The 144,179-nt window shown below is 40.5% G+C and overlaps 2 protein-coding genes across 3 annotated transcripts; one reads left to right on the top strand and one right to left on the bottom strand.

Moving 5' to 3' along the window:
• Window positions 1-16,029: 16,029 nt before the first annotated feature.
• Window positions 16,030-29,551, top strand: LOX (lysyl oxidase; the record flags this gene model as incomplete). Of its 2 annotated transcripts, XM_082783170.1 has the most annotated exons (7): window positions 16,032-17,178; window positions 17,410-17,518; window positions 18,790-18,927; window positions 21,204-21,360; window positions 23,878-23,973; window positions 24,110-24,225; window positions 25,774-29,551. In XM_082783170.1, the coding sequence occupies exons 1-7, from the start codon at window positions 16,449-16,451 to the stop codon at window positions 25,778-25,780; spliced, it is 1,353 nt and encodes a 450-aa protein (XP_082639296.1). In that variant the 5' UTR covers window positions 16,032-16,448. The 2 variants fall into 2 exon arrangements, with proteins under 2 accessions (XP_082639297.1, XP_082639296.1); XM_082783171.1 differs by lacking the exon at window positions 25,774-29,551 and having other exon boundaries at window positions 16,030-17,178; window positions 24,110-24,229.
• Window positions 29,552-31,909: 2,358 nt separating this feature from the next.
• Window positions 31,910-111,333, bottom strand: SRFBP1 (serum response factor binding protein 1). The gene is made up of 8 exons (XM_082784396.1): window positions 111,247-111,333; window positions 84,328-84,416; window positions 83,318-83,390; window positions 59,956-60,027; window positions 39,702-39,783; window positions 38,040-38,787; window positions 37,591-37,628; window positions 31,910-36,824 (listed from the first exon to the last, which is right to left on the bottom strand). The coding sequence occupies exons 1-8, from the start codon at window positions 111,274-111,276 to the stop codon at window positions 36,637-36,639; spliced, it is 1,320 nt and encodes a 439-aa protein (XP_082640522.1). The 5' UTR covers window positions 111,277-111,333; the 3' UTR covers window positions 31,910-36,636.
• Window positions 111,334-144,179: the final 32,846 nt, after the last annotated feature.

The raw sequence follows: 144,179 nt of genomic DNA on the forward strand, positions 1-144,179 counted from the left end.
GTAAAATATATCTAGTACTTGGAAATAACGTTCTTACTGTATAAAACTGGGCAATCATCAAAGTTAGTGCTTTAGTTAGTATGCTGGAAGTGGCCCATACCAGTTAAATATCTAGAATGAAAGGGTAATCAGCTCCAGCACCTTTCATTTTCAAACTGGGGGAATATCTGCAGGGTAGTATAAAACAATTTAATAACAATGTCCATTTATTTGGAACAAAGTGTATTTGATAGGATGGCTTAACAGCGATGAACATTTGGAATGAGCTATTCAAGATCAGAGTGAGATATACAAAAGAGGAGCCAGAAGAAAGAGAACTGAAGAAATAAAATAGAGTATGCAACACGTTATGAATTAAAAGTGATGAACAGTTCAGAGAAAACCTTTGTTTCTCATAACTATAGTTGAGCCAGGAACATAGAATCATTTTGAGAAATCACAGTGCATCAGGTTGCCAGGAGCTACAGAAAATCTAAGTACCATTAACCAAAAAATAAGGAAAATAAGGAAATATTCAAAGTAAATAAGTTGTTCTAAGTAGTTCTTGCACCTATTAATATGATGCAAATATAAAGGGGAATTTACATGGGTGTAGTTGTTACCCATCGGTATTATAACGGCTTTTATGCCAAGGCTAGCATCATTTCTTTCATGATTACTTCTAGGTACAGTATGTTCATGTAACATTCTGTACCTTGAGCAACACATGCACTTACTACCTTTGTGCTGGATGACGAGGTTAGCTAGCAGGGACTCAAAATAAAGCTCTCACCCGGTGAGTTATTATCACCATATAGTGCATACTTTATTGCAGTACTTTCAGAGTCAGAGAGCCACATGATCTGACTATGTATGATCTAACTTCTGGATTACATTTAAGATACTGCTTTTCACCTATTAACTCATTTATTTTCTCTAAGCTGGTCTTCTCCCTACCTCACTGTCCTTCCCCAGAGCTAAAAGGAGAAGGGGACGGGCTAGGTGACTACCTTATCAAAGAATAAATGGAAAGATGGCAAAGATAAAAGCCAGATTAGTTTATAAACTTCATACACAGTAGAAACAAAATGAAAAATAGATGTGAAACTACAAAAAGTAATTGGGTGGTGAATTCAAGGTGGTTTCACTGAGGAGTTTTATCATCTTGATACAAATTAAAAACTACACATTGGCCCTCAGTGGCAAAACTAGTACATGAATATGGAGATTTTCTAAAGAAAAGAAGAAATGATGCTTACCTTTCTAACAGTTGACCATAAACCATGATCTCTTCTTAAAAACCATGACGTTTTTCATGGATTTTTGAATACTCAACCTGTTCTGAACAGTGTGTGCAGATAAATGAAGAATAATCTAACTGTATCTATTTCTGGAACATATCCTTATTTTCAATTGAAGCCTCAAGAATCTCTCACCTTGAACATAAATATTTACATGCCTAATATACCCACTACCTGACACATGGTCTAACCTCTTTTATAATCTGGTTGAAATCTCCCTAGCACAGCATATGAAGCTTAGCAACTAGGTGTATGTTACTTAGTATATTAACAATAAATGTATTCCTCTAGCCGTAAGGACAACCAGAAGCCCTACCTCCTTTTAGCGCTACCATGTTATATAAAAGCCAGATTCCAGGATGTGGACGTTTCCACTAAGACCTACCAGAATGCTTGCTAAATCTGGCAGACAGATTATTTTGAGAGCGCTATGAAGTTGAAGGAAGTTATTTTAGACAAATTCTTTAGTCTAAACATTCAGTTTAAGTCTCATCCCATCACAAGTTAAAGACTTCTCTTATGCCTGGGAGGTCCCTGAACCACCAACATTCCTCCTGGACAATTTGGGATCTGAATGGAATTATCTTCAAATGGAGAGGACTAATAAATAACATAGCTAACGGATAAGTAGAGTTTCAAGAATGTCCCAGTATACTGCTTTTCAGGACAACACTGTGTCTGGCATGATTGGAAGAGTCTAAGGATTTTTGAGGTCCAAAACCTTGCTTAAATACTTGTAGACCTTCATGTACTTGTACAGATGGATTAACTGGTGATGTGATAAAAAAGAAAAAGAAAAAAAGTGACATGTAGAATCAGATTTCACATTAGAAAACACACAGAGTTGCATTACAAGCAGAAAAATCTGGGGTGATTCTGTACTATGCCTCAGATTGCCTTTGCTGATTCTGGTCTTCTTTGTTGACCTCTGCATGACTTGGACTGTCCTGAAAACTTAATTGCAGCACAACCTAAAGAATTTACAGCACTCTGTGCCGTGATGCTGCCTGTGAGTTGCACCTCCAGGCCTGCTGCTGACGTGGTCCTGTGAAGTCATCCTTGCAAGATTCTGGCTGGCTGGCTGGCCCTCACACTTCCTTGGCTGTCAGTATCTTTCCCTGGGTTTCAGTCTTCAGGGACTTTTTTACTGCTCTAGCATTCTCATCTCACAGAAACACAGGGGAGAAGGTCAGAGGATAACTTTCTAGATGAAATATAATTCATATGTTTTCTACGTATATACATGTAAGTGTATGTGTGAATACATACAAAATACATATAAGTATAAAATATCCAGATTACAGTATCTGTTCACAGTACAGGTGAAAACAAACACATGATACATACAACACAGACCTACGAATAAGAGTCTTCAAGCTGTTTTATTTCAAATAAACAAGCATAGGATACAAGCATAGATACCACGTCCCCACACAAGACAATTTACATAGCGTCAGACTTGGTGGTACTTCTTTTATCAGTGCATTTTCCATCCTGTGCCATTAAAGCTGATTTTTTAATTTTCTCATTCTTCTGGAGAACAAACACAGGTCCTAGGGTTCCTAATTCAAAACCCTTTCCCACATGTGCCACCTGCACAATGTATGCTGCCTCTGACAGTATCCAGCCCTGGCTAGGGATGGCTGGGGAGGCACATACAAACAGGCTGTGATGAGGGTGATCTATCTTGGAAATACATTCACACATTCACATGTTGTTCACAAAGTTGTCTTTTCTTACACATTACTGTTGGTTTGGATCCCATCAGAGCAGATGTTGACCTGGGTTTATTTTTCTCCAATCTCTAATGTTTATCAGTGCTAATTTCCACCTTAGCCTGACCCAGACAATGGTGTGTCAGTACTAAGTTTTGATACCTCATCATTTGCACCTAAATCCTGCTTTATTTAATTTAAACAGGACAAGTCTCAGTACAGAGCTGTTCACTGGAGGAACAATGAACACCTTCCCCTTTATAGGAATAACTGCCTCACACTTTTCATGAAGAAATATATACTTCTGCCCTCAGAGATCCCTACCTGTAATGATCTATTATTTGACAATGGCTTCCTTTTGTTGTGTTTAGTGCAGTATCTTATCAAACTTTTTTTTTTTTTTTTTTTTTTTTTTTTTTTTTTTTAATAGGTAAATGCCTGGGATGCTCTGAGTGGCAGACAAATAGTGCAACAGCACAGGAAGCAAACAGAGCTCACCAGCTCTGACTTGAGTGCTTCCTCGTAGCTTCTTTCCAGTACACTGATGAGAGAGGTGGTTTGTAGCACCTGAAAAAAACGTGTTCATAACCAATACATTGGACTGGAAAAAAAGAAAAAAAAATTCATCAGGGGAATGCATAATGTTCTTAGATCTGCTTCACATATTTTAAACCCCAAAATTACCAGATGAAGCCAGGAGAGGGCAATGAGCACACAGAATATCATTGGTAGCTAGAAAGGCCCGAGTTCCTGAATGGTATATTTTCCTCTTTTTAATGAAGGGGTCTTTTAACGAAGGAGCTATTTGCTCCATCGTTGGCTCTGAAAAAAAATGCATTTCTGAGGTTAAGTATTATTACTCACACAATAAGTTTAAGGATCTTTCAAAGCTAAGCAAAGGTTTCCACACCAATTCTGCTAAAATAAAAAAACAATTCAGAACTGCTGCCGATAGTTTCCTCTTGGGCTAAATGGAAGAATGTGTTTAACTGGACAAATTCCCAGAATTAATGCCACAGAAATTTGCATTAAAAAAAAATAAAAATAAAAAAAAAATCAGCATTTAGAAGTGGAAAAACCATTGCAAAGATCTGTTCTAAGAAATTGCTTTCACAACAGTCGTGCTATGAATGCACTTGGAGTTGCTTCTTTCCCAAAGCATATTATTTTTAAGAGGTTTATTTAGTGCATTTTGGTCTCTTTCAGAATGTTTAACTTTTGTTGAACTCTGGGAAAAAATTGCTCTGTTCATTAACAAAACGAAGACAGCTTTTGTTAGGCTTTCCCAGAAAGAAAGCTCACTGTTATATGTGTTGCTGTTAGGTTCAGTGCAGACATAAACAACAATAAATTGTCCTACTGGATTGAAGCATATAATTTTCTTAGCTTTTTTTTTTTTTTTTTTTAACAGGAAACTCCCTTTAAAAAGACAGGGTAAATTCTAACTTCAAAGATACTGTAATACAAAGGAAAAAAAAAAAAGAAAAAAAAAGGAAAAAAGAAAAAAAATTGCATTGGCTGAAATAAAAATAACCTTTTCCAAAAGCAAATGAATAAGGTACATCATTATTCACAGGTGTAAACAAGTGCAGAGGTTTAGACTGGAGCTTTTTATAGCTGAACTGGAAATACATTCCTTCAAAAAATTCTTCAGAAGCTTGAGTCCTGATTTTTTTTTCTATTTTTCAACCTTAATAGTCTAGGTGGCATGTGTTGGATTCTGTTTTTGACCTAAAGGTATTGGTTTAACATTTTATAGCATAATATTTAAAGTCCTGAGGAATTCAGAATACTTTCAGTATCCACAGGAGCAAACAAACACATATTGCCTGCATACCTAATAGTCTAGTGGTTTACCATAGTGAGAAACTGCCCACCACATTTTATGGTTTAACCTCAGTGCTTAGTTTTTTATGGGTTCAAATGAGTTGAGTTTATTTTTCTCAAGGATATCACTATCTCACATTTGACATATGCACTCTTTTCCCTGCATGGGCCATATTTCCCAAATAATGTATCTTAAAAAGCTGTATAGTTATGAAAACATGACTTCATATGGTATAAATAACAACACATCTATTTTCTGTCACAGAAATATACTGGACTGTCTTATGTTCTTAAACAAAACAACATTTTTGTTTATAAATATATTATTGTTGTAATAAGGGTGCTGCCACAGGGAGGAAGGTACAGGTAAAGGCAAATTAATTGTAATTGCATTTTAAAACCTGAAGGGAGAAAAGATGCTCTCCAGACACTGTATATCCACCAGTGATTCACAGCAGGATTGTTTTATTTGCAGCCTTCTCAGAAGAAACAAGCCTAAGGAAAGATTTGATCACATGGAGGTGCACCGGCAAGTCTGGAGTGCATGGGACTCGCTGAGTGTGGAGAGACAGACTGAGGCAGGACTGGCTGGAATGGAAATTTCCATAATGGAAATTTGTCCTTTGTTTCTGGCCACAGTTTGATATCTCTTAACCCCTAAGAAAGTAATCTGGTCTGCTTCTGCAGATACAGGATATGGTTTCCCTGAGGTATTTTAAGCTTGGGCAGAAATTGCAAATTGCGATGTAGGACTGAGTGTGTAGAGCTCTGTGTTCCTCGGTACCAGGCTTTTTTTTGAGCAGTTCTTCTACCCGGCGTGCCCTCTCACTGGAATGTAGACCTTAGATCAGTAAAACAGCACAAATTTTTTTTAGAAAGTGCAACTCCACTGCTATGATAATTCAAGCTGAGAACATAACATTTTGACTGGTTAAGAAAACTGATTTGTTTTCAAGCTGTGTAATATTCTTTCTGATCGTAGTGTTTAGAAATCAAAAACAGTTAATGTAAGGGAAGACTTCGCAATTTGTCCTAACTGACTGACTTGTTGGATGGCCTAATGAGAAGATGGGGTGAGGCTCTCCTCAGATGCTTGGGTATCAGCACTTGCTAGTCTCGGAAATGATTCCAGGCAGTAAGTGTCTCTCTGCTTGCCCCCACAGCTGACACCCACCAGTGGCTTTCGCAGTCCAGCAGCACTCCACTGGTTGGAATGAGGAATGCAGAGTTAAGGAAATACTCTTCCTGCATACCACATGCCACATCCAACACTGCTCCTTTACAGCAACATACTGAACTCGTATTCACACTTGTGTTAGCAGGTGCTTTCTTGCTGTGGATGCTGTCTTGAGGATGAGTACCTCAGAAGAGGTGTTCAATTCAGATTATAAATAAGGCACAACTTTGTTTTGTTTTGAAGTGAAGGGGAAAAAAAAAACCTATTGCATCAGCTGACTTTGGGATGTGGTGTGCTCTCTATCATTTGAAATCTTTAATCCAAAACTGTCTTTCTAAAAAAGATACCTTAGCTCAGCTACTAATTATGATCTTTATGCAGAAATTACTGGGTAAAATTCTATGGCCTGTGTTATACAGAAGATTAGACTACATAGGTCCTTTTTGGCTTTAAAATTTTGCGAATCCAAATTCCAGTCCAAATTCTAACACATGTAATCTTCCCTATAGCTTTCCCCAGAGGTTTCTATAAAAGCATATTCCATTTACTGCCTGTCCAGCACTGCTCAGTAACACTGTTTCAACAGAGTTGACATGCTCTTCCTTCTTGGTGTGCTAAAAACAGTGATAGAGGAGTTTACTGTAATGTGCCTTTGAATCTTCCATGATGTAATGCATACTGCTTGTTAACACTTACTCTTTGGGAAATAGTAAACCTTTAGGACAGCACAGTAAAGATGTAAAGGTGCGTGGTAGCTTAAGACCTTTCCCTTGTTAATTAGCTCAGGCATTTTATATTGTGCTCTGCTCCTGCTTGCCAACATGTTACAATTTAAAATTTAATAACCTAAAGTTTTACAACAGTGGAGTGGTGTTGAAAATCATTAAAATTTTAATGCAGATTAAAATGCAAAGCCAGAGCTACAATTAAAAATGTGGCGAAGATAGTATCTAGAGGAAGTTATATTCTTTAAAAAAACACATCACAGGACATATGTTAAATGCTCTACTGTCAAGTGCAAAGTCCAACCTTAGTATAACTCAGCTAATATCCATGACATCCACTACAAATGAGTGCTGTCCATAAAACTTTAAAGAGGAATCCAGACACACTGAATTCCCTGCATGCCTGTAGGGGAAACACCTGCTTCTGGAACCAGACATTCGGTAAGTTTCATCATCCTCAGCAGCATCCTTCCTCCTTACACATGCCAAAATTAAGGCTCTCTTTTCTTACGGGGTCATTTCTGTTAATATGATTCCTCAGGAAGCCCTGCGAGAGTTCCAAACAGGCTTTGCTCTTTATTCCTCATTAGGACCAAGATGGTAAGGTAATGCCACCACATCAAGACCTTCTTATTCCCTACTGATTTTCTGGCCTCCTCCATGAAGCTTGGTTCCAGTGGAGCAGTCACAATGACCTTCCACTAGGGAAAGCAGAACATCTAGGGTCTGTCATGCCTCACTACAATCCTATCTGATCACAGTACTAGAAGGTGTAATTTGGTGTACTTGGGTTGGTGATACACCCCATTCCGCAGAACAGCTAACCCCTGTTAGGATCCCCACAGAAAAGCATGGACAATGACAGAAATATAAAATGTTCTAAAGCTGAGGACTGTATGTATTTTTTTTTTCGTGGTCTATGTATTTGTAGAGATCCAACGGTTTGGCTTTGTTCAAGCTATGCATGGACATGTTACTTGTGTTTAGATATAACATAGTATGTAGATAGATACATGTGGGAACTTTTGTTAAACAAGAACAGGTTAAGAATTTAAATAGCACAGTGAAACTAGACTAAAAGAAAACCTGCCGTGGGTTCTCCTGTAGATTTACCAGGGAAGACAAGTAAGGGGTTTAACTGTTCCCATATGTCCCCATCTCATGTCCTCGTCCTTCTCCCAAGCCACCAAATAGACAACTCATACAAACCCAGTCGCTCTGTTTAACCACAGCTTTTCCCTAGTGCCTCTGAAAGTAGGGAGAAGTCAGTGCTGCACAGGAGTCAAGGCTGTTTGTCGTGGCCTCTCCCTCATCCCATCTCCTACCCCCTTGTAGGCCCTCATGGCCGCATCACCCCATTCCCTGACCAGATGTGGACACAGCCCAGACGTGTCACAGGGGACAACACAAGTCAGCTGGAGAGTTGGGGAAGAGGATCCATTCACACAAACAAAAGTAGCAGCCACCTTTGCCACTAGAGTATTCAACTGAAATTGGCACAAATGAGTGTATAAATTTCTGAAAATGTATCTATTTCCACAGACATTTCTGTTTGGTTATATGACATCACACGCTGGGATAATTTTGAATACTTCTAATTGACACACACGCAGTGCAGTTTCAACCAGTTACTGTGTTAGGCTTCAAATCAGATAAATAAACCCAACAAAACCAACCTGTCATACCACCATGACAATTTCTGTGCTGATCTCTAATTAGTACCTGCTTGAGTCTGTTTGCTTTGAAGAGAAAACAGTATTTACCACCAACTTTTGCATCAACTCATTAAAGCTGAACAAGAACTACATAAAGTATATCTCCGTGATCTTGAGGTCTCTTCCAACCTAGACAATTCTGTGATTCCGTGTGATTCTTTTCAACTACTATTAATTGGTAAATATCACAGTCACAGCTCTTATATACCTTCTACATCTTTTTACAAACATTCCTTTCAATCTAACTGCATGACATAATGTTTTATTTCAAATAATTTCTTCAATGATCTAAGCAATGAAAAGACCTAAGGTAAAATGTGATAATTACCTGTGGATGAAAATAGGATTTAGATCAGGAATGTGTTTCCAAAAGGATCCACTATGCTGCTACAGAGCAGAATAGTGAAAGAGTTCATAATATTGGTATGTGAGACAAAATATTATGATGAAAATTAGACCAAAGGGAAAACCACCATGGGTGTTTTATTTGAGTCAGAATTGCTGAGTGTCAACTTTGCTCAATAATACACACAGCTGCGTGAGGGCTTTCACATGTTCTAAATGTCGCATCTGTTCAACGCAGCATTCTGTATTCAGTGCTGCTATTCATATTGCAGCAGTGGCCAAAAGTAACAGTCAGACTCAGTGCCCTACTGTGAGTATCACTGAGCCTACACATAGGATGCCGTGGTCCCTGCCTGGACAGCTTACAATCTGGCTAGAGGAAGGATACAACAATTGGAAAAAACAAGGGAATAGTAAGGAGGAAAGCTAATGGGACCACGATCATGCACGTGGGTAGGACAAGAGTATGAACAACAAGTAACTCCTCAATAGGTTTAGTGTTCTCTTCATCTTATGAGGAAAGTAAATAAATAGTCAGCTCTTCCCAAGACTCATTCAGTTAGACACTGTTTGTTTCAATCTTCCTAGAATAGTTATAGCTAGTTAAGACTAGAGAAAGAAATGCTCAGCAACCAAGAAATGCTTGCCAGTCCAGACCATCAGTTTAGGCAAACTGGGACATCTCTTCTGTTGTTTGTAAGCTGACTTGTTCCAGAAGTGGAAATGCACACACTTTGCAATACATCTGTTTACTTAACCCTCTCAGAAACTTCTTTTATGAAGATGTACAGAAAAACCATCCTACACATTCAAAATAGAACTAATATGTCTGATAACTTCAAACATTTGCTTGCCCATAAATACCAAGCTAGGAGCCAAGACTGGGTTGAAAATGTGAAGTTATTTTTGATGCATCTTGCCCCACATAAGACACATTTACATTTTGACAGTACCATCAGATACAGCAAAAGGCTGCTGGAGGCATCCAGTAGAGATTAATTGCTGGTAGACGACCGAACTACACTGTTATTTTACATGAACTTGGCTACTGTAATGCAACTCAGAACCTGCATCTCTGTCAGAAGACCCTTTGTTGGGTAAGTCTTTGAGGCCTACCTGAAGTAGGTTTACATGTTCCATACCAATTGTTTCTATTCTTCCGTCATTTCTATTTGAATACATACTGCAAACTGTTTTTTTCTAGTATCCTTGATACCTCTAGGACCATTATATCTAATGCAAAGGTAACGTTCTCTTTGATGCCATGATGGTATATTGTAGTTATGTACTGGATACAAATTCCTTAGTGAAGACAAAGTATCAGACAATTCACACCCTCGTTACAAAGATACTGGAATTCCTGTGTCAGTTCTTCATTATTGTCATTGTGCTACTACTTCATATGCATTCTTGTTTGCATTATGAATGCCATTATAGATTGCTATTTTGATTGAGACTCTATATGCACCTTCTTGGGGTAGAGACAGCTCTTTTCTGACACGAGTTATGAAAATCCACCTTACAAGCTGAAGGTGGGCTCTTCTCTAAACTTTTTTGAGCAGATACTGAAGTCCTACAGAAAAAATTACCTGTCTCTTCAACATCCACGCTAATTCAGGGATGATTAGGAAGACAAAGGTGCTATACACTAGGCAGAAAAGAACTGTCAGAATACAGAACAGTTAGGAATTATTTCTACTTGCAGACCAAGCAAGTTAGTTATTATAATGAACTAGATACAACAAATCTGTAACTCCTTTGTGCTATTTTTACAAAATTAGATTTGTTTTAGATATATCACTGCCACACTGTCTAAATATTTTTGATGAGATGAACAGTAATATAATGTTCCAAAATTTCTGTAGGCAAGTTCTTCTTTCATATTATGTTGGATTTCACAAGGACTTTGCCCCAGTGAAGAGGAAAGAAAAATATCTGATTTGAGACGTCATCCATTCCTCTCCCTTCATACACAATGTTCTTAATCTCAGAACAGTCTGGTGAATGCATTAATGTGAAATTAATTGTTTACTCAACTCTCCCTTAGCTTGGACTTACTAGCTCTTTTTTTTTTTTTTGTTGTTCTTTTTTAATTTCTTTTGTGCAAAATGTCCACATACGAAAGGCAAGACTCATTCTGGAGCTGGGCCACAAAGCAGACATGATGTGTATAGAATGATGTGTGATGCGTTTAGCCAGACATTTGTTTTTCTGAATTTACTTAAGCTTTTAAGGTTTGTCATGATGTCCTCTTCTCAGGATTGAAGAGCTTCAATAAAAGTAGGCAGTTGTTGAGGACTTGCTCTGCTTGTGAAGACAATCCAGGACTGAACTTCCTAACAACAACAAGAAAAAATACTGTTTACACATGCAGTGTTCAAATCTACTTCATTAACCTTGATAAATGAATCTAATGTGTACCTACCATATGCTCTAATGCACAGGTAATAGTCTCTTTGCTCTAAACATCCTGGATTACTATTCCTTTCTGCATGCCATCAGATAATTTACTGAAATTGAAATGAACATACCCAGTTATATTTTCGACGGTAAATTTTGCCTACTATTGCAATGAATACTTCAAAGACAATAATTAGGGAAACTTTCATCACAGATGCAGACATATATGAAAGGAAATAACTTCATTGGATTTTCAATTATCTGTCTGAATTTGCATTAGTTGTCATTTATTTATTTCACTTTTTTAGAAATCTCACTTGTTATTAAAATATTTGTGAGACTCCTTAGTAGGGAAATAGAAAACAATAATCAGAGATGAAATACACTACAGATTCACAGCAGAAAGTTTTAAAATTTGTTTAATTTTTACCACGCTCTTTTTATATTCAGGTTCAGGTAAGAAGCCATGTAACTAGATGTTGTGAAACCATTCATATTCAGGTCTACCGACACACTGATGGTCTAAACTTTAAAAATACTGCTATTCAAACTTCACTGCAAATCCCTAATTTGACAAAGTCCACAGATGTCAGAAGGCTTTTGTCTTCAAGCTCTCATACCAGAATAAACCAATACTTGCCTCATCTCTGGTAATTGCTTTTCTTATCAGTGCTATCTGATCCTGCAGAAATTTACAAGTGTGTTTAATTTTATTCACCAGAGTATGTGCAGTTCAGCAGGTCTACCCACAGCATGTAAAACCAAGTAACTAAGCTAGCTTTGTATAATAAAATATTAGATAGTGGCCAGGTGATGTTTTGGCTGCTAATGTTGAATTCAAGAGATCACTGACTAATTAAATTTTAAATGATTTATTTGTTCAACAAATCGATAGGTTCACCAACATAAGAAAAATCTATGCATTCCCTTACAAATTCAGAGCAGAAAAATATATAAGAGTTTCCTTTGGCATTTCACTTTGGTGATAGGAAGCTGCTTGATGAGAGACTTCAAAATCAGACCTACAAACAGTAGCTAAATTTAACTAGTAAATTAGCTTTTGTAAAAACAAATTTTTATAGAGTCTTGTCCAAAACCTACTGACATCAGAAAAAGCCTATGATCCTGGTCTCTAATTAAGTTGGTTTCTTAAAAAATAATAGTAATATAAACCCATTACAGACTGCAAATACTTAGTGTCCTTACTGTCTAGTGAAGTCACGTACTGTATAGAATATCTTAACATGTTAATTCAAACTATTAAGGATAATTCATTACAATGAGGAACCTTTTCATCCATTGCACTGACAATGAGTTTTCAAACAAACATATATCAACCTGCAGTAGAGTGGGCTTCAGAAAAATCTACATACAGTGTTCTGCTGTGCAACAAAATTACCCAAATTTGAATACTTGAATGTAAAAACAGTTATGAAAAATACAATCAATAAGATCTGTAAAGCAATAAAAGTGTTAAGAATCTACTTGCAATGCATTGTTTATGCACACAGAAAAATCACAGAAAGTACTTTGCCTACTCAGGCATAACTCACAGATGAGTAAACTAATTTTTTTCTCAAACACAGAAAGCTGAAACCAGCCACGACTCATCAAGCCTATTCTCATAGCGACTCCTCAGCAACCAACCCTTCAATCTCAAACAAATAAATACCAGCTTCAAAGAAATAGAGTTAACACATAGGTAACACAAATTCCAGTCTTTTGTTAAGATTTTATAAAATTGTTTAAATTTCTTTTTTTTTTTTCATGTATATGCCTGTAAGTAAGATCCCAAATTAACACTAAACCAGACCACAAATTAGTCATCCCATAACAACAGAGTTGATGATGTTCTTAGAAATATCATTAAAGCTAATAAATAATGGAGTTGTTGTAAACTGGCTATACATGCAAAATAACTTCTTGTCCTCTACAGTATCAGAGTGCTTTCAACAACACACTAAATAAGAGTAAAGGCTATCTTAAAGAACCTTAAAATGTCTTTCTTGGGACATGTACTAAGAAATGACAAATTCAAATAGTTTTGATTATTTTTTTTTTAAACTATTATTTTATTTTGTTGATTTTTTTTTAATTTAATACAGGTTAATTTTTACTGTTTTTGAGATTTACCACTGCTGTTCAGTAGTGCTGGACATATAAGGAGAGCTCCAAATGTTACAAAGGCCATTAAAAACATTTTTCCATTTCTAACCTTTCAGTGAGGAGCACAACAATTTTCCAATTAAATTTAACTATAAAATACCTCCCAATCTCAGGTTTTGAGAAATTAGTGGGATTACACAATAATACCAGCTTCAATTACTGTAATTTTGGGGGAGGGAAAATTCAATATCTAAGTTGATAAAGACTACATATTTCTATGTGTGGCAGAAATCAAAGTTCTGAGTGCGACACACACACAGGCAGCTCAGTCCTTCTAGCCAAAAAAGAAAGAGGTAGATGAATACTCAGGTCGCTAAGAGAACTGCAAACCAGTGTCAAAATTGACCTTTACAAAGAAGCTGTGTTAAACTCACGAGGAAGCTTGATAACAGAGTACTCGCTAATTTTTAGCGCATTTTTAAAGCAATCACATTACCTGGCTTGTTTATGAGACTTTCAAGAGATTTTCACCACCTGTCTGTCTGCTCACAGCAGTTGGTGGGCTTTTTGATGGCCTCCACAGACCAAGGTATAGTTAGGCAACCTGTGAGGAAAAGACAGTTGCTGAGCAGGCTATAAGCATCTAACAAATGAAGGATGTGATGCTCTAGGGATGCTGCTAGTGCTTTTTGTGAGTTATGAAGCCTAAATTCATGAACAAATAAAAGTTGTTCTGTGGAAAAAATGGCAAACAGTGTGAATGGGTGATAAATGGGCAGGGCAGGCTCAACTATGCTTTCTCCAGTTTAAAAAAAAATAATAGTTACTTAATGAGGCAAAGCAAAAACCAAAAACCAAAGACCAAAAATAAACCAAAAAACATATGGCTAGAATCCCACTGTGTGGAAAGATTTTCTAATGTCACACATTGGGAGACAACCTGCTGTTTGTAACACTAGTAAGATTTAGAGGAAGATTAGAAAGACAGAAACCTCATTTCTTTGGTCTTGTATTTTCCCTGTCTTCAACCTTTCCATTTTACTCAGTCTTAGTCACTGATTGTTCCAGGCAAAACTTTAAATGGAGAAGACTATTTTCAAAGCCACAATGGTAATGGTCTGAGGGGACAGACAGTACACAAATATGATGAGTAAGGAGACCCAACTCTGCAGCGGGCTGCCAGGGACAGGGTCTGTTGGGGGCCCTGGTCTGGTGGGTGCTCCTCACCAGCCTGTTGCTGGCTGTCAGGGACAACCAGCACCCACATGGCTCCTGGGGTGCTCCAGGCAAGAAGACTTTGCTCTCTGTGATGAAAATCACCCTGCGCTCCCCAGTGTCCTCCAGACAGGGAGTTTTTACACTTGTCCACTGATATCCCAGGGATCTGGGGCCTTGAGATGATGTGGGTGGATGTTGTGTGTCAGTGCCCAGGGCCTCACACTCTCTTGCAGTACAGCCACAGATATCAGCCACAGTGGTGGGCCTGATGGGACACTGGGGTGACACTGGGCACAGGGCTTGTCAGTGGCCACGGAGACCTGCCAGGTCAGGCCCTGGTGGCACTGATGTTGGGTGCCTCACCCTCGCATGCCCTCACAGCCACAGCACAGTGCCCCATTTTGTAGGACTTGGGTCACAGCCTGCAAACCTCTGGAGGCAACACGCAAACGAACCACCATGGGCCATGGCACAAGAGGAGAGCCTGGAGGTCACCTCAGCACAGCAGCCACGAGAAGCACACCCAGCCCAGCATGGGGGATGACTGTGTGTGTGCTGGTGGTGGCGGGGAGCACGTCCAAAGCACCGAGCTGCTGGTGTGGGACCAGTGGTGGTGGTGGAGGTGGTGGTAGTGGTGGAGGACACATCCCAGCGCTGAGATGTTGGCGTGGGGCTGACTGATGGTGGTGGTGGTGATGGTGGTGGTGGTGATAGTGGTGGTGTTAACAGTGGTGGTGGTGATGGTGGCGGCCTCCCCTCCGCCTCTCTGTCTGGCTCTCAGCCGAAGACCCTTGGCAAAGGCAGCGGGGGACCCGGGCCGCAGGGGTCCCGGTGCCGGGGTCCCGGTGCCGCTGCCGGTCCCGGCCGTGCGGGTTTCGCCTCCCGGCGAGCAGCCGCCAGCGCGCTGCTCGTGTGACTCACACTCAGAAAGGCAGCTCTGGATCCTCGAGGGGCTGCTCGTTTGATGAAAGTTTTCTCCTAATTAACAGCTCGTTAAGCGACTCCGCTACCCAGCCCCGACACGGAGCTCCCCCCCCTTCCCTCTCCACCCGCAGCCGCTGCCCGGCCGGGGCGATGTGCCGGCCGCCCGGCGCATTTTCCAGAACCGTGTTTCACCTCTCGCTAGCGGCCCCTTCCCCCTTCGCCGCCACCCCGTTTCGAGTCTCTCCAGCGCTGATGAGCTAATAGCATTTTTCCTTTGCATACTTTGGCGCTGCCCCACGGCATAACTCTGGCGCGGCCCCGCCGCCTGGCAGCCTACGTGTGTCTGAGCGCGATCGCCCGCCGCGGGCCCGGCCCAGCCCGGCCCGGCTCGGCTGGGCTCAGCACGGCCCGGCCCGGCCCGGCCCGGCCCGTCGGGGCTGGGCTCTGCCCACCGGGGTCCCGCCGCCGCCCAGCCCCGTGCCCCGTCCCCCTCCGGCCTCCCCCGCCCGGTCGGGGGGCGGTGGCGGCGGGGGAGCCGTCCGGGCCGCACGTTTCCAGCCGCATTACGTGAACAAATAGCGGGGGCGCAGCCAGCGGGGCTTGTGTAACTTTGCGAGCGTGCCAGCGAGTTTAAAGTCCCTGCTCTCCTCCTCCTCCTTCCCTCGCTGCAGACGCCCGCGCGGGCCGGAGGACGGTGAGAGGCTGGTTGTTTGCTCCGGCTCCCATTCGCACCCCCTCGCCTATAAATACCGCCGAGAAGAGGAGCCGCTCCCGCCGCCTCCCCCGGGCCGGGCTCCCTCCCGACGGCCCGACCTGCCCGATGGCACCGCCCGCCTGCCGCCGCTCCTGAGCGACCGGGTGCCCCCCGCCTTTCTTCCTCATCCTCCTCATCCTCCTCCTCATCCTCCTCGTCCTCCTCGGCGGCCCGGCCCGGCCGGAGCCCCCTCCCCCGGCACCGGGGCGCCCCTCGCCCCGCTCTCGCCCTCCGTGCTCAGCTGCCTGCCCCCGCCGCCAAGATGCATTTCTCCCGGCCGGGGCTCCTGCTCGCCCAGCTCCACGCCTGCATCTACTGGAGCTGCCTCCGGCCCGCCGGCTGCCAGCAGCAGCAGCAGCACCAGCAGCAGCAGCACCAGCAGCCGCCGCCGCGCCGCCCCGCCGCCGCCCCGCCGCCCCCCGCCGCCTGGAGGCAGCGGATCCAGTGGGAGAACAACGGGCAGGTGTACAGCCTGCTCAGCCTCGGCTCCCAGTACCAGCCCCCGCGGCGCCGGCAGGCGGCCGAGCCGGCGGGCAGCCCCATCCTGCTGCTCCGCAACAACGCCTCGCAGCCGCGGGGCAGCGCCGACCGCCCGACGGCCGCCGGGCACCCGCAGCCCGACGGCGGCAGCCGCGGCTCCGGCGCTCGCCACTGGTTCCAGGCCGGCTACCAGCCGCCCGCCGCCCGCCGCCCCGGCCCCGGCCCCGGCCCCGGCCCCGGGGCTGCCACCCCCGGCGGCGCCCGCAGCCCCTCGGCGGGGCCGTCGCGGCCCAGCGCCCCCAGCAGCCCCGCCGGAGGGCCCGGGGCCGGCGGCTTGCTCCCCCCCGGCGGCCCGCGGGGCGGCAGGGAGGATGTGATGGTGGGCGACGACCCGTACAACCCCTACAAGTACACGGACGATAACCCCTACTACAACTACTACGACACCTACGAGAGGCCCCGCCAGGGCAGCAGGTACAGGCCCGGCTACGGCACCGGCTACTTCCAGTACGGTAAGAGCCCCCCCCGCTCCTCCTCTCCCTCTGTCTTACTCATTTTTCCCCCTCTTCCCCCTCTCCCAGTCTCTTTTGCCCCTCTTTTTTACGAGGAAGGGTCTGGACGCACGGGAGAGCGCGTAACGGGGGGCAGGCGACGTCTCCTTGAGGATGGGGATGGGGGCCAAGTGTGTGCAGACATGTCCTGGGTTGATCTTGCTGTTCTGTGGTTGGTTTGATGAACTGCAGGTCTCCCTGACTTAGTCCCGGATCCCTATTACATCCAGGCGTCCACGTACGTCCAGAGGATGTCCATGTATAACTTGAGATGTGCTGCCGAGGAGAACTGCCTGGCAAGGTAGGCATGGTTCGTGCCCTGGGTTTCATGGTGGTGCTGCTGCAGCTGTGGACTGGTGGGGAGTGGGAGACGGGAGGCCAGAGGGCCTGGGGACGTGCAGACCCCTCTGCAGCCCTTTTCTGAGCATGTGGCAGATGGCAGGGTTGTGCATGTAGCAGAACAGCACGACCCCATTAGAAGGAGAAGCCAAAGACACTTCGAAGAAACTCCACTTTTTTTTTTTTTTTTTTTTTTTGAGTGATGCTGCACGTTTCTATTGCCAGGCTCATTTGAACGTCGCTGAGTTTTGCAAAATGGAGGCACTGAAAAATCCACTTGGACCTGGTGATTTTCATCAGCCTCTTCTAATCCTGCCAAATTGTATTCTACTCCACTTGTAAAAACCTATTCCTAGCCAGCACAAGTTACTGTTAAAATTGAAACATGCTAATTGTTTCTGGACATATGTATTGCAGTGCATCTTAAAACTAAAATCGCCCTGAGAAGTGTTTCCAAGCCTTGCAACAGTCTGAAATAGCAGCTTTGCTGACCAAGTTAGGTCCTGTACACTTGGCAATGAGGGACTTTTCCTGTTTTGTTTGGAACAAAATCACCGTGGCTGGTTTTAACCATTTTAACTTGTTTGATATCTTATCGTGCAAAACACATTTATTATTTACCAGCATCATTAATTGATGTCAGACTCTTTCTGTGGTCGTGCTCTTTCTTCATTTGCTGAAAAAAGAAAACATGGTATAAGAACTGGTATTTTTTGTTCTCACTTTACAATGAAGGCAATTCGAAATGTTCTTGCTGACTAGCAAATGATTAAATCATTCAGTATGTAAAAAGCTGTAGATTACGGCTGTGTAAAATAGGATAAGCCTGGGGCATGTGTTCAATAATATTTTTACAACAGAAACAAACATCTGTTACGTGATCTTATATTCACAGTGATTTTTTTTGGTTAACAGTAGTTACTGTGATTGTACTTTTGGTACCAGAGTAATTTTACAGCTAAGCAGTGATCTGCTTAACAGGCAGAGCCAGAGAGTCGGTGATCCAGCTCCTCTTTGTGAGATTAGAAGCAGGTCTGAATCTTACTCAGTTCTTCCTCTGATACCAGGCCCTTCTGAAGACACCACGTGGAATTCTTGTGCATCTCTATTGCATGAGCTTTAAGGAGGCTTAAAAGATCAATAATATTCAATCACTTCTGAAACAATATAATGTATTTTTATAGTGTGCTTGTTTTGCATATACTTATGGCTCTTCTTTTTGCACTGTTACAGTTCAGCTTATCGAGCAGATGTTAGAGACTATGATAACCGAGTGCTCCTGAGGTTCCCTCAAAGAGTGAAAAATCAAGGCACATCGGATTTTCTACCAAGCAGACCCCGTTATTCATGGGAGTGGCACAGCTGTCACCAGTGAGTGAAGTGTTCAGTATGGTACCTTCTAATTATCTCTTTCAGTAACAAATTGTCAATTATAAGGTGACATTTTCTGAAACCAGAGTGGAGTTGGGGGAAAGCTATGGGAAGCTTTAGCATTTTACTCCGTGATTCATTTTATGCTAGTGGTAATCACTTTCAGAGAGCTGTGTGAAAACAAAATGAAGATTGGATATCTATAAAACTCTTGCAAGTATAAATTTGTTACACGCCTCAATTCAGTTTTTGACAGGGAAACTTCTCCTTCAACTATATTCTATTAAGGTTACTATCTAGTTACATATAAGTCGAACCAGTAAATGAAAATAAAACAAAGTAACTGTGGAAATTCTAAAATGCACGTTTACTAAGATGTTCCCTGTCATTGTAACCACTGACCCATACTTCTTGACCTGAACTTCTTGGGCTAGTTTGACAAGGCATGTTCAGATCAATGGGTACTGAGTTGGTACAGACTTGGTACTGAGTTGACTGATCTCCTTATCAACATTCATATCATAGCATGATATTTTAGCAGAGCAGTATGGCTCTTGAATGGCAAAATTGTTGGGAATGTGGCAAGGGAAATTCCCAACATTTTGGGAGCAGGTAACATTGCAAACTTGTACAATTTCAGAAAATTCACATGCAGGCTTGGAGGCTTGTTCCTATTTCTGCTATTTCATAGCTGAATCAATTGTAAACTATTAGAAAATTTACCATACTTCCACCTTACTTAAAATATAGTTCTAAGTAATGGGTACTTAATGATGATTTAGTATTGTTCTATTAAAAATACTATGTAATGTGGGCTTAACCTGAATGCCACTTCTGTCAATTGTCTCTAGTTTCAGGGGCTTTAAGCTTAACTGCCTGTAGTCAAACTTGGATGAAAAATTGGTTTCATTAAAACAAATTCTTTCAAAGAAGGACTGATATAGGTTATAAATCTTGTAAGGATCAAAAAACTAAAACCAAATCAAGCCAAACAGAAAAAGCTTCCAGAAATGTTTTAGTTAAACACCCACTGTGAAAAAAATCCAACAAAAACAACAAAGCCCCCACCCTGGCACTTACTAAGTTGATAAGTGGATGATGAAATGGATGGAGAGAAGTTGAAATCTTCATTGGTAGAAAAGCAGTTTCGTACTGTGCTACTGTAGCCCAGATATCACTATCCAGATGCAAAGTGTCTCTGATGTTAATACAGTTCTTGGACAGACCATATACTGCCAACAAAAAAAATCCATTTCTCGTGACCATTCCTATGGCAGTGAAACAAGTCCATTTGGAAATAGACTATAACTACTAATGCCTTTGGCTAGTCATCATCTGTGAACTGGTTTTAGTGTTCCTGACATGTATGCTTGCTAGACTTCTGTGCTTCTCTCCATTTTAACAGTATGTTTGAATTCTATTTAATTACCTTTTTCATGTAGCTCTTGAGCTGAAAGTGTTCATAAGTAACAGTAGCCAAGTGCTGCACACAAAGTGCAGATAGGTAGTACAAGTTTAGGTTTCCACCTTTAAAGAAAAAGTGGGACTACTAGAATAGTAGGTGTTCAAGTCCACAGAGAGAGATATAACTCACAGTGTATGAAAGCAAGAAAAATACTGTGCCTAGATTGAAAGCATATGCACTTTTGAAATAGAGACCACATTAACTGTAGACTACAAAAATGCTGACATCTCTGTTCAGTTTCCGTTAGTTCTTAATGACCAAGCTAATGAGATCTGTACACCAAACTTCCTTCATGCAAATTTGTTTTCACTAATATTATGAATGTGATATGGATTTCCATGGACTGAGGACCATGGAAATGGGAAAGTAAATAGCTGGTTTTTGGGTAACAAGTAGGAAACATCTCTGGAATTTACAGTATGTAAGGTAAGCATTCCTAGCCAAACTCTGCCCAAAGGCAGAGTTATAAGATGTACAACTCAAGTATGAACTATGTAATATTTGCTATTGTTATTCTGATAATAACAGCTCATTCTCTGTAAAATGGTAACTTTTGGAAAAACCGGGCTGTTGTACAGTTTTTCCCCTATCATTTGCTTGAAGAAGTTGGGGTTTTTATACTCATTGAAAATTGGAATAATGAATAGAATACTTAACTGAGTGGCTTATAATAGGAAAGTATACTAACATATGTGTTATGTGCAGTGAAGAAAATGTGGCCAGGTCTTATCTTGATAAGTGAATAGGAATATGTTAAAATTATGCTGACAAAATCTGATCCATCTTTAATAACATATCCATGGTCTCACAGACATTATCACAGCATGGATGAATTCAGTCACTATGACTTGTTGGATGCGAGCTCACACAGAAAAGTTGCTGAAGGACACAAAGCAAGCTTCTGTCTTGAAGATACCTCCTGTGATTACGGGTATTATAGACGATATGCATGTACAGCACACACGCAGGTAAGAGTTGGTTCAGGGACAACCAGAAAGAGTTGGTTCAGGGTTTCTTTCTCCTATCTGATTTATTTTTTGATTGTGTGTCTTTTTCCTATCAGTACAGGCTAAATCTGATGTGCTAACAGGTGCGGAAATTCTGCATCACAGAGGTTGGGACAGTGACTTGAAATATTATAGTTTACCTAGTTGCTGTGAAATGCAGGTGTCACTAAAATGCAGGGATACTCGTTAACTTACACCACTGGTAACTGACCTGTGTTAAAGCACACCACAAATTCTTTCAATTTATAGACAGGACTGGTCTAGCAAGCTAAAGAGAACTGAAGACTGAGTCAGTAAAGTTGTTTGAAGTGTTCATTCCTCCAGGAACTGTTGGGTGATGCCCCTGGCTGTTCCCAGTGTTCATAGGTAGTATCTTCTCTCTTGCAGAGCATGAAGCTGCAAAGTGTTGAATTTCCTTGATACCTGTAGTTACTGGGTGGCAGTCCTGTACAGAAAGTTTACAGCATTGTTTTATGCATATATAGAAGGCCATTAAAGAATCACAGCCATGTGAACGTGTGTATATTAGTCATATACAAGTGTAAAGCAAGATATTAGGGCTATTAAAGAAACAGCCAAAAAACAACAAAAAACAAACAAACAAACAACAACAACAAAAAAGAATGTACCATTCTGATATACCAGTTCATGATAGACTGCTACCTTGACTATTGTGTGGAGTGCTGGTCACTGCCTCTCAAAACTGTTACCATAAACAAGCAAAGCAACCAACCCTAGGAGAACAAGGATGATCAGGAGCGTAGTATGGCTACAACATTAGGATTTCATAGGGCGTGAAAAATATTTTCATATTTGAAAAGCCAGAAATAGTACCAAATCATGAATGATCCTGGATTGGAAGAAGAAATCGTTGATATTCACTGTTTTTCACAGTACAAGAATTTAGGATATCCAAAAGAATTGCCAGGCAACATCTTTAAGACATTGAAGGGTGCTCTTTTGACATAAGAATAAATTGTTCAACTCCTTGCCATAGGATGTTGCAGAGACCAAAAATAATCTATGAGTTCAAAAAAAATCTTTGGCCAAATAATGGAGGCTATTAAACACAATCTGATGGCATTCTGTGTCTCAGATATTGTTAAATGCCTGGTGGAAGGAATTTATCTGGCTAAGGGACATTATGAATCCCATTTCTTTTGTTTTTTCTCCTCAATCATCTGTTGCTGACCACTGTCAGAGACATGACAATGAGCTCAATGGACCTGTGGTTTATCTCAGTGTGGCTATACCGTGAACTTGTATCCCTTACTCTGCAGTTTTTAATCTAGGAGGTAGTTATTTTATCACAGAGAATGACAGCCATGCTTCACTGGCTGACGTGTATGCATCTGAATTTTAAATATAATGAATGATCTACACTACATAAAAGCTTTGAAGAGGTTTTATAAACATCTTTTCTCCTTCTGTAGATGATGACATCTAACTAAGCAACATGCATATTTTACAGCTGGTGTATTTGTGTCAGTAGAATCATGCCTATGTCAGCATTTCCACTGGAAGCCCATATTTCAGGGGTTTGTAATTGGACTGTAAAACTTTCCTCCAGCCTCAGACTTGGCACATACGTGAGAGAGTCTGAGCTGATCACCAGCTGGGTCAAGAGGGAATTCTTGTGGACTTGGATTTTGAGCAATCTGTGTGTTACTAGAATGTATTAGCTTTGCCTAAACCAGTCTACATCGGCCATGATGAAAAACACCACATTTGAACCACTGATACATTCATATATGGAAATTCTTTTTAAAGTTCCTAAACTGCAAAGAAACTTTCAGAAAAGATAGGTCTGGAAGAAAGACTACATTTTAAATTGTATCAGAATTCTTGTGTCTGTGTTTGCCTGAAGAGAAACCCCACCGGGGCACTTCCCTGAAAAACTAAATGTGCAAACAGCCCTCAATTTTCCTTTTCCTGTTTAGAGGTTGCACTTACACAGAGCAAAAAGATATGCTCTTCCTAAGGGTGGTGACAGGTTCCAACACAGGTGATGAAGTTCATACTCAATCACAGAGTCATAGAGTGGTTGAGGTTGGAACGGACCTCTGGAGATCATCTAGTCCAAATCCCCTGCTGAGCAGGATCACCTAGAGCACTTTGCACAGGATGGCATCTAAATGGATTTTGAATATCTCCAGAGAAGGAGACTCCACAACCTCTCTGGGCAACCTGTCCCAGTGCTCTGTCATCCTCACAGTACAGAAATGCCCCCTCATATTCATCTGGAACCTCCTGTGCAAAACGGTCTCTATAAAAGTGACATGCTAGAATTATGTGTTCTAGTTCAGGTATTCAAATTAAATGCCAAGAAAAAATAAGCCTTATTCCCTGAGATAATTTTTCATTTTCCTACTGAAATGTTGTGATGGCTAAGTGTACTTCAGTCTCAGTGTTACTAATGTCTGGAATGTTACTGTTCCTAAAAAAAATTTTGACACCTATCTAACTCTTATTTTCAAGGGATTGAGCCCTGGCTGTTACGACACTTACAATGCTGACATAGATTGCCAGTGGATTGATATCACAGATGTGAAACCTGGAAATTACATTCTGAAGGTAAGGGTTTTGGGAAAGGAGAGTTACTTTCCTTCTCTCTTCTCTCTCTCTCTCTTTTTTTTTTTTTCCTTTTTGCTTTTTAAGAGAAGCAATGTAAACTTACCAACCCAACAACACTGCTCTTTCTCCTATTAAGGTCAGTGTAAACCCCAGCTACTTGGTACCTGAATCCGATTACTCCAACAATATAGTACGCTGTGATATACGCTATACTGGCCACCATGCATATGCCTCTGGCTGTACAATTTCACCGTAAGTATATTTAACTGTTTTGTGTTCATAGTACTGAAGTTGACAATCAAATTTATGAAGTTTAGAGATGTATTTCCTATTGAAAAAGTCACAGTTCTAATGATACAGGTTTATTTAGTATGTCACTTCACAGCTTTCAGGATCTAGTGTGTTAATTTGAAATTTGGATGAAACTTTTCAAAGGTTTGTCAGGAAGGATGAGTATGGTTACTTTGGTCTTGATAACTTCATATCTTTTGAATCCTGACATGGACTAATTACATTATTTACACAATTTAACACTATTTTTTAAATTATTTAGCTTTGAAAAACAATCATAAGTGAGAATTTCACTTTTGTCATCTTACTATTGGGATATATAGCACTTCAAAATTCTACTATCGCCTGTGCTCTGAGATGCTGCCTCTGGCTCAGGCCTTTATATTTGCACTAAAACCTTTCTGTTCTCATTCAATACCCATTTATAGCACTCGAACAGAACTGTTGAGCAGTTAAATAGCTCAGTTAAATAGTTAAAGCATTTTGCAAAATCCCACACGTATATGTTACTTTAGTGCTGTGGACACAGCAGCTATCTTTCCTGAAACAGCTCTCCCAGACACACAGTGTTGACAGTTTGCCATTAGTTCTTCAAAAGTTTAAACAATGCTACAACTATGCTTGTCATTTCTTTCCTCTGAAAAGGCACACTCACGTTTAAATAATGTTCATATTTGTGGATCTGCCATAGCTTAGTAGTTGCAAAATATACACACAGAAAGCAGTCTTCTGTAACACAGAGATAAGTGGTTCTCAGGATAACATGTTAGCTACTCATACAAAACAATTATGAAGTGGTTTGATTTCATGGCATAAAAAATGATGTGTCAACACTGTATAGAGATTCATGTGAGATTCCAGAGCAGCAAACAAAAAATGAAATAAATGTTCCGTATAGTCCACTGTAACAGCATCGATGAAGCAAACATAATTAATTTAAAGTAAATATTGATAATTTAGCCTGTAAAAGGTTCATTGCTTACTTTGTATTAGGAAGTTGCTGATTAAATGACACTAAAATGAGAAACATTATTTCACTCCAGCATGGAGATATGTTTATAATTACACTTAGGTCATAAATGCAAGAAGTTAAATAAATGGCTTCAGCATAATCCTTTATTATTAGTGTACAGTGGTAAGACTTGTAGAAAGTAGTGAAAGAGAACAACATGTGTCCTAGAGGTCATGAGGGATTTATTTTTGACAGACCTGTGTAAGGAGCTTTTTAAAATATTTCTCTGTAGCAACAATGACTAGGTGAATGCAGTGAACGCAGCTTCTACTCACTCACATTCAAAGGGAAGAGATGCTTGATTAATTAGCTTAATGTTCTCCCCATCTTTGTAAATGCAAGCAAATAAATATATTCATGCCTGTTAGAATCTGACAAAATTTCTTCTGCCCTTTTTGAGCTGCATCTTCATGTTGACAGAAGGATGTGTAGCAGATTTTTTTTGTATTTTTGTATTTTTGACCATGTGCTTACCACTGTTACTTTTCTTTTAACAGGTACTGAGAAGGATGCAAGAAAATGGATGAGACAGAGCCAAATGTTTTGAACTGAAGTATCATTATATAAATTTCAATAGGATGTAAACACTATAGAAGCAAAACTACAGAACATACACATATACACCCACACACATCATGTGATTTTGAAGCACATCAGCTGCTTTTCAACAAAATCTGTAACTGGATTTTAAACATTTGAATTGGCATTACTTCTTTAACTATTGAAATGTGTGGAACTGGTGATTCATCTACAGATAAATTTTGAAATTCTAACTCATTAGTAAAATCATGAGCATTTTTTAACTCCTGCAAATTTGGAGTTCAGGTGATAAATAGACTTCAGTCAGAATATTACTGTTGAACGTATTCTAAAAAGTAGCAAAACTTTATGTAAAATAAATTAAATAAAATGCAATAGAAAGTACTAACATCAGCTATCTCAGAAAATACCAGAATGAAAAACAGCTTGAGAGTAATGCTGCAGTAACCATTAAAATAAAACTTGCTAGGACACGTTGATACGAATGAGAAAAGTATGTTCAGTTTTCAAGGGATATTAACATATAGCGAAGAAATACATATCTATCTATCTATCTATCAGTTATACCCCTGCAAGAAAAGTTACGTTTACATTTTTAATACATTAGAAGTTTTACCGTTTTCTTAAGTCAAAAACAGATGGGGTTTTGAAAGAAACCTTTCATCAGTAGAAATGAATTAAAGAACTTATCCACCTTTCTATGCTTTAGAGATTTTTCAAGGTGGGGCTTTTAAAAGACTTCTGCACACATAATGTGGATAAATATGAATACCTGTCAAGAAGAGGGCTCTTAGAGGTGACGAAGAGTCCCTGGTGTAGTCATCTGTGAAAAATAACCAGTTGAACAGGTTAACCATCAAAATAATACAGGCAGTTAACTCAGGTGGCACCATAAAAAGAAGTAGGTCAGAATCTCTAAAAAGGTATTTTTATCGTGAAGAAGCTTACTGCCTGCTTCCCCCTGAAGTACTGTACTTGGCTTTTAAAATTTATATCTCAGTAGTCAAGCAATGAAGTTGAAAATATACTATATAGAGAGGGAGAGCAAAAGTCAATGTATTAAATATCCTACTTTAGGCTGTTCAGGAACCAAATACAACATTTTTAAGGGGAAAAATTTCCAGCCCAAATTAAAGTTTTCACTGAATGTCTTACTGGTGCTGGGTACACTACCCCTCCTCCCATCCCCAAATTATTTTGCTTTTGCAGTGCACCCTGCTGTAAGCTACAGTAGCTGTGATTTTGTTTTTAAACTGTGAAATAACATATCACAAGGGGATCTCATGCTTTTTTTCAGATCATATAAAATGAAGGATCTACTTTTGAAACAAAGTGACCTAGAAGTATTGATTGGTATTGGTTATGTTTAATCAGCAGTTCAAAACATCTAATGAGATGTGAAAGCTAGAAATCAAGTATCTTGATTTCTTGATTTTTTTTAAGTACATGTGCTATTCAGTATAGTTAAAAAGGAAAAATCTGAGGAGATTTTGTTACCAGTATTGAGAATACTTCAGGCAGTATTTGGAAATATTTTTTGAAATAGAACCTTATGAATTAAATTTGGAAGTTTTATCTCAATTATAATATCCTTTAAGGATCAGCTTGTTTTTTACTGCATATATTTATTTCAAGAGTGTAAAGTATTTCCACCGTAATCATAACTAGGTTAAAAACTTATCCAACTAATGGGTATACTGAAAAGAGAGTCTAAGAACCAACAACCAAGTGATTACTACCCCAAGTTTGAAGTGTGTCCTGAATACAGTTTAGACTGCAGGTCCCTTTTTGTTTGTTCAGAGATCCATTTTAGCAATCAGTCACCAGTATGGGCAGCGAACAGGAGCAAAATTTGGAAACTAGGTTTATTAGAAAGCCATTTATTACATGTGTCTGCAAAGTGAGGGCCTGATTAAAGCTCAGGCTTCTGAAATCTCAGCTCAAAGAGTTTTTAAGACTAGGGTTTAAGGGATGCAAGTGCATTCACCTTTCTAGAAACTTAGGTTAGAACTGGGGTGAAGGTCCTGATAGCAGCTTGGGCAGTGGACACACAAGCTACTACTGTAATGGAAGCTAAGCTGTGGGCACAGACTGCTTCCTGGTAAGAGGTTGTGTGCTCTTACCTCATTGTGCCTGACACTGAATGTGGGACAAGAAACTAACTGGACACAGAGCAGCTGAGGAATTTCTCCCTCAGCTTTCTATGCAGTCACCTGCTCGCATGTCTATACCCAAACTACTTGCAGAACTCCACTGAAGTCAGCAAGAAGCCAGAGAAGGTTAAGCATCTGTGTAGGTGGAGCAAGTTTTAGTACTGGACTTAGACCTTTCAATGGGAACGGCCTGGTTTGGAAAGGTGTCGAACGCCATAACTTTGAGTATTGGGGATATTGTGGCTACAGGGATGTAGCTCTTTTCCGTAGCAAAATATTTTAACTTGTTTTAAAGTGTGTGTTAAGGAACGTGACAGTAATATACGATAGCACAAACATTGCTGAAGATAACATGAACAGTCTATTCAGAAAAGCAAGAGATTTTAGGATTAAAAAAAAAAGAAGAAATATGACTTTAACTTACCCTATTTAACTACAGCTAATCACAATGCAGTAGAAGAGTTGAGCATGTGTAGAAGCATTTTTAATTAGGGGAGCGCCAACCAGAATTTTTAGTATCTTGGCTCTGCAGTTTTGTCCCAGACATCTTAACTGACTGTTTTCATACTGGAATATATTTAAGAAATTACGTGCATTTTTGCTGAAAAACATTTATAAAAAATGTTTGATAAAACCTTATTTTATAAAGCAAATTATGTTTTTGAATCATTTTTTACAAGACATTGGGCTTATTTCTATCGTCTTTGAAAGGGATCTACCATTGGTCTCAGTGGGAGCAGTATCAGACAAATTTTGTGAGAAATCCAGTATAAAATTGTTGTAATGTAGTCTCAGATCTTTGAAAAGACAAAATGTTTAGTATATGTGTGAAGCAATTGCCTCCCACATTTCAGGTCTTTAGGTAAAAACTGCACATAAGGAACGTACCATGTACCAGACTCATTACAGAAGGGGTTCGTTATATTTTTTTTTTAATCCTGAAATATATTTGGTATTTGCATATTTCTAGACAAAAGTGTAACAAAAATGACAGATTGGTCACCATCTGAACCAACATATTGTGTAGATGATGTTTTTGTGTTAGTAAGTCTACTCGTTTTTCTCTCTGCTCCAGAGTTTACTATGCCATGTTGAATGGGTACAAACACCAAAATGTACCTTCTTTGTCATTTATGCATTGTTTTGTACTCATTCAGACCAGCATGGTGAATTTCATAAATGAGACATCAAAAGGTGGTTTATCCTGTGTCTCACATTTATGCTGATATGGCATTTTCATTTTCTCCAAATCATAAAAGGTGCTGAAAGGTTTTAACTTGAATTAAAACCGAAAAGTATGCTATGGGGAGGTTTTTATTATGCAACTAATTGCTACAGATTCAGTGAAATGCCACTTGTTTTTGCAACTTTTTTTTTTTTTAAGTTTTCATTATTTTCTTCACTTCTCTTCCAAGAGTCTTAATTTCAAAAAACCTTGCATCTTTATCTGAAGAGCTCTTATTTATAATATTCAGACACTAGCTTTGTATTCTTTATTGCACTTTCATATTCTTGTGTTACATGCCCGTATTATGGTTGCAAATTTATGTGAAAATGACTTGAATAAAATTTTTCAAGCGTTCTATTTGTCTAAGTTTTATGCTTAATGGAAGAGTTTATCATAGGCCACATCCAACTATAATGAGTAAGCTTCAGTGAAAGTTGTGTGCATGTGCACGTCTTATATGACAAGAAAATGGGGAAGACCATGTCGCTCTGACATGGTCTCAGAAAAAAATGTCATGCCCAGATAAAAAGAAATCAAAAGATGCAAGGGATGATAAATTACCCCTCACACTACACAAAAGCTTAACAAGTGAAGGCATAATAGGATAAGATATGGTTCATCTGGATACAGCCCATGTTGTTAAAGATTTCCGTACCAAACAAGCTGTCTCTGAAGGAACTGAAGCTTAGAAACCAGTTTTGGAATTTTTGCACCAAAAACTTTGCTCATATGGAAAGAATGTATGAGCAGTCTGTCACAGATAGTCAATGTACTCTATACAATTGACTTAACACATTTAACACTCAGTTACTCCAAAAACATTTTACCCTTTATTTACGTTTTCTGAATACAAACCAACATTCCGCTGCCTCTTCAATCTGTATGCTAAGCTGATTAAATAGGATGAATTACAAAACATCTCCATTCCCTTTGCTGAGGGATTGATTCAGAACATGGTTAAGAATACTGAATTGTTCACTCTAGTAAGAGGCCTCCAAGCACTGAAATATCAGCGATGGTGTTCTTGACCCTGGGTAAATGGAGATAAAAATGACGTAGTATCTTTAAAAAAAACACACACACATAAATGTAGAATTATTTCAGATTTAAACAATGTTGTGGTGGTGTTTCCAAAATTTATTTAACAATATTATTTCTATGCTATATGGTTTAGAGCTAAGAGCTTCTAACTAGGAATCCCTGCAAGTGCTATCCACAGAGCACAGAACTCCATGCAAGGACAGGAATGCAGTCAAAACAATTATACATCCAACTATTGTAGTAAGAATATTCAGATTTATTGAAAATATCATTTCCATCCACTATCACTCATCTCTCATTTTCACATTAACTCACCTGCCTAGTATCACAAAATGATCTGTCACCAGCCTACAACTAGAAAATAGCCCCAAACTTTCAGTTAAGATTTTAATTTTGGCCCTAAATCTAACTTGTTCATATAAAACTGATGACAAATTTTTTATGCCTGTTTGGAAATCTTCAAACTGGTGCTATCAATTTCACAGCTGTGTTTTTTTGATTTTTTTCCCCTCTTTTATTCCCTTTTAATATATTCAAAACTAACACTGAATCTTTTTAAAGATAGTGAAATCTGAGATTGTTTTGTCAGGAAGTTTGAAGTGAAAACATTGTGCACCTAAAAGCAGTCTAGGAGTATCTGACAAACCCAGGCTGAGAACATTTCGCCAATGGTATGGTACTGAAGTGGAAAGCATGGTTCTCCAGGTTTCTTAATCTAATCATCACAGAATAAAATAACTTTACATATCACTATGAAAATAGATTTGTAATACTTTGTGAGAGGTCTATGTTGAAACAATGTTACAGATACAAGCAATATTATATACTGAAAATGTTATGCTGTCATAATGAAGAAAAAATGTTCTAACTTTTATCAACAAGCTCCAGGCATGTTCACTGAGTTTATCAGTTCATAGAAATCACCCAGTTGCACATTATAAATATTATCAAGTTTTAACCATCACTGCTCATTTGTGCAGTGCTTAGCACATGAAGGCTGTGATCCAGGTGAGTCACTAAGTACCAGTAGCAACAATTAATTAAGATATGAAGCAATGCCAATAACCTAATCTCTCTTCTCTCATTCATGTTCAGCACGTCTTTTTTTTTCACATCTTTTGATTTATTTACTTTTTATTTTTTATTTTTTTTTTTTTTGAGTAGAAGCTTGAAGGTGTTTCAGAAGTGTTTCTGAAGAGGAAAAAAGAGATGTTTTGATAAACTAGGTTTCCTTCAAGAAGAACTCTATGGCCACAAATTACAGCTGTAAGAATTTGGTAAGAAACTTGCTCCAATGCCAAGATAAACTAACGCTCCTAGATCTCTCAACACATACAAACAAGCATTTTAGAACATATGCTTCTTAAACATTTTTTTCAAACTATTTGCACTCTAACTTTTTAGTCTTTAATGTAAGTCAACTATTAAAATATGGTTCTCATCTACTCAAAGAAAGATAAGCTGTCCATGAAAAATTGTATTATAACTGATGACAGCTAACAAAAGAAAATTTTCTTGCCTTTTACTGCCTTTTACTGGAACCAGAGAAGTCACATGTCAAACATTTGTTTGGACTAGCATTCAGCGAGGATTATGTATTCATTTGTTTATTGTAAGCATTCAGGACTAGCATTTGCATCTGGAAAACTACAAGAGTTTGCTATGTGGCAGGTAAATGCAAGGCGTTTTCTACAAAAGCTGATCCTTCTCTACAAAAACACAATACACAGGCTTTTATGTTTTCATGTTTTATTTTTCTGGCCTTAAGTTTAAAGTCATTCTATGTGGTACATTAGAAACAGCAACAACAAAGAGCACTGGGAAATGGAATGTTATCTGAGTTTCAAATTCAAAAGCAATGCAACTCAGGAAAACAAAGCAGCCCAGAAGGCTACTGGTCTTCTCTGCTGTTGGGATGCATTCCTGGCTCATGCTCTGCTGGTGTCCACCAGACACCTGGGTCCTTTCCTGCAAGCTGCTTTCCAGGCAGTCAGCACCCATCACAGACTAATGTACAGTGCTTGTGCTCACCAGGGGCAGGGCTTTGCATTTGCCCTTCCCAAACTTCACGAGGTTTAAACTTTCCCTCTGACCATTTCTCCGTCCTGTCCACGTCTCTGCACGGCAGCACAACCACCTGGCTAACATGCCGCTCCTCCCAGTTCTGTAATTTCTGTAAATTTGTTGAAGGCGTGCTCTGTCCCATCATCCAGGTCATTAACAAAGCTGTTAAATACTGAGTTTAAAATTTATGGTGACAGAAGGAAAACAGCCACCAAAACTTCAGCCCTGGATATGAGGAAAGCAGACTTCAGGCTGCTCAGGGAACTAGTCAGCAAGGTCCCCTGGGAAACTGCTTTTAAGGCATTGGCGTCCATCAGTGCTGGTCTCTAAGCACTGCCTCCTAAAAGCACAAGATCAGGCAATTCCTAAATATCGGAAGTCAGGCAGGCAGGGCAGAAGGCCAGCCTGGCTGCCCAGGGATCTTTTACTGGAACTTAGGTGAAAAAAGAAAGTGTATGACTGCTGGAGGGAGGGTCAGGCGATGAGGAAGGAATACAGGGATGCTGTTAGTGTTTGTAGGGAGAAAATTCGTGTGGTCAAAGCCCAACTAGAGCTGGCCATGTCTGTGGGAGACAACAAAAAAGTTTTTTTTTTTTTTTTTTTTTTTTTTTTTTTTTTTTTTTTAAGGTATGTGAACAGAAAAAGGAGAGCCAAAGAAAACAGGTCTGCTACTTGATGGGGAAGGTCTCCTCACAGACAATGACAAAGGCAAAGCAGAGAAGTTTAATACCTTCTTCGCCTCTGTCTTCAACACTCATGATGGGCTTCGGGACCCAGGGTGCCCTGAGCTGGAGGACCACGACAGTGGGAATGATAAACTCCCAACCAACCCTGAACATGTGCAGGATTTGCTGGTCCACCTGGATCCAAACAAGTCCATGGGTCCAGATGGGATTCATCCCAGGGTGCTTAAAGAGCTGGCTGACATCATTGCGGGACCTCTCTCAATTATTTTTCAATCTGGAAATTTTCACTCTGGGAATCTGGAGAGGTCCCAGTAGACTGGAAGCTGGTAAATGTTGTGCCAATTTTCAAGAAGGGCAAGAAAGAAGACCCTAGCAATTACAGGCCTGTCAGTGTCACGTCAGTGCCTGGTAAAATTATGGAGAAGATGATCCTTGAAGTTACTGAAGCATACCTGGCGGTCAATGCAGTCATTGGTCCCAGCCAACATGAGTTCATGAGGGGTAAGTCGTGCCTAACAAATTTGATTTCCTTTTAGGATAAGATCACCCATCTAGTTGACCAAGGGAAACCAACTGATGTGATCTTTTTGGACTTTAACAAGGCTTTTGACATGGTTTCCCATAGGATCCTACTGGACGAAATGTCCAGCGTACAACTTAACAAAAACATCATACAGTGGGTGAGCTGATGGGCAGGGCTCAAAGGGTTGTGGTAAATGGGGCCACATCTGGCTGGCGGATGGTCACTAGTGGGGTCCCTCAAGGCTCCATTTTAGGGCCAGTCCTCTTCAATGACTTTATAAATGATTTGGATGTAGGACTAGAAGGTGTTTTGAGCAAATTTGCTGATGACACCAAACTTGGAGGAGTTGTGAACTCGTATGAGGGTGGAAAGGCCTTGCAGAGACCTGGACAGATTGGAGAGCGGGGCAGTCACCAGTCACATGAAGTTTAACAAAGGCAAGTGCTGGGTCCTGCACCTGGGACTGGGCAACCCTGGCTATACGTACAGACTGGGCAATGAGATGCTGGAGAGCAGCCCCGCAGAGAGGTCTCTGGGTGTTGCGGTTGACAGCAAACTGAATATGAGCCAGCAGTGTGCCCTGGCAGCCAGGAGGGCCAACCATAACCTGGGGTGCATCAACCACGGCATTGCTAGTCAGTCGAAGGAGGTGATTGTCCCGCTCTACTCTGCACTGGTGCGGCCTCACCTCAAGTACTGTGTGCAGTTCTGGGCACCACAGTACAAAAAGGACATGAAACTGTTGGAGAGTGTCCAGAGAAGGGTGACGAAGATGGTGAAGGGTCTAGAGGGGAAGACATATGAGGAGCAACTGAGAGCACTGGGCCTGTTCAGCCTGGAGAAAAGGAGGCTGAGGGGGCACCTCATCGCGGTCTACAAGTTTCTTGTGAGGGGGAGTGGAGGGGCAGGTGCTGACCTATTCTTTGTAATCAGCAGTGATAGGATCTGTGGGCACAGTGTTAAGCTGAGGCAGGGGAAGTTTAGGCAGGACATAAGGAAGAGGTTCTTCACTGAGAGGGTGGTTGCACACTGGAACAGGCTCCCCAGGGACGTAGTCACTGCAGCAAGCCTGTCTGAATTTAAGAAGCAATTGGACTGTGCACTTAGTAACATGGTCTAAACTTTCAGGTAGACCTGTGCAGTGCCAGGAGTTGGACTTGATGATCCTCATGGGTCCCTTCCAACTCGGGATATTCTATGATTCTGTGACTATTGACTTCAGTACTGAACCCTGGGGACACCACTAGTTACCTGTCTTCCAGTTGTACGGGCTTTCTCCTGATCAAAGCCTTTGGAGCTCAGCAGTTTAGCCAGTTTTTGATTCATCTCACTTTCCATTTACCTCGTCCATATTACCTCAGTTTATCTATAAGGATATTAAAGAAGAGTGCATCAAAAGCCTTACTAAAGTGGAGATAAGCAACATCCATTCAGATAATATCCAGATGTTAGGATAAGCAACCTTTCTCTAACATCCACCCTCTCTATGATAAGTAGCATTGAAAGGGTGAATTAATTGTTCATTGTGCCTTCTAATACAGGAGTTGAGAACATTTAATAAACCCAGTAAGTCACTGCTTAAGACACAGAAAAAGAGATTGTTTTTTCTTAGAGTAAAATACATAGGAAGGACTTCTACAACGTAAGAGATTAGAGGCTGCACAAGTTCACATGGACTTTACAGTAGACAAACTTGCAGAAGAGAAATTCATTAAGGATTATCAAACACAATAAATTACCATATCTTAGTAAGTCCCTGAGCTGTAAAACTGCAAGTTGGGTGAATGTTTGGATAACGTAGCACTGCCTGCTTCCTCCATCTCTATACTTAAAGCATGCCTTTTTTTGATTACTGTTGTAGATGCTAGGCTAGATGACCCTTTGATGTGATACTAGGTTATCCTCAGGCATTAAAAAATGCCACAGGACTTATACAGTACATCATCTCCCACCCATAGTAGTCATTTATCAAGTTTCTGGATTAACTTGCTACAAGATTATGAAAGATAACTATATTTAAATAAACATCACCATTAAAGATTAACTATAAATTCAGAACTTGTTCCAATTAAGCAGTAGGAAAAGACCCTGAAGAAAAATACTGTGAAGATTTTATCTCATATCCCAATCAAAAGAACTCCAAAATTGAGAATGCCACTTTAAAGCCAAATGTTTCTTAGTCTGCCAAGACTAAGGCTTTCAGTTTTTCAGCGTTCTATGAGAAATAACTAAATACATTTGTCTAACACTACTTTTTTATATACATTCAATTTGCTTAAATATCAGCTGTATCAAATACTAAGGATGACTTCTAATTGTACAAATGGAGACAGACCTAGTGAACCACCCAGATACAACCTCCAGGACAGGAATATTAAAGACACTTTTTTTCAGTTTTTCAGATCAGCCATGTAATCAAGAAATGACAAAGATTGCAATTTAACAGGCCAATATTTTATTGCTATCTGGAAATTTTGGTATCACGTGCATTACAGAGTGGATTTTTGAGATACCTGATACATCCATGAATTTGTAAAGTCTATTCATGTTTAAGAGATCTTTTCTTCTCACCCAAGATGTATTTGATAATATAGTCCTAAGATTAGCACTTCAAAAGAGGTATTTTATATTCTCACCTCTCACCTGAAATACAAGCCCTCAAGCAGTTAGAAGTACACTTTTACAAAAACAATGCTCCAGAGAGTCTGTACTACTCCTACAAAGCACAAAGGGTGTTCCTAGCCCATTCAGTCACATTAGGATGTATTTCATACATGGTGGCATTATGTAACAGGACTTATAAACCAACTCCCAAACCAACGCCCACACCTTAGTCAACAGACAGCACACTCAGTAAATGAAGCAATCTAATGACAATGCTTTTTTATAGACTGCAAAGAACAAGGAAGGTTTAGTAAAAATAATTTATAAAGACACCTAAACGTGACTTAAAAATGCATGAATTTGGAGACATGTAAAATTTTATCTCAGTAAAGATTTCTAGTCTGATTTCCATCCTTACCACAGAGAAAAAGTGTTCAAACAATGGTTGTTACTTCATAAGAAAGTACCACAGGATGCAAATTTACAAGAACCATATTTTAAAATCTCAATTTATATACAGTCTAGTCATCAAATTTAATCTTTTTTCCTTGGAATGCTGTAATTTGAGATATTTGTTCCCGACGTCTCTTGCTTGCTTCCCATGAAGGATGAAGAGGCTGCTCCAAACACGATTTCTTACTGTCACATTTAAGACCCGAACCTTTTGCAAATGGTTGCTTTTTGAGCTGTGGTTCCTTTTTGAAAAGAGCTGTGCGAGAAGTACAACATGAAACATTAAGTACAGCACAAACCTTCATAAAAATGTGCTAAAACTACTTTGAGATTATAGACATTTTCAAGAATTTATTAATGAGCCATGGGGCATACATTCACCTGAATGCTCACAAGCAAGATTTTCTCATCTTGCAGCCCAGTAAATTGTCACTTGGTAGACTGCATATAGTTAAAATTTATTATTACCGACCACACTGTAAATTTGTGCAAATATTCAGCACAATCTCAACTTTTTCTTCACAATAAATCAATCAGGAATTACACAATAAAACTCAGAAGGACTGAAATGATACCCTTGACTTGAAGAATTCCAAAATGGAACCACATACTATAAATGGAATAAAATATTGAAGAAGTTAAGTAATTACTCACAAGGTAAACTATGTGTTAAACACCATAATACCATCCGATTGCACTTACCATTACCTGGGCACAGGTAGCATTAACTGCTCAATGTAAACAGACAGAAAAGCATTTTTCTGTGTAAACTACTATGTACTGTGTACATTTTCCTATGTATTACTTTAAGTATTTTTAATAATCAAAGATAGGACATAGCAAATAACATCCAGAAATAAAAATGAAAGCTAAAAAACCTGACAATTTTAACAATTTAAAACAAAAAAATAATGTTAAAATTGTTAAAATACATGCCACAATTAAGACTAGCATAATTTGACTGCAGAGGCAAGAAAATCTCAAGATGTTTTTATTTCTACAACTTAATCAGTAATACATACCTGTTCTTCTGTTTTGGAGAGGCTGATCTTTAGTATTTCTAAAAACAAAAACATAATTAATGACTTTTCAAGAAACTTGTAAGATGATAAACACAAATAAAGAATCATCATCACCAAAACACTCGTGCAATGACATTTCAAGCATAACAGTAAAAACCACATATAGTTTTTCCTCTTTGTTAATAAATGACTAAAACCAGAAGTATTCCACACTGATTTGATTTGGATGCAATACTAGTTAGGAATGCTAAATGTAAATCAGTGCCTGTATGAATATGAAAAATACCTTAAGTATCAATAAAGCACAAGAAGACTTAAGAGTAGTTTAGGCAAAAAAAGCTGTAATGGGCTGAAATTCTTGTTTAGTAACAGCTACTAAAAATCAGAAAAAATTACATTACTGGGAAGGAGGGAGGAAATGAATTACAAAGCAACAGGAATAGGTTTACCTTCCTCTGTTTTGGGATTTCTGATTGGAGGTAGTAGACAAAGAACTGCAGAACACTGATTCTAGCTTCTTTGCTTTTGTACTGGACTTTTCTTCTTCTACGATCAAATCTTGCACTGTCCTAGATCCTGTGTTCTTTTCTTTGTTCAGTACATTTTCCTGAGGCTTATTCTTATCTTTTACTAAAGAAAGATCACTAGCTGCCGTTATTTTTTTCTTTCTTTTTACTTTGCCAATGAAGAAATCGTCACTGCTATCACTGTCAGAATCTGATGTCTGGTTATAAAACCTCTCTTCAGTACTATCATCAAAGTACTCCTCTTCACTATTTTGTTCCAGGTCACTATCATTACTAATTGTTTTTTTCTTTGCAGTTAATTTGTTCATATTCATATTTTCTTTCCTTTTTTTATTGCCAAGTTTATCTCCTGTTTTATTCTGAGTGAATTGTGGCCTTTCCACTGTCTTAAATGAAAACTCTTTTGGACTGCATGTTCTCTCCATTTCCATAATTTTCTGTTCAGATTCACTGTCACCGAGTTCTTCAGCCCCTCCGTTAGTCTGTATTTTCATGTCCATTTTTGTTTTGGGTTCACATCCTTGCTTTTTTTGATCTGGTTTAAGTACTCGTTCATCCAAACTGCTAATGGAATGTTGTCCTGATTTAGGCTGTGCTTCTGGTGTATCCTTTTTTGCAGGACTGGCTTTGTTTGGGTCCTGTCTTGCATCCTTAAACGCTTTTACAGCAGCTATAAGAGGGGAAGAAGAAAGGTCATTTGTTGCAGCTATGTAAGTTAAGCATGTAAGTTATTTTAATAAAATAAAACATTTTTGCAAGTTAAATTTATTGTATTGAGTAAACATTATTTGAACGTCCTTATCAATCTTTAACTGAACAGCTGAGACAAATAATGTCTTAGGCTACAGCACAAACAAGTGAGGAAAACCAACTAATATGCTGTTTTTGAAACTAGGTTTAACTGTGAACTCATCTTCAGCTTATAATCACGGTTTTTAATTGTTTGGGATGTTTTTTTGCATGTAAAAACTGCTAATAAATATTAATTTCATTGGATATAATTAAATGGGTAGTTGACATGGTCTGTTATTAATGAAATAATTCCGTGTTGTTATTACTAGGACTTGACCCTTTTTAACATTGTTTTTAGTTCGAAAATTTGAGTTTAAAGAGCACAGGAGATACTATGAAGAACCAGGAAAGATTCCATAGGGAATCTATAGGCAGTTTACCAGGAAGTCTAAGGGAGTAACTGGCAGAACCTTTTAGCTACCTTTGAAATCCCAGCTGAAATGCTCCTTTTACCTTTGTATCTGCTTGTTATTATTCTGCCAGTTCAGTCTTGTTTTATTTAGAGATTGTCCATTACATCTATTCAATTTTTGGAATTCCATTAAGAGCCCTGTTTGTACTATACTTTGTATCTTACATGCCATGTGATGTCCTGTCACATACAAGCCTATTTCAGACAGCACATATAACTACAAGCTTGTGACACTTGCTCCACTGCAACCAGTTGAGGTAGCTATAGGTGCTGATACACTTTTCTTTTTATACTGGTTGTTCATATCAGGAATTAACATGAACAAGGGAACACATCTTCAAGCTACTAAGTCGCATGCAAGTTAATACACTGTGTCATACCTTTAAGTTCAGCAATTTTGTGTTTCAAGAGGGGGTGTGTTGCAAGTCTTGCAATGGCTCGCTCACTTGCAGTAGCCTTTGGCTATACAAAATAAAAGGCATGAACAGAATAATTAATACTTACAGAATAGGTCATGCTAAAATGCATACTAATGTGATTCTGGACTATTGAACAAAAAGAGAAAAAGCTTAAGACATTATAACATTTGAGGATTTCTCAGTTTTCTTGTATTACTGTAATTCTAAACGAGGAAAAATCTGGCTGCACAGATTGACAGAAACGTAACAGACAATTCTGCAATTTCTCAGCTACCAAAGAAGCATAACATGATTTTTATTTTAGAAGTACCAACCACATATTTCAGACCTAAGGCATGGCTATTATATTTTCTGTTTCTGATACGTGTAAAGCAAATTCATGAACCCTGTGAAAAAATAACACTGTATTGGTAGGAGCCATTCTGCGTGACGGAATAGAGCTGCCTGCAGGAGGTACAGCGCAGAAGCCTTTAAAGTTGGCAAAATCACAAAACAGATATTGCAGGAAGATACATTAAAAGTGTTTGATAGGCAAGGTCTAACCTGATCTTAGAGTCAAACAACCCTGAGTTTGATATGGTAGAATAACAGATCTACATAGACAGATTCAAAGATTGAGTACTATCTTAATGCTTTAATATGAAGAAAAAGTAGAGAGGTAGGAGGAGCTAATTCTACTTCTGACTTCCTCTTTTATAGGCTGGAATTCACAAGTACTAGCTATCATATCTTCAGGCTCTTCTTATCACTTGGCTTACAAAACAAAATAAGAAGTACCTAAGACTTTTTCAGGAATAGCATTTTTTTTTATTTTTTATTTTTTTTTTATTTTAGCTCACTAGGAAGATTTCCTAATGCCTGCGGTAGAATTTATGAGAAAGGATAAAAGACACACCATTCTCCCTTCCTCTTAGTGGTACTGTAATGGGTATATTATTAAATTGCTGTAACCCATGAACTGAGCTGTATGTTACAGGAATTACCACCTCAACCAATGGATGATGAGCCTTATAAAGAGCTGGGCATGTGCCCAGTGACCCAACCTGGGCTGGCTTTAGTGCCCAACAATTCAGCACAACCTGCTGCTTCTGCGTCTCCTGGCCTGAGTAACCACTGTAAGAAATGGAGCCCAAGTCACAGGCTGAATTAACTCGGTGAGCAGTTAATGGAGGTGCTTCACAGACTAAGGGAATGACAACCTCTGTATATAGTCAGGGTATGGGGGTAGTCGATAAGGATAATATAACAGTGAATAATATATAATGAATGAGTCCTGAATAACTCATGACCGAGCATGATAGAAATGGTATGGAGGAAGCGATGGAGATTGTACCAGGTCTGTCCTGGGATGAAGTCCACTTTCTTCATATCAGCCACACTGGTGCTGTGCTTTGCATTTGTGACTAAATCAGAGCTGATAACACAGCAGTCTTTTCGTTACTGCTGAGTGTTGCATGCACAGCATCAGGGCCTTCTCCATTTCGCTCTCAAGAGAAATGCACGTGATGTTGGGAAGGAAATACAGCTGGGACAGCTGACACAAATTGACCAAAAGTATATTCCATTTCACATTAAGTCATGCTCTGCAATAAAAGCTCAAGAAAAGGAGGAAGAGGAAGGATGTTTGCTGCTACTGCATTTGTCATCCCAAGAATTGTTACCTGTGATGAAGCCCAGCTTTATGAGATGTGGCTAAACATGTGCCTGCCACTGGGAAGTAATGAATGAATCCCTCATTTTGCTTTGCTTGCACACACAATTTTGCTTCACTTAAAAAACTGTCTGTATCTCAACCCACGTGTTTTTTAACTTTTGTTCTTCCCAATCTGTCCCCACCCTGCTGGGCAGGAGGAGTGGAAGAGTGAGCAAGCAGCTGGGGGGTGCTTAGTGCTTAGGGTGCTTAGTCTGGTCAAGCCACCAGACATACAAACAATACCTAAAAGATCACAAATGCACGTTTGAAGTATTTGGTTTCTTTGACATAACAGCGTCGAGTAGGGAATCCTACTAGGTCGCAGGCACGTTTTCTTCCAGCACTCATGCCACTTAAAATTAACAGTTGTGTATTCATAGGGTAGAGATGAAGGGATACTTATACCAACCACGAGAGCTGGAGAGTCAGTTTCTGTGCTTTGGGTCTGAAGAAAACAGCAAATCCTGAAATTTGGAATCTGACGTGTCCCTGCTAAGTTTCTCAATATAACAAGACACCACAGTTACAGCAAAGCCAGTATTTCCAAATGAAAAAACATTTAACTGGTTTGCAAAATGTAAATTCTGTTCCTCAAACAATGCAAAGCAAATCCAATTTGCTGTAGTTGTATAGATTATAAAGTGCATGCTGGATATGTCAGTTCATATTTTACGTTTGAGTTGTGCAGAGCATCTGGGAATTCTAGTACTTTCCTTTCTCTTCAAGTCTCTGCTATTACAGCATTATTGCTTCAGATCAAGAAAAACTGGAAAAATATTTCGCACATAGAATGTCTACAGCATTACAAACACTGGCCGGAGAAGATGGGTCAGAAGATGAGTCCATTTCCAAGGGCCACAGACTGGCTTAATCTCAGGCTAGTCTAGCTCTGAGAACTTGGGAGTCTGGATTTTTGATTCCCATGTGACAGTGCTGTATGCTGCCACCAGATTCCTGGGACAGCAAGCTCACATTTCTGAAGATCAAACAGTATTTTCTTTGGAGATTTTTCTATAGCTGGAAAATGTATTTCTGAACTTAATTAATACACTTTTTCCCTCAGCCGCTTCCTGTGGGTTTTGAAAGAATATACCATGAAGTTCAGAAAGCAGCAGCAGCTTCTGTGCAACATCTGGTGTCCTTTAATTCAAATATTTATAGAAAGAGTTTAAGCATATACATGCCAATTCATATGGAATAACCACATTTTTTCCTTATAGCTAAATGCTTCACAAATGCTACTCACACTGACAGACAGCAGCCAACAAACATACAATATGACATTAACATTCTCAAAAAAATCCCATTTTTCTATTTTTTGGCACATCCAATGCTCAATTTATTTTTCCTCAAGTATTCTCCAGTATTCTCCTCAAGTATTCTCCATAAAGCCTTGGCAGAAAATAAAACTTAACAGAAAAATGCCAACTGTATCTATAGCAAGAACACTCCCACCCTCCACCTTCCCCCAGTATGTTTATTTACACAGATACTGGAAATGTAAATATTTACTTTCATAAGTTCCTGCTACTTCCTGTATTATTTTGCACTATTCATTTTTTTCATGCAAGAATTTCCTAATGTTTTTCATAGGAATGCTCTGCCTCATTCAATTTGCAACTGAGGCACTGCAAAATGAACAATGCAACTCAGCACTGCATGATCATACTTTTCAGCCATGGGCTGTATGCTACCTGCAGAAGAACCAGAAAGCTAGAGACTCCTCACATGTTTTATCTTGGTAAATAATTCATTATTTCATTATATATATACATATTCATGTATAGCATTAAAGACATTTACCATCACTGTTGTGTTTCACTAAACTCCATAGGAACATTTGACAGAATTAACTGCATCAATCACTGTGCCTTTCAGATCTTAAAATTAAAAAGAGAAACTTGTGTTCCTTATCCTAAATAGCAGATGTTGACAGATGCACAAACCTCAAAACATAATTTGTTAGTTATAGCAAATAAAGTAATCTGTGCTTAACTCATATGTACAAATACATAAGGACCCCCTACACAGGGGAGACAAACTTCGTAAAATGTGGCAATGATTGAGAAAAGTATGGACATTAGAAGCTTGTTAAAATAGAAACAGATTCACACTTCAAGTTTTGAGATGAGCTGGACAGGGGTCAGAAGTACGGAATGACTCTGAGGGCTGGCAGCACCATGTAAAAAAAAAAAACTGTGGTATGGAAATATCATGCAGAATTTGGGTGTGTAGTACTTGCCTCATACCATGCAGGAGATAAAGTGAGAACAAGAAAGACTTGGTAGAGATGGGATTTGCTGCCATTACTTGCTACATGACAGTAGGGCTTCTGGAAGAATTTAACAGCAGAAATGTGAGATTAATTTGGGAACATGAAGTGGAGACCTCTGACCATTGCTTCATCCTTATTACTCATCCTGTTCAACTTTTCTTTAGATTTTACCCTCTGTGCTACAATTATAACCAATAACAGGGAAGAAAGAGGTCATACTTTTATTTCTGTTGGGTTCTGTACAAGAAGGGACTGCCTTGCTACAGATAGCCTAACCATGACTACTACTAGAAGACTACCAACAAGAATTTCAGCTGGGTCAAAGGACAGTGCCGCCAAACAGGCAATGCTTGGTGGCCCTCCACCTGTCACTGTACATGATTTATTATAATACTCACATGGACACAGTCAGAAAACCTATCAATGAGCACACAGTATACAGTACATCGCTAAACCTACAGCACAAAAGTAACCTAGAAACACGTCATATTGATATTTCTATAATAACTGGCAGAACAGTCTAAAGTGCAACAGCAGCCTGATTTCAAAAGAAAACAAGAAAGAAATTAAAACAAAACAAAACAAAACAACCAACCAAACAAGCAAGCAAAAAAAATAAGTTAAAAAAAAAAGACGAGAGAATGCTAACCAGGTTAAGCATAAAAAAATCCCAAATTCTGGGCCAAAAGAAGATGTCATTGTAATACCCTTTGTAGCAGATTAGTAGAAGAGCTCTCTCTGTGCTAAAAACATCAGAAAACCTCTTAATCCACATATTGTTCCCAGAGCTCTAACTAGCTACAGCTGTCTTTCACAACAGCAGGAGGAATGCAGTTAATGTGGAGTCACAGGGTGTCTGAAGGTGCTAGATGATGGCTGCCATCCAAGTCCATCCCATGACCTCATACTGCTTTGGAAAAAGATCATTGAGAAAAGTTACTTTCTGACTGTGAAATGCTGTCAGTTCTCCCCCTTCCTTTATGTCTGCAAGACATATGGTACGCGTCTTGTGGCCATCAGATCAACTGAAGATATTGGTATGAGAACCAATTGGTTATCGATCACACTTGTGGCAGCGGTGCTGCCCTACAGCTCCTGAGGTTGTTTGGCTGTGTCCCGTCTTCATAGTGGGAAGATGGATCAGATAGAGGATGCAAGAAACAGGTCTTTGTTGGGCATGGCAAGAGTTTAAAAGAGTGACTCTTCCAAATACAGAAACAACAGCAAGCATCACACAGTATGCACAGGACAGAAACATCAGCACTAACTGCTTCAAATTCTGCACTGGAAATAGATAACCAGAAATTATTGGATTTTATTCAACTTTTACTCATTTTTTACTCAAGTCTCCCTGTTTTTCCATCTAAGTTCAAAATGATGGTACAGCTATTAGGGAGAAGTAGCTCTATGAGCTTAGTATTAAGGCAAGTGAGAAATTCTTATGGCGATTAATTCTGTATGGATTTCAGGAAATCACGCTAGTTTATTTATTTTTTAAACTGTAATATACGTATAATTTTTAAAATGGGTTGAACATTTTCCAGTTGAAGCTAAAATGTATGTCTTAACAGATCTAAAGCCTTTGTAAAAACCTCAGTATGACAATGTCTTGAAATAGAAAAACAGGACAAAAATTGAACAATTTCTCATAAACCACCAAAATACACAGTAACCCCAAAGTCCCCTTTGACTACCTGTTTATTCTTCCTAAGACTTGTCACAATTTATGTTGGCTCGCCTAATTTTCTGTTATTGCCATAATTCAACCATGAAAATATATGAAAAATTATTTTACTTCTCTTGTAAGCACAAGGAAGTTGTAAGGAGTTGAATACTCACAGCAACATGGGGTACTCTGCACAAACTTTTTGGTCACTGCAGAACTACGCACAATGCAAGTCAGAGGTCTGGAAAACCCAGCTGGTCTTGCACTGATGGCAGTAGCACTTTCTGTCACGCGAACATTGAATTCTATGGACTTCTGAATCCAGCTTCAGGAAGAAGCATCAAAATCTTCTAAATACTGCTGAGCTTCTTACACTCCTCTAACTTAACTTGTATGCATGGATCAAAGTTATTCTCCCCCCCGCAATCCATTCACTTTATTTACCCTCAAATCAACATCCAATTTAGCTTGTTTTGTCTCTTATCAAAAATAAGTACAGAGCATAAACCTGTTTCTATCATTGTCTCCCTCTTCATTTAAAATGTGAGTTTCCAAAGATGCCAAAAACTCAAACAAAATAGACTTCCTGCTGTTCTTTGCTGTATGCATGATGAAAAAATACCTACAGTCCATGCATTTAACAACGTTTAAAGGCACTTTAAGAACAAGTGTTTCAAGACCAACTTTATTTGGAATACAGAAGAGTCAGAGTTCCTCTGGATTAACCTGTCACAACTAATTTAGCCAACCATACAACTGTGAGGTAAATGCTTACTTTTCAGGTTGGGAATTGGTCAAAAAGAAAGAGTGCTTCATCACAAACTACCACAGTGATCTACAGCAGAGCTTGGAATAAAACACAGACCTGGCCAAGTCCAAATCACTTATTCAATCTACTGCTAATTCTTTCCTTCTTCTCTTTATGAATAAAATAACTCCTATGATTGTTTCAATAAAGAAAAGTCAGAGCAAGAAATCCAGAATAAAACAGGCATGGATTCCTAATTATCTCCTCATGGTGAACAGGGTAAACCCTACATGTAAGCTGAAAGAGCAAGACTGTGGGGAATCGCAAATGCTGCTTGCTCTTCACCTCTTGCAGGGCCAGGAAGAAGATGTCTATAATCCCATCAATTTGGCCTCCCACGCAAACAATAAACACATTTTGAAGAAAAAAGTCAATTTCTTAAGATTGTGAAAGAGGTCACAAAGCTAGCATTGTGTCAACTCCTCCTTCCTCTCTCTAAATTGCAGCAGTTCAACCTATTGTTAGTTAGTCTACCCCAGTGAAACCTCCGCTGACCTTCAACAAAGCCTAGAATCATGCTGAACATTATTTTATGCTGGGAAAAATGTGCACATGACGTCGACAAATCTTCAGTAGAAAGCAGCTGGAGAGACTGCTAACAAAGACTTCTTATATTTTTAATTAAAATATATTAAATGAATACAAAATTACATGAATTGTACATATGGTACAATTAACCAGCATTAAGTATTTATAATTCTGACTTATATCAATTTAAAGTCAAGTACGTAAAACTACAGCATAAAGACTGCATGGTTTTCCATATATTTTGGAATAAAATATATGCATTTTGTGTATTTTTGTATGTGAACATTGAAGCACTACATCAGTACAAAGTATTTGAGTTTTGCCAAACTGAATAAAAAAATAAAAAATTGGCACAAAGCACAGTAAAATAGATGCCACAGGAGAAGGAAAAAAAATCAGGCAAAAGACAATGATAATGAGAAACTAAAGTGGAAAGCAAAATATGAAGAAATAGAAACCCTGAAGCAAAAAATGTACTTTTCAGGGGGAACAGGAACAAAATGTGTCTTGGATAACAGGCGGTAGCTCTGAACAATACAAAGAGAAAGGTCTTTGCTACAAAATTCACACCGACTTCTTAAGAGAATATATTGACATTTAGAGTGAAGTTCATATATAAATTAATTTGACAAGTATTCCATATCAGATCTGAAACCACAACTGACTTTTCCAAGCATGTGAAGTATCCTGAAAAGTCGACTAATTGTTTGCTTGCAATTGGCCACCTAGAATGAGGGTCTAGAGGCTCAAAATAGGCAGTTTACTAACTCCAAATGGAGAGTTAGCTGGCCAGTCTCAAAATTAAATTTGAAACAAGTGCTGTTTGGGAAAACAAAATAAATTAATAAATAAAAGCTTACTTACACTTGCTTGCTTGTTATAGAAAAGACAACAGAAACACAAAGTAGACCAGCAATACTCAGACATGCATCTGAGTTCCCAAGATCCAACTGTGCATCATGGGCATGTCCAAAGACTCAAAGAGTGGAAGCAGATGGGAGCAAACAAATTGGCAGTGTACAAGGATGAGCTCTACATTACTAGAACTGCTTAATGGGCCAAGAAGCTCACAGTACTCAACCTTGGATGATCCCGTTAAGCTTCAGAATTGAGATATCCACCCGTCTCCTGACAAAATCAGTTTGGAGACAGAACTCTGTACAGAACTTTTAGGGATGTAATCCTGAGATGTCCTTACAATATTCTGCTGCAAGACAGATGCTCAAACCTCAAAGCATATCTTGTCAGCTGGAGCCTGATAAAGCGGCATAGATGTGAGCACATACAAGAGTTTATAACAAAGAACCACTGGAGAAAGTAGACACAGTTCAGATCTTAAAACTTTTAAAACAGATGCAAAGCTTCAAAACTAACAGTTGAAAACAAGCTCTGACTTAATCGTGTATATTTCAAATCACAGGCAGTTAAAAGAATTATCTCTGAAAAAAAAAAAACAACACAAAACAAAAACAAACAAACAAACAAAACCCTACACCATTCTGCTCACACCTACACAAGCATTAACACCAGGGAATTTGCCAATATATAACTAAAGACTTGTCAGGTCAGCATCCTCAGATAAAACTTCAAGAGAGAGATGTGTTTACGTTCAGAGCACTGCTGCAGAACCTATGATGGCCAGGGATTTGGGGGCACAGAGGACTTACAGACTTCACAAATCCTGCACACACGAACCAGGGGTAGGCCATATTAGAATATGCTATTCAAAACAAGACAGAGTTTCTTGGCATCTCACATTGCAATTTTTGTGCACAATTGAAAACAGATTTCTTTTAATCTATATGTTTTGCAGCCACTTTCTGAAAAAGACAATGGAAACACAAATTCAGTTCACTGAAAAACTATTAAACATCTGAGATAAACATACTGATTCCTTGGCACCAAAATACAGATTTTCCATCATTAAGTCTATTGAGGGAGTATATGCATTTGAAACTCACTCTAATCATAAACACATGTCAGATATATATAGAAGCCCTGCTGTTACTTAAGAATATCATCAGATGATGAATGTAAAATTAATGGAAAACCTGAACGGTCACATTTTCTAGCAGGTAGTTCACCATATGGTGCACAGATTAACCACCTTTATGCTCGGAGGCTCTCAGGCATCTTCTGGGCCATTACATTATTGTTACTTTGGCATGCAGAGTGTTCCTGAAGTGCAATCACTCAACCCTTTCAATCATCACACAATTATTGGTATTGGAAAACCAAGAAAAACTACACCACCCTTCAAATGTAATGCTGTTACACTTTCAGTAAGTAACTGGTTACATCACATTTCCCATACATTCTCTTACTTCATGATCTTGCCATAGAGGGGCAATATGCTCTAAACCCATGCTCTCATTTTACCTAACCAAGACTTTTAAATGTACCTACATTCACTGACATCTGAAGAGACAAGTTGTTTCCTTAAACAGAATTCCAATAACTCAAGAAAATCTTATTTTTCCAATTATACAGGCAGGTATTAAAACTTTCAAGCAATAATGTCTTCAGGATTTTTGATATGGTTTTCCAGTGTTACAGACTCATACTGAGCTGAAAGAATCTGAAATTTCATAACTTTTTTTTTTTTTTTTTTTTAAAAAAACATTTTTTGTAACTGTTAATTCCTTAGTTCTAAATTGCAAGACCTGGATAGGAAGGAGGGAACAAGTATGAAAGGTTTTGCATTTTATTTCTCTATGATATACAACAAGGAACTGATAGTTTCATATACGCAAATAAAAAGAGCAAAGGACAGCAGCAGCTGTTTTTCATTTTTAGAAATATCAGAAATGTCATTTATTCTATTCTAATTTTGTAACACAATTCTGGGTTACACCACAAAGCATATATATAGAAAGAACTTTTTCAATTTGAAATAGGTTAGTAGCTGGCAGTCTTTAATGTAATCATAATTGTTTAAATAGCATCAAACTCATCTTAACACAGTAGGTTCTGTAAGCAACAGGAACAATGGAAGATGACAACTCATGTGCGTTCCACCTCACATCTTCTCTTCTTGCACACCCTCTGTGGTGTTTCTCAAAACAAGACAAAGAGGTGATGAACCGCAGTCACCTTTCTCTCCCCACTGATTTAGGTTTCTCACTCCTACTCAGGGAAGAGCTGTTACACACAGAAATAACCTGTTGGAACTATGAGCTTCTAAAACCACGTCAGGTAACCTTGGTTGAAATTGATCGGTCGGTGCCAGTGTTTAGAACAGACTGACGGCAAGACAGGGCTTCCTCATCTGGTGGAGCACATCCTCCTCCCTGCCCCTTCATGTGGATGAAGTTGAAAAAATGATTACCTTCCCTATGGATACATAAAGGATGCAATTTAGAGGCTGTCTTTAGTAACCAAATCATACTGGAAGGAGGCCCCTTCCAACCCAAGCCATTCTATGATTTCTGTGATAGAATCACAGATTGGTTTGGTCTGAAAGGGGTCTTCTGAAAAGAAGACTATATTGTTCCAGTCCCCTGCCATGGGCAGGGACATCTTCCGCCAGCCCAGGCTGCCCAAGGCCCCATCCAGCCTGGCCTTGAAGACCTCCAGGGATGGGGCATCCACAGCTTCTCTGGGCAGCCTGTGCCAGGGCCTCACCACCCTCTGGATGAAGAATTTCTTCCTAATATCTAATACAAATCTATGCTTTTTAAGTTTAAAGCCGTTCTTCTTTGTCCTATCATCACACTTCCTGACAGAGAGTCTCTCCCCAGCTTTCCTGTAGGTCCCCTTTAGGTACTGGAAGGCCAGTATAAGGTCTCCCTGGAATCTTCTCTTCTTCAGGCTGGACAATCATAGCTCTCTCAGCCTTTATGTGTAGGAGAGGTGCTCCAGGCCCTTGATCATCTTCATGGCCAACCTCTGGATTCACTTCAACATGCCCATGTCCTTCTCATGCTGGGGCCCCAGAGCTGAACACAGTGCTCCAGGTGGGGCCTCACAAGAGCAGAGCAGAGGGGGAGAATCCCCTCCCTCACCCTTCTGGCCACACTGCTTTTGGTGCAGCCTAGGACACGGTTGGCTTTCTGGGCTGCAAGAACACATTGACAGCTCACGTCAAGCTTCTCATCCACCATCATGCCCAGGGCCTTCTCCTCAGGGCTGCTCTCAATCCATTCTCTGCCCAGCCTGTATTTGTGCTTAGGATTGCCTTGACCCAGGTGCAGGACCTTGTGCTCAGCCTTGTTGAACTTCATGAGGTTCACCCAGGCCCACCTCTCAGCCTGCCCAGGTCCCTCTGGATGGCATCCCTTTCTGCCAGCACGTCAACCACAGCACACAGCTCGGTGTCATTGGCAAACCTGCTGAGGGTGCACTCAGTCCCACTGTCCATGCCACTGACAAAGATGTTCAACAGTGCCCATCCTAATACCAACTGCTGAGGAACACCACTCGTCACTGATCTCCACCTGGACATTGAGCTGTTGACTGCAGCTCTCTGAGTGCGACCATCCAGCCAATTCCTTACCCACCAAGTGGTCCATTCATCAAATTCATGTCTCTCCAATCTAGAGACAAGGATATAACGTGGCACTGTGTCAAATGCTTTGCACAGGTTGAGGTAGGTGACATAAGCTGCCGTTCCCCTACCCACCAATGCTGTAACCCTGTCAGAGAAGGCCTCCACATTTGTCAGGGACCATCTGCCCTTAGTGTATCCATGTTGGCTGTCACCCATCACCTCCTTATTTTCCATGTGCCTTAGTAGTTTCCAGAAGGATCTGCTCTATGATCCTGCCAGACCCAGAATTAATGAATTAAATAGATGAATTAAAGGTAACTGAAATGTCTTGCTATTACCAGCGGTCTTAAATTTGTAGTTTCTATAACCTGGTTTATGGTTTTCTATTTGCAATCATCATTCTAAGTGTAAGTTGTAGGACATTACTAGTACCAAACTTTTATTACAGTTGTAACTTCCATTTTCAGGACTTCTTAGTGCTTCTGTTTTCCTGTTACATTTTTATGCTATTATACTAAAAACAATTATTCACAACACAGTTCTACTCTCATGCATGTACATACTGCCCCATCATCCCTGTAAAGACAGCACCTTTCATTAATAACCTTAAAGACTCTGAGGAGGATATCCATTAAATATGTGATGACAAAAAAAGGGAAACATTATTCCCATTATTCAGAAGGGTAAAAAGGAGGACCCAGGGAACTACAGACTGGTGAGCCTCACCTCTGTGGCTGGGAAGACCATGAAACAGGTCATCCTGGAAGCAATGTAAAGGCACGTGCAAGACAAGGTGATCTGAGACAGCCAGCACGGCTTCACCAAGGACAAGTCGTGCCTGACCACTCTGGTGGCCTTCTATGATAGACTGACTGCCTCAGTTAACAAGGAATGATCAACCAATGTCATCTGCTTGGAATTCTGCAAAGCCATTGACATGGTCCCAACACAGGTTCAACAAGTCCAGGTGCAAGGTGCTGCACCTGGGCATGAACACAGACTGGGAGAACTCACTGAGAGCAGCCCTGCAGAGAAGGACCTGGGGGTTCTGGTGGACAGAAAGCTGAAATAGTTGAAATGAACTTATTCCAATCTAAAGAAAGGACATCAATTTTGATATTGAGCTTAGCTAAGGACAGGAATACATTTTAACAGATCCTTGGCTTAGTCATTTAAAACCTGACAGGAGACAGCCTTTTCATGTCAGAGATGCATGTACTACCCCCATGAAAAGCTGTCAAAGCTGCTAGTAGTTTATTTCAACACTGAACTTTGAAAGTATTCTTTCGAGGATGGACAGATGCAGGCTGTAACTAAACTGAGATCATATGCTACTCTGGTGCTGAAGATGATTGTAAGTTCAGTCTTGCCTACCTCTTTGCTCACAAATAGTGACCATACTGAGGCACACGGGTGGCAGCTCAAGAATGGAGAAGGATTTGTCAAAAAATTGACAGACTTTTTAATACTTTTTATACATTTCATTCTGACATAGAACTTCAGTTGCAGCCATAGTGATGGGTTCTAGACTAAAGTTTCATGGGCTGCACAAAGGACACACATGCAGCTTAGCATATCTTTGTTTTTATGTATACACATATGCTTATATATTATTTATATGTAAAAAAGACATGCTAAACAACTCACAGTTCAAATGATCAATTTTGGAAGATGAGAAGCCTTCAGGAAAAAAAAAAAAAGCCAACCAACCAACAATCAGTCAGATTGTACAGAGAAAGTATTTACGCCTGAATGCGATATTCATCGCTGAATGCAAAATTCTTCACTTCATCAGTAGTGTTAGAAAGACCACAGACATTCCTGTTAAAGTTAACATCTGGTGTTTGACATGGAAAATTCGCAGGAAACAGTGGTTTCATACATTCAGTTTAACTTCCATTCAAACAGAATCAAAATACTCAAGACAAAAGGAATCCAACACTGCAACACTGATTCCCAGCATTAATCCAATCCTATTAGCCTGTGTTACAGGAAATTGTGCTACAAGATCAATGCAACACGTTTCCAAAAACATGTATCATGCTGACAGATGCAACCATTACATAAAGAAAAGCATATCTAGTGTCTGATATGCAAATCATTGTCTTTGCTTCCATACTGAAAGGAAAGGAACTCAACACGATGTCTTATCATGTGGGGATTCTGTGAAAAGTATTTTTTACGACTCTCATAATAAACATTGCTGGGGAAGGGAAACATCATTGTACATACAAGGTAATACATATTCATTCTGATGCAAAACTAAATAAGGGTAACAAATCTGGTCACATAAAACTGTTTTGACAGTAATGCTCCCAATCATTGTTACAAACAATGAAAAAGGAGATGGATATTATTAAGAGTACTGACAGACCGTCATTAAAGATCATAAACGTATTATAATTATGCACTGATTATCTATACATAATTCCTAATTTAAGGAGAGTATTAACAACCTGAATTTAGATTAAAAAAAATCATGGGCCCCACAAGAAAAGCAGCTGTTCTCCCCAACATTTCTAAAATCAGGCCACAAAACAGCTCAGTGCAAAGACGTAATGATAAGTGCGTGTATTGTACAAAGTTGATGGACTATAACCCCACTATTACACAAAAGACTGATTCATACAGTAGTTCTTTCCCTATGGTCTATGGATTGCAAAAAAAAAATATTTTCATAAGCAAAGTATGTTAAAAATCCACATAAGTAATTATCTAGTTATGCTGCAACATAACTACTAAAGGTACTAGCAACAGAAACAGAAGTTTTATATCAATAATAGAATCTATCCTAATCAGAATGTTTTTGTAGCCAGAATTCTTCAGGGGGGCCTTGGAAGGGAGGGAAGGCAGGGGATTGTGGAAAAATCCCCCAAAGCCCAAACGAAAGACAGCAACTATTCTCTGCTTGATCCAAAGCCTTTGAAGTTAATGGAAAGTCTTCAATTAAACTGCAAGGGACTTTGCATCAGGCTCCTTTTATGATTTAATGTATTTCCTCAGATTAAATCCACAGAGAATACTGAGTGTTTTTTTTTTTTTTTTTTTCTCTTTAATATATTTTCCATTAGAAAGTACATTTTCAAATAAAGTAAAGCCAGAATCACAAAATGTACATTTAGGAACGTCAACTAAAATTGAAACCATTATGGTTTTCAAAGTTAGAAAATACAGATACCAGCATTTCTCCTTGGATGCTGCTGTTTAATCAAAATTGTGTGTGATTCAAAAATGCCATCTTCCTTTCTTTCCTCATTATAAAATTAAAAATTACTAGAAGTATCAAATTTAAAATTTCCTTAATAAATTTACATTTTAAAAAACAAGTTTATGTGTAAGAGTAAATATTATGTTTGTATAACCATGTCTTGTTCATGTCTTCTGACCTAAGACTTCCAGTTAGTGCTATACTCTGGGGAACCTGATGCTCCAAATAATTGCTTACTGAGTGTGATACTCAAATGCCTCAAAGTTGGCAACCTTTCACAAAATGCTTTTAACAAACTATTGGTGTGAAATGCATTTTCATTGTAAATATATGAAGAAGGACTTAAAGCAACACAAGCTCTGTGACTACCCTATCCTTGCTCTTTTTTTTTTTTTTTTTGCTCGCTGATTACAGAGTTGTGAATTTAAGAAGTTCAAATAATAGTTTAAAAAGAAGGATATGAATCTCATAATTGCTATTTTAATTTTGCAATGTAAACAGTTTATTTGAAATAAATAATGGTGATACACCATCAGTCTTGTAACTTTATCCTTTGCTCCATACACCTTTTTGCCCATACACCTTTCTATCTCGTTCTCATACTCTTCTTGCTTGACTTCTTCAGTCCTGCACTTGCAATCCAGTGAGTTCATGGAGGAGCTTGGTAGGTGGAGTAGTCTCTTCTCAAGTGTGAAGTAACAGCATTTTTATTTGATAAATTACAGAAAATCTTTTATTATTGCTGTTAATATTTTAGCTAGTTCTTAAATGCCAGATTTGTATGAGCCATGGATATTAATTTCACTCACCCCCAAAATAACCCCCAGAACTGTAGCATAAAAGCCTTTAAGCATCCATTAAAAACTGACGGACCTAAAGCTAAACAGCACTAATGTCATCCCTCCAAAATCATATGTTAAGTACAGCTGTTACCAAAAATCTTAGTGTGCACCAGGCTGCACAGTCAAATCCTGGCATGTATCTGCCTATGGCCATGCATAAGCTGCCTGAGATCCTGTTCCTAAAGCCTTAGAATTCCATCTAAATTCCAAACAAGACAAAGCTGGTCGCTGAACACGAAGCAATCCAAAATAAGCTGACCAGGCCTTACATTAACAAAAAAGCTTCTAAGGCCTAGTAATGGATTACATTTCTGGACTAGAAGAAATTTCTCAACACGCCTGGAAATTGCAGCAAGCTTTTCAGTAATGCTGAGACTCAGAAGAATATGCCATGGCACCAAACTTTGGTGATCATTATAAACTCCAAGTTTGCTGCACAGAATCCTCTTTTCAGACAAGCATCTGCATACTTCAGACAAGACTGGAGGAGAAGGTGAAAATACAGGATTTAGCAGGAAAAGGTGGTTCCAAGGACCACACATGAGAGCTCAGTGCAGAAAAGGAAACCTCTGTTACTAATGTTATGTATCTAGGAGCAAAAAACAGAGGACATACATTTATCATCTGCAGATTGACTTGCCTACTAAGATACAAATCATGTGCTCAGTTTAAGCTGCCATAGTAATGTATACTGGTGCTCTATTCTTTACTAAAGGAAAAGTTCATCGGGTCCTTTGCATTTTCAATTTCACATTTTCCCCTAAAAATCTGAAAGTTAATGAATTTTGAAGCATGTAGATTATTTAGGAAAAAATAAGAATATTTTGATTTAAGGCAGGATGGCATTTAAGATCTTTGCCTGGAGAAGAGAGTTCCATTATGCTGCCGTAGGATTCTGTAATTCTCACTGTTCAAAGCACAACTTTTTTTTTTTTTTTTTTTTTTTTTTTTCATGTTCTATATACCAAGTTTGTACTGGAAATAAAACTAAGTGAGGTGCTACAAGAAGTTAGTATCTGTTATCAGTAAGGGAAACAAAAGCAACTGGAGTTACGATGAAGGTGCTCATAGATGGATTACTGTCCTCTTTTTTTGGAGAAACAGCACATATGATTTCTCTAATACCACAAAAATATGATTGCATATTAACCTATCTATCCAGCCTCTCTTAACCTATCTAACTTACCTTGAAACTATGTTAACAGTAGATAATGGTTATGGCCCTTGCTAGCTTCTAAATCAGTTCTCTACTTATAATAAAGAACTTTTTGTATGATTAGCTTTTGATTTATACTTCTGGAGTGCTGGAGCACACCACTAAGAAACCAAGCCTACCATATCAGTTCAGGGACACATGCTATAAAGAACAGTTCAAAATGTATCACAGTTGGAAGGCAAGTTAAAAGAAAAAAAATAGACAACAAAACTGGCACGTTTTTCAGTTTTAATGACTAACAAAAACATTCATTGCTGACAGTACACAACTGCATACAAAAAGTGCATAAAACTCATTCAAAACCTAGAAAATAGCTTTCATTTTTCAACAGCTGTATCTAAGCACCAACTATATACAGTTGAAGTCACATGGCAACATTTATTACAATCTTTACAACAGACTTTATCACCTGTTAATAGTAATGGTGCCAGCTGCAGCAATATTAAAAATGGGCTTTGAAAGTTTCATCAGAGGTGCACAAATGACTGCTCACCCACTGCTTCCTGTCTTACATTAACATGGCCAGCCCTATGACATTTTTATTAATGAAAAACAGAAAAAGTCTAGTGTCATGTGGCTGGTGAATTGCCAACTCACTCCACAACTATAATTTTGATTTGCTTATCAGGAACCATCAGCATAATAATCTTGACAGCTAAATCATAAAAACTGCAGTTACAGTGTCACTTGCTAAATGGCACAATTTTATTGTACTTCACTGAAATCTATGCAAACTCTTTCTAAATAGAAAAGTATGCTTATCTTATTCTGAAAAATATATGGGAAAACATAGTAATAGAACATAAAATCTCAGTGGGCAGAAGGAATGAAACAACTATCTTGACTACACGTCCACTATGCAAAACTAATATTCAGCATTCCACAGTGAATTAAAAGCAGATTGCCTTTTATCAATGAAAACAAACCTATTCGGAAAATGAAAACAGCCACAGGATGTTTTGCTTCAAATATTTCGAAATTCGAGTTAATGAGAAGGTAAACAATGTGTTCGACATTTCATGTGACCTACAGAATATTGATATAGATTTTTTTTCCCCAAATTTTATTATTTCTAACTAACTGTGGGAAAAGAAGGAATAATACATTGGAAAATTAACTTCTGCTAAAGCATGCAAGGGATACATTCTTTAGCTGGGGATATGCTATGGCCAACCAGTGAAGTTAAGATGGCTAAGCTACCACTTATCAGCAGTGCTGCAATGCTAAGGATAACCCTGCCACCCCAGAGGTTTCAAAGAGCACCAGCCACCATCCAAACACTTGTTTTGAAACAGGAGACCTGTTCTCTACAAAGCATGAGATGAACAGACTTTCCCACAACCACAAAACATTACCAGCCGCAGAAAGTAACACAAATAACAAAAGATCTTAAAAATCAAAACAATTCCATGAAGACACCTGTATTATCTGTTTTCAACAATTCCTGCTAAATGAAAGTCTATTTTAAATACATTTGGAATGCACTCAGCCAGGACTATGAAAACATGAATCCTATTATCTGGGAGGAATATGTATACCCATGGCTAGGAGAATCTCACAGACTTCTCTTACACTTTTCCCCTCTGCTTACATCTGAGTAAATACTAGGAAAAGCAATGAATACACAAAATGAATGGGTAAGATTAACAATACCTCTTGTTATATTCTTGGCAATAGAATTATCCTCTTAGACAATAAAATTCCAACTATAAACCTGTAAACTCTTTTAAAACTCTTTTATTTCATCTGGGGGCTTCTACACCTTTTGAGAATGCAATCAGCACAAGCTTGATGCATTTGAACTCTTGGCAGAGAATCTTCTACAGTATTAAATGACAAAATGTTTTATTGTTTGAATTTTAGCACCCTCTTTAAAGTCCCTCTCCACGTGTCCTCTCTATCATGAATCTTTTCACATCTGCACCATTTCTGACACCATAGTAACCAGTGACTAGCTCATATTCAGAATGGAAAATGTTGGTCAAGTAACTTTAAAAAGAATGCTGCCTTTTAGCTCCTTGTCATTATCTCTGTGGCCCTTTCCTGACTCTCTTCCATCATCAAGAGAAGCAAAAACATAAGACACTTCCATCCAAACACTGCTCCAAAAATCCTGAATTCCTATGATATGAAGTGTACTATACTATCACACGGTCACAGAAGGGCTGAGGCTTACAGAGAGCTCTGGAGGCACCAGGTCCTGCCCCTGCTCCAGCAGGGCCACCCCAAGCAGGGTGCCCAGGACCACGTCCAGGTGGCTTTTGAAGATCTCCAAGGTGGGAGACTCTAGAGCCTAAGTGGACAAACTGTGCCAGAGCTCGGTCACTGGCATAGCAAAAAGTGTTTCCTGATGTTCAGACAGAACCTCTGATGTTCCAGTTTGTGCCCACTGGCTCTTGTCCTGGCACTGGGAACCACCAAGAGCCTGGCTGCATTCTCCTTGCACCCTCCCTTTGGGTATTTACATAAATTAATGAGATCCACCCTGAGATTTCTCTTCTCTGGCATACTAATTTTATTTTGTTTCAGTGAAATCCTGCTCCACTTTATGCTGATGGATGAACTGCACCACACATGGTTGTGCTTTGAAATAGTACAGTTATATTGCACACAAGTGATGCCATTATAGGAGGAAATGATCCAATTCTACATGAAAACTTAAGACTGTCCATGATGTACATTTCAGATCTCTGACTCTTCCCAGTCCTCAGTAAACCACCCACAGGAATTTAGGAGAATCTGGTGGAAATACACAGTTTCATTTTATTTTTTGATTCAGAATTGCTATGTATAATCATTTCTGCAGCACCTTTTAGAAGGGTACGTATTTCTGCTCTTCTTCACTTTTCTTTTAGAGTGTTATGCCTGCTCTCATCCTCAGCTACTTATTACAAAGAACATCTGCACACTTCTGTGCCTTCATTTCATCCCTTACAGGTACGCTCGTTAGTTAATATTTAGTAACATACCATCATTAGTGGTTTTCAGGAGAAGCACTGCATTGAAATTCATGAGCCACGGTGGTGTTAATATCCCACCTTTATTTCAGGCTAATGTTTTGTTCACATGGGTAAGCTTCTCTCTGCCTCTAGAAGTATTTAGAGCTTATTTTCAACTGTTGTTAAAAGCTTTGATTATTTACATTAACTGATCCGTGTATATACACTACATAAACATAACAAATCCATTTATAAAGACAGAAAGAACACTACTATGCTTCCTGGTATGCAACTCTAGTTACTAGGGATTAGCTGGCCAGCCCTGATGACAAGCTACTCATGCTAAACAACTATATAGTGTTTTGTAGACGTGTCCTAGTGGATACATTTCCTTAGAAAAGGAAGGCCTGTAGGGAAAACCTTATATAACATACACAAGACAGCATGCAAATGCAGGTACCCACCCACATATGCACCTTTTCCTAAGGAGCTCGCATACTCTCTCACACTCATGGAACAAGGTGCAGAAAACCAAGACCAACAAGCCTTACCTTTTTGCAGACACTTTCAAAGTTAATTTCTTTCCCAAGTGCAAGTTTGGTAACTTGATCTGGCTTTATTTCCTGTGGATGAAAGATATATTTATTCTTTAGACTTCACTAAACATTTCTAAGTTTTATGTTCCTCATAAACATGATAACTTTATAGCATCTCCTGTTGATTAACTAAAGGAAGAAATTCAGTTTGTTATATACAGACTTTTTTGTTGTTGTTTATGTAAATACTACATTTACTTAAAAAAATTAATTTAAACTTCAATTAATTTAAACATTAATTTAAACTTATATCTGACTATCTAATATTACTAAGGGAAATGGAGATTTTCAAAAGCAAAGTACGTAGAATGGTGAAGTTATTTCTAGAAATTGTCTGTATTGATTGTGCTTCATAAAAGCTTTGAAAGGTTATGAAATTCCACAATTCTCATAGACTCTGAAGTTACATCAGAACTGATCAACATATGTGTATATGTAAGGTTGAGACGATGAAACTGAAGTTGAAAAGTAAAATAAAATGATTATAAAAAAATAGAAATCCTTCTTTTCTGAAGGTAATACACATGCAATTTCCATTCCCAGACTTAAGAATTAACTACTGTTATGCTGAGCCCGAATACCTTTCACACATTCACAGTTCTGAAAAATTTCACAGATAACACAGATAACTAGTTATTCTGATAGCTATCATTAAGATCGAGATTGTATCTAAATGCTGCTGGCTTCAACACTTGAAGAAAATTATCCATACACTGAATTTCTGAAACTCCAGGAAAGCAGATGCCTTAAGTCTAAATTACAGCAAATCACAACACTAGTGGTCAATTAAGAAGAAAAATATAAACTGGAGGTGCACGTGCAAAATATTAAAGTTTGACAAAGTGCTGCATGTCCAGATGACTGTGTGTGCCTGCAGTTGAATACTATGCTTAGATTAAGACAAGAGAGACACTAACTGAAAACCCTTTCAAGCAATTACTGCAACTATTAGGTCAGAATAATTAATGTACTAGCCAAGATCAAATGTAATCAAATGAAAGTCAAATTTTGCAAGACATTATAGTTTACACCTCTAAAAGGAGATTATGGAAAGACTTTCATGTTTACTTATTACTTTCTTTTATTACCCTAATTTATCATCCTTGATAAATATTCCAATATTTCCATTAAACATCCCACTCCATTGTTAGGTTTCCATATTTTATCCTCTTCCTAACTCAGCTCTACAGCAGTCTGTGCATGTACTTGGTTCTTCCTGAAATTAGACAGTCATACCATTAATTTCAAAATCTTACATTGTTGTTCTTTCTGTATATTAAATCCGAGAGTTGCATCTTACCTAGGTCTTTAAGATACTGTGTAAATACGTGTCTTAAAACTATGAGTAGGCATATAATAGCAAGAATAAGCTAACAGGACAAAATGGAGAAACTAAAAAAAATAAAAAATCAGTTTTTGTGCATGTCAGAAGAGCTTTCTGACAACGAGACCTAGATGCCTGCAAAATCATCTCCCAGAGGTAACGGTGGAAGCCCAATCATTTGGCATGCAGAATCCAGACTGGAAAAACACTGGTGAATATAGGAAACAATCTTACACTGGCAGATGGACAGACTGCATGACCTAATAGAATCTAGAGATGGAAAAGACCTATGATTCAGTTTTCCATGACTTTCCAAAGTGTTTCACAGATGGTGAAAGTAGGACACAGTAGTTAAGTGACATGCTTACAGTCACATAGTTGGTTGGGAGCTATGAATGAAGCTCTGGAACCCAGTACTGTTCATTAAATTTAGCTGTTTCTTTATATTAAAAAAGAATAGGTAATTTATATGATCTTCACTAGCTTAACGTTGCAGAATCACACATATTGATAGAGCAGGAGTAACAGTTTGGAATGTGAGGTCGTGAATGGAGCTTCACTGAAATGCTTAATATACAGAATGAGACTGTGAACCTAAAAAGCCCGAATTTATAAACATCTTCTTCACTTTCCTTAGATTTAAGGCAGAACAAGCATTTCTGATTTATATGGCCTTCAGCAATACCTCATTTTTGTGAAAGTAGCCATATGAGTGAAATTACTGGGCTATACAGACCTTTCTTCTGCCTCTATTAATGGTCAGCAGCAGACAGGAGAACAGGAAGAGAATACCATGATGTTTTTCCCAGCACAGCCTTCTCAACTTTGAGGTGCACACTGCTGAAGGATTCCCAACTCACAGAGAGAACCTTTGCATTTACTACCTGCTTCCATCGCTTCTATTGGGGGCTGTTGTAAGTGGCTGGTGCCTCCTATCTCCGGGACCCATGGATTCCTCCTGCCCTGCTGCTGGAGCCCAGCCCTGTGCACCTTGGAGCCCCTCTCAAACACCAGCACCTGTAGAATCAACCTACAACACCCGATGCAGGAAAAATACAGACACTCTGCTGGCCCCTACCAGCAGGCTGGGTGATGCACTGACACCCTCACTCTCCCCGTCTCAGCAGTATCTGTGCACAGGACGCGCTGTCCCTGTCTCCTCTCTGCAGCTGGCTGTTGGGACACATGCTATTTCTTGCTTCCCTGGCTGAGCTGGAGACCCTCATCTGCTCCCCTTGCAGGCTCGGGCAGCTTACACACTGGTCTGACTCTAGCAGCTGGCCCGTACTCAGTCATGCTGGTACTGCTGCCCTTTATGGTGTGCATTGATAACCATCATCCACCAGCACACCAGTGGATGCCAGATAGGATGCTGTTGTGAACGGTGCTGGCTGTACACCCAGAGGTCAGTAGTTTCTGTCATAACTCATGGGTTTCATCTCTTTCCTACGCGAGGAAGGGCAGCCAGCATGCAGGCGAGTTGGACATGGTGATCCCAATAGCTGATTTTTGTTTTGATCATCCCCCAAGAAGATAATAGGTGACTAGAGACAAGCTGAACAGATCATTTTGTTCTGATTCCAAACTGTCCCTACCTCACCAACTATCACAAACCCTTTCAGAGACAGGGACGTGAGCAAGGTGGGGATCTCTGCAGGCTGCTGCACACAATGTGAAGCACATCAGCACTGTCTCACCTGCCTGGTGCCTGGGCCGAGCTGAGAGCTCTGGCAGGGACAACAGCGATGAGATGAGCAGGGAGCAAGCGAGCAGCAGCACAGGACCAGCCCGAGTCCCTGCACCAGGCCGTGCTGGCTGCTCCAGCAGCTGCTCTGCACTTTGGGGGGAAATCAGGCTAAATGGACCTGTCAGCCAGTTGGATCTTGTTAAGGCTGCAGGCAGATGACTAGGCCTTGGCCCGAGATTAAGCTGAATAAACAGGATGTGAAAAACTACTGGACATGACATAATAAAATTGCTGGATGTGACAGATAATGCGAGAAGCTGACAATACGGCTGGATTTTACAGATCTTTAAGGGAGAGCTACGTGAAAAACAGACAAACTCCAGAGAAAGCTTAAGGAGTACTGGGGAGCCTTAGGGGAGGGCATCTTGTACGGTTGACAGTACCCGGGTAGCCACACCAGTTACACCATGTAAAGCCAAATCGCCTGAAATTTGGGTGTGGGTACAGCAATGGGGACAAATGAATTACAGGTGGGCAAAGGTTAGACAGGGATGGAAACAGGGATGGCCAAGGCAGTGAAAGGCTGGGCTGTGAAACGTGCAGATGGGACAACACAGCATGCAGCCAGACAGCCTCGCGCAGCCCCTCAGCTCCACGGCCAGTACCGCAGGCAGAGATTTCACTCCACCACCCATGGAAATTTAGAACAGCAATTTTTTTTTTCTATAAATGATGAAGTTTATTTAAATAAGCCGGAACTGTCTTGCATAGAAAAACAAGGCTATATTGCACAGAAGTATGAATTTTCAGATGCCATTTATGCTTTGCAATGTCATACCAACACTAGTCATGGTTGCTCAGATTACACTTTATCCAGGTGATACTGAGGAAGACACACATTTTAATATAAAGGGAATGGTAATGTAATTTATTGAATAGCCTTCAGAAGACAGGAAAGACAAAAAAACCTGTCGGATGAGGCTTTGACACATCTCAGAAATGCAAGATTATTCACATAAAATGTATTCCCGGCTATGCTGTCTAAGGCAATTTTAGATGACTCAGAAGAAAAAGTTGCCAGTAGTGGCCTGTGGAAGCGATTTAGGAGTTTAAGTCCTCACTCTGTTAAAAACCATACCTAGTACGCGACCTCAATTTTGTTTTGACTAGTATTTTCCTTTTACCTTCATAAATTCTGTCATTTTTATCACCATGTTTTCATACGTTCTTAACTGTTCAAGTCTTAAGCCTTTCCTTATGAAATTTCACCATATGTACCCATCTTTATACAATGATTTTTTCTTACAATGAGAAAATTTCTTTAAAAAGAAATAAGTACGTGATTCAGGGTATATACAAGTAGCTAACACAAGACTTGCACCTAGTATCAAATATTTCTGTTGAAATCTCCCCTGTAGTTTGTTGCCTACTACTGCACTTAGATCTTTTAAAACAATAACATTTTTTTTTACCCTTGAAACAGTTTCTTTCTTACCCATTACTGCACTCAGATCTTGTAACATATTATCCCTTGAATGGGTGTTTGAGGCTACCTTCTCATAAACTAAGTTTATTACCTTTTTCTTTTGCATTTAATCTCATTTTGTTGTCCCCTGCCATTTTTTAGGTCCTTTAGTAAGGAGAAAGGGGTAGAAAATACATTTATTTCGGTATAGGTTATCAGATCCTTTTTTTCTATGAGTAATGATTGTATCTAATGACTAATGACTACAGTCTAACGACTGTATGGTTTCCTGTCACAAACAGTTTGCCACCTTTTCTAAGCCTCTAAATGTCCTGTATTTCAGCCATTCAGAGCAAAAGTATCCTTTGACTCTGAAAATACCACCATTGTGAAGCACTTACACAAAAACAGATTATATGCTCACAGTATAGCGAGTATATATATACTCACCATATATACTCTACTACATAGTAGAATATATTCCAAAGAGTGAAAGAAATCAACAGTGGTTTACCTAAAAGGTTATGTGTTTTTCATAAATCCATGGTAAGAGTACAGGTTTGTTTCAACTGTGAAGGCCTGTTATCAAGAAATGCAATACCCTAATTGGTGATTATGAAGAAAAAGTGACACTAACTTAAGCCATTTTTTATTCCTGACAGTTGAGAATATGCAAATACTTGGCCAGCAACTGTGAACTAAATATACATACATTACATATGTATTTATATATATTTATACATGAGTTTATGAGTTGCTAAGTCTCATTAGTGGATCATCATAACAAAATTAATGAAACTCTGCCTGTCTAAAAATAAAAACAAAACAAAACCCAAAACAAACCCACCTCCAAAACTCATCCTCCTCAACCCCATTTTATCAGATTTGAAACCAACGTGTATAGTACGGGAAAAGAAGGGAATTTGGATAATATTCATAGCAGAACAGTAGGACAGAAAATTTGAGCTGGTAAGTAAAAATTTAATATTGTCTAGTTAAGTGTGGCTTAAGCTCATTAATAAATTTATTAAAAAGATCAATGCTACACTGAGATATTTACGTTATTATAAAATTTCTATGTAATTTTTCCAATAGACCAGAATTAAAGCACTTCTGGGTAGGTAGCCACCTGCCAGCCAGAACTGACAAACTATTACCAAGTCACCTCCCAAGATCTCTTTTGAGTAATTAAGTGCAATGAAATTTCTCTATTACAGGATGAAAATTTGTCCTTACATAACCTAGGTAATTCTTTTTTTTTTTTTTTTTCGCATTTCTTCTCATTTTCTACTACCATTTTTAAGAAAAGAATAAAATGGGATACAGTGTCTGTCTTGGTAATATCATACAGAAGAAGACGACTCTCATTCTGGACAAAAAGCCCATAGCCTTTCTGGCTCCTGGAAATTTAATCTTTCATTTGGCTTTATTATTTTCCTCAGTGGAATCCAGGCAATCCAGGTCACACTCATCTTTATCCATTACATTCAAATTACATAAAATCCTTCCAGAGAAGTCTACTGATTTGTTGCAAATTTCCATAACTGCAGCTTGAAGTTAGGTGAATTCAGAGAATGTTAAAAGCTGCTTGCTTATGACTGCAACTTCTGCAGTAAAGCTTTTCATGGCTAAAGACCCACACTTGTTTGAATTATTTCCTGTTTTGTTGACTGTCACAAGTAATCCTGAAGACCCATTTATCTTCTCCGGCTGAATGACACTAGAATGCCTGAATGATGCAACTGCACCATTTACTTTACCTGATGCTAAGACAGAGATTGGATAATCATTAAAATGTTTCATTCCAAACTGACAACAATATCGGCTGATATCCACTAGGTCAATCAATATAGTACCAGTATCTTGGTACTAAAAATTCTATTGCTAGCAGCCACTAAAAATGTCTGTTCTTAACATCTATGTGTTTCTGTTAAAAATATGGCATGTTCTGAAATTGTGGCAAGTAAAAAACAGAATTTTTCCATCAGAAATTCAATCTAGAATTTCAATCTTTCATTGTAAAAAGACCTACCATCATCTGCTGCTGCAGCAGATTGCAAACAGACACTTTCTATAATGCTTCATATCCATGGAAAAGAAGGCACTATGCTGGAGTTAACAAATTTCAGATTACTGTTGCAGAAGTATGAGGTTTTAAGTCCAAAGGTGTGAATCCTGTAAGAGCTGGTAACAGCCTCACTGGAGGTAGATTGATACACATGGAGTCTAGGATGGCACTGTCAAGACCATCCCCGCCACAGGTCCAAATTTAACTGACACCCAGAAAATTAAGGTATACCAGCTTCCAAGTCACTCATTCAGAATAGCTGCCCTTCAGAAGTATCTAAGCATCTTTATGTTCTATAAGCTAAAAAGTTTTTTTTTTTTTTAAACAGTCATTTGGTAAAAACAAGCTCACCGATCCTAGAAGTGTCAGCTCCGCCACCAGCCCATGCAGCTGAAATGGGTATTCATGCTACCACACCTAGGAGCTGGGCAGATCCAGCACTTCAGGTAGCCTAGTTTGCAGAAACCCTTCATACATGTTGGAGAAAGGAAGGCCTTGTTGTGTCTCAGTTCATGCTAGGTTTAAATAAAATGCAATTAAAAGCACTTATTTGTAAACAGACAACGGCAATTACAGATTTATGAAGTGTAAAGAAAGGAAAGACAAGATACACTAGGGTTCAGTATCTCTCTGCCTTACTCTGGGTGATTGGCTGCTCTTCCTGACAAGGCAACACTCAGGATTTTCAATATTTATGCACATTTACTCTAGAGCCTGCACTTTTCAGACAGAGAAAGTGAGGGGAGTCAGTTTAGGAGTCACGGCCTTGGTCTCTTCGGTGACTCACTGGCAGACTTGATGTAAGCACATAAAGATTATACAAATGCACAATATCCTACTGCCTATTAACAGAGACTATAAAGTACAATAATTAACCACTATGGGGTGAAAGTGTTTGGAAGGATCGATTCCCAGTCACTTTCATCTAGTATAATCTAAGACACTGTCAGAGTAGGGACCAAACATTGAGGCATATGTGCACTCAAAATTCATATAAGCAAGACAAACAAAGCAGCACGTTACTAATTTTATTATTATTTTTAATAAATGAAAATTACAGGTCACATTGCAATGAGGGCAGGAATGTCTTCTCAGATGGCAATGCTCTCTCTGCATGTTGCATGAACTTCTCACTATTAAACTGTTTTTATACTATCAATCTTAAGAACGTTTACTGATACTGTTTGAATAAATACTCTTTTGGAAGTTTGCATGTTTTCAGGAGCGACTTCATATTTTAATAAATGACTCCACCAGTTAAACTTCTGCAAAACTTACAGGCAACATAGTCTGACAGAAATTGGAAGTATGTAGATATATAGATTTAGTTTTCCACAGAAGTCGGGTTTTACTGTAAATACCTGTGTCATGAAGAACAAACAGCTACAAGAAAGCAAAACCACAATAGAAAGAGATCTCATGGAACATTTTTTGGTCTACCAGTCTAGCCAAAAAGGCTTTTCCCGGCAACCTGACTGGATGACTTGATACTATATCATCACACACTGAAACCAAGGGTTTCATCCAGTAAAAATGAAGACATTTTCTCTCTAATTGTAGACAAATTAAGTGAATTATAATTTAAATACATTCTCCTGTGTCATTACTGTTGAAGATTGTTATTATGTCCTATAGTAATTATGGTATTTTTCACTTATCAAAAATCTAGATCCTGTATTACAAAGAGGAAGAACAGTATAAAAAGAAAGTGTTCTACAGTTGTTAATTTTCCTAAAGTATACAGTCAAGAAACTATCACGTTTTTAATACAACTTCACAACTTCCATCAATTGCCTTATTTTTTTTTTTTTTTTTTAAGGAATTTAATGTTGTTCTAACTTGCCTTTTATTCAACGTATGACTTTTATAAAAAAAATCTTCCTTGAAATAATTCATTTTTAGTTTTGTTGTATTAATAACAACATGGGCAAGAATACCACAGTACAGATTAAGAAAAACAATAGAACTTAACTGTATTTTAAAATAACAAAACAAAAGCAGTCACTAGAGGAAATTTTCAGAGTGGAATAGAACTTCCCAAAAACTCAAAAGCTGCACAGCAGTCTTAGTTTAGATGAATACATGGCATTCAATCTTGATAGGAACTAACTGTCACTAACCTGTTAAAAAAAATGCACTCTGAAATTACATTTACTCATTGGGAATGTAAGAATGTATTTCAAGTGGAACTTGTCTAGCAATTGTTCTTTCTGTAAACTACACTGGTGTCAGGTTTTTGCTGGCACCAATTTTAAACATTACTAAATGTCTACAGTATTGCTGTCTCAGTTTAGATCCAAGTGAAATTCAATGTCAACCTGCAAGTTTTTATCTACTAAGTTTCACACTAGAAATAAAAAAATCAAGTTTTCTGTTTATAATGTTGTCTAGAAAAATAAAGTTATTAAAATCCTCATCAAATAACACTACACAATATTACTGTAAACACAGTTTTGTCCAAATGGATACTTTCCTCTAGCTAAATATCCTTAATCTGATATCCTTTACAAGCTCTCTTAAAAGCAGAGAATGAAGCTGAGGGAAAGATACTTAGTCATACAGTTTAATAATAAAACAAAGCTTAAAACCAACTTCCCAAAACAAGAGTTAACATAGTTCATTTGTTTATGCTGTTGTAAAATACCCAAACTTTATTTGGCAAGTATAGGCTGCTCTTTTCTGCCACGTTTATAAACTAATTTAATATTTCAAGAGGTATGCAAGTCAAATGCCAGCAATTACATCAGTCTACAGAGATGAACACTGTGAACTTGGCATTTTGTTTAGTCAATTAGATTAAATGAATTGTTTAATTTTGGAGGTTCCCATCTCATTCAGTAGCCACATTCGGGGAGAAACGTTGTTTTCACCATACATACAAAAAAGTTAGGAAGTCTGTAATCTTGTGACAATTTCAAAAGTAGTAGGTATTATGAAAGTAAACTACAATTACAAGGATTCAAAAAAAAAAAAAAAAAAAAAAGCTACACAAAAGGAAAAAAAACAACCTCACTACATTATTCAGTGCAGAAAGCATGATAGCATGATGAGGCCAAAATTATCATTATTTGAATATTCTTTTCTCCTCAAACATCTTTTGGTTATTAATGTCAATGTTCACTCGGAATAGTACAATCTGTAATTTCACTCTGTACTGGCAATTTGTTCCACGCTGCTTTTCTAATATTAAAATAACAACCACATGCAATTTCAGGGTTAACATATTTCCAAGCAGTCCTGTGTTGGCTGGAACTATCTTCAGTTTTGAATTACTATCCTTGGTATTCACAACCATTGCCAATAGCCTTCGTTGCCAGATGAACTGTTTTTGCAAAAATTGAAGAAAAACAGCATTGCCTGCCAGAAGGGGACGCTATGCACAGCTAGCAGAAAGCTGCCTTATTTTCAGCTAAGCCTCTCTTCTTCCAGCAGGAGCTGGGGCCAGCAAGACTGCATGCAACCAAAGAAGCCAGGAAGGATATACTATATTCTTACAACGTTCCCACTGAAGACAGTGACTGACAAATGGATGCAATCCAGTTAATAAGCCCTACCTGCTAGATGCTGGTTTTAAATGGAAATGGAAACAGAAATGAATAATGAAGACAGAAGAACCCAGAGAGGTGCAGAAAGTGACGGAAGAGCACGAATACACAGAGCCATATATACAGCCTCTTTTTGTGTACTTCCAGACAGCATGAAAAGAAACGAGTTCAGAGATTAGTCACAATTGAGTAAGAAAGAATTCCCATTCTTCATTACCTTTTCTGGTGTACCTTTTCTCCAGGAAAAGTACTCCTCCATCAGTCTTTTCTTAAAGTGCATAAGGAAGAAATTAAATTACCTTTTGACCCATCCTAGAGATCTTGATCCTAGCAGTCTTAGCGGTCTTTGTCTTGGCCTCCACAAGACAAACTTGCTATTTCACTTGCCCAAGGTGAGAAAAAAGAAAAAAAAAAAAAAACAAACACCACCGCAACTGAACAAATACAGAACAAGACCACCATTTCCCATAGTTTCTAAAATCTGAATTTCAAGACAGAAGTCAATTGTATCATATGTCAATCATGTCCTTAACAGCCTATTCATATCATTGCAGCATCTTTCATTAACATTACAAGCTCGAATCATTTTGTACATATGTGACGGGCAAAGGTGGAAAGCAGGGATCTGTCAAAAACACACGAAAAATAGGATTATTTTCACTACCTACAGTTTTCCTAATTGGCTGCCAGAACCTCCTGATCAAAATATTAGCACTTAGAGCACAAAATAAGTATCCAGCATGAATATATGAATTGAGCATACCTCCAAAATCAGTTTTCACCTTGTACTCTATTGGATCCAATTTTCTTATAGCTTACATAGATGCTAAGGTGTATCTGATCATCCTTGCCACTCTTTAACACTTTATCTATTTTTTTTTTTAATTTAAAATACAGTAGGAAGATGCAGCACATGGGAAAACAAGACAGTCAAACAGGAACACACTGTCTTCTGCCTGAAGATGCTGAATAACAAAACAGGATTTTCACACAGGTGTCTGCAGTAACTCCAAAATCCACCTTCTCACTGGTAGTAGCCAATTTAGATCCAACAAAAACCAAACAAATCAAATCTTTAATTTGCACCAATACCACATGCATTATTTTGCATTTATGTGTACTGGATTTCTTTGTCATTTTATTGAATACTGCTCACTTTTATGGTATTGTTCTGCAGTGTTTTAGTGTAGTATCTGGCAATTTTGGATTATCAAGATCTGTCAAATTAATTCTCTTTCTCTGAACCATTTCTAGCACTGATCCCCATAAAATGCCACTGCTAATGTTCCAGCACCATGATAGCTAGCCATATATTCCTCTCTTCTAGTTACCATGTCTTAACTCTGTTATAAAAACAAACAAATTTCCTTCTATTGATCAAAAGCTTTCCCTTCCCTTCCCTTCCCTTCCCAAACAGAGGCCTTGGTGAAAGAGGGCCAAGAGCTGTTTGGAAATTTAAGATGAGACAGTGACTCGCTGGGCAACATCCATTTTATCTATTGATTTCTTCAAAGAACTCCCATTGATTTGCAGGGCATTACTTTCGTTTTCTAAAGGTACAATTATTCTGCCTCATCCTACTCACCCACATGTTCACTAAATCCGTTGTTTAATAAAAGTGCCAATGAGTCTGTCCAGCACTGAAGTCATGTTTACATTAATATTACATTCCCAGAACAGACTTTATACATATTCTTTGTAAGCAGGAGGCAACTGTGGGGGAAATAAGGTTTTACACACAAAAGCAATCAATTAGAATAGAGTCATAGCAGCTGCAGTCACCATTCTGAATTAATTAGTTTCCAAGTGACTATAAAGAGATTTACAGTAGGTCTCCAATTTCTACCCTCCTCCCTTCCTCACACTCCCCCCTCATTCCACCGATTAAGAGGAAAGGAGAATAAAACTTTTACTACATTATTCAAGAAAAAAAAAAAAGTCAACTGTGAAGAATAATACATATAATTTCTGTTTAAAAATTCTTCAAGAGACAGGAGTCCCAAAATGGACAGCTGATTGAGGGGACTGAACCAGTTTAGTACAACTCCACCACACTGACTACGCAGACTCACTGTTTACTGCCGATATTCTTCTTAGCTGCTCCAAAATCAATTGAACTACAAAGAGACTGGCACACAGCAAGAGGTTGACTAGAACTGACTCACAGATGGTCCTTTTGTAACGACCATCGTATTTGGTGACTATGAGTGTACCACAGCATGGGATGGGTAAAATGTAAAGAAAACATATGCAGTGCTTACAGACTTTCTTTTCTCAGATTCAAATGAGTTACGGAAAAACATAACAAAAAGGCCCAAGGTAGTGAGCTACAGTGAAATACATGAGATGATGGAAGAAATTAACAACAGAAGAAATATACATTTGGAATATGCAGACATGTTTTCACAATGAGCACAGGAACATGCTGACACTTCTGTAGTTATTTTGAGTAACAATAACTAAGTGTTTTTGTTTGCTGTCACTGCTCAATTTTCATATAAATTAAGTCATATGGGTTGCATTATTATTTTTTGTTTGTTTTTTTTTGTACTACTGCAAAGGTTGCATCTTCACTAAAACAAGCAATAAAATTACCTATGCAGGACTTTGAAAGAAGATGAAGTCTCATCTGCAAGACATATTTTTAAAAAAGTGAAAATAGCTTATTTTGCATCCTTACAAAAAATAAAAAAAAAAGTAAAATTCTTACACAAGACTTGAGGAAAAAGCTTCATCTGCAAGCCAGATTTTTAAGATAGTTGACAACCTTTATTTAGAACTTACTTTAATATTTTCCTTAAGTTGTCTCAAATCCAACAAAATGCTTGCCTTTGTGATCTGTTTTCACTTTGTAACTAAGAATCTAGTGTGCATATGAATAAAAGCACGTAACTGCTTCTATTTAAGTATCTCATCAATGATAAAGGCTTGAAAATGAAGGTGGTGATATATTTAATGTCTTTTACATTTAAGAAATACAGACCATCTTTTTATGCAGTCCAAAGCAGTATTTGGTGTAAAAAAAATCATTACTTCTATTATCATAATGCAATAAAACAGTAGGAATGGTTGTCATTTTTTTTCTCATCCCAGCTTGAAATTGTACAGAATAACCCTTTTCCCCCACATTTTTCTCTCTTTTTTTTTTTTTAATAAGCTCTAAGTATTTGTTTATGCTTGCCATCCAGAAAAGCAAACAAACTAACAAAAAAAAACAAACAAACAGACAACACAAAAACCCAACAACCACCATACAAGTTTTCTCTGTCAAAATTATTAAGTTTGCTTAGTTAAGATATCTTGCCACCCGGAAAGTAAAACACAACAGCTATTTCTAGACTGGCTTGGGAAAGCAGTTCTCCTAAACATGAGATTTCTCGTTGTAGCATAAACATGAAGTAATGTATCATTGAAAATAATATCAACTGCCATAAAGTTTAAGAACAGAACAAAGTTTGCGATTATACCAACCTACCTTCTTGCTGTTTTGAGGATCAGGAAAAGGGGGTGGGTAGCAATACTCAAGAAAAGTGGGTACTACTGAGGAGCCATGGTTAAGTAGTGTCTTTACAAAGTATTCCCTTTTTCATATTCTCAGTTATCAGGAATATCAAGAGCCAAGCCTCAAGCCACATTAACTCTGGGAAAAAGGAATCCCAATAGACAGTCATTCAACTCATCACTCTTCTCTATACTTTTACTCCACCTCAGCCATGTTTTTAATCAAAACAAATGTTTTCATTTAAAAAAAAAAAAAAGAAAAAGAAAAAAGCGTTGTTATCATTTGCTTCTTAGGACAAGCTTATATACATAGAATCACACAATCATTTGGGTAAGAGAAGAGCTTCAAGATCTTCAAATCCAACCATCTCCCAGACCTACCAAGTCTCATCTCTACACCATGCCCTTTAGTGTTATGATTCGCATATCCCTTACATACCTCCAGGGATGGGGACACCGCCCCTGGGAAACCCACTCCAATGCTTGACCGCTCTCTCTGTGAAGAAGTTTATCCTCATATCCAATCTAAACCTCTCTGGCACTACTCGAAATCACGCCCTATCACTTGTCACCCCAGAAAAGAGACCAACACTCTTGCTACAATACCTTGCTCTGTATTCTAACGTCAATATAGTGTTTCTTAATTTCAGAAAGAGAAGGAAAAAAAGTCATTTGTAAAAGAATTTGTTTAATATCAGAAAGTTGTAGCACTTTTGAATGCTCAATAACTTATTGAGGAACTATCTCCAGAAGAATTTCACAGAAGAGGAATTCCATGGAACATCATAAATATAATAAAGAGTATCAGTGAGCACATTCGATGACATATCATCTCACATATCACAGTCAGAAGGGGAAGCCGGAGAGAGAACACACTGCAGAAGTAAAGGTTCGGGTTTTGTCTCTTTCAAATTACAGCAAACAACACTTTTACAGTCTAAACTAATGTCCAAGATACTTTAATAGTCATATAAAATATTCAAATACAGAAATACATGATGGTTGCTTCCTGATCTGCAGTCATGAGACACTGATTGCCACACAAACCTCTCTGCCATTTTTGCATGGCAAAAGGCCATTTATTTACCCCTTATCTGAAACAAGTTGACTTGCTGGTAATACCAGTTCAATAGTACGAACTGGGACAGAACAGAAAGTCCACAAGTTTATCCATTACAGCAGTATCAAATACCATTGTCTAGCCACGTGCAGGTACAGTAGTACTGCACACTGTATATTCTCAAGCACTTTGTCTACCTGCTTGTATTCAATATTGATTATGATGCTCTTCTACACACTCTTTGGAAGGTGAATGTATGGTATTGTATGGTTATTTGTGCACATAAGCATGCAACTCTATTGACTTATTCCTAAAGATATTTTTAATGAGGAAAAAGAACAGGTGACAGGATGACATAGCTTTCACACCCAACAAAAGCTAAAATATTTCACTGTACATTTACATTTTTACCTCTCCTAACTTTAAAATCCCTCCTGCTTAGGACTGCATAATGATACGATTATGTAGATTGGGAGAGACCTCCAGACCTAGTCCAACCTTCTTCCCAAACAAGCTCCAGAGAAGATGACTGCTCAGAGCCCTTGAATTCTGAACACCTCCAGTGGCTAAGATCCCACATTCAGGTTGTGACTCGAGCCTATTGCTCACCATTCTCCCACTGGATACCTCTAAGAAAAGCCTGGCTTACCTCCTAGGCTATAGTAGGTAGTTGCAGACAGCAATAAGGCTTCCCCTTAGCTTTTTTTCCCTGACGAGTGAACACAGTTCTCTCCTTGTACTTGCCAGCTATACACTCTTCCTAATGCAGCTCACAATGCAGTTAATATTCCTTGCGACAGAGGCACTTTTGCATGTCATGTTCAATTTCTTGTCCACCAGGGTGCTGAGGTCCTTCTCCACAAAGCTGCTTTCTAGCCAACTGGTATCCAGTCTCTAATTTTGCATGGAGCTATTCCATGCCAAACACAAGACTACGTTTTTGCCTTTCTTGAACATGTGGCTCCTCTCAATGAGCTCATTCCTCTACCCTGTACAAATCACCCCAAATAGCAGCCCTGCCTTCATACATATCATTTACACTCCCCAGTTTGGCATCATCCTTGAACCTGCTGAGCGTAAACCCCATACCACCATTTAGGACATTACTATAACACTAGCCAGTATCGGTAGTATCATAGCTCCTTAGCGGACACCGCTTGTAACCAGCAACCAGCTGGCATGTCCCACCACTGATTACACCACTTTGAACTTGACAGACCAAACAGTTTTCCACCCAGTCTTATTGCCGGTTGCCTAACTCTCAGAATCCAGAACTCCACCATCACATGGTCATTGTAAAGGAGGCTACCCTAACCTTCATATTCCTGACCAGTTCTTTCCTGTTTCTATACACCCAGTCTAGCAGAGAACCTCTTTTCATCAGATTCTCGATCACCTGTGTTAGAAAGCAATCATCAACACTACCTGTGTGCGTCTACATTCTCCCAAGCAGTCTGTCCTTGTTTCCACTTTTGGTGGACTGTGTATGTATTTGGGATCAGTTATGAGCTCGCTGTTCATCCATGCTGTCTTCTGCATTATGTTAGGTGTTTTCTACTTGAAAGAGCTTTCCATTTCAGTCATGACAAAACTAGAGGTATCGGTTAAATTAATACTCAGTTTTTATAGCAAATATAACCTGTTTTATAAGGGCATACATTAAGCAGAAGAGCAAAGCAATGCTATAGACAAAGTAGAATGTGCTGTGATGAACTCTAGGAGTATAATTCAGTGTTTCCTAAAATTGCCTGATATGTTGCACATGTATGCCTTAAGTAATGTGCACATGGGTCCATCCATCACTCAAAGCACCAAATTTCCTGTATTACTGCAGAGAAGCACATCATGCATTCCTAACAAGTGAGACACTTGCCAAAGCACGGACTTGCACTACTCTACTGAAGCAGAGCTGAAGGACTTCAAGTTCTACCCTTTCCCCTTCACTGCAATGGTCTGAAAGTGGCATCCGGCCCATGCCATTGTGAAAGCAGGACCCTTCTGTTTTTCCTTAAGAAGCAACAAGGACCCCTCCTACAATGATTATACATTAGAGTTTAAGAGTTTCCCACTACTCTTTCAGAAACCTTTAGAGGTTAAAGATTTTGTAATGTTAATATGAAAGTCTGCTATCTATTATGAAATAAAATATGCAAGATTTGTTGGAAACATATGCTGGGAAATAAAACAAAAAGCAAAACTGCAAAAAGGTACTCTAGTCCTCATTCTTACCTAAGACAATATTACAGTGAGATATTAACTGAGAGCAAGGCTACATAAGATGAAAATATTAACTAAATAGGGAAACACTACTGTTGTAAAAAAAAAAAAAAAAAAAAAAAAAAGGCTTTTTGAAAAAGCATGACATTTCAGGATACAAAAATTCCATTCAAAAAGTCAGTATTAAAAGCAAAATCTATTACGCTCCGTAGGCCTTTTGTTCAGGACTAGATAACCAGCTTTTTAACCAGGCCAGCCTTTCTCATCCACAACACTATTACTTTCATGAAACTGGATGATTTTTGTTCCATTGCCAAAGATGATAAAAACTTCAGACTGAACTTCTACCTTTAAAAAAACAGTTTGGCTTTCAAATGCCTGACTATTACTGGAGTTCATACTTCTGTTCATATCTTGTTAAAATACAAGCTTAAGAAAGAATAAATTACAACAAAGTCTTATTTTTTCCTATTTCTTTTGTAACAAACTCATTGTTTTACAATAAATATTGTGGTTTAAGTGTACTAGAAAAAACACAAAACATTGATGCCCATCTATATGAAGGGTTGTAAGGAGGACCCGGGGAACTACAGGCCTCTTAGCCTGAACCCGGTGCTGGAGAAGGTTATCAAACAGGTCCTCTTGAGTGCAATCACACAGCACACGTGGGACAACCTGGGCATCAGGCCCAGTCAGCATGAACTCATGAAAGGCAAGTCCTGCCTGACCAACCTCATCTTCTATGACCAGGTGACCTGCCTGGTGGATGAGGGAAAGGCTGTTGACATAGTCTGCCTAGACTTCAGCGAGGCCTTTGACACGCTCCCCCATAGTATTCTCCTGGAGCAGATGGCAGCCCATGGCTTGGACAGCTACACTCTGGGCTGGGGTAAAAACTGGCTGGATGGCTAGGCCCAGAGAGTGGCGGTGAATGGAGTGAAATCCAGCTGGTGACCAGTCACCTGTGATGTTCCCCAGGGGTCGGTGTTGGGGCCCATCTTCTTTAATATCTGTATTGATGATTTGGATGAGGGAAATGAGTACACCCTCAGTAAGTTTGCAGACACCAAGTTGGGGGGAAGTGTCAACCTGCTAGAGGGTAAGAAGACCCTGTGGAGGGACCTGGACAGGTTGGGTCAGTGTGCAGAGGCCAATGGGATGAGGTTCAACATGGCTGAGTACCGGGTCCTGCACTTTGGCCACAACAACCCCATGCAGTGCTGCAGGCTTGGGGCAGAGTGGCTGGAAAGCTGTGCAGAGGAAAAGGATCTGGGGGTGCTGGTCGATGCTCACCTGAACATGAGCCAGCTGTGTGCCCAGGTGGCCAAGGAGGCCAATGGCATCCTGGCTTGTGTCAGGAACAGTGCAGCCAGCAGGAGCAGGGAGGTGATCATCCTCCTGTACTCTGCTCTGGTGAGGCCTCACCTTGAGTGCTGTGTTCACCTTTGGGCCCTTCAGTACAAGAAGGACATTGAGGGCCTGGAAGATGTCCAGAGAAGGGCTAAGAAGCTGGTGAAGGGAACACAAGTCCTATGAGGAGCAGCTGAGGGGACTGGGGTTGTTTAGTCTGGAGAAGAGAAGGCTCAGGGGAGACCTCATTGCTCTCTGCAACTGCCTGAAAGGAAGGTGTGGGGAGCTGGGGGTCGGTCTCTTCTCACAGGTAACCAGTGATAGGACTAGAGGGAATGGCCTCAAGTTGTGCCAGGGGAGGTTCTGGTTGGAAGTGAGGAGACATTTCCTCTCAGAAAGAGCAGTCAGGCATTGGAACAGGTTGCCCAGGGAGGTGGTGGAGTCACTGTCCTTGTGGGTGTTTAAGGAAAGGTTGGATGTGGTGCTTAGGAACATGGTTTTTTTACTGGTAGGGTGATGGTTGGACCATATGATCTTGGAGGTCTTTTCCAACCTTAACAATTCTGTGAATATCAATTTATTTTTTTCTTCAGGAATAATTTTCAGGATAGAGAATGCATAAGCATCCATTTACAAGCAATTTAATAATAGTTGTAATCAACTGCTGCTCTTTTCTAACAACTCAAAGATAATTTCCCTTCAATCTTATCAAATAGCCTTTTGCCCATGTATCACTAATTCTCCAAATGAAATATTGCAATAGCAACAGGTGCCATAATAACAGTATTCCCTGTGAGGTATAGGCTAGTCCTAAATACACAGTAAAGCAACTACATTAAGTTACATTAAGATCTAATTTCAGCAAAAAAAAATGTAAACAGTTCAAAGTAAGTTGCCCACTGCTAATAATTTGCTAGACTATCAGTCATAATTCTGCAAAAGATGCTTAAAAAATACTACAGCTTCATAAATAGGGTAAGAAATACTCTACGATTGATAATAAACCTGCTCTGGCAGTACCATCAAACCTGAAAATTAAAGAAAATCCTGTACATATGTACAATTTTCTCTTTCAAGAAAGTGAAATCACAGTTGAAAGACTAGAAAGATCATACTGTTCTTCCCTCCCCAACCCCCCCATCTTTCATGAATTGTTAAATAAATATTTTGTATGGATTTGGCAAAAGAAATTCTGAAGAACTCAAAAAACAGTGTTTTACTCCAATAGCTTTGAGAACTCCTGCAAACAATTAACTCAGTCCTGCAACCACGTAGCTAGAATTTTTAACTGCTCTCCCTTCTCACAATGTATGTATCTTGTTGTGCCTGAGACATTATTACTTGTATTTGCCTATTAAGTTCTTTTAAATCTCCAGTTCTAACAATCAAAACACACACAACTAGAAATTAAACGTCATTCTAACAATAACACAACAATATAAGTGTTTTTTTTTACATGCAGCCCAGCACCAAAATTTCTTACATTTTCAATATATGCAGTACTGTCAATGAATGAATATGTAGAATTTTTAAAAAGTATACACAGAAATAGATACAGTATTTAACCTGAAAAGTGAGTATCTAATTATGTCCCACTCCTAGGAATCTGTGTATTTACAGTGAAATTATGTCATCAGTGTCTTTCTGGGTGTACTTGAAGATAGGAAAAAGCACACTCAAGAGTTAGTGGTAAGGCAACAATTACCAAATGACAGCAATTATATTCCTCTCCCTGTAATATCAGATGGTAATTAGTAAAGACCCAAGCTAGAAAGAGAAGTTAAGATCTTTAATTGAAAGTTCACTTTTATATCATTCTAAAGGAACTGTAGCCCTCAGAAGTCCTCCTGAGCTGCAGGCAATTGCTAACAACACACGAGCCATTCGGAAATTTTCTTTTTCCTCGTTATTGTTGTTATAGTCCAGATGAAAGATAACACCTCCTCCAAGACAGTGAAAAGGTTTTTTGGTTTAATGGTAGATGAATGTATAACTATAATTCTTAGAAAGACAAAGAATTCTCCCTCACTGGTATTTCAACCCCTCAGCTTTTTTTTTTTTCTCCCCTCAGAAAAATTTAAGTTATTGCATTAAAAACTTTAACAACACAGACAAATGTGTCAAGGTCCCAGTGTTTCAGTCTTTCTTCCCACAGCTGGAAACAAATTATTTTTGAAACGTAACTCTACTCTTACTCCTTCTGAGAACATCAGCATAACTTAAGTCCTTCACAAATGACACTGTCCGCACTGTCTGTGCCAGCAGTTCCCATAAAGTGCTATAAGCTGGTGTTTGTTTTTTTTTTTCTCCTGGATATGTGGGAGGGGAAAGATGTTCCTGATGTCTTCTTGACTGATGGAAGAAAAATGTGTATTTATAAAGTGTACTCTCTTTGGCAACGGTGGGAAAAACTCAGAAGAAAAATTATACTATTTTCCTTCTCTGGGATTTTCAAAGATGTATTTTTTTTCCAATCTTCAGAAACCCTTCATAGCTTTTGCAACTATTAAAGAAGTTCTATATGCTCTAAGCAGTCATCCCAAATAATCTTTTATCCATATATACACATGCTGTCAGATTCTGGTGTAACATACTCTTTCTGGCTCCAAGCCACTTTGGCCAGAGTAAGTATTTTTTTGTTGCTGTCTTTTTCTCTAGATTTACAGCTCAGTATACTCCTTAAGTGTAAACATTCAGTAAGAGAGAAGGTAGAGATTTTTCTTACATAAAATGATGAATGAGTAGAATTTCATGGACTATTTCTGTTAATTATAAGGAATACGACCACTTTTTACTTTCTGGACACACTGTCGGTTTCAAAACAATTTGTGTCTCCTCTGACAAGTGCTTGGGATCCACACATCAAAACTGCTGAATTAGTCTGGATAACACAAACCTGCTTTAAGTTAAAACTTTGTAGAGTATTAATCAATGTTCCTTATTAACCATTTCTATTCTTTCTTTCCTAAAAATGAGAAAATACCTTATCATGTTATGTGAGGCGTTATTTCTAAAACATCGATCATAGGATCAGTAACTTAAAAGAAAGGTTGCTGGGTGTGATGTTTCACTGGTAAAGAAACGCCCACTATGACAGAGAATTTCAATGATTTATGTGAAAGCTGTCTTGTTTCTCCACTATGGTGAATGAGGAAAATTTCTATGCCAACTCTGAAAAGATCTCAGTCTAGAAATCAAAAGCGGTGAAAAAATATGTAAACAACTAGAGCCTTTTAGGCTGTGATTCATAAGAAAAGAACAGGAATCTTTATTTCATCTAAGAAACAAATGTAGTCTAGAGCCGTAAGTGTCTACTTATTCTTTTTAAAAGATGAAAAAACAAACCAAACAACAGGAGATGCAACCTTTTTTGCTATTAAAATACTACCAATATAATATGGGTACTTTTAACACAATAAAGACCACTAACAGCATGATTTCAGGCAACTGAGATCATTTAATAGCTGTTTGCCTGGGAAGTGGGAGAGCTTTTCTTCCTTCTCAGCTGCTCACTTGGAAGTCTCCTCACTCTATATAAACTATTTCAAAGCAAGCTTTGTTTGCCTTTAGCTCTCCAAATTACAAATCTACCCTCCCTCAACAATCAGTTTTCAAGCACTTACAAGTCCTGCACTCAGGAAACTTATGTAGCATTAATGAATCACTACTGACAGCTGAGGTTCTCCCTTAATTCCACATGGCTCATTCTCTGCTTGACCAAACAACAACCTCACAATGAAAGGTCTTTTTCAAAGCAGTGTTTCACAGTACTAGTAACAGAACCAGCCTTTTATCTCAAGGCACCTCTGTTTACAAGCCTGGTTACCCTTCCAGGGAAACGGACAGGCAGTCCAGGAAGGTAACTCAGTCCATTCCACATCTGATTCTTTCTGGAGATATTTCTGTACCCATTTATGATACAGAAACCAGAAAGCACTGAGTTTTTTTAACTGACATTGCAAACTACCTAGAATCAGGTGGGATAAGTCTAACTGCTGCTGTTCACTGCAGGTGTATGGTGAAAAAAGCAGACACATTAAAAGAACTTACACCAACAGAAACATCTCTAATGTACGTGGTCAATACAGTTTGAAGTACAGGCAGCCTTCAAGATGTCTGCGTGAGCCAATCCTGGAAGTAAAAGCACTATGCAGACAAAGAAACACTTCTGTTGCTTGACTACTGCTTAACACTATAGTACAGTGATAACCATTTCCTTTCCCCCTTTATTTATTTGTGGAGACTCTTTTTCAAATACTATGCTAAAAAACTCTGTGATTCCACCTGACAAATAAAGCAGTTCTTAATGGTCAATGAAGCCTCTTCATTTGTCAGCTTTTTTTGAAGACCAGGATGAAAAATAAACAAATAGGTAAGGGCAATCGCTACTGTTATCAGGAAAAACAAAACAAAAACAAATCATCAAATAAAACTTCTGTAATTTAATACGAAAACAGCTTTCTTGGCCTATAATCTTGTGCTCAGACCTCATGAGTATAATATATACCTCCTGTCAACACAAAAAATTGTTAGCATTACCTGCTAAAATTGAGATATAAGTAGTACAGAACATTGTCAAGTTAAAAGATACCAAAACAGCAACGGACAGCAAGCTGGAAGATGAAAAAGGCCTGAATCAAGCGCTACCAGTCCCTTGCAGCTACAATTTCAAAAACTAGTACAGAACTTTAAAGATGAAAGTAGTACACTACTGGCATCACATTTAAAGCGACAAAAACTGACAACAATGATGCTATGGTTGGGCACATAAAGCACCATTTGCACTTCTAAGTGGCATGAGAAATTTATTTCCTGCACTTTAACTGTCACAGTAGAAACTTCAAGCACGATTCATTTCTAAACAGATTCAAGTTTTGTTTGGCAAACTTAAGACCCAAATTGTCTTAACACCTTGACAGATGCACCAAACAAACACAGAAATATGGAAATGTTCATAATTTTCCAGCTGTGTTACAGTAATGGCCAAGCTGACTTTGGAAATACTTCAGCTAAGTTTCAGTAATGCAGTCCTAGAAAACAAAGCTTTTAATTGTTAAAATTAATTCATTTTAATATTTAAATATCTAAATATGGTATTACCTTCATAGCATGGATTTCTTCTATTAATCTCTCAACTCGTTTTTGGTTCTTTAATTTGAGGTCTTCTGAACCCCTGTAAATGAAGTCTGTCTTTATTAAAAAAATCTGACTTCTCTTCACTTTTTTCTTCCAATATGGTGATACTAAGTAGCAAACTAAAAATATCACAAGAATGAGCACAATTCACATTCCCTTGCTGTTAAATAAAAATTTTAGCAGAGTTGAACATAATATAATGCTCCTACTGTTCAGAACAGAGGAAAACACACAAAATTTAGCAAAATAATCAGAAAGACAAATGTTATTTACTAGGTAAATACATGGTAATTACAATTCCAAACAGTAATAAGTAGGAGACACTGTTATCTCAAATATGATTACATTTTAAGATCTGTAGTACTTAAATATAAACATTCATTGGGTGGGCCTGTTTCTTATTTTTCACGATTTGCTAGGTTTGTGGGAAAACAGTATGTTCAATTTACACTTTGAACACAGTAACAGAGTTATCTTATGTTGTCTCCAGTGAAAAACATCACCAGTCACTTTGGGCCAATCTACAAATATTGTTTTAATTAACTTAATTAATATAAACTATTACAAAATAAGTATTATTTATATAACAATACATACTAAATATTTCTTAATATAAAATATTGCAGACAACTGCAGTGAGAAAATATTGGACAACTTACGTGCAATAGTAGAATAACCTCAAAGATCAGGTTTGATGCTTTCAAAAGCACCATAAAAAGTTGTGTTGGGATTAACTTCAAATATGCTAAATATGTTTAATAAATTTTACCCCTATTCTACTTTACAAAACTACTTTTTAGTTGGTATTTTGATTCTATCTAAAATAAAGAAAAAATAAGACTAATAAAACATATACATCAGAGTGCCTTCAGTTTTCTATGTAATAAATGTTTCTCCCTGTTATTTTGGAAGACATTTCAGATACTGACTCATTTATAAATACACAAACAAGAACACTGATATTTAAAACTGACTTTTTCAACTTCAGCTTCCCAATGTGTCTGGTTAGTCTGCGAATAGTCAGGACTCGGACTTTCTTCACATCTTTTCTCATCTTCACAACCTGTCAGAAAGATGGAAGACATTATAAAGATTGTGTTCCTTGATCAATTTCCATATACAATACATTCATTGCACTGATTTAAATTTTAGAAATTAGTTCAACAAAAAAACATTCTTGAAAACAGAGTGCATTCCCTTGCTACCCAAACCCAAGTTCAAGTGAATTCAGATTTCATTTAAAAATCAAACTGCTTCCATAAACAGAGGAAGAACAACCAGCAGTCTAAAAATGTGTCTGAGGTCTCAACAGAAGACAAGACATTCCTAACTAGCCATACTTTAATATTATTCTTTGAGCTAGACTGAGCTACATATTTGTAAAGACTCACCTTTTACCTTCACTTTATTTTTGTCCTGGTGAAACAGCACCAGTACTTTTCCATTGTTAAATATTATGTAAAAGCATTTTGTTATGAAACATTTTGAAAGATATAAGGAAAGACTCCCAAGCTAAACATTATCTGTTATAGAACAGATTTTGTGATGCAAAAATCTTTTTATGTATTCGAATTGTTGAAAAATTGATTATATGAACCTGTTGAAAATAAAATCAAGGTGATTTTCAACTTGCTACACTCATTTTCAACTTTACACTGCCTACTTCCCAAAATGTATTTCAAAATAGAAAGTATTAAAGAAAAATGATAGAGATGTTCTGGTCTTGCTTCTCTCACACTAAGAGGTGCAGAATTGAAACTATTAGTAAAAGGTGGTACAAACAGAAAAATCTCTAGAATCTTTTGCTGTAAAGTTCCATCATGGGAAACCTTAGGCTGAGATGTTGCCTTCACAATGATGAACATTTTGAAGAGACAGGGACTTGATACTGACTTATGAAAGTGCTTTTTTAAGTCACAGAATCACAGAATTGTAGGGGTTGGAAGGGACCTCAAGAGATCATCAGGTCCAACCCTCCTGCCAAAGCAGGTTCCCTCGAGCAGGTTGCCCAGGTAAGCATCCAGACAGGCCTTGAATATCTTTAGAGGAGACCCCACAACCTCCCTGGGCAGCCTGTCCCAGTGCTCCATCACCCTCACCGTGAAGAAGTTCTTTCACATGTTGGTGCAGAACTTCCTGTGATCCATTTTGTGGCCATTGCCCCTTGTCCTGTCCCCACAAACCACTGAAAAGAGGTTGGCCAAATCCCTCCGTCTCCCACACCTCAGGTATTTATACACATTGATGAGATCCCCTCTCAGTCTTCTCTTCTCAAGGCTGAAAAAAAACCCAACTTTTGATATATCTGAATTACTATCTAAATATGAAAAAGATTTCATATTTAGATTTACAAAATATGAAATATTAAAGCATTAAAAATACATTGTTCCTGACAAAAAGCTAAATTTGTCTTAAATTCAAGCAGTATGGTTCAAAAGAAATTTTTAAAGAAGGGTAGAAAGGAGGATGTGGGGAATTGTGGACCGGTAAGCATCAACTCTGTGGCTGGGAAGACCATGGAACAGGCCCTCCTGGAAACAATGACAAGGCACGTGCAAGACAAGGAGGTGATCTGAGACAGCCAGCACGGCTTCACCAAGGACAAGTCGTGCCTGACCACTCTGGTGGCCTTCTATGATAGACTGACTGCCTCAGTTAACAGGGGATGATCAACCAATGGCATCTACTTGAAATTCTGCAAAGCCATGCACACAGTCCCAAATGACATCCTCATCTCCAAATCTGAGAGATTTGAAGGGTGGACCATTCAGTGGACAAGGAATTGGCTGGATGGCTGCATCCAGAGGGCTGCAGTCTCTGGCTCTTTGTCTAGCGTGAAGCTGGTGACAAGTGCTGGGACCTGTACTGTTATCTTACCTTACTGTTATCTTACAACATCTTTACTACAACTCAGATTGAGTGCACCCTCAGCAAGTTTGCAGATGACACCAAGCTGAGTGGTGCAGTCAATACAACAGAAGAAAGGGATGCCATCCAAACGGACCTGGACAAACAGGCTCATGTGAACCTAATGAGGTTCAACAAGTCCAAGTGCAAGGCGCTGCACCAGGGTTGGGGCAATCCCAGACATGAGCATGGACTGGGAGAGGAACTCATTGAGATCAGCCCTGCAGAGAAGGATTTGGGGGCTCTGGTGGATGAAAAGCTCAACATGAGCCAGCAGGGTGTGCTTGCAGCCCAGAAGGCCAACTGGATCCTGGGCTGCATCAACAGAAGGTGAGGGAGGGGACTGTCCCCCCTCTTTTGCCCTCATAAGGGCCCACCTGAAGTGCTGCATCCAGGTCTGGAGCCCCAGCACAAGAAGGATGTGGACTTGTTGGAGAAGGTCCAGAGGAGAGCTACAAAGATGATCAGAGGGCTGGAGCACCTCTCCTGTGAAGAAAAGCTGGGAGAGCTCAGGATATTCAGTCTGGAGAGGAGAAGGCTCTGGGATGATCTTATTGCAGCTTTTCAGTACTTAAAGGGGGCTTATGAAAAAGACAGAGTGACTTTTTCCTTTAGCAGCCAATGACAGGACATGGAGTGATGGCTTTAAACTGAAAAAAGGGAGATTTAGACTGGATGTTAGAAGGAAATTCACTCAGAGGGTGGTGAGGCACTGGAAGATGTTGCCCAGAGAAGCTGTGGATGGCTTGTCCCTGGACTAGGCCCTGGCCACCCTGACCAAGGCAGGAGGGTTGGAACTGGATGGTCTTTAACCCCTTTACGATCCAAGCCACTCTATGAAGTTGGCAGCCCTTTCTTGAGGAAATACTTTACTTCCAATTTCTCAGAGGCAACATCAGACTGACTGTGTGCTGCCCAAATACCTAACAGTTGCCATCAAACCAGTTCCACCAAGAATATTGGCATTACAAACCTGCATCAAGCTAGACCAAAAGCAAACAAAAATTTTCAAAGTCCCTGTAGGAAAATATAGTAATAAACTATGATGTGAAGTTCAGGACCACAAATTGAGAAGATTATTATTTTTTTAAATGCATATTCTGAACACTTAATTATCTTTGTAGCTAAGTTACCTGCACAAGCAAGCATTTAAGTCCTAACTGTGCTCAGCAGTAGCTCTACTGAAGGCTGAATCTGTTAGAATAAAACAATTTATAGGGAGAGGACCTTTGAATACAGGTCCCAGCACTGTCACCTCTAAGAAGAAACACATTCAGTAGTGCTTCTGCTAAAAGGAGTGGAGGGAAACTCTTCTGGGGTAGTTATTCACACTTGCACAAAGAAAAGTGAAAAGGTGTTGTTTGGGGACAGGCAAGATGACTTCATGAAGGGCAAATCATGCCTAAATTGTGGTCTTCTAGGACAGAGCAACAGCATCATTGAACAAGGGAAAGCAACCTGGACTCGTGTAAAGCCTTTGGTAACAGTTCCCCACAACATCCTCGTCTCTAAGTTACAGAGATCCAGTTCTGGGGTCCCCACCATAAGAGAGACATGGATAAGTTAAAGAAGATTCAAAGGGAGCCCTGAAAAAATGATCAGGGAGCTGGAGCACCTCTCCAAGACAGGCTGAGAGACTTTAGCCTAGAGAAAAGAAGTTTTCAGTGGAGGCCTTATGGCTACCTTCTAACACCTAAAGGCAACCTATAAGAAAGACGGGAAGAGACTCATTACTAGGTAATGTAGTGATAGGACAAGGAGTAATGGTTTTAAACTAAAAGAGAGTAGATTTAGATTAGATATAAGGAAGAAACTCTTCACTTCTTGGTGGTGAGGCTCTGGAACAGGCTGCCCAGTGAAGCTGCGGATGCCTCCCCTGTGGGAATGTCCAAGGCCAGGCTGGATGGGGCTTTGGGCAGCCTGATCTACTGGAAGATGTCCTTGTCCACAGCCAGAGGTTTGGAGCTAGATGGTCCCTTCTAATCCTAAGAATTCTGTGAAAAGGGTAAGAAGGTTTTTGGGCCAAGAATGACTGACATTTAAGATCGGTGTCCTGTTCTAAAATCTGAGTATCAGAAGTCAGTACTTTACCCAGGTGAAAAAAATCCAAAGGCCTACAGAGCACTTATACATCAGTGAATAGTAAAAGCCACAAGCACCAAGCCAAGTCTATGCTAAATAACTACACTGTTTAAGTTTCCACGCACTAAGGAAAAAATGCTTAAGATTACCATTTGCCATCTTGGCATGTAAACATATCTCTTTATATGATATCGAGGGGAATTATCACTTTTTTTTTTTTTTTTTTTTAAATAGAGCAACAGTTCACTGTAATACATCATCTTGTAAATGGAGGAAACAAAATGAACCTTCTGGTTGAATACGTCTTAAATACTAAATACATTCAAAAAGATGAAAACTGGGTATGCATGCTTCAAAGGAAGATGTTTTTCTTTTGTTTAATGACTATTAAAAGCATCTCCAAGCTACAAACACATTTGAATTCAAAGAATTCATACAATAACTTAACATGGTAGTTACTGCATATCCGAATACTAACTATATTTAACTTTCTCTCCAAAATATTTTGTAATGTATTTTTTTTACAGAAATATTAATGCAGACACAGCATGTTTCTGGGGCTTAAGTGAGCCAAGACCCAGCCTCTCCAGATGCCAGCCAATGAAAGCTCTGTAGACATATGACAGCAGGAATGAGGGAAGGTATTCACTCCTTGGCAGACTAGGCATATCAATTTATGTAATCCACAGTCACTTCTTTCACACGGGACAGCATGCATCAACTCTGTTCTTGGAAGTACTCATAAAGTTCTCAAGAAAGCAGTCTGCTCTTTGGGACAGAAATCAAAAAGTCTTTGCTTTAGAGTGTGCCTCAAACAATGGGTCTTAGACCACCAGTGTGGCTCCTAGGACTGATAGCCTCTCATGTTAAAAAGTGAGACAGACAACTTTCCCTTGAGGTAAACAAAACCGTAACAAAAACAAAAAAACAGACGTGATTTTTTTCAAAATAGTAATAAACATTTATTCACAATAGGTAAGATATTCTTTTATATAAAAGATAAGACAACAATACAGGAGTCTTTGCAATGCAACTTGTAAAGGCTGCACTATAAACAGGGTTAGACTTACCAATGCTTCAGTGCACGGTGACAAGGATTTTTAAACATACTTAGATGTGAAAGTAAACTCAAAAGAATAATTATAGCCTCAGTCAAAACCCCAAGCAAACAGCTTCTTCTATCAATAGCAACACATTTTAGGATTCCTAGAAATTCAGGAAGCATGCCGTTGTAAGTGGAAATAACCACTTCAAGGATTTTTTGCAATAAAGGACGTGGGATGCTTTCCATTTTGGAAGGCATTTTTTTATTCTTTAGAAAAACATTATCTAAGAAGCAATTGCTTCTATCTAAGAAGAATTGTTAAATACTAAGTAAGAACTAGTCACTTTTACCAGGACAAATTGACCTTCCATACATGTATTAGGAATAATTTATAAATTTTTAAATCTAAAAGAAATCACAGTGGAAAGGTGTTCACTTTTAACAACAACGAAGGCAGTGAAATGTATGCTGTGGTTTAACTCAGCGTTCAGATGAGCAACACTCAGCTGCTTGCTCACTCTCACAGGTGAGACGTGGGAGAGAATCAGAAATGTGAAAGTGTGAGAACCCAGGGGTTGGGATAAAGACAGCTCACTAGGTCCAGCAACAGCTGCATGCACAAGTGAAACAAAGCAAGGAATTCATTTGTGGCTTCCCATCGGCAGGCAGGTGTTAAGCCACTCCTGTGGACAGCCCCCGCAGGCTCAGTTTGGGAAAGTTTGGGAAGGACGGCATCCCTGGGAGGGACCCCACGGGGAGCAGGGGCAGGGAGGGACCGTGAGGGAGCAGCAGAGACTAAGTGCCAGGGACGGACCACAGCCCCCTTTCCCCGTTTTCCTGAGCTACTCAGGGGGAGGAGGTGTTTTGTTTGTTTGTTTGTTTTGTTTCTCACTGCTAATAACAGGTAGTGAAACCTGGATTACATATATCTCCCTACGCTAAGTGTTTTCCCTGTGACGATAAATGTTATCTCTCTGCCCTTATCTCAACCCTTGAGCCCTTTCCATCATATTTCTTCCCTGTTCCTTTGAGGAGGGGGAGTGAGAGAGTGGTTGTGGTGGAGCTCGGCTGCCCAGCTGTGTAAAACCACCACAATCATGCCCACCATTATATTGGGCAGACAAACACCATCACTCACAATATCCCTCCCTTCCTCCTTCTTTTCCCCAGCTTTTATTGCTGACCACGATGCCACATGGACATTCCTTTGGCTGTCCTGGGCCAGCTGTCCTGGCTGTGCCCCCTCCCAGCTCCTGGTGTACTTCTTGCTGCCAGGGCAGCACCAGAAGCTGAAATGAAGGTCTTTGGCTCTGTGCAAGCACTGCTCTGCAACAACTGAAGCATCAGTGTGTTACCAGCATTCTCGTCCTCAATCCTAAACACGGAACCATACCAGCGAGTAGGAAGAAAATTAATTCTATCCCAGTCAAAACCAGGACAACATACTAGCCTGAAAGAACATTAGCATGTTTCAAAAGCTACAATGGTAGTGTAGGAGCTGCACTAAAAATTACATCCATTATACACTATGCCTTGCACAGATACCTTAAGTAAAATAGGTATTTCTACTACTACAGATCCCAATTTGTATTACTACAGATCCTAAATGAAGATAAAATACAAAAAGACAAACAAACAAATAAAAACGTCAAAGGTTGCAGCTATTCTACACGTAAAGAAAGCTCCATAGTCCCAACAGCTTGAAGTCTACAGCAAGCATTCCTCAAAATACAATGCACACCAGCCAGCTTCACACAAGCCCTTTTGAGTCATACGCAAAGTAGTGTCTCCTGTTTCAAGACAGGACGAGACATAAGATCACCAGGAAATTACTGGCCAGACAAGAACTGTAGAAATCCTCTCCTGTGGTTTACCTTTGCCCAAGGAGTGCAAGTTATTGAGAAGGATTATAACAGGAGTTACTGATTTCAGCACAACCCACGTTAAAGCGATACTGACCGCAGAGGCAGGAGCTCCCAGGACTCACTGCTAGTAATGGCAGTGACAGGGAAGAGATCACGGATCCTCCTGGCAGCTTTGTCAGCGCATACGGAAGGCAGGGAGGTGACTCAAGACAGCCAGCACAGCTTCATAAAGGGCAAATCGTGCCTGACCTACCTAGTCACCATCTCTGATGGAGTCAATGTTTGTGGATGACACTAAGCTGAGTGGTGTAGCTGATACAACAGAAGGAAGAGATGCCATCCAGACGGGACGGCTTGGGAAGGAGGCCCATATGAACCTCATGAAGCTCAACAGCACCAAGTGCTGCACCTGTACCAGAACAATCCCCAAATTAACGTAGGCTGGGAGATGAAGATGGAGAGCTGCTCTGGAGAAAAGGACTTGGGGGTACTGGTGGATGGGAAGCTTGACATGAGCCAGCAGTGAACACTTGCAGAAGTGTTGGCCAGAAGGTGATCGTATTCTGGGGTGCATCAAGAGTGTGGTCAGCAGGTCAAGGGAGGGGATTGAACCCAACTACTCCACTCTCATGAGACCCTACCTGTAGCACCCAGCTGTGGGGCCCTCCCTGTAAAAGAGACCTGTTAGAGCAGATTTAGATTAGATATAAGGAAGAAATTCTTCACCATCAGGGTGGTGAGGCACTGGACCAGGTTGCCCAGAGAAGCTGTGGCTGCCTCATCCCTGGAGATGTTCAAGGCCAAGTTAGACAGGCTTTGGGAAGTCTGATCTAGTTGAAGATGTCCTTGTCCATTGCTGGGTATTTGGAACTGGATGGTCTTTAAGGTCCCTCAAACCATCCTGTGATTCAGTATCTGGCAAGAAAAAGAAATCCCCAATTTGCTCAGACGTATATACTTGGCTTGTTAGGTCAGAGGTTGTACTCTGTGATCTTGGAGGTCTCTTCCAACCTAGATGCTTCTGTTATTCTGTGAAGAGGCTGTCTGCCAAATCAAAAGAGGATGATCCCCAGGAAATATGGAGTCTAACAAGTCTCCATTTAAAGACATCATAAGAACTATATTTAACCCAGCATTTAGAGCTAAGAAAAAGAGAAATTAACAGCTTCAGCCACTGACTTCTTATTGCAGGCTGCTCCTGCCTTTGACAGGTGAAAACCACCTTCAGAGCTTTTCCCTCTCACATGGTAGCCCTACAAAACCTTCCCCAGTCCTCAGCAGTTTCACAACTGACTATGTCCAAGCAGGGGGAACAGAGGGAGAACAGAAACTCACAGAAGACTGTTTAAGCACATCTTTGATCTCCAAGTTTCCTCCTGGTATCTTCTGCAAGAAATTCATCTGGTTTGAATAGTGATATTTCAGCCATAGTTGCCAAGTTACTTAATTTCAACTAACAAAGGACTTGACAGGTCTAAATTAGTGCCGGAATCAGTGCTGGAGTTACTGGAAGTTGTTTTTGATCACATACATTATGCCCTTTTAAATTAACAGAGCATAGATATTGTATAGAATAAAAAATATCTGCAATAGTAAAGAAATCTATTATAAGAGTCTCCCATACAAATTAATTGTTGCAAAAGAACTCTTATGAAAATGTTCATGCTTCCTGAAGAGAAACCTAGTGAATTTGTAAAGAACCAAAAATAAAAGCTTGTTTTCGGTTCCAAATCCTGAATCACGACAAAAAAGGTCCTCAGACCTGTGATGGCAACAAAACCACATAAAGCAACGGGGACAATATGACAGTACAGGCACACTTCACATTCAAATTTACATGACTAGTCAAAGGTATTTGTGTTCACATTTCTAAGACAACAGCAGCAAAGTTCTCAGCGAAACACTACATGAGAATAAAATGTTATGCTTGGCCAATTCTGAAACTTGTTTTGAGGTCTGTACAGGCAACTTGCCTCCAAACTAAACTAGTGTTCAGCCAATTAGAAAAAATAGAGGAAAGTGTGACTAAAGATTTGTAGATGTATCAAGAAAGGTACGTGTCTATTCTGAACTATAGCATCAACTATGCCTCAAAAAAAAAAAAAACACCACAAAATCTTCAACTAATTATAATCCAATGGATTAAGAGCAAAAAAAGAAAAGCAACATTTTTATGCCTAAAACTTGTTTAATATAATATACTCTAAAAGACTGACAATTAGAAGATCTGTATAGATTTATAACATGAAATTTTTCTTTATAACATGAAAGTTTTTCTTTCATATTATCATGTGCAAAAACTAGTTCCATAAATGAATATACCTGAAAGACCTAGAACATCTTAAATTCTTCTTAACTTAAAGTTAATACAAGCTTACTTATGCAGCTGACCCCAGTTATCCAAAATTCATGGAAGCCAAGAAACTGATGGTCACGTCTTTTCCCTCTGAACAGTTTGAAGCACACACAACCGTTCTCCTTAGGATTCAGCCCATAGGGTGCTGAACATCTTGATCATGACCCAATAATGCACTTAAAGTATTAAACCCTTGAAAACAGCACTGGACAACAGATGGGAGTTTCTTCATCCACTTCTGCTTTATGCCAGCTCACAGTCTAGTTCGAGTTCCTGTACAAGTACAAATCTATCTGTTCTCATCATTGAAGGCCTCTGCATTGAACCTAATTAAGTGAAATAAACTCACCAAGAGGGGTTACAGTGTTCTGAAATATCCATACAATTACACAAACATGCAATCGATGAACCAAGACCTTCCTCCTCTCCCCTGGCACAGTGAGGTCCCTACTGTATGAAGACTGTATTCAGGGTCCAGACACAACTGAAGAAACTTTCATTTACAGTTTGAAGATACTCCAAAGCAATGCTCTGTAATTTTACATAGAAATGCTTGAGTCCAGTTGAGTCCATGAGAGACATAAGGTCTCTCACGTCTTTCCCTAAGAAAAGCTGCAACAAAACCAGATGCATGCACTGGAAATGCTCTCATGGTATCAGCCACGAATCCTTTGATATTACATGAAGAAAAAGAGGGTAGTTCTGAGTTTGCTTCTGTACTTGAGGCCAACAGGTTCTATTTGACACAAAGCTCAAGCATAATATAAGAGTAGGATGACAACAAAAATTCAAGAAACTACCTTGTAAATTGCATCTCAGAAAAGAGCCTATTTTAAATACACCCAATCATATCACTACCAACAAATTCTAACGTAACTGCAAAAGCTGGGTCTAATGAACAAACTGTTATAAATGAAACAGCCACTAGCTGTATTTCAGCCTTAGAGGAGCCCTGTCATGAGAAAAGAATCCCAGCATACTGCAATAAGATTCTGTTCCATTAACAGCAGAATGGCTCAAGGCAAATAGAAAAAAGATGTTTAAATGTACCCAAAGGCAAACAACAGCTTGTTGATGGTATTTCACATTTTTTCCTGAACCCCCTAAAGTTTAAGTAGCCTTGCTTATATACAAAGGGAAAAATTCACCAGAAATGCACCAAAAACATTTGCAAATATTGCTTAAGTTATGTGCAAACAAATTCCACAAGAAATCCAGTTTAAAAGACAAAAAAAAAAAAAAAAAAAAAGGAAAGAAAGTACTGAAGAGACATTGACTACTTAAATACATAGCAAGAAAAACATGGAACTAAGTAATGTTTCAGTTTTCACCAATCCTTCCTTTCCTAGCAGAGGGCACACCAAAAGTATTGGTTTCATTTTTGTTACTTGGCAGTCTGCTAACCAAGAAATTACCATGGCAACCTAGTATTCTAGACGTTAATTTTTGGTGCTATTTGGCAACAGAGAGCTTTCAAATTCAAAACACCTGCAGCTAGATCACTTATTAGCCAAAACTAACAATAGTATATAATCTTTTGAGTGAATGATTTCAGTGAAAAAATGTTTCTGGAACTTCATTACAAATATTTCTCTCCACTATCTGGAATGTCACTTGAAATATCTAATGATTTTTGAGATTCTTAGGAAAAGTTAGTAATTGCCAAGTTTACTTTTTTTAAAAAAAGTCACTATATTACAGTATATATTTTATACATGTCAAAATATCTGGAAGTAGTCAGTATTAGACTTATTATAGCTTCACGTATTTGCATTATAAAAATATATGTAAGCAGGGAGAGAAAGGCAGCAAGAATAACATATACACAGCGACATATAAAGATCAGGGCTCAGTCGTTCAGTTCCATGACAGTTTTACACAAATACACATCCACAAAAAATATCCTAACCTTACCAAAAAACAAACCAAGGTTAGTCTTCAGCCAGATCAGTTTCCTGAGTTGGTTCCCCTCATGGCCACATGAATGCTGGCCAGTTCCAGGGCAAAAGAACAAGGTGGGAACATACAGATGGAGATGGAGGGAGAGACGGGATACCACAAACCAGACTAAAATCAGTAAGCTATCCCTTTATTTGATACAAGGATCAAGTCCTAGCATAAGAAGAGCTAAGGAACACACTGTTTCTTTTAGCTAGGGTCTTCTATTTTATTACAATATTAGTCTTGCTTTTTCCATCTTCAGCTACACGCAATCACATTTGTACCAAGTGGACTGGGCAGGACCATAATGCATCAACACAAATGGTATGCAAGTTCATGAAACATGGGACAGCTTTTTTCGGGATTAAAACACAGCACCCTGCTGCCCAAAGCGGGCAGAGGTGCACTGCTGGAGGCACCTGCAGAGCAAAGCACCCGCAGTCTCTCAGGATTTGGGCACTCATGTCATCAGGCTCCCCACAAAGACTCCTTAAGATGAATGGGGAAAAGCTTGCTGCCCTCTTGGGCATGTTTCCACCTTTCTCATTGGCAAAGCAATGCACACACTCCTTGTGAATTACCATCAAACCCTTTCTCTGCTGTCTGACTATGCTGCTTTCCTCATACCTGCTCAACTGAAGCACTGAAATGAGCTTTTTGGTATTATATTTTGAAATATAAATTTATTTATTTATTTATTTTTAAATACAGGACTGATTTTTCTCCTGTGTGGAGAACAGTTGTCATTTCTACCATAATTTCTCCAAATGGAAACCGCAATGAGTACTCAGACTGCTAGTATTTTCATCTAAAGGTTTTGAAAAGCGATTCAAAATATCTCAGATAGTTGGGAGGGAGTAAGGATAGTCTAGAATTACTTGCTCATTGCCAAAGACCGAAATTTAATGGATTTACTGCTGCAAAATCGGTGTCTCATTGTAAAGAGTCAGGCTGCATGCAGTACTTCAGAAAGCATTTGAGCTCTCAAGTCCAAACCAGGATCATGAGCTAGCTAGACATACTTCTGCACCCTAAAAAAACAGTGGTAGCTGTAAAAGGACAGAGTAAAACTAAACATAAAGAACTAGTCCACAGATGCCACACTACACAAACCAGCATGAGTTACCACATGGACAGAAAAAAAAAATAAAAAAATAAATATGTATATTTATATATATATATGCACACACACACAAGTCCTCCAAAACTGAGGACTAGCAGAAGGTGACTTTGTAACCCTATATTTAATTGATCAGCTGGACACACATTCGAAAACCCATAGCTAGCACTCTGCTGAAGTATTTCCAAGGAATGTTGCAGGGGGATGTGATTAAGGCAGTCAACACAACCGCACACTAATCAGTGGATTTATATGTTCAAGATTTCTTAATTAGACCACTGATCTAGCTAGAAGCCTCATGTGAATTTCATCCCTCCTTATGCTTTGATTTCACAGAAAAATAGTAATAGAAACTACAATAGTGATGTAAGAATTATCAGAATAAATACACATGAATAAATATTGAGAGTAGCAAGGGTTGTGTTTTTTTTTTTTTTTTTTTTACTTCTACTCTTCAACAGGTGGACTTTCCAAAAGTAGATGAAGAAGAGTGCACTGCTCCCATGATAACATTACGAATTCTAAATAATCTGAAGCACAACATCATACCTTGACTAACAATCTGTGTAACTTTTCGCAGTCATCATACAAATCATGAATATTACCCAAGCATGCAGAGTTCAACTGGTGCCATAAAAAAAACAAAACAAAACAAAAACACCTCTGGCAGAACTGGGTATGGAACCTGTTCATACAACAGTCAGAAACACACCACCACCATTCCCAGTATTAAAGGGGAGGGAGTATTGATTTGTTGAATCTCCACCCAGTGTGTCTTAAATTGTGATGTTGCTACTCCCTCTTCTTCCATTTTGAGAAAGAAAGGCATCTTTTTATATAAGTGGCATGTTGTATAAAAAAAACAAAACAAAACAAAACACAACCCTCTTCAGAAAATATTTTACATTTAAAAAAATACAATTCATGTTAAAGTTTTTTAAAGGTTAGAAGTTTAACATCCTTTTATCTAAAAACAAGCTTGAGCAACACTGTTGAGCACTTGCCGCCCTCTCAGTTACGACAATTCGCAAACTAAAGCATTAACCTTAATCACAAGTGAGAGCTGTAGCTCCTCACTGCTGACTGCCCGGTACATGATCAGCAATGGCTTTAAATGTGCGTGAAATTCAGGCCAGCTGTCAGAGCCCCAAACCATCAAGGAATGGACTTGTCTGACCGAACACGTGGACAATGGACTCCTAGCTACGTAAGTCAGTAGGGATCTACCACGTACCAACTCCTTTGCAACAGAATCTGAAACTGGAGCAACTGAATAAGCGTCATTCCTTCTTGCAAGCAGAGAAGCAGCAGAACAACCAGCTGGCAGTTCAGCTGAAAGAACAAACCAGCACATCAGGTCATTTTCCCTTATTCTATCTCAGTAATGGGATATAAGCCACTCGAAAAAGGGCACAGTAGCAATGTTTACCAGAGGAGAATGGTAAGAGAGTGAGTAAGTTCTGACAAACTGTAAACAGTGTTCTGTTGTAATCTTCTTTACTTTCCCTCACTTACTTGCTCCTCTACTTCCACACAGCAGTTCACTGTTGAATATTCCAAATAACTGGCTAGTAAATCGTGCTGAATTAAATGATTTCAAGCATCCTCACAGCATTCTTCTTCTAGTTAACCAGCTGCTCCTTGCATGCCTCGGTTTGCTTTCAAAGAACGGCATGACATGGGCTTTCATGCATCATCTATCACCCGCCCACGGTCCTCCAATATCCTTTGCCCAAGCAGTCAGCATGCCACAGGAGCAACTGCAGGTCAACTGTCTCAACTCAGAATACAGGGTTCGGGCAATTAACGACTGCTGTTGCAATGAGATGGTGGTATTGGCCTCTTAAGTCACCACAGAAAACTTCAGAGTCCTGAGAGCCAGCACATTACTACTTTTCTCAGCTATCCTGTAGGAGCAGAGCATTAAAACTTTGTGTATTCTGGAATTAAATTTGTTAACCTAGTTTCTGAGGAAATTAAGTTTGTCATCACATTGTTTGCCTGTCAGTATCTCTCCCCAGTAACTTTCAGGCTTAAGAAACAGACACCAGGTCTGACAAATCACCACAGGCCAGAGCTCCCGCACATTTTATGAAAATTGGTAGCTGAATAGGTCACGAGAACTAAAATTAGCTTGTCAAGCATGGAAGATACATAAGCAGAATTCGTATCTTTTCCATGTGGGCTGCCAATTTGCATGCATACTCACTCACCAGCATGTCTGGCTCTGAACCAGCCCCAGAGCACCAGCCACATCTCTGGGTCAGCCAAACAGGTGGGAAACATGGTCTGTAACTACAGCTACCGCTTAGTGCTCACAGAGGGCAAATCCCTGGACAATAAGTAAAAAACTGTACAGACAGAGGAAGAACTGAGGATATCAGTATGAGGTTTTAAGGAACACTGGATGCAAAGTTGTAAGGCTTCACTGGTTCTGCAGCTTATGTATTAAGTATGTTTTACTCTTACATGTTCTTTGGGCTGATGCTTTTAACCTGGTGACCGAAGTTCCAAGGGGAATTAGGACCTGACACCTTGCTGAAGTGGATAGATGAAGGTGAGGTTCTTCTGTTCAGGAGATATCACGTAAAATGAGACATTTTTATTCTGATTTGAATTATCTTCAGCTCAGACTAGTCCCCCATACAGAGATAACAGGGAATGGGTGGAATGCCTGCGAAAAATTATAGTTGCACAACACCTGGCAAATATCTCTGTCTTAATATTACCAGAGAAAGCACTAAGTATTTTTGTGAAGCTGTCGTTCAAAAACAGCTACTCATTTCATAGTAAGACACCCACTTCAAACTCACCCACTTCAATGTCACCATACAGTTGTTATTATGCAGACAGAGAGGAATCATAAAAGGAAAATGGTTTCAAGTTAATAAAACAACACAAAACTTCATTATTATTTGAATGCTAGTACCAGCTGAGGAATGATAATATCGGAAAAACACTGGTTAAACTGCTGTTCCATTTCTCTGTAAATATGAAAGATAAGAAATGGTTTGTAATTTCCAGATTGTATATAAAGTACATCCAAACTGTGCTTTTGTGAAAAATGAAAATAAAAGTACTTCACATTATTATTACCAAAAAAAAAACCAAACACCACCACAAACGTATACATTTTTAATATCCACTATTTTTCTTGAAATTCTTCCTCAGCAAAGTATCTCCCAGTCCATACATGTAAGAAGGGAAATCTGGAAAATCAAAAGACAGAAAGGCTTCTTCAACTATGTGAAAACTGCCAACAGAAAGAGGGGAAGGCCTCAACTATCAACTCCTACCAGTGAAGTGAAACTCAAACCATTAAGTTTAAATGCATTCTGGATAGAAGTAAACCATGTCTCATATTAAACCTTGTAGCAGGTAAACCAAATTTTCATTGTATGAGTAAATATCACCAGTACAGGTGGACAGTGGAGACAGAGGAATACGCAGCACTCCTTGCACTACACAGGTCCTGCAAGCTGAAGGAATTTCTGCCATGCAAGTGTACTTTAGCCGTAACATTTTTTCTTGTCTCTAATCAGTAACCCTGAAAGTTTCTACCTTCTTGTCTGAAGGCAGAAGTATGATTCTTCAAAATTCAGACAGGAAAGAAAGTATATGCCTAGCAACACAGTACTGCATCATGAGGGAGATAAGCAGAGAGGTATGTCACAGAACAAGGGAGTATAAAGAAAGTGAGAAATGGTGTCCGGTCCAACAAGGTGATAAATCTCCAACCCTTGCCAGACCAAAACAAACAAACAAAAAAACACAGAACAAAACCAACAAAACACCATAAACCATAAGCCCTTTGTTTTCATGCCTGGAAAAAACAGCTGTGGTAATAAACATTTAATAAGGATGAAACATTCAGAATTTCAAAGGAAGAAATCCAGAAAGGGAAAGCCAAAGAAAAGAAAGGGAAAGAAAGGGAAAACCAAAGGAAAGAAAGGGAAAGCCATGAGATAACCTGAAGCCAGTGAAAGAATAGAAAAACGTATGTAATTTTCCATTTCCTAAATATTTTGAACTTTTCGATAGTTTTCCACAAAACTGTCGTCTTCCTTATTTTATTGATAAGTGCTAACAAAAGACAACTTCCAACTTATTTTACTAATTTACCCCTAGTCTAAGGCTGTTCATGTGCCCTATGCAGCCCCTAGCACAAAGCTACCTACCACGCATACCAATTACATATATATCAACACATTAAATGAGTACAACACCAGTTCAGGCCTACAGTGTGCTAATGAGTGACAAAAAAAGCCATAGCCTCAGGGACCACACTCTGATAACCACTGATAAAAAGGCAATTCAGTTTGCATAACCAGTTTTTTGGAGTTGTTCAAAGAGGATGAGTATTCTGCTAGGGCACCAAAAAGTGGGGTGAGCTCCTGGTTTCAAACATTAAACAACATTAACCATGTGTCAGATTACAAAGCACAGCATGCTATTTCCCCTACAATGCCTGCCTCCCCCCCCACACTTTTCTTCCATCAAGATCATTTATTCTAGCATGTCTCTGCATTTTTTTTTTTGTTTAACAACTACAGATTAGGCCAAATAAATCTTAAAACAGAAAGAGAAGCCCTACATATTTAACAGCACTACCATAAAACTTATTTAATGTACTTTTCAGTAAGTGTAGAAAATACAAAGAACACAGAGTTTACGGAGTTTAAAACATCCCTCCAGATATCTGTTTGACACTGTTTCACAAACATACCTTCAATTCTTCATTGTGCAGTTGACAAAACCCCAGATCTAGAAGATACAGTAACCATGCCAGTGTTAGTAAGAACTTACAGTTGCACAGGACGGTTCCTGCAGAACCTTCTTTGTTCTGACATGACAACTGCTCTCACATACACACCTGTTTTATATATGTTGTATTCACTGTTCAGCCATTTAGAACTTCTTTCCTAGTTTTCCCACCTGAAGAGTGGCTTTTTACCCAGGCAGACAATGACAGAACAAGAGGGAATGGCTTTAAAATAAAAGAGGAGATTTTAAAATAAAAGAGAGGAGATTTCGATTAGAAGTTAGGAAATTCTTCACTGTAAGGGTAGTGAGGCCCTGGCACAGGTTGCCCAGAGAAGCTGTGGATGCCCCATCCCTGGAGGTGCTCAAGGACAGGTTGGATGGGGCTTTGGGCAACGTGGTCTAATGGTGGCATCCCTGCCCACAGGAAGAGGGTGGAACTGAATGGTCTTTCCTCCCCCTTCCAACACAAAACTTTCCATGACTCTAGTATTGGGTTTTGGGGTCATTCCCTTCTCCTGAAGCTTGCTGCTTGCTTCGTTGATCTCCAGATTTTCCATACCAAACATAAACATTTTCCCTTACGAAATGTGTCCCTCATTCCATTCCCTCCTGACACACATCGCCCACTGATCATATTTGACTGATGGAATACCTGAAGTTCTGTCCCTCCTCCCTTCTTTCCATAACCCTTGTTATTTCTGAGCTGCTAACAACAGCAAGCGATCACTTTGACAGCCTGTTGCTTTATACTCTTCTCTGGAATTCCTATCTCATCGTGCAATTAAGTGTTAGTTATGCTATCCTTCCTATGCAGCAGTCCCCCAGTGATCTTTCCCTCTGGATGAAATCCTTTATTTGTTCCTAGGAACCAGCTGCTATTCAAAAACAGTTCTTACCAGCCTCTCAGGCAAGCAGTCTACCGATCAGCACATAAGCATATCTACACAGGACCTCAGACTTTTTTCTGATGTATTCTCATAAAACTGCAAAGAGGAATGGCTAATTCTGAAAAAGATGAAGATAGCTTATTATCACAGAAAAAAAAAAAAGTAAGAAGCCATCTACTCAATGAATTGTAATAGGTAAAAAATTAATGGAAACTGTTCCCTTAGGTGCTTAAGGATTCAGATATTCACACCCAGCACTTACTGGCAGCTCTATGCCAATGATATACTGTAGGTACTGCTTATATAAAATCTTGTTTCTCCGTCCTGCTCAAATAATTTTTTGAAAGGGGTGGGCTTTCTTTGAATACTTTAATTCAAGACAAAATAAATTTAATTTCAATATTTTTAGTTTGAAAAAATTTAAGAGTTATACCTGCTGGAAGACGTTTTGTTTTCCATTGGCCCATTTTGCATTGCTGGCTAGTTTGCATTTTCCATTGGAAGTATCAAGGTCAGAATTTAGGGAAATGACCTACAAACTCCTGAACCGCAGACCAAAAAGAAAAGAGAAATAATGAAGACAAACATAATTTTAAAGCCATTTTAAAAACATGTTTGGAGACCTTTATTTGAAACTGGCTTATTGTCGTTTTAGGTATTTGGAAAAAGAGTAAGCCAAATCAGAAGATGGCACTCTTTTTCTTAAATAGCTTCCAAACAAAGAGCCATTCCAGGTTCACTGCTCACCTTACCTTAACACACACACGCCCTAAGAATGGGAAACATGAAGTCCCTAACATTTTACTCCTCACCCTGAGCTCCTGCTCCTACTGGGGTGGTACTCCTCACTTCTGCTGCCAAAAAGGACATGACATGTTTAAGATTGCATTCTTCCATAGTGTATTAATTTCAAAGACTTTCTGATCTGATTTCTTATCTTGCCAAGCTGCTAGACAATCATATCTTAAGCTAACAGATGTCCGATTCAACTTCTGAGAGATGCTTTATATCCAATGTTTGCATAAATAAAACATTTAAACAAGTCTACTAATGTATGAGAAACCAGCTTCCGTCACAATTGGATTGATCCAATCAGATCTCTACATATTACACTCAAATTAGTGAATTAGAGCCCCTAAATTATCTCTGGCCAGTATTAAGCTTGCTAATGATTTCAATAGAAGTTCTCTAAGAGACTTACAGAAATACTTCGCTGGACTCAATTTTGGCCTGTTTACTCATTACAGAATGATGATGAACAGAACATTTTCATTCTAAAAACATGATAATTGATTCACATTCCAAGTAAATTTTGACTATATACACACACACATTTCATTTAGTACTAAATGCAATATGAATTCATCGTTGTAACCCATCTTTGCATCAGAAATAACGTATTTGTAACTGTTCATACAAAACCAGTACAAGATTTTAAAATCCCTTTCCCTGAGATGACTTAAAGGGCAATCAAAGAGTCACTGAATGTAGTAACTGATCACTTCTGTGCAAAAAACCCTAACAGAATTTTTTTTCCCTTAATTGCTCTCCACTACCAATCTCCACAGCATAAAATAAACTAAAAGAAACTTATCACTGGTGAATTTATCGTCAATTGTTGATGATAAATTCACAATTGATTACTATTCTTCTTCTAGGACACTCCTCTACCCTAAAAATCTAGTAGGAAAAAATGCAACACCATAATATTCCCCTTTTCAATCAGTTCACCCTTTCTTCTTTTTCATTTGGCAGCAAGCTTTATACCCAGTAATGCAAAGGTTGTAGAAAGATGTCTGCTATAACAGCAGTAAGCAATTCAGCACATTTACTACAATAAAAAGGATTTCTATAAGAATATATATATTTCAAGCATGCATATACACCTATAAATTACATCCGATAAAAGTCTAGAGTGTGTACTGCAAGTATCTCAGCTCCTTTAAAAAACAAGTTGCAAAGTTTCCCATGACTGTTTGCATGTTTTTTTCATTATTGTATACTACCACACCAAGGAACCACAGATGTTTTGTTTTATGAGAGCATCTTGCTAGCCTACGTGGCCTACCACACACACTTTATATAAACCACTTGAGTTAAGGAAAAGTTTTCATTTCTGTCCCGAAGTACGGTAGTTTGATAAGGGCTGTATACAATACTGCCAGAAGAAGGCAAAAAAAATAGGCACAGTTTGCCATGTTTAATTGATTCAGTAATCTGATGAAAGAAAATCTGTGTGAATGGCTGATCAGAATTTGCTGTTAATACTCATATAACTGATGATGTGGCAACTCTAGAAACTTTAGAAACAGCTGCTGGAACAGTTCCTAGAAAAAAAAAAAAAGCCACAATTCCTCAGAATTCTATCTCACAGAGTATAAGTTTGGAAATTTCATAAGCTTTCAAAAGACCTTTTCCTTAGGACATTTACATGGTCTGTAAAAGAATGTCAGTAATTTAACACTTGAACTGTTTTAAACAGAATTCAAGCCCAATGTAGCACAGTTTTTTCTCCTGCAAGAAACTGTTGTGCTTAGAATTATTTATTAGTAACACAAGTAATGCAAGAATTTTTACATGCATTTCCACAGAGCTAAAATATGACTGCTGCCAAGTATTCCAGAGTTTAAAGAGAAAGCACTGCTAGCTTTCTAACTTTGCAGAGACTTGTAATTTACAGCAAAAAGTAGCAATTTGCCAATATATTGAGAAAAAAAAAGGAATAGATTAGCTATCTGGTTTTGAATTGTGTAGGTTTTATAGATTAAAAAAAAGGGGGGGGGGAGGGTTAAACTCCTGTATTTTCTTATACCTTTCCAATGAAGTTTAGTCTGATTTCAGTGACATGTAAGAGACTGTGTGACCAGCTCCAATGAAGTATTTAAGACCATGCACAGATCCTGGCAATGCCACAATTCAGCCCACAGCCAGCTTCAACTTCTACCACAGAACATCCCCAGACACCTGTACTTTTTTCAAAAGTATCTAAGTGCAAACACTTGATATCAAGATTAATTCTGAAGTGGTCACAGATGAGCCTAAAGTTGACCTAAGTTGCCTAAGAGATATCAGATACAGCAGATAGCTCAGGGTACCAGGATGGGTGCCCACCACCAGCAAAGAGTCTGGATTTTGTAGCACTTCCCAGAATTGAAAAGGTTAAGATTACAAAATGAGTTCAATGAGAGGGAGTTTAAGATAGCTGCTTCTGCTTAAAGAGAGTGTCTTGGCCAACATGCTACTGTAACATGGTGCTGGAACAAACAAGAATCACAAGCCAGAGACAAAATATTAAAAGAGAAGTCATCTGTAGACCTGCAAGAGGAATTTCTTCAGGGTAAATAGTTCTGAGTTCCGGTATTTCCTTTGAGGGAGCTCATGTATTTTATGTTAATTGGTGGATAAGCAGCCTTTGGAGCACAGCCAAGAACTTTTCCTAAGGAAATTCTCCCACTGGTTAACTATACGATGAGGCTCCCCTCACCACGTCGAGTCTACCTTCTTTCCTTGACAGTAGCCTATTATTGCTATTTGTTAAAACTTGTGATTAGTGCTCTCTGCTGGTGATTGAGATCGCAGGATTGAACTCATCTCAGACAGATACTATAACCTTTTCTAACAAAGCCACAACACTAAAATACAGCGTTTTCCTCAGCAGGGAGACACATGCCTTGAAAGAGAGCGTGGTATTTTGACATACGAGCAATCAGACATCTCGTAGCTCAGTGCAATACCAGGTAACTGGTCAGGCACCTCACCTCATACCCCACTCCCCCTTTAGACAGCTAAAAGGTCAGAGTAGAGGATTATTAAAGGAGCTCCTAGATTCACCACAGCCCAGAGGATAGCACACAAAATGGATCTTTGGGGGCAGCTACTATATTTCAAAGAGAAGCCTGCATAACCGCATTGGGCTGGCTGCCCAGTATTTCGGCCTGCTTTAAATACCATAATGCCTAACAGCACTCAGTCATTGTTATTTTGAAGGTTTCAGTCTAGGATTCTTTTTTATCACTGGTAAAGAAGGTCCAGGAATGCACTTAAAAACATCATAACATTCTTTAGGTAACACTAGCTATTTGGATATAATACACTAAAAAAAACCTCAACGCTCCCACCCAGTTTGTGCTCAAAAGTGAAAAGAGATTAAAAAAAAAAAAATCTTGAAAGAAGACTGTGGGAAATAGAACTCCTGAAAATTACATTTCGCCTTTACTCATTACAGGGCTGCAACTTGGTCTAAGAGCTCTTTTTCAGGTAAGAGAACAGGTGTTGTTTTTTCCCCTTCAGATACTCTTGTTCACATTTTCCAAAGATAAACTTTTGAAAGTGTAATAGCGAAATGACATGATTCTTCTTACATAAGGGTTAGTAACTACTCTCCAACGAACTCATTCTGCAAGATTAGCAAGATCTAAGGACTCCTTTGGACTTCTCTTTGAACCCTTTAGTTTTCCTGTCCCTATAACCTTGATCACTAGTTGACTTCCACAAAAGGAACACCTGCTAGACAACAGAACTGTACACCATACAATCACCCTGGCTATTTAGGTTTGTTGGCTGAATGCTCTCCCCAGACCTTCTGTCTATGCAGAAGCAGAAAACCACCTTACCTAAAAGTTTATCCTGCTCAGAAAAAAAGGACGCATGGTCTTGTGGCTGCAGTGGGTGAGGAGCAAGAAGAGTGAGAAACTCCAGCACCTGATGCAGTGAGGCCCATGAAATCACAGCCTGAGAAAGATACAGCTGTGGCACGTCACATGTGACCATGATGCTACACTGAACAGCACAGCACTTCTGAAAGTGAAGACCCTTCAATGCTAAAAGATGGCCCAGTTTCTGCAGTCTGAAATGTGAGGGAAAAAAATAACCAGTAAGATACTGAATTACTTGCGTAAATTGTCATCAAACATCAATGAAAACACATAGATGTGTATCGCATCTGAGTGATGTGGCAGTCAAAATACTGAAGACTGGAAATAAGGAAGCACTTAAGCAACGGCAAATAAGTACCAGGGAGCAGTCCTGAACTACATTTTATCTGGAATGTCTCTCTGCAAAAATGGGGACTATTCAATGAACACAGAACTTCAAATTAATTTCATTTGAGGTAAGTTTTAAATTGAAATTTATGAAAACATGCTGGGCCTACTGGATCAGTAACAGAAATACACAATGTGCTAAGGGCTAGCTAGGATGCTGTGCTAATATTCTGCATTTAATATACTTACCAAAATGATAAATGCATTTCTGAACTGTACAAGTCAATTCAGCTTCAGGAGGAATGCATGTGCCTCTCAAACATCCCCCTCCCTATTCTTCTTTAATAATTCCACCTGATATCCTGCTGAGAATACAACTTCTGGCTTCCACTATTACACAAAGTTTTATCACTGGAAGTTAAAAGAATATATTTGGCCTTACTGTTACAGGCTGATGCACAGCAATGCGTGAGTGAAGGTACGCCTAAGGGCAAGCGTGGTAACTGATTTTCCATTGATGTCTGTTACCTAAGCTGTGACTGACAAATGCAAAACCAGCCTAGGCTACACGAGGCAAACCATATATAAACATCTACAAATTTACATTTCCTTCTTGTGCTGTGATAAAAGATGCAAGTTTCACACAATTAAGGATATAACAAACCACAGTTTCAGACCATATGCCAGTCATTTTCCACAAGTTAAAGCTCCCTCCCATGACTTTGTGTGTAATTTTTTTCCTCATCATTCACACTATCCATCATTGACTCTGCTGTACACCAGTTTAAACACTTAACCACATGTCCAGATTGGTTTCTGACCATGTCATTCATCCACACTGCAGCCAAGTCAGGATGACAGCCCTAAACTGAAAATGTAAAAGGGCCTGAGAACTGTCGTGCTGAACATTGCAGCACAAGGGTTTGTGACCCAGAAAACTGCTGAATGGAATCTACAAACTGGAGCTTGATTACGAATTTCCTTGTGCAGATTAAAGGAATTCTACATTTCTATTAGGAGCCTTAAAAGTTTGTGTGCATATATATCACTCCAAAGACAGATTTTTATCTTGACTTTACCTCGCAGTAAAAAAGGAAACCTTTGCACTGAGAAGGATAAATATCTTCTAAAAAGCACAGCTTTATAAATAAAGCTAGACTTTATACTGAATCAGTAAGAAGTCCACAACATCATTAATGGCAAAAATTATTTTAGAGCACGTACCTAATTATTAAATACAAATTTAAGAGAAAAATGCAACTAATACAAAGTTTCCATAACCAAACTTGGCAAATTCAGTTCATATGTCCCAGAGAAACAACTCTCAGCTCCGCAAAGGCTTAAGCTTGCTTTCCAAAATACAATGCCTCGCTAACTAACACTCAAACTTAGGCCCTTACAGCACCAACTTAGGTACATATTAGAACTATGCATTTTTAGAAGTATTCATGCAAAGATCATTTGCATTGGCTTCATGGGCTTTCTGCAGCTTGATTCCTTGAGGTAGTTGTAACCAAATGAATTCCAAGAAGACAAAAAAGGGGGGTAGAGAGAGAGACTGCCTCTACACGACACAAAAAACACAAGATAACACTATTAGAGAAGCATGAATTCTGAAGAAAAAAAAGAAAGAGAAAAGAAAAGGCAAATCTGACTTGGTTTCCATTCACAAGCTTCTGTTCCATGCTGTTGTATATTGCTGATCAACAAAAATAATTTTTCACACTAAACACGTGGTCTTTCCCTTTAAACTTACCCTTGTCCATGGCAGTTGATGATTATGTGCTGCCATCTAGCAAACGCTTCCAGAAAAGTTTAGTTTATATGGTGCTTTTTTTTTTTTTTTTAATATTGCAAGATATTTTGTGACAAGATACATCAATTTCTTTTAAAAGCTTTATAAAATAGGAAACACATATAGCACATAAGTATTTTTTAAAGATTTCTTCAGCCTGTATGCCTTTTAAGGTTAAACATGAGATAGGAATAGAAATATAGCTTACTATAGACAAAAAAAAATGCATGTTATATTTTAACTATGTGCAAAAAAAAAAGTCACATCTCCTAAGAAATATTGTATTTTCCGCTTCCTTCTAAAAAACTCTAAACTTCACTTCCCTCTTTCTGCAGCCATTACTTCTCCCTGCCACTTACTCTACCTTGGGCACAGAAATTGAATGACTGAATGTCTGAATTGAAAAAAAATGAAATAAATTAAAAAAAGAAAATCCTAACTTCTAACTTCACAGTCACAATATAGCACTGAAATTGCATCATGTTATCTGATGGCAGCAAGCTGATAGCTTCTTAAAATAGCAGATCTTGCTCCTTGTATTCAGATCTTGCTGTTTTCTGTAATTATCTAGGTATACATGCAATTAGAAAAAAAAAAAAAAAAGAGCATTTATACACTTTTGGCAGAGTATCTATTTGTTGCCCTGGAAACACTGTGACAGTTTCTGGGGGTGTTACACTGATATCAACAACTGTGCATGAAAAAATAAAACAAAGGACAAGCAGAATGTCTAAATACATTATTCTGTGGATAGCGAAATAAACTGCGTTTTCATAACCTTGTCTTAATTCACCTTATCACAATGACCGCAGTCCATCTCAATTTTACCCAGAATCCTCACCACTCTACAAAAACTTTCAATCTGTTCATACAGTGACCAAATAGTATCACAGTTTTTTTTTTCCATTTTTATTTCTGTTAGATCAGAACAACTGAGAGCTTGCTGCTTCATGGAGTTACTATTTTCTATCCAAATTACACCTTTTAAAAGGCTTGAGGTCTCTACAACTTTACAGATTTTCTGAAATTATCAAATGAACTCAAGCTGTCAGAAAGGAGACATGTCACAGCCTTTTACTTGTTTAATTTCCTTGGAGAATAAGACTTGCATTATATTAACAAAATTTTAACTTTCACATTTCTCTGTTGAGAAGAGGTGGAATAATCACCCAGTTCAATATTTGCTTTCCATTTGTGACAAAATACTTGCACACTTCATGACGATACTGGCACCTGAAGTTTGAACTTTTCGTTAACAGTGCAAGGTTTTTTTTTTGTTTGTTTCCACCAGAGCAGTAATACCTGATCCCCTGCCACTGAATTACACTGAACCTACTCAGACACTAAGTTATTTACTTCTCTCATCCAGAAACAAACTGAATAAATATATCTTATTAGCACAGAACAACTGTGCACAGAACAATACCCTCTTTCAAAGTGTATGAGTATACAGCTCTTACCTGTGCCAACATAGTTTATAGGAACACTGTAGCCACTGTGTAACAAAGTTTTTGCACAGGAGTGACTATTCATTTCTTCAGTTACCATGTTTAGGTTATGTATTGAACACACAACAGGAAGTAATTGAAATAAAAGTCAACTAGTATCATGAACGGCATCAATTTATGTTACTGAGAAGTGTTCTTAAACTACTTCATCTTCCTGTACGTTGGTTAACAAAACATTGAAACCTATCAAACTAAGATTACGTGACTCCATCATATAGCTTATTAATTAATTAATAAAGAAGTGTATCACCTATTTGACACTTAAAGTTCTTTCTGTAATAATTAGCATGATATGATATATATTGATATAGCCTGACAGAGGAAGAAATGTGTATGATCCCTAGTGCTTGTTTGCTGCAGAACGCCAAAGCCACACCGCACAAAGCTGCTTTTTACTTTCCGTACGCCTGCCCTTAGCAGGCTGGACGAATATCCCCCCAAAAAAACGATAGTTTTAAACACCGGGCTTCCTGAAACCACCCCTTCACTCGTGCCCACACCCCACCATGCCACCTTTACCAGAGAAGGGCAGACATCTTTTAACGGGACGACAAATCCTCTCAGCAGCACCCCAGTAAACGGCGAGCGGCCGTTAAACCGCCCGCGGCCGTTAAACCGTCCCCCCCCCCCCCCCCCCTCACCTCGTTGTTGAGGTTCAGCACCGGGCCCATGGCGCCGGGACCCCGCGCACGCCGCCGCCAAGCGAAACCCCGCGCATGCGCCGCGCCGGGCTGGAAACTCGGTGGTTGGAGGCCCGCTCTATGCCGCGTCTCTATGGTCCCGCTCCTCCCGCCCCGCCCCGCCTCAGCCGCGGCTTCCCCTCACTCCCCCCCCCCCCGCCCGTCCCAGTAACGGTCATAACGGTCGTAACGGCCCCTTCTCCGCCCCGCCGCCTCTTCCAGCCTCGGGGGTGCTCGTCAGCAGGCTGGGTGCTGGCCCCTGGATGGCGGTGTTGTGCCTGGGAGTTGCGCTGCTTGGTCTGGCGTGGAGGAGCTGGGGGCATTTTTGGCCGGTGTCCGGGCATCGCCTGTGGGCACACGAAGTAAAGCAAACCAAAAATAAATAAATAAATAAATAAACCAAAAGTACTTTGAGCGCGTTCACTCATAGTGCAGCAGAGGTATCTGTTTTTTTTTTTTTTTTTTTTTTTTTTTTTTTTTTCCCCGCCAGCAGCTCAATTTCAGGTTAAATCTGACTGCTTTTACCCATTATGCTTTGTTGCTAACTTCAGGTAGGGTGTATTTTTAGAAAAAAAAATTTAAAAAATCTGACTTGAGCAGTTCAGTCCCGCCAACCTGAAGACAGTCAGCTACGTATAGCATTCTTCGCTGTTTGGTACCGCTGAAGGCAAGTAGCCGTACTGGGAACTAGATGCATGTGATCATGGCTGCGTATAAACAGTTCCGGATGAAATGCGCTCGGTACAGTCAATACGATTTTAAAAGTCAAGGAACGTAATCGCATATCTAGATTAGATTTGTGTGCAGGATGTAAAACTAGAATCAGAAACTCAGTTTGGAAAGATCTGCCAAGGCAAACGAAGGGTACTTCCCTTTGTCATTATATTTTATGCAAAATTCCTAAATATGCCATTCTTAATTTCCCTTGTGCACCTTACCAAAGAGAAAGACAAAAGGGCACCATAGAGCCAGCTACGGTTCTCTGGCTGTAACCACTGTCTGCCTGGCCTCACATGAATTAGAATTGTTCCCTGACTCTGTAACCCACTGGATCGTTACCTCAATTTTCCTTTCCATTTCCTCTGGACACTGAAATAAGTTGCTTTGGAAGTGTCTTGCAGACCCTGATGACATGCTTCTGGCCTTCTTCACCCAACAGTTTTATTTTCTCATTATTCACTCAGTCACTGGTGAAAATATGTGTTTTGCTTGCTTTTGCTTTCATCTTTTAAACTTCAGAGTCCTTCCAGAGTTTGGAATCATTGTGCCTCACAGCTGTTTTTTTGGCTCTTTCTCATACTATTCTTTGACTTAAATTCATTCTAAGTTGAGATTTTCTTGTCAGCTTGCCACAGTCAGGATGCTTTGAGGCATTGTCCCGTGTAACACTTCCATACCATGATGCTTTGTTCTGACCTTCCTTTCATCTCAGGATTTCACTCAGAAATGTCGGCAGGTTTTGTCAGCGTTTGAACACATTTCTCTGAACCATCATCTCTACTTTGAGAACAGCTGCAGTCATGTGCATGTGGCAGGGTGTCAGCAGGACACGGTATGTTGCGGAACACCACAGGGGAATAGAAGCAGTAAGATATTTAAGGCAAAAGGGGTTTGTGGTTGGGTCCATTTCCCTCCCTTTATCTGGGCACGGCTTTTTTTTTTTTTTTTCTCTCAGCTCTTTATGTATGTGTAATAAGAGAAAACCTCAGCATCACACAATAAGCAACTGAAATATCCAGGTATGAACTATTAAAATTGCTGCTTATGAAAGGAAAATGTCACAAACATAAATTGTTAAGTAATTGATGATGGATTGCAGAAAACAACCAACCAAACAAACAAAAACAACAAAAACCAATATGCATTAAACATTTAAACTTAATGTCCCAGATCTGAGTTCAGCACAAAATCATCCTTGTAGGCTTTGTTTTTCATATAAATTAAAGTATTATTTATATTCAGAAATATTTTTCGAAATTTAAACTATCAGAGCGTGGCTCGTTGTTTATTAGGTTCTTGGGAAGAAGCAGTCTCAAAGTTAATTCTGTTCCTTTAAAAACGCAGGGATGTGATCACTTAGAATTGAAATACATTGAATTTCACTAAAGAGTTCTAGGTGCATACACAACAGTGTGGTAGCTGTTAAATATGTATGAAGAACCCAAAAGTTTTAGAAGTTAACAGCAGAATATGAAAAATAAGTCTGCAATAACAAGAGCCATCGTCTACTTTTGTATTCTGCCCTAAAAAGTCAAAATAACTCAAGTCATTAAACATTTTTAGATGTTATCACGGAAGTTTTTAAATAAGTTTTTCAATCTTTTTCTTATGTATATGAGAATTCACATTTCAATACTATAATTAAATTATTAACCTAATTTGCAATGTATACATCTTGCTAAGATTTTAAAAATAAGATCAGTTGCATTTTTTAACTGGTCTTTCTCAAAAGAGCATGTTCACTGGATTTTTGATGTGAATTAATATGATTGAATTACTCATAAAATACTGATTACAAGGGGTCCAACAAACTCGCTTACAGAGAAATAATGATAAGAAAATAAGATGCAGGTTGAGAAAAGGGCAGAGAACTGAGCTCCCTCCAATCTCTTGCAGGAGGATCACTCAAAAAGTCAGTTGCAAATGCACACTAAAGAGATCGGATGAGCAGAAGCTGCATGAGAAAATGGTAGCAAGATTAACAGTCTTAACGTTGGCTCGTTGTCATGCCACACAAACAACGTGTTGGGAAGGCTGAGAATGGAGAAGTGGGTCTGACTCTTGCTTAGAATGTATATGGCACCTAGGGAGAAAAATAAATAGGGTTAGTCCTAATATTGAAACCCTGGAAGGAGATTTGGAAGTAGGTAGTGGAGCTTAGAGATGGAAGGAGAAAGAAAGAGGGTAGGACAATATTTGGAGTGACTGATAGGGTTAGTGGTGCTGTCTGCCAGCTGTACTGTAAAGAAAAAGCTGAAGAGAATGAGTGGAAAACGGAAATGGATAAATAATGGCATAACATGGCTTTATCAGCACTAATGGAGAGGTGTGAATATGAGTGAATGAGAAAACTAAAACAGAGGAGAATTTAACATGCAGGGGATAATGTTAGTTACTTACGTGAATATATAAAACAAAGCATTGTGACTTATTGTACTCTTAGAATTAAGAAATTATTTTGTTCCAGAATTTTAATTTTGTAAACATAAATTTTGTGTATTAAAAAGGCGAAAGGTCAAAGAACATCACATCGCACATTGTGCATTTAAAGAGGATATTTAGTCAGAAGTCAAATCAGCATTAGTTGTCCCTTCCATTCCCTTCAGGGAGATGCAGAGGGATACTTCCAGCTAAGCTCAGCTAAGGTCTTGCTGCTGAGAGTAACAGAATTTGAGCGTGAGTGGATTCTTAACCTAAAGTCCTCAGCTGAAGTTTACTTTTTAGGTAGGGTGAATCTTGGCATGGGTATCACAGATGTGAAGAAAAGCTCAAAAAATGGAAGGAGTGTAGTTGATATTTAGTGTCTACCTAAGTCTGAAATCATAAGTGGATGTGATTTACTCCAGTTGTCATGAAATGTTTCTTGAGTGCTTCCAGTGCTAATTAAAAGGCAGTGTTTGAGTCAGTGTCAGTCTTCATCAAATTCGTGTACAAAAGCAGCTGGGGAATTGAGAACTCATAGTCTATTCCAAGGGACATCTAATTAATGAAGCACTTGTCCTCTCTCTCTTTTCTTTCCCCTTTAAAACTGATCTAGGAGTTAAGCCTCTGGAGAGGAGAATTCTAGCAGAATTCATTCAAGATTTGTCGTTAGGAGGAACTGAGTCAAAGGAATTTCTCAAACTCCAGAGACCAGAAGCTGACCTAAAGTTTTCTGCCGGGCCTGTATACATTTTCAGTGATGTCTTATTTTGTTACAGCTTTGGAATTGCATATCTGCACGATATTGTTAGGTGGTGAGTTTATAAGAAGCCAATTTGGTATTTATGATAGTTTTGATATATCAGGAAAGATAACTGACATACAAAAACAAATTTGTAAGGGTAAAAATTCTCTGAATTTCTTCCAGTCTGCTAATTAATGTGTTTTTACCAGAATGTGAAGAGGATTGCAGCACTTTACCTATGCTCCTTAGAGGGATTGTTTTCTCATCCTTAATGTAAACTGAATTTACATTAGAAAAAAAAATCTTTTATTATTATTATTTTTTCCCCCGAAGAATCAACAACATGCAAACAGAAGTCAACAATGCACTGTAAGTCTTCCTAGAGCAATTAGTTATTCTCAGCAGTTCCTTGGAATTATCACATTTTCTATCCTGGTTCTTCTGGCTTCAAAGAAGCAGCTGCTGGAGTGTATCTCATAAGCATAAGCACTTCCAAAACTAACGCAGGTTCTATAACATTTCTGTGGGGTAACATGGAATATGAGTAAAAGTTGTTGTATTAGCTGCCTTCTGTGTTTTAAGTTATCATACATATTTCAGAAACTGCTTTTATGTGTCTTTACTTGTCTATCTGTTACAGAATAGCAAAGGACATTCCTGGTCAATTAAAAAATGCATAGAACAGATTGTAGCAACTCAAGAGAAGTAAGTTCTATCTGCAAACACATATGAATCCATACAGTAGACACTCATTTGTATGTACCATTTCTCTAATTAAAATGAGAAAAAGATTAAAACTATGTTTAGGATAACATCTCTGCAGAATGTGGTTTGTGAAGCACGCTGATTTTTTTTTTACTTCATGTTTTTAAAACTGTTTTATATGGTACTGGCTTAAAAATAGTTTACAATAATCTCAGAAAGCAATCTGAAGCTGATGTTCATCCCTAAATACATTTTTATGATGTAGCTTTTTGAGGAATAGCTTGTAGTGGAAATTCTGCCTGATGAATATGTAACTTCTTCAGTGTTAACAGAACTGTGTTTTGAGGCTTTTAGAAAAGGAGATGAAAAATACAGATAAAAAAATTAATTCTTACTTTATAAGGTTGTACAACCAGCAAAAATGGCGTCATTTAAAAGCACTCTGTTTTGTTGCAGAAGTGTACATTATGTGATACAGCCTGAGTTTATGTAACATGTGATCCTCTGGCAAAGATTAAACTTACAGAGCTTCCAAGCCAAAACATGATGGAAAAAATCTGGTGTATTTCCAATGCCAAAGCAATTGCTGAATGTTTGCTGTGAAACCAGTAAAAACTGGACATAATTTCCTGGATTCTGAGGGCTTAGAATGTATTACTTTTAACTTCAAATACATCTTCTTTTCTCTGTTTTCAAAGAAACATCAGTGGTTACATTCCAGTTGCAGTATTCAGTTTGAAGAGATGTGTTTTTGGCATGGAAGTGCTGATAAGGGAATCACTGCCGTAATATTTATGCTACAGACACAGATACTCCTTATTTCTTAGCTTCCAGAAAATTTATGTTGCTGACTTTATGTTTCACTTTTGGTTTGTTTTCACTGAGAGAAAAGAAGAATTCCTTGTGGCAATTTATATATGAAATTTCCAGTAGTAAACATCTTGTACTTCTTAATCTGTTGCACTGAATACTTCTAATTTGTGAGATAATTAAGCCTTTTCATTATACATTTATTTGGCAGCTGGTTGGTTTTGACACTCTAACACAAGTACAATCACACATTAACAATCTCACTAAAATTTTAATTGACTTTTTAGTATTACCAGCAGAATCCAAAAGTTACAGAGCGGTTTTAAAAGTAATCTTTAAGTAATTTCCAATTTGTGAAAAGAGTAACTTTTTTTTTTTTTTTTTAATATCACAAAGAGAAAATTGGATTGGCGTACATAACCAATGGAGCATGGATTCTGAACATCCTGAAGTGACCCATGAGGTAGGCAGTAGATATTGTTTTCATAGTTTTGGGCTCTGTTCTCTATATAATTCTCACTGTTTGCTAGGTTTAGCTCCTTCTTTCCCATATAAAATGGTCACTGGACATTCTGGGTTCCTTTTAATAGATTTTTCCAATCAGATGTGATTCTTGATATGTAACAGTTTACCAGCTGCACAAACCTGATATTTAAAAATTATTTCTAAAAGGAAAATGAAGAAATGTTTGGATAAACATTACTTCATTCTTCAGTTTCTAATGTTTACAAAATCTGTAGAGTCCATATCTGAATCTAAGATTATATTTTGTAATGATTTGTAGTCTAAATAAAGAAGGAAGGGAAGGCTTATAAAGATGAAAGAGATTTAAACTTCAGAATTGCAGAGAAAAAGAAGGGGCTTTCTGCTAATTTAAAATATCCTGATGTCTGTCCTGTTACCACAGTCTATAAAAAGTCTTACAACTTCTGTCTTAGAATAGGAGAATCTAAATAAGAAGTAAAAAAAGTGCAAACGCAGGCACACAGATTAAGTTGTTTTGTGGTTTTGTTTTTCCTTTAGATAATAATAACAAACCCCACAGTATATATAAGTTTTGTGTATTTACTTTTCTGCTATTACACAGAGCATTGGTAAGTGATGAAAAGAATCACAGAATCATAGAACAGCTTGGGTTGGAAGGGACTTTAAAGACCATCCAATTCCATGAGGGCAATCCTCTTCCTCCATCTGTTGGTCACACCTCCTGAGATGCAGACCCGGACACACTGCTGGCACACCCTCCTGGCTCATGTTGAGCTTTTTGTTCACCAGACCCCCAAGTCCTTCTTGACAGCTCTGCTCTCAGTGAGTTTTTCTTACAGACTCTGCTTATGTCTGGGATTGCCCTGACCCAGGTGCAGCACCTTGCACTTGGACTCATTGAACCTCATGCGGTTCACACTTGTTTAGGTTGTCCAGGTCCCTTTGGATGGCATCCCTTCCTTCTGGTGTATCAGCTGCACCACTCAGCTCGGTGTCATCTGCAAACTTGTTGAGGGTGCACTTGATCCTGCTGTCTGTGTCTATAAAGGGCCCATGCAGTTCCTAACTGACCAGTGTTTATGGTGCAAGTTATAACTCTGTATTTTTTGTTTGTTCTTAAACTTAATGTCATGTCTTTGGGGAACACATCTGTAGTAGATTCTAGCACTTTGGTCATCTGACTTCCTGTTAGAATAATAAACAAAAATTAGTTAACAGACATGAACGGTTTGGACAAATAAGGATTCATTCCTATTTATTATTTTTTCTCATGTAATTTTCTAAGAAGGTAGACTATCTGTAGTGAGTGGAAGAATATGCTAAAATATTCAAGACTCATGGACTGTATTACTGCATAAATAGGCATCTTTCATGATTTGCTTCATGTTTTCCAAATTAGTCTCGGCCTTTGAAGAGTACACTGAGTAAAGGCTCTATCTGGTGATTGTCAGTGGTTTCCTGATTTTTCTTACTGTCTTTTTTCAAATCTCCTAAATTTTTGTCTGTTTGTTCTTGGTTCAAACTTAGTCTACCTTTCTTTTCTGTAATAATTTTTCATCCTGTCATGGATACAATAAGCTGTGAATCTGAATGTATAAGCATTTTTTTCCCTTTCATTTTGTCTTTCAGATGCATTGAAGTTTTCAGTTAGCACTCCAGCAATTCTATCAACCTCTATATTTTAATCCCTAATAACTGTATGAAGAATATTCTAATTTCTGATTTGATTTTTCTTCTTGCTTTTTTTTAGTATTGGCAAAGTTTTTAAGCCTGCTAATAAAGAAGTTATCATACATCAGTGTGTCTTTTTTATCACTGTTTGAGTTCTCTGCGTATGTGTGTGCATATGTGTGCCTTCATTTTGATACTGCATGAGAGAATAAATAGAAAAGTCTCTTGTACTACTGATAAAATCTTACAGGAATCCATTTACAAGGTCATCAGCATAAGGCTGGTGCAGCAGCACTAAGTTACTGTAGCTCTGTACATGTTTCTTTTGAAGCAAATAAAATAGGAAGGGAGCTAATTGAATTTCTCGGACTCCCCGTTGCTTCTGCTGCCCTTAGTTTATCCTTGGAAACTCCTCAAAGCTTTGACAACAGTGGCAAGAAACTGTGCAGTCACAATATTCTGAAACTTGCTGTAGGCTGTTGGCATTTTATTAGTTTTGGAAAGGAATGATTGGCTTACAGTAAGTAAATATACATATGAGTTTTCCTGAAAATTGTCATTGAAAGTGCGTATTCATAACTGAATGGCAGTTATGGTGATATAAGGTGAAGATGATGGGTACTGTACAAATAACAGTTATTTTCTGAAGAAATGCATGCACATAGTGATCTTGTCTGCCTCTCTGCCTATGCAGGTACAAAATCCTTGCAGCCTGTAATAATAGCTTGATTAATACCTGATTGTAATTCTTTCCTTCATGGCAGTCATGCCTGAAGAATGAACAACTATATTCAGTTTGTTCCAATCAAAATGGCACATATTTCAAGAGCAATTTTCAGATGAATATATGAATAAGAAATCCTGTGCAATGACTTCATATCCTCTCCTTTCTTGGTGTCCAATAATGTATAACCACCTTTAGGATAATTTTAGAGAGAAGGACTGCTAAGAGAAGGTCTTTTCAGACTGCTCAGCATTTAAGAACTGAACTTACTGAGGTCCTAAGTGGCTTGCCCAAAGTTCTTGCACAGTTTGTGATCAATCCAGAGAAATAAATTTGATTTCTGTTTTTCACCTTCATGGCCTATGTGCTGCACTAGTGACATTTAATCAATGCAAAAGCATTGTTTTCCAATGGAAGATTATGTTGCTTCTTCCTCTGGTTCCTAATTCGTTTATTTATAGGTCAAAGGCCTGAGTCTGCATGACTATCTTGCATTGCAATAGTTTTGGAAAGCAGATAGAAATTTGATAGCTCAGCATACTTGGGACTTCTCTGTGTAACTTTGTAGAGAGAAGGGTGCTTAGTGGATGGGGGAAGAATTCTTCTGGATTCTGATTGTATGCCTCATCTGGATATGGAAGCTCCTGGGGAAAAGATAGTCAAGGACAGTCCTCAGCTACTTCATTGTTCTCTGCACTTATTGGCAGCATGTTATCCAGATGCTTTAATTTATGTGAGGATCAAATAAGCCAATTGCAGGTCTGGTAGAAGTTCAAAACTGGCAAAAATGCATTGCTGAGCATAGCTCAACTGGGAACATGAAAATCTAGGCTGAAGTTGGTGCAGTGCATAAGGACCCCTGTGTGTAGGCTTTACAAATAAAAAGTTTGGCTTCAGCTCATGGAAGTGATTAATCCATTTAGGCAGGGCTGTTTCATACAACTTAATTCGAAGTCTCTTGTTAAAGCTCACTAAGTAAGATTAGAGTCTGGAGGGAGGACTTCTTAGGGGAGGGGCAGAAGGTTAATCCTGTTCTAATGATCTTACTGATAGGGATTTTTTTACTTACTTTCTCCAGAAGGTATTTATTTTAGAAATAATGAGTTCACTTACGATATCGTTGATATGCGGAACAAGTGAAAAAGTCCAAAAGCCGATTTCTACACTGCTTTTTAAATGATTATGTAGTCATTAAAATAATTAACGAGCCTCCATGGACTATGCAAGTACAGCAAGAAGAATAAGCAAATTTACCTTGCGTGCATACCCTTAAAAATGCTGTGAGAGTAATTGATTTCTGTGACCTAGTGGCAAACCGGGAAACCTGAAGACAAAAAAAAAAGTTCAAAATGACCTATTTTTTATTTTAAAATAGTGGTCATTTACACATTTTTTTCCACTTGCTGTTTAAAACACATCTTTTGTATCGTAGAACAGCATTTAAAAGGGCATCAAGAAAAAAAAATTTTTGCTTTCTATTCCTTTCTTAGTCTTTCAATTTATTGAATTACTATCAATAAACTACCACCAGTATATTCAAAGAAGTTGCTGAACAATGTTTGTTTTGCCATATTGCTTTCACAAAGGCTAGCTAAATGGCTGAAAATCCACAGTTGCTGTCATGTATGGTATTTTGGATGATTCTGTTATTGAATAATAAAATGCATGCTCTGCCTGATGTCCCTGATTTGAGTAATCTGTAGTAGCTTACTCTTGTAACATTATCACTACTAAGTGATAAATTCTTATTTTCTGATTTTATCAAAATTTAGATATTTTCTGCAGTTTTCTCTCTAGAGTCAAGGTTTTGCTATTCTCTCTGTTGTATTGCTTAAGCAATGGGTTCTAGAGTCCTCCTCATGCTCTCTGTCTCTCCATCCCAATAAACACATTCATGGAACAATTTCAAAAAGAAAAAAATCCCTCTTGGCATATACTCTAACATGAGTTTTGAATACTTTCATAAGGAATAGTTGTTCTGGTACCTGTGGTGAAGAATGAAATAGAACTAAGCCCAGCCACTGGTCTTTGAGTAAAGCATACAATATCTCCCTCTTTGGTTTCTGAGTTCTAGTTTCTAATCCCCAATTTTTTATTTTTTATTTTTTTCCCAGATGTACTGAGTAAGTTTATCCCAAAATTTTTGTTAGCTTTGAGTTGCCTATAATTTTTTGTTTGTTTGTTTTTTTGTTTTGTTTTTTTCCCAGCAAATAATTTATTAACATTTGCCACTCCCTGCGGCATATCATTTAGAGCTTATGTAACTAAACCTTGTTCATTATTACATTCATCAGTTCAATGGCAAAAGACAATAAATACTTCTTTAATTGAGGAGTGGTTGTACTGGCAACAGTAGTTAGTGCTTTCTGTCATGTTTTGAAAACTTAAAAAATGAAAGAATCTTGCAAAATCTTCTTTTACATGATTCAAAAGCCCGATTTGCAATTACTATAATCCATCTAAATGAAGAAGTCCTACAGAGTTTGTTATTGGCTATTATCAGTAGGAGGTCTAGAAAACACCAAAATTCAATTATGTGCATGTTCACATGCATTTTGTGGTGTATTTGTAGTGATACATTGATCAAATGTATTTTCAGTCTGCTTGAGTCAGCAGAGAGAAAGCAGTTTATAATAATTTCAAAGTAATATTGTCCAAATTCCATCTGCTTTATGAATAGAAATCCATGAAAATACTCATTGAGTACTGTAAGCAGGTCTTATGTCACGTGTGTGTAGTTTGGTAATTCTACACCATAGCAATCGCAGCCTGTGAAAATAGTTAGCCATATGGTACAGGTCACGGGACATACTACATTTATCAGAACAGTAAATGTTTTCTTTCTTTTACAAGAAGAGTAAAAATTTAAAGTTGATACTGGTATGTTATTCAACTACCAATTATACAGAAAGAGACAGAGAAAGATAAATTTTCCAGCTTTTAATATCACCAAGCAATGCCTTCAGACATCACTCGAGTCAAATCTAATCATGTATTACATGATTAAGATTTGTAAGACAGCTGGTCTTACAAATTTTGCCCACTAACAAAATAATAGCCTGTCTTCTACCACAAAAACTTAGAGACAGCTTTGGGAAGGGAGTATTCACTGATTTAAGGAGTCTTTCATGCGTTTATGTGTGCCCTATCTTCTGATATGCTAATGCTGAAATCCTTTTATTCTTTATTTATAACGAAGCAAGTTAAAAATATTGCTGGAGTTAATCAGCAGTGCTGGAAGGGACAGCTTTCTAAAAGTTCACACTATTTCTCTGAAAGTTCACACTGTTTAAGAGAATTATTTATTTTTAAATCTTCAAGTGGAATCTTGACAGTGAAGGCGAGATGTGAACATGTTCAGGTCATAACAGTTCCCACTTTCAAGACAACAAATGCTCCAATACTTTGTATATCATAACCTGGTTTAAATTCTCTGGAGTTGTTTTCTCTTATCTGTATTCAATATCTGAGACCTAGAAAATATCTGACTAAATTAAAAATCTACCAATATTTTTTTTTTTTTGAAAGACAAATCAAGTTATAAAGTCCTTGTTATTATTTTGTTATTTAAAGCTATGAGAAATTGGTTGCAGTGTTTTTACTGTTTTTAAAATTAACCCATATATGCTCTCTGGTATGACAAGTTTATCTGTTCTTCCAAAATTTAAGTAAGTTTTGGTTTATTTAGAATATGTATGAACATATAATATACATATATGCAAGTATAAGTATATGTAATACAAATGTATAATATATATAAATGATGTAATGCTTAGATAATATCTTGATGTTAAGGATGCAGTTCACAATTTTTATGAATAGTGGGTGCAAAGACTTTCATTTATCAAGACCTCGTAGCTTAGTATATTGCTGGAAATAATTTTTGCATGTACAGCCTTAAATCCTATGCTGGTGTATAAAACTTTCTTCTAAAAAGTACACCAAGCTTTGTCTAAAGGTTACTTTAATATTCCCCTCTCTCTATGTAAAATGTATCACAGTTAGAACTTTGAATTTCCTTAAATACATAAAATGGTTCCTGCCACCTACAAGCTACTGTCATTCAGGTTAATATGTGAAGACCAGCTGACATCTGCTATCTCTAGACATTAGCAGAAATATGAGGAACAGAGTTACAGGAACAATAATACTACAGTTGATTCACTGTATTGATACCAAGATGATTATTGTACCAGCCTTCTATAAAAAGCTGTCTTTACAAATGGTCGTTGCCAATATGGCTCATGGCAAAGAGTATGATGGGCAGTAGCTGAAAGCAAACCTGTAAAATCAGATTACTGCAGCTGAAGTTAGTGGATAGAGTTTAAGAATTTCTCAAATATTTGAATTCTTTTAGAAAAGGCTTCTTTGCTACTGCAGAACAGGCAGGAGAATTCAAGATATGTAATATGTGAAGCAGTGAGAGATGCTCACAGATACCACTCAGCCAAAATATACAAATATATACCAATCTATACATAAACACAAATACACAAACATATACAAATCTATACATGAAGTAGTCACATATATAAGCAGATGTAGCTCAACCAACAAAAGAAATGTGTTTCTGCAGTTGTTCCTTTTGACATCTTTGCAAGCAGTAATGCAACTTAGGTGGCATTCCCTTCAGAAAAATATAACATAACAAAGTGCTTTTGAAAAGCATTTGGACAACCTAACCAGTCACATGTAATCACGTAGATGCAACATGATATGACATAGACTGCTTGTAAGGAAAGAAAATGGAGGAACAAGTATCCCATGGGTTATGTTCCCTGCCCACTGTATGGAGCACAAAGTGTAATGTTGTCATAGAAAAACCACCTTGCTGTACATGCTCTGAGATCCTCACTGGAGATGCCCCTATGTTCTTCTGACAAGAAAGGACAGTTAGTTGGCCTGTAGGGATAAAGGTGGTGCATAAATACTTGTGTCTGTCTACACTATACCTTTTGAAAAAAAATAGGACAACCAGTTCGGAAAAGTCTTCATGGTCACTGGTGATTTAACATTTTTTTGTTTGCAGGTACTGAAAACTGGTTGGCCACAGAAGTGCCTGCTGGTGAAGCTGCATTGCACTAATTATGGTGCTCCACCTCCATTGCTAGCTTTCATTTCAGTTATGTTTTTGCCTATGAATTTGCTGCCTGGTAACTTGCAAAACTGTGTTAGGTTAGAACTTAATTAGATAAATTATAAATGAATTAGATCATGAATAATTATTTATATGTGGAGTACTGTTTTAGTATTTTTTATTCTCTACGGTTAGTTAAAAAAGATGATGTGCTGTTAGTTTCCATTACCATACTGATAGGTGCTTAGTTATTAATACATATTCATGACGCTCTTGGGGTATTCAGGGTGCTGAAACAAATAGCTCTTGGAACACTGACTATTGCTTCAGCACTTTTTCCCAACATCTGCTTTGTATTTCAACTTTCTGCACTCCCCGATTTTCTTGCCCAATCTGGGCCTCACTGTAAAACAGAGCTGCCAAAAGCGAGAGGTGAAAAGAAGTTTCTGGTTCCTTTAAGCTGTGGTCAGGCAACACTGTTCTACAATGTTTTCTTTTTATACAACCAGACACCTGAGCATGCTCTCACCTTTATTCTACATTTTTGCATGCAGTTAAAGCTCTGGCAAAACCTTATGACTGAAAAAAGGCAGGAAAAAAAAAAAAAAGCCTGATAGATGATTCTCAGCTTCCCAAAGAGGTTTTAGAGATTGGGGTCTGCAAATAGATCTGCCAGTCTGTTTGGACAAAGTCCTTCTTCACAGCACAATAAATTGCCCAGACTTGGTGGGTACTAATCCCTCTTTTGAGTTCTCTTACTTCAGAGGTGCAGGAGGCTCCACAGAATTGTGAGGACTGGCTATCATGCTCCGTCATTCTGCTAGAGCTGGGCCAGCTTTCACTGACAAGAACTTGCATTATCACCCATTTCCCATGTCGTCAAGCATCCAGTGGAGCACGATATTCCTTAAAGCAGATTTATGGAAACTAATGTGTCTCCAGATTTTCTTAACAAAAAAAAAAAAAAAAAAAAAAAAAAGGCGACAACAACAAAAACAAACAAAACCAGAAAATTATTATTAGAAAATTTTCAATGGATTTTACAAATAACATGTATAAGAGTATTATAGCTGAAATTTCTCTAGAGAACATTGACAGGTCAGTCATGAGCTGCCAAGAAAAAGCACTCTGACTGTGGAAATCTGACATTAAATAGGCTGACACTGACACAAGAGTGTACTTCCCTCATAACAAAGTTGTATTTGCACTGTGGTTCAACATAGAAACTACTCACAAGTAATCTTTGTGGCTGTTAGGTAGCTATTATCATCGTTTTCATGTGTGGAAAACATCCTAAAGGTATCAAGGAACTGAGAAAAGACTGAAATCTGTTGACCTCTAGGCCTTTGCCTTAACAAAAAAACACTGGGAGGATAAAATAAAGGATGAATAAAAAGACTGTTAAAGAGAGATTGCTTCAATAATTCAGGTCATAGTAACTCTTGTGAAAATATGATATGATCAAAGATGGGGACCTACAACACCACTGATACTAATTTAGTAGCACGTGCCATTGAAGCTATTGTTATATATGCAGAAGTGCCTCGCTCAGTGCTCTAAGTGTAATGTTATCAGTCTTAGTGTCTTGAAATTCAGAATTTTATTACTCCCTAGTGCAGATTAGTGGTGTCTTCAGAGACTTTATCATCATTCTCAGGCTGCTGTATGACAGCGTTTCAGATGATGCCAGTCATATCAATGGAAATAAAAGATTATTGCACAAGATCTGAAATGTGAATAGTGACTTTTTCTACTTCAGGGTTTTGTATGATGGGGACAAGAATGTGATTTTAAAACAAGATTTGTGTTGCCGAGCTGACTCGTGTGAGGTAGAGCTACAGACACTTTTAGCAATATCACCTAGAATTTCTCCTTGCCTTCCTGAAGGCCAGTGTAAGAGCTTCTTTACTCTTTTTGAAAGGAAATGAACTGATGGACATGAGCAGCCTGCCTGAAAACATATTGCTGATGCAGTCCTTTTATTCAGAGTACTTAAAGTTTGTGATTTATTGTTAAGACAAATGAGTGGCAGAATATTACCCTCCATTTATGTTCCCATGCATTTAATGAGCACATAATGTAACACTGAAGCAATTCTCTTTTAATTGGACCAGACTCTTGCATGCACCCAAGAGAAACTCTTAATCTAACATGCTATACCTTATAGCTATGAATTATAACTTTTTAAAATCTATCAAGATTTTAAAATGGAAATTTTCATGAAAAGCTGTTGAATTGTAAAACTAGATGGTCTTCAAGGACTCTTCCAATCCAGATCTTTCAATGATTGTATGATTCTATTATCTGTCACAGAACAAATATATATCCACTTTCTATGGGGGCTAAGTTTTATAAAACAGAAGATTTGTTTTCCTTATTATCTTCCTAATACACTTGATTGCAAATTGTTTGTGTTGCAGAATTTCCAGTTCAGCTGAGGACACTGAACTATTGCTTGTATGACAATAGCTCTTAGGACATTTTGAATAGTTCCCCAGTATTTACACTGGCAGGGAGGGGTTGTGCCTACTTTTGAAGGAAAGAACAATTTTCACTCTCTTTTCCCATGGTGTATAATGATCCTAATTAGAAATCAAGATTTTTCTTTAGAAACCAATACTGAAGTCTTTTAGTGAAAGGTAATACTTGCATGAAGTTATAATTTGGCTGATTGTCTGTGCTGCTTTGCATGTCAAAAATCCTATGAGGTATTAGTGTAAGGTTTAGGCAGGAATTCATTTTGAGGCTGTAAGGCTAATTTATTATAATATGTTGAAGTGTTAAAGAAGAGATGCGATACAAATTCTTGCCTGTCTTAATATGTCACAATGAATATATTGTCAATCTTAGCTAATTACCATTGCCAATGCTTGCTGTGAGACTCTATTTTAAAAATAGCTGATGATCTAATGGCAAATGGAAAATTAAAATTCTCTGCTGACATATCTATCTATTGTTCCATCATTGTACATATAATTTCTAAGAAAAGTGTAAATTTTTTTAGCACAATTCTAGTATCTTAGTGATTGCATGTTTTACTTATAGCTGTTGAATTCGAATATAAATCCATTCAGATTCCTTTGAATTACTAAACTCTGAACATTCTACAAAGGAAATATACTTGAGTAAGTGGTGTTATATATGAAGTCTCAAGTCAATCTGATCTTTGTAATATTTATACGTATAAAAGGTATAAAAGCTATAAAAGGTATAAAAGATATAAAAGGCAAGTAAACACTACTGGATGTGCGGGGAGTCTACGCTCCAACAACATGCACACACGAACATCAAACATTCTAAATATACAGAACATTGCTTTACATACTAAACTCGAATACACCTTTAAATATGTAAAATCAGAAAACGTAACAAACAAACCTTTAAGTTGCATGATGTAACAGTCTCCATTTTCCATTCCTTTTATTGATTACAAACAAGTCTCCATTTTCCATTCCCTTTGAACAATATGTCTCACTTTAAGTTGTCAAGCAACTCGGCATACAGGCCTTACGTATCCCGTCCTTCCTGGATCAAAGAAAAGCATATCCATCTCCTTTTCAAGGCCAATAGGCCTGGGACAAAAAGCACGTCCAGGTCACCAGGGGACAAAACAGCAAAGGCCTTCGATGGCTGTAGAAGCGGGGGGGCCGATGGCGTAGCAGCGGGATCAGTAAAGGAGCGCGCAGCTCCCTCACTGTCTGGCTGACCTCAGAGCCCATCGCTGCCTGAGCTCAGAGCCCAGCGCTCTGGGTGACCCCCAAAACCAAAGCACGTGTCTGAAAGCACTTCCCAGACAGTCTGTGAACTGCAGCACGTTTGCTGCCATGACCACTTCACTGGGAGGCCTGTTTCAGTGGCCAAGCCCCGTGAAAAAGTTGGTGAAAAAGCTTTTCCTCACCTCCAGCCAGACCCTCCAGTGGCCTACCTCCTTGCCGTTCCCTCGAGTTTTGTCAGTGTCCCCAGAGAGCAGAGCTGAACAAACACGGGGACCTCACGTGCTCCTCATCCATCTTACTCTCCAGAGCCTTGACCACTTTGAAGCCCTCCTTTGGACACTCTCCAATAACTTGATGTCCTTCTGTTCGTGTGCTGCCCAAAAGTGCACACCGGACAGGACTCGAGGCGCTGCTGAAAGAGCGCAGAGCAGAGCACAGCAATCCCTGCCCCCGCCCGGCTGGTGACGCTGTGCTGGAGGCAGCCCAGGATGCGGTTGCCCCTCCTGGCTGCCAGGGCCCGTGCTTGAATCACGTTCAACTAGCCTTCGACCCAAAGCCCCAGATCGCTCTCTGCAGGGCTGCGCTCCAGCCTCTCGTCCCCCCGACTGTCCGTACCGCCAGGGTTGCCCCTTGCCAGGCATGGAATGCCTCACTCGCTCTTGCTAAACCTCATCTGCTTGGGGATTGCCCAGCTCTCTGATTTGTCAAGATCTCTCTGCAAAGCCTTCCTCCCCTTGATGGAGTCAGTCACTCCTTCCTGTTCAGCATCAAGCCTAAATGGACTCCATCTGCCCTCAAGTCCTACATGCGAGTCAGTCAGGACAACCCTGAAGAGAACAGGCCCTAAAATGGAGGCCTGTGGAAGCCCCTAGTGACTGGCCGGCAGCCCGATGCAACCCCATTTACAGTAACGCTTGGAGCCCGACCCGTCAGCCCCTTGTTCCCCCATCGCATTCTGCATTGCTCTAGCTGTGTGCTGCCCAATTTGTCCAGAAGGAGACCGTGAGAAACAGTATTGAAGCTGTGCTGAAATCCAAACGGGTGCCATCGGCTGGCTTCCCTTGGGCAACCAGATGGTTGGCCACTTCATGAAAGGAAATCAATGGGGGTGGGCAAGGGATGGGGAGGGGACATCGCCAGGGCAGCTGACCTCCACCAACCAAAGGGACATTCCAGAGCACCTGAGGCCACACTCAGCAAGAAAAAGGGGGGCTCCCGTGGGGAAGGGGCTGTCCTCCTGAACAACCGCTACGCATTTTGAGGCCCTGCTTCCCAGGACATGGCCGAACATGGCTCGTTGATGGGAAGTAGAGAATTTTTCTTTTTCCTTCTCTCTGTGCTTCCGCGCGGCCTTATTGTTTCTTTGGTTTCTTTTTCTGCCCATTCCCCTTCCCTTTCATTAAAGCATTCTCATCTCCAAGCTCGAACTCTTTGTGCTGAATTTTCTCCCCCATTTTAAAAGCCGCTCCTCTGTGTTCGCAAGAAGTGAAATAATTTGAATTCCTAGCTTACTTTTTAAATGATTTTCCAATAGCTTCAGCAAGGTCTGTGGGACACCAGAACACCCAAATCATTGCCATCTCCCCTGGGTGATTTGTAGCACCATTGCCATGCGTGTGATGGATTGGATACCAAATTTGTGGAAAGGTTTAGGTGAAGTGGTCGGACTTAAGTGTTTCCCCCTGCTATTTGTAGAGATGCTGATATCTCTGAGAAAAGCAAAGTCTTGGAGCTCAGGCAATGTCCCAGACAGACAGCTGATGCGATCTTTGTCTCCAAAGAGCTTTTCCCCCTCAAAAGAAAGCAGTTTGTGCCTTTTGCAAGGAATTGGCTTCTAGCCAATGAGCTGGTGAATCCGCAGGAGGATACGATAGTTGGGTTGGAAGCGACTGCAGAGGTTTCTGCTTGAAGCTCCTGCTCGAAGCAGAGTCAGACGCAGTGTTTGAGGGCTTTATGCCGTGCCATCTGCAAGCCCTGCCATGGATGAGGCTGCACGCTCTTTCTGGGGCTGACGGCGTAGCAGTGGGATCAGTAAAGGAGCGCGCAGCTCCCTCACTGTCTGGCAAACCGCACGTGTCTGACTGTGGGCCCACATGGCTCTTTAAGGCCTCAGAGGCTGCTCGCCAGGTGCCGAGCAATCCCGCTGCAACCTTGTCGTTTTTAGTTGCAGAATCCCACACCTTGACCTCAATTTGGCCCCATATTTCAGGCTCATTAACTGTCTGACTGTTAAGAAGGAGAATAAGCTGTAAGCTTGCCAGGACAGTCTTTGTTCCTAAGGACGTCCGATTCCCCCTAACGCGCAACTGCTGACCAGCGAGGGGCAGTTGTGTGCGCGGCTGCGCTTCTCTCAGCTTGAGCTTCTTCCCAGCTCCGCTGCGCCCATTTGCAGCGACTTTCTGGACGAGCTTCTCGGAGCGGTTTGCTGAGTTTGGCCGAGCCCATCTTCCTGAGGCCATCAATGTGCCTGTTCCCATCCTGGTCTGCGTCCCGCTAGCCTGTTCCTTTTCATTCCTTCTTGCTACTTCTCTATTGATGCCATAACTTCATCGGGTTGCCTTGTTCATCTTGAGGACAGGCTCCCCTCTTATAGCCTTCTCCCCACGGCAGTCCTTTTCCAAAAGAGCTTTTCATTGGTCAAACAACTTTGCATCTACCAACAACGGCAAACACCCAGCAACATCCATGCCTTAATGGCTGGAGAACAAGCAAGCCGAGACTGCATGGAGTCTCCTGGATCAGCCTTTGGTATTCCCTCTAAGCTCTTTTTCATTCCTGATGGCCTCATCGTTCAGAGTCAGACATTCCCACCAAGCATGGGGCTTGCTGACCCCCGTGGCCACACTCCCACATCTCCCCCTTCTTTATTCATCCCAACCATCTTCTTGACAGGAATTCGTATGCCATATATGACAGTGGCATCCCTGGCCATGGCAGGGGGAGTGGAACTAGGTGATCCTTAAGGTCCCTTCCAACCTGAGCCACTCGACATTTCTATGCCCGTAGGATTGTGTGATTCGACGAAGAAGACCAAGACACTGTGTGTGGCAGGGGGACAACTCTTTATTTGGATGACAAGCACGTGTGCCCTGCTAAAGGCGCGGGGGCCTCTTGCAGGGCTGGGGAGAGTCCGGGTTGCTGTCGGCCCTCCTCTTCCTCCTCCGCCGGGGCCTCCCAGCTGAGTTGTCCCTGCCCTGGCCAGGACGAGAGGGCTCATGGCTGCAGCCCGGCACCACGGCATCTTCTTCTGCCGCCTGTCGCGGCTCTGAGAGGGGCTCCTCCTGCTCCGCGGGGATGGGTGCGGTGGGCGGGAGGTCAGGACCCCCACGCAGGGTGGCACCGGAGGTGCTGGGCAGCTCGTCGAGGTCAGAAGCCTCCGGGCTGCTGGAGGACAGCAGCATGGTGACAGGAGTGTCCCGGGGGGAGGCAGCAGGGCTGGGGGTGGGCTCGGGGCTCTCTTCTGGCTCCCAGGTGTCTTGGGAGCCCTGGAGGTCTGGCTCCCAGGTGTCTTGGGAGCCCTCGAGGTCCACCTCAGGGCCGTTGTAGAGCTGGCTGGCAGGCCGCGGTTGCAGGAACCCCACGTGCTCGAGGTACTCCTCGCTGCACGTCTGCAGCATGATGGAGATGAGGCGCTGCACAAAGCTCAGCGTGTGGCCCTGCAGCAACGGTTGCAGCTCCCGCACCAAGGCCTGCTCATCCAGCCCGTAGCGGCACAGCCAAGCGATGACGGTGGCCTCCAGCATGTCCTGGTCCCACCAGGCAGCGTCAAACAGCTCCCTGGCTTGCTGTCGCACCCAGGAGCGCAGCGGACCGAGGACTTCCAGGTGCTCCCTGAAGAGGGCCGCCCATTCCTCGGGCAGGAGGCCTCCCACGGCAGGCTGGGGCACTGGCTCTGCAGCCCCCTGCTCGTCCTGCTGGCTGTCATCTTGGGCCTCTGCGTCGGGGGCAAGCTGCACCTCCAGGAAGTCGTCCTCCGCCCAGATGGAGTAGCGGATGGAGGTGATGTGCTGCCTGCAGAGGGGGCAGGTGCTGCTTCTCTTGGCCCAGCGCATGATGCACCCGAAGCAGAAGTGGTGCACACAGGGGAGGGTGTAGCTGGGCTCCTTGGGGGCCCCCTGGCACACAGGGCAGGTGACGTCCTGGGCCTCACTGGCCATGGCGTCGGCTCGCTGCAGCGGGCTGGGGAGAGCTGCAGATGGGGAGCTGCTTCCCCTGGCTGGCGCCGCTGCCACAGGTGCTGTGTGCTGCAAGAAGGAGAGAGGCCAGGCTCAGTGGCTGTGGCGGAGCGGGCAGCGGCAGTGCCCCGGCCCCTCAGCAGGACAAAAGCCCAAGCCGAGCCCTGGGCCACGTGTCCCCGCACAGCTCACCTGCACTGCTGCGAGCACTCCCCGCACAGCCCCGGCTGCCTGAGCCAGGCAGGGCCGGGGAAACGCAGGCACTGGCTGTGGGGATGGGCACTGAGAGCAGCTGCCAACAGCCCCACAGCACAGCTCCAACTAATCCTCTCAAGAGATCCTTGCTCGGCACTCCAAGCCTCGCACACACGCTCAGCGGGAGTCCAGGCACGAGCCAGGCTGGGCCAGGCTCTGCCGGCGCCCCAAGATAAGCAGCGAGGACTGTGAGGTCACAGCCCGTTGCCGGCTGACCTCAGAGCCCATCGCTGCCTGAGCTCAGAGCCCAGCGCTCTGGGTGACCCCCAAAACCAAAGCACGTGTCTGAAAGCACTTCCCAGACAGTCTGTGAACTGCAGCACGTTTGCTGCCATGACCACTTCACTGGGAGGCCTGTTTCAGTGGCCAAGCCCCGTGAAAAAGTTGGTGAAAAAGCTTTTCCTCACCTCCAGCCAGACCCTCCAGTGGCCTACCTCCTTGCCGTTCCCTCGAGTTTTGTCAGTGTCCCCAGAGAGCAGAGCTGAACAAACACGGGGACCTCACGTGCTCCTCATCCATCTTACTCTCCAGAGCCTTGACCACTTTGAAGCCCTCCTTTGGACACTCTCCAATAACTTGATGTCCTTCTGTTCGTGTGCTGCCCAAAAGTGCACACCGGACAGGACTCGAGGCGCTGCTGAAAGAGCGCAGAGCAGAGCACAGCAATCCCTGCCCCCGCCCGGCTGGTGACGCTGTGCTGGAGGCAGCCCAGGATGCGGTTGCCCCTCCTGGCTGCCAGGGCCCGTGCTTGAATCACGTTCAACTAGCCTTCGACCCAAAGCCCCAGATCGCTCTCTGCAGGGCTGCGCTCCAGCCTCTCGTCCCCCCGACTGTCCGTACCGCCAGGGTTGCCCCTTGCCAGGCATGGAATGCCTCACTCGCTCTTGCTAAACCTCATCTGCTTGGGGATTGCCCAGCTCTCTGATTTGTCAAGATCTCTCTGCAAAGCCTTCCTCCCCTTGATGGAGTCAGTCACTCCTTCCTGTTCAGCATCAAGCCTAAATGGACTCCATCTGCCCTCAAGTCCTACATGCGAGTCAGTCAGGACAACCCTGAAGAGAACAGGCCCTAAAATGGAGGCCTGTGGAAGCCCCTAGTGACTGGCCGGCAGCCCGATGCAACCCCATTTACAGTAACGCTTGGAGCCCGACCCGTCAGCCCCTTGTTCCCCCATCGCATTCTGCATTGCTCTAGCTGTGTGCTGCCCAATTTGTCCAGAAGGAGACCGTGAGAAACAGTATTGAAGCTGTGCTGAAATCCAAACGGGTGCCATCGGCTGGCTTCCCTTGGGCAACCAGATGGTTGGCCACTTCATGAAAGGAAATCAATGGGGGTGGGCAAGGGATGGGGAGGGGACATCGCCAGGGCAGCTGACCTCCACCAACCAAAGGGACATTCCAGAGCACCTGAGGCCACACTCAGCAAGAAAAAGGGGGGCTCCCGTGGGGAAGGGGCTGTCCTCCTGAACAACCGCTACGCATTTTGAGGCCCTGCTTCCCAGGACATGGCCGAACATGGCTCGTTGATGGGAAGTAGAGAATTTTTCTTTTTCCTTCTCTCTGTGCTTCCGCGCGGCCTTATTGTTTCTTTGGTTTCTTTTTCTGCCCATTCCCCTTCCCTTTCATTAAAGCATTCTCATCTCCAAGCTCGAACTCTTTGTGCTGAATTTTCTCCCCCATTTTAAAAGCCGCTCCTCTGTGTTCGCAAGAAGTGAAATAATTTGAATTCCTAGCTTACTTTTTAAATGATTTTCCAATAGCTTCAGCAAGGTCTGTGGGACACCAGAACACCCAAATCATTGCCATCTCCCCTGGGTGATTTGTAGCACCATTGCCATGCGTGTGATGGATTGGATACCAAATTTGTGGAAAGGTTTAGGTGAAGTGGTCGGACTTAAGTGTTTCCCCCTGCTATTTGTAGAGATGCTGATATCTCTGAGAAAAGCAAAGTCTTGGAGCTCAGGCAATGTCCCAGACAGACAGCTGATGCGATCTTTGTCTCCAAAGAGCTTTTCCCCCTCAAAAGAAAGCAGTTTGTGCCTTTTGCAAGGAATTGGCTTCTAGCCAATGAGCTGGTGAATCCGCAGGAGGATACGATAGTTGGGTTGGAAGCGACTGCAGAGGTTTCTGCTTGAAGCTCCTGCTCGAAGCAGAGTCAGACGCAGTGTTTGAGGGCTTTATGCCGTGCCATCTGCAAGCCCTGCCATGGATGAGGCTGCACGCTCTTTCTGGGGCTGACGGCGTAGCAGTGGGATCAGTAAAGGAGCGCGCAGCTCCCTCACTGTCTGGCAAACCGCACGTGTCTGACTGTGGGCCCACATGGCTCTTTAAGGCCTCAGAGGCTGCTCGCCAGGTGCCGAGCAATCCCGCTGCAACCTTGTCGTTTTTAGTTGCAGAATCCCACACCTTGACCTCAATTTGGCCCCATATTTCAGGCTCATTAACTGTCTGACTGTTAAGAAGGAGAATAAGCTGTAAGCTTGCCAGGACAGTCTTTGTTCCTAAGGACGTCCGATTCCCCCTAACGCGCAACTGCTGACCAGCGAGGGGCAGTTGTGTGCGCGGCTGCGCTTCTCTCAGCTTGAGCTTCTTCCCAGCTCCGCTGCGCCCATTTGCAGCGACTTTCTGGACGAGCTTCTCGGAGCGGTTTGCTGAGTTTGGCCGAGCCCATCTTCCTGAGGCCATCAATGTGCCTGTTCCCATCCTGGTCTGCGTCCCGCTAGCCTGTTCCTTTTCATTCCTTCTTGCTACTTCTCTATTGATGCCATAACTTCATCGGGTTGCCTTGTTCATCTTGAGGACAGGCTCCCCTCTTATAGCCTTCTCCCCACGGCAGTCCTTTTCCAAAAGAGCTTTTCATTGGTCAAACAACTTTGCATCTACCAACAACGGCAAACACCCAGCAACATCCATGCCTTAATGGCTGGAGAACAAGCAAGCCGAGACTGCATGGAGTCTCCTGGATCAGCCTTTGGTATTCCCTCTAAGCTCTTTTTCATTCCTGATGGCCTCATCGTTCAGAGTCAGACATTCCCACCAAGCATGGGGCTTGCTGACCCCCGTGGCCACACTCCCACATCTCCCCCTTCTTCATTCATCCCAACCATCTTCTTGACAGGAATTCGTATGCCATATATGACAGTGGCATCCCTGGCCATGGCAGGGGGAGTGGAACTAGGTGATCCTTAAGGTCCCTTCCAACCTGAGCCACTCGACATTTCTATGCCCGTAGGATTGTGTGATTCGACGAAGAAGACCAAGACACTGTGTGTGGCAGGGGGACAACTCTTTATTTGGATGACAAGCACGTGTGCCCTGCTAAAGGCGCGGGGGCCTCTTGCAGGGCTGGGGAGAGTCCGGGTTGCTGTCGGCCCTCCTCTTCCTCCTCCGCCGGGGCCTCCCAGCTGAGTTGTCCCTGCCCTGGCCAGGACGAGAGGGCTCATGGCTGCAGCCCGGCACCACGGCATCTTCTTCTGCCGCCTGTCGCGGCTCTGAGAGGGGCTCCTCCTGCTCCGCGGGGATGGGTGCGGTGGGCGGGAGGTCAGGACCCCCACGCAGGGTGGCACCGGAGGTGCTGGGCAGCTCGTCGAGGTCAGAAGCCTCCGGGCTGCTGGAGGACAGCAGCATGGTGACAGGAGTGTCCCGGGGGGAGGCAGCAGGGCTGGGGGTGGGCTCGGGGCTCTCTTCTGGCTCCCAGGTGTCTTGGGAGCCCTGGAGGTCTGGCTCCCAGGTGTCTTGGGAGCCCTCGAGGTCCACCTCAGGGCCGTTGTAGAGCTGGCTGGCAGGCCGCGGTTGCAGGAACCCCACGTGCTCGAGGTACTCCTCGCTGCACGTCTGCAGCATGATGGAGATGAGGCGCTGCACAAAGCTCAGCGTGTGGCCCTGCAGCAACGGTTGCAGCTCCCGCACCAAGGCCTGCTCATCCAGCCCGTAGCGGCACAGCCAAGCGATGACGGTGGCCTCCAGCATGTCCTGGTCCCACCAGGCAGCGTCAAACAGCTCCCTGGCTTGCTGTCGCACCCAGGAGCGCAGCGGACCGAGGACTTCCAGGTGCTCCCTGAAGAGGGCCGCCCATTCCTCGGGCAGGAGGCCTCCCACGGCAGGCTGGGGCACTGGCTCTGCAGCCCCCTGCTCGTCCTGCTGGCTGTCATCTTGGGCCTCTGCGTCGGGGGCAAGCTGCACCTCCAGGAAGTCGTCCTCCGCCCAGATGGAGTAGCGGATGGAGGTGATGTGCTGCCTGCAGAGGGGGCAGGTGCTGCTTCTCTTGGCCCAGCGCATGATGCACCCGAAGCAGAAGTGGTGCACACAGGGGAGGGTGTAGCTGGGCTCCTTGGGGGCCCCCTGGCACACAGGGCAGGTGACGTCCTGGGCCTCACTGGCCATGGCGTCGGCTCGCTGCAGCGGGCTGGGGAGAGCTGCAGATGGGGAGCTGCTTCCCCTGGCTGGCGCTGCTGCCACAGGTGCTGTGTGCTGCAAGAAGGAGAGAGGCCAGGCTCAGTGGCTGTGGCGGAGCGGGCAGCGGCAGTGCCCCGGCCCCTCAGCCGGACAAAAGCCCAAGCCGAGCCCTGGGCCACGTGTCCCCGCACAGCTCACCTGCACTGCTGCGAGCACTCCCCGCACAGCCCCGGCTGCCTGAGCCAGGCAGGGCCGGGGAAACGCAGGCACTGGCTGTGGGGATGGGCACTGAGAGCAGCTGCCAACAGCCCCACAGCACAGCTCCAACTAATCCTCTCAAGAGATCCTTGCTCGGCACTCCAAGCCTCGCACACACGCTCAGCGGGAGTCCAGGCACGAGCCAGGCTGGGCCAGGCTCTGCCGGCGCCCCAAGATAAGCAGCGAGGACTGTGAGGTCACAGCCCGTTGCCGGCTGACCTCAGAGCCCATCGCTGCCTGAGCTCAGAGCCCAGCGCTCTGGGTGACCCCCAAAACCAAAGCACGTGTCTGAAAGCACTTCCCAGACAGTCTGTGAACTGCAGCACGTTTGCTGCCATGACCACTTCACTGGGAGGCCTGTTTCAGTGGCCAAGCCCCGTGAAAAAGTTGGTGAAAAAGCTTTTCCTCACCTCCAGCCAGACCCTCCAGTGGCCTACCTCCTTGCCGTTCCCTCGAGTTTTGTCAGTGTCCCCAGAGAGCAGAGCTGAACAAACACGGGGACCTCACGTGCTCCTCATCCATCTTACTCTCCAGAGCCTTGACCACTTTGAAGCCCTCCTTTGGACACTCTCCAATAACTTGATGTCCTTCTGTTCGTGTGCTGCCCAAAAGTGCACACCGGACAGGACTCGAGGCGCTGCTGAAAGAGCGCAGAGCAGAGCACAGCAATCCCTGCCCCCGCCCGGCTGGTGACGCTGTGCTGGAGGCAGCCCAGGATGCGGTTGCCCCTCCTGGCTGCCAGGGCCCGTGCTTGAATCACGTTCAACTAGCCTTCGACCCAAAGCCCCAGATCGCTCTCTGCAGGGCTGCGCTCCAGCCTCTCGTCCCCCCGACTGTCCGTACCGCCAGGGTTGCCCCTTGCCAGGCATGGAATGCCTCACTCGCTCTTGCTAAACCTCATCTGCTTGGGGATTGCCCAGCTCTCTGATTTGTCAAGATCTCTCTGCAAAGCCTTCCTCCCCTTGATGGAGTCAGTCACTCCTTCCTGTTCAGCATCAAGCCTAAATGGACTCCATCTGCCCTCAAGTCCTACATGCGAGTCAGTCAGGACAACCCTGAAGAGAACAGGCCCTAAAATGGAGGCCTGTGGAAGCCCCTAGTGACTGGCCGGCAGCCCGATGCAACCCCATTTACAGTAACGCTTGGAGCCCGACCCGTCAGCCCCTTGTTCCCCCATCGCATTCTGCATTGCTCTAGCTGTGTGCTGCCCAATTTGTCCAGAAGGAGACCGTGAGAAACAGTATTGAAGCTGTGCTGAAATCCAAACGGGTGCCATCGGCTGGCTTCCCTTGGGCAACCAGATGGTTGGCCACTTCATGAAAGGAAATCAATGGGGGTGGGCAAGGGATGGGGAGGGGACATCGCCAGGGCAGCTGACCTCCACCAACCAAAGGGACATTCCAGAGCACCTGAGGCCACACTCAGCAAGAAAAAGGGGGGCTCCCGTGGGGAAGGGGCTGTCCTCCTGAACAACCGCTACGCATTTTGAGGCCCTGCTTCCCAGGACATGGCCGAACATGGCTCGTTGATGGGAAGTAGAGAATTTTTCTTTTTCCTTCTCTCTGTGCTTCCGCGCGGCCTTATTGTTTCTTTGGTTTCTTTTTCTGCCCATTCCCCTTCCCTTTCATTAAAGCATTCTCATCTCCAAGCTCGAACTCTTTGTGCTGAATTTTCTCCCCCATTTTAAAAGCCGCTCCTCTGTGTTCGCAAGAAGTGAAATAATTTGAATTCCTAGCTTACTTTTTAAATGATTTTCCAATAGCTTCAGCAAGGTCTGTGGGACACCAGAACACCCAAATCATTGCCATCTCCCCTGGGTGATTTGTAGCACCATTGCCATGCGTGTGATGGATTGGATACCAAATTTGTGGAAAGGTTTAGGTGAAGTGGTCGGACTTAAGTGTTTCCCCCTGCTATTTGTAGAGATGCTGATATCTCTGAGAAAAGCAAAGTCTTGGAGCTCAGGCAATGTCCCAGACAGACAGCTGATGCGATCTTTGTCTCCAAAGAGCTTTTCCCCCTCAAAAGAAAGCAGTTTGTGCCTTTTGCAAGGAATTGGCTTCTAGCCAATGAGCTGGTGAATCCGCAGGAGGATACGATAGTTGGGTTGGAAGCGACTGCAGAGGTTTCTGCTTGAAGCTCCTGCTCGAAGCAGAGTCAGACGCAGTGTTTGAGGGCTTTATGCCGTGCCATCTGCAAGCCCTGCCATGGATGAGGCTGCACGCTCTTTCTGGGGCTGACGGCGTAGCAGTGGGATCAGTAAAGGAGCGCGCAGCTCCCTCACTGTCTGGCAAACCGCACGTGTCTGACTGTGGGCCCACATGGCTCTTTAAGGCCTCAGAGGCTGCTCGCCAGGTGCCGAGCAATCCCGCTGCAACCTTGTCGTTTTTAGTTGCAGAATCCCACACCTTGACCTCAATTTGGCCCCATATTTCAGGCTCATTAACTGTCTGACTGTTAAGAAGGAGAATAAGCTGTAAGCTTGCCAGGACAGTCTTTGTTCCTAAGGACGTCCGATTCCCCCTAACGCGCAACTGCTGACCAGCGAGGGGCAGTTGTGTGCGCGGCTGCGCTTCTCTCAGCTTGAGCTTCTTCCCAGCTCCGCTGCGCCCATTTGCAGCGACTTTCTGGACGAGCTTCTCGGAGCGGTTTGCTGAGTTTGGCCGAGCCCATCTTCCTGAGGCCATCAATGTGCCTGTTCCCATCCTGGTCTGCGTCCCGCTAGCCTGTTCCTTTTCATTCCTTCTTGCTACTTCTCTATTGATGCCATAACTTCATCGGGTTGCCTTGTTCATCTTGAGGACAGGCTCCCCTCTTATAGCCTTCTCCCCACGGCAGTCCTTTTCCAAAAGAGCTTTTCATTGGTCAAACAACTTTGCATCTACCAACAACGGCAAACACCCAGCAACATCCATGCCTTAATGGCTGGAGAACAAGCAAGCCGAGACTGCATGGAGTCTCCTGGATCAGCCTTTGGTATTCCCTCTAAGCTCTTTTTCATTCCTGATGGCCTCATCGTTCAGAGTCAGACATTCCCACCAAGCATGGGGCTTGCTGACCCCCGTGGCCACACTCCCACATCTCCCCCTTCTTCATTCATCCCAACCATCTTCTTGACAGGAATTCGTATGCCATATATGACAGTGGCATCCCTGGCCATGGCAGGGGGAGTGGAACTAGGTGATCCTTAAGGTCCCTTCCAACCTGAGCCACTCGACATTTCTATGCCCGTAGGATTGTGTGATTCGACGAAGAAGACCAAGACACTGTGTGTGGCAGGGGGACAACTCTTTATTTGGATGACAAGCACGTGTGCCCTGCTAAAGGCGCGGGGGCCTCTTGCAGGGCTGGGGAGAGTCCGGGTTGCTGTCGGCCCTCCTCTTCCTCCTCCGCCGGGGCCTCCCAGCTGAGTTGTCCCTGCCCTGGCCAGGACGAGAGGGCTCATGGCTGCAGCCCGGCACCACGGCATCTTCTTCTGCCGCCTGTCGCGGCTCTGAGAGGGGCTCCTCCTGCTCCGCGGGGATGGGTGCGGTGGGCGGGAGGTCAGGACCCCCACGCAGGGTGGCACCGGAGGTGCTGGGCAGCTCGTCGAGGTCAGAAGCCTCCGGGCTGCTGGAGGACAGCAGCATGGTGACAGGAGTGTCCCGGGGGGAGGCAGCAGGGCTGGGGGTGGGCTCGGGGCTCTCTTCTGGCTCCCAGGTGTCTTGGGAGCCCTGGAGGTCTGGCTCCCAGGTGTCTTGGGAGCCCTCGAGGTCCACCTCAGGGCCGTTGTAGAGCTGGCTGGCAGGCCGCGGTTGCAGGAACCCCACGTGCTCGAGGTACTCCTCGCTGCACGTCTGCAGCATGATGGAGATGAGGCGCTGCACAAAGCTCAGCGTGTGGCCCTGCAGCAACGGTTGCAGCTCCCGCACCAAGGCCTGCTCATCCAGCCCGTAGCGGCACAGCCAAGCGATGACGGTGGCCTCCAGCATGTCCTGGTCCCACCAGGCAGCGTCAAACAGCTCCCTGGCTTGCTGTCGCACCCAGGAGCGCAGCGGACCGAGGACTTCCAGGTGCTCCCTGAAGAGGGCCGCCCATTCCTCGGGCAGGAGGCCTCCCACGGCAGGCTGGGGCACTGGCTCTGCAGCCCCCTGCTCGTCCTGCTGGCTGTCATCTTGGGCCTCTGCGTCGGGGGCAAGCTGCACCTCCAGGAAGTCGTCCTCCGCCCAGATGGAGTAGCGGATGGAGGTGATGTGCTGCCTGCAGAGGGGGCAGGTGCTGCTTCTCTTGGCCCAGCGCATGATGCACCCGAAGCAGAAGTGGTGCACACAGGGGAGGGTGTAGCTGGGCTCCTTGGGGGCCCCCTGGCACACAGGGCAGGTGACGTCCTGGGCCTCACTGGCCATGGCGTCGGCTCGCTGCAGCAGGCTGGGGAGAGCTGCAGATGGGGAGCTGCTTCCCCTGGCTGGCGCCGCTGCCACAGGTGCTGTGTGCTGCAAGAAGGAGAGAGGCCAGGCTCAGTGGCTGTGGCGGAGCGGGCAGCGGCAGTGCCCCGGCCCCTCAGCAGGACAAAAGCCCAAGCCGAGCCCTGGGCCACGTGTCCCCGCACAGCTCACCTGCACTGCTGCGAGCACTCCCCGCACAGCCCCGGCTGCCTGAGCCAGGCAGGGCCGGGGAAACGCAGGCACTGGCTGTGGGGATGGGCACTGAGAGCAGCTGCCAACAGCCCCACAGCACAGCTCCAACTAATCCTCTCAAGAGATCCTTGCTCGGCACTCCAAGCCTCGCACACACGCTCAGCGGGAGTCCAGGCACGAGCCAGGCTGGGCCAGGCTCTGCCGGCGCCCCAAGATAAGCAGCGAGGACTGTGAGGTCACAGCCCGTTGCCGGCTGACCTCAGAGCCCATCGCTGCCTGAGCTCAGAGCCCAGCGCTCTGGGTGACCCCCAAAACCAAAGCACGTGTCTGAAAGCACTTCCCAGACAGTCTGTGAACTGCAGCACGTTTGCTGCCATGACCACTTCACTGGGAGGCCTGTTTCAGTGGCCAAGCCCCGTGAAAAAGTTGGTGAAAAAGCTTTTCCTCACCTCCAGCCAGACCCTCCACTGGCCTCTCGTCTGTCTCATGAAAGCTGATCAAACCTGTGAAATTAGCTGTGGAATGAAAAGAAGTACAGATCCATTAGTACTTCAATGGACAGAGAACAATGGTGATGAGAGTATCTATATACTATACTGTGTGGTACCTGAGTGTGACACTTATGGAATAAGGGTTGGAGGTTGTGTCTCAATAAATATTATAGAAATACTACTTTCCCCCAATTGACTTTATCTGATTAGTTCATAAACTATTCTCTGCTACCATATGTTTATGGAAGGTCTTTTCTTTTCAAAGGCTTACAGACAAAAATAGCTTTTTTTCTGATATATTCCCCTTACTTTCAAAGCTGTTGACTTTTTATTTCCACGTAAGAAAAAAGAAGGTGAAATCAACAATTTTCTTCCTCCAAATTTTGAAGATGAAATAACCACCGTTAACCGGGAAGCCTTAAAAGGGAACTATATGTTTCCTTGTTAAACACCTTGTTTCTTCTGAAAAATTTTCCAGAACTTTGTCCCTCCCATGGGATGCTGTCCTTCCCAAACTGAGCCTGCGAAGGCTGCCCACAGGCAGCAGCTCCTCAGTAACTGCTCCCATACGGCTCCCTACCACGGGGTCCATCCATCCCCCAGGAGCAAACTGTTCCAGCATGAGTCCCCCACGGGCAGCATCACTTCCCTAGTCCTGACGGCCAGTCTAGTTCTAATACAAGCCCTTGGCCTTCTTGGTCACACTTCTTGACCACATGTTCCATAATAACAATTTTCAGTTTTGAGGGTAGAAAAGCCATCATTCAAATAGAATAACAGAAAATTGACATTGCATTGCACCTGAAGTACATTTTAGCAAGTTTAAAAAAAATAATAAAATCTTAACAGTAAACGTATCTCATTTTATTTTATTTTTGACATACAGTAACCATGGTAATGGTAATAATAACCATCGCAATGCAAACTACTGTTCATACCACCTTGCTTTACTTTACGTTATTTCTCAATGTCTGAGAAAATCACATTTGTTGGATTTGGAATGGTTAATGTATTATAGCATTAAATACTAATTGCTTTCCCAGTAATTTTTCTAAAGTAATTTTTCAGTAATTTGTCTAAAGTAGGAGAAGCGGAAGAAATGAAGTCTTCACAAAGACAGTAAGCTAACTCTGAAACAACAAAACTGATTCTTGCACGTGGGATAAAACTGTTTCCTCAGCTCTGTGTCTCTGAGCTCCATCTTCCCTTGTGGCTGTAAAGACTATTACTAAGGTATAGATTCAATCTCCCTAAGCTTGCTGTCCATAATAAAACAGAATAAATCTGTGTGGACTTGACAGAAGCATGAATGATGCATTTTGTTAGAATTTGGAGATTTTTAAGGAAACGGGAGCCTGCAAAATGCAGACTGGTTCAGCAGAAATGAACCTGATCGTGCAAGAGCAGTCCATTGTGCTGGATCATCAAGAATGCTGTCAGAGCAATCCTGGCTTCACTCCAATGTTTTAGTTATTGCCGAGAAGGGCTTGCACAGCCCTGCCAGTCAGGAGGCTGTGGTTGCAAAAAAAAGCTGGGAGGCAACACAGCTAGGACATCTGAGCCTAACTGGCCAAAAGGGTGTTCCATAAAAAATATTGGCAATATAGTCAGGCAAAGCTGACTGAAATAA

The sequence above is a fragment of the Aythya marila genome (genome assembly GCF_965140915.1).
Source record: "Aythya marila genome assembly, chromosome: Z".
NCBI lineage: Eukaryota > Metazoa > Chordata > Aves > Anseriformes > Anatidae > Aythya > Aythya marila.

Excerpts from the sequence above, each read along its gene's own strand:
- SRFBP1 (XM_082784396.1), bottom strand. The coding sequence starts at position 111,276 with ATGGGCCCGGTGCTGAACCTCAACAACGAG. Across the intron at positions 38,788-39,701 it reads CAAAATTGCTGAACTTAAAG|CTGCTGTAAAAGCGTTTAAG; the intron begins GTATGACACAGT and ends CCCCTCTTATAG. Across the intron at positions 36,825-37,590 it reads TCTCCAAAACAGAAGAACAG|CTCTTTTCAAAAAGGAACCA; the intron begins GTATGTATTACT and ends CTTCTCGCACAG.